The sequence below is a fragment of the Chiloscyllium punctatum genome, chromosome 11 (genome assembly GCF_047496795.1).
Source record: "Chiloscyllium punctatum isolate Juve2018m chromosome 11, sChiPun1.3, whole genome shotgun sequence".
Classification (NCBI taxonomy): Eukaryota; Metazoa; Chordata; class Chondrichthyes; order Orectolobiformes; family Hemiscylliidae; genus Chiloscyllium; species Chiloscyllium punctatum.
Genome location: NC_092749.1, coordinates 5,884,197 through 6,028,375, shown reverse-complemented (window position 1 = coordinate 6,028,375; position 144,179 = coordinate 5,884,197). Strand labels below are relative to the sequence as shown.

Below are 144,179 nucleotides of genomic sequence, written 5' to 3'. Positions count from 1 at the left end.
CCATACCCCTACATCTACCCCTTACCTAACACTACGGGCAATTTAGCATGGCCAATTCACCTGACCTGCACATCTTTGGACTGTGGGAGGAAACCGGAGCACCCGGAGGAAACCCACACAGACACGTGGAGAACGTACAAACTCCACACAGTCAGTCGCCTGAGGCAGGAATTGAACCCGGGTCTCTGGCGCTGTGAGGCAGCAGTGCTAACCACTGTGCCAGGAGAAAACAGTTTCTCTCTATTGGGCTGACCTATGCACTGGAACTCCTCGACATATTCTTGTAAACGTTGAGAGATGAGGGTGAGAGATGAGACTGACTCCAAGCTGCCCCAGGGGCAAATAGTCAAGGGGAGGTCCCACTGAATGGTTCCTGTTGCCCAGTCACACAGCTCACACAGATTGGAGCTCTGACAGTTTTACACCGCGATTGAGAAGATACCTCAACCTGTAGGACAGTCACCAGGATTTCTATGTGTGATTGCTGCACCCACAGAGGGTGCAAATGTTTGATGCTTATGTTGATGAGTGTGTTAATGATATCTTAAAGGTGCATTCCTACACAGTGACACACAGCTTGAATGATGCCCTTCCACCACATGGAGATCAAAGACTGCTCTCTGCTGCTTTAACACGCGAGAGGCTAGATCAGTCACGATCTCTGGGCGAGCTGACCAAGGCCCTCGAGTCCTTCAAAAAGAATAAAACTCCCAGAAGCGACGGCTTACCGGTCGAGCTCTATTCCACTCTGTGGGAGTTGATTGGCCAGGACCTGCTGGAGGTGTATGTCAGTATGCTTCGGGCAAGTACCATGAGTGAATCCATGAGGAAAGGCATCATCACCCTCATTTACAAGTGGAAGGGGGAGAGGGAGGATATCAGAAATTGGCGACCAATCTCACTATTAAATGCGGATGACAAAATCTTGACAAAGGTCATCGCCACCCGGGTCAGGTTTGCTCTGGGGTCGGTGATTCATCCTGACCAAACCTGTGCAGGAAGATTGCTGAGAGTCTCGCACTTCTCAGGGATACAATCGCCTACGTGTAGGACAGGGGGCTGGACACCTGCCTCATCAGCCTGGACCAGGAGAAAACCTTTGACAGGATATCACACAGGTATATGAGAGATGTTCTCTCCAAAATGGGCTGTGGGAAGGGAATCTGCAATTGGATCAAACTGCTCTACACCAACATTGTCAGTGCAGTCTCCATCAATGGGTGGGAATCAGATAGCTTCCCAGTCAGATCCGAAGTCAGACAGGGCTGCCCTCTCTCTCCTGCCTTGTTTGTGTGCTGCATAGAACCATTTGCTGAGTCCATCAGGAAGGATGCGAGCCTGAGAGGGGTGACTATTCCTGGCAGCGGGGCCTGCAGGTTAAGTCCTCCCTGTATATGGATGACAATGCTGTTTTCTGCTCAGATCCGCTGTCCATGCACAGAATCATGTGCATCTGTGACCAGTTCGAACAGGCCTCGGGGGCCAAGGACAACTGAGGCAAGAGCGAGGCCATGCTCTTCGGGAACTGGGCTGACCAATCCTGATCCCCTTCACTGTCAGGACCAACCACCTGAAGGTGCTGGGTATTTGGTTCGGGGGGGCTGGGGCATGCGCCGGTTCTTGGGAGGAGTGTATCAAGAAAGTGAGGCAGAAACTGGGCAAATGGAAGCTACGGTCGCTCTCCATCACGGGAAAAAACCTGGTCATCAGGTGTGAGGCACTGTCATTGCTATTATACGTGGCACAGGTCTGGCCTATTCCCAGAACCTGTGCCGCTGCAGTCACTCGGGCCATCTTCCATTTTGTATGGAGATCAAAGATGGCCACGGTCTGAAGTGACTCGATGGACAAAGCTCTGGGCAACGGTGGAAAAACACACCAAATGCCACCCTCACCCTGATAGCCACCTTTGTGTGTGGCTGCATCAAGCTGTGTGTGGATCCCTGGTACACAAACACCAAGTGTCACTACATACTGAGGTTCTACCTGTCCCCGGTGTTGCACAGGATGGGCCTGGCCTCGTTGCTGTGGAACGCTCCAAGTAGTTGGACCATTCTGTATCACCTGTCCTTCGTGGAGAAGTTTATGAAGAAAAACACCTTTGACTACAAGTCCATCAGGAAGTGGTCAGCATGTAGTGTCCTTGAGACCCTTCGGGAAAAGGAGAGGGTGGATCCCATCCAGCGGTTCCCTGAACAGACTGTCAAAGCCATTTGGCAGAATGCCTCATCGCCAGAACTTTCCAACAAGCACCAAGACATGGCTTGGCTGGTGGTGAGAATGGCTCTGTGAGATCCTTCCTGCACACCTGGACTCTGCTGCGGCTGTGGAGGGGACAAGACTGTCACACACCTCCTTCTGGATTTTGCCTACACAAAGGAAGTTTGGAGATGAATGCAGTGCTGTTTGTTGAGGTTCATTCCGAGAGCTCCATGACGCAGGACTCTGTGCTCTACGGTCTGTTCCTTGGGACACACACCGAGACGAACATCAACTGTGCCTGGAGGATCATCAACTCGGTCAAAGATGCTCTTTGGTCTGTCCGAAACCTGATGATCTTCCAGCTGAAGGAGCTGACCCCGAATGAGTGTTGTGGACTGGCACATTCCAAGGTCCAGGACTACGTGTTGAGGGACGCGCTGAAGCTTGGGGCAGCGGCTGCCAAGGCGTGGTGGGGAAAGACCACCGTGTAACATCTGCCTGCCAAAGAACAGAGGGCCCACGCAGTAAGTGGGATCCACTGACGCCTCAGCTGAACATATGGATAGTAAATGTACAGACCTGTATATACAAATGATAAACTCTGATCTCTGTATGCAAAGAAATGGAATGTTTACGTATGTATGGCACCGAGGAGAAAGTGAGGACTGCAGATGCTGGAGATCAGAGCTGAAAATGTGTTGCTGGAAAAGCGCAGCAGGTCAGGCAGCATCCAAGGAGCAGGAGAATCGACATTTCGGGCATGAGCCCTTCTTCAGGAGTGAGTATGTATGGCACCACCAATTGTACAGATCATCAAAATATTTTATGAATAAAGTATATTTTTGAAATAAAAAAAAATTGCTGTTCATTTCAGTGAGACTTTCCCACACTTTTCCTCATTGATACAGAATGTAACAGATCCACAAGCTTCTCCTGAGCCTTTGTTTGTGTTCCAGCAACATACCTTTAAGGTCGCTGTAAACAGACTAATCCACTGGCTGTAGCATCTATCAGAAAACAGAGAAATATTACAAACTGGGACCTAGTAACAGATGCACAATGTAAAGGTGTTCGGAATTTTTTTCATATTTTAAATTCTCACCGAGTACACAGCATTGGAACCTTCTGTAAAATCTCCTGTGTTCTGGAATGAAATGTAAAGTAGTGTTTAACACATTGTTACTGTTGGTTCCTGAGTTCCCTGGGATGATACACCATCTTTAGTTGTTTCTTCAGTCAGCTACACACCGTACTTAAACCAGGAACAGCAATAAAGTCAGAGCCAAGCAGATTTATAAAGCATGTGCAGAGAAACTGAAAGTGAAGGATTTTCCCCAAATTGATAATAATGTGACCCAACCACAAGGACAATGGTGGAAGGAATCATACAGCTATAAAAATAAAGTTCAGGGATGTGCATCAAATCTCAATCAGCTGAGGGGGTGAGGAATTGTCTCAGAGCAGGTTTCATGCTCCCAGCCACAGGCTCAAACCGTGAAGGTATAAGGTCACCTTTCATGAGCTGAGGATGTGAAAGATTAGATCGGAAAGGTGTACACAGTGCCCACTGTGGCCCTTGGCTTATGGAGTCCTGGATATCCATTCCCAGCCATCTATGTGGATAAAAGGAATGATGTGGAGGGGCAGAGGTGAAATGGAAGTTTCCATTGCTCCCTGTTCCTCCCAGAGGGGGCGCCATTCCTCGGAAATGAGAGTGTCCTCAAATAACACTTGCCCCTTCACCAAAGACGCAGTGGTCAGCCATGAATCACTAAATAGTAGAGCAGGTTTGAGGGGCTGAATGGCCTTCTCCTGTTCCTGTTCCTTCTGTTCTTCATAAACCCTTCATCCTGTTCTCTTGCCGGTGTAGGCTATTTTCTAAACAGGGGAAGTATTTAAAAATTTGAAGCAGAAAGGAATTCGGGAGTCCGAGTTCAGGATTCCCTTAAGGTGACAATGCAGGTTCAGTTGGTGGTTAGGAAGGCAAATGCAATGTTAGTATTGATTTCAAGAGGCCTGGAACAGAACAGCAGATAGAGGTGTAATGCTGAGTCTGTATGAGGCACTGGTCAGACTGCTTTTGGAATATCCTGAATAGTTTTGGGCTTCATATCGAAGAACTGAGCTGGTATTGGATGGTGTATGGAAGAGGTTTACCAGAATGATCTCAGGGATGAAGGGCGTGTCACCTTTGGAGCAGATGAGTACTCTGGGTCTGTACTCGATGGAGTTTAGAAGGATGAGGGGGAATCTGATTGAAACTTACAGAATGCAGAGAGGCCTGGATAGAGGGGACATGAAGAAGATGTTTTCCCTAATGGAGGTGCTCAGACCCAAGGACATAACCTTAGGGTAAAGGGGCAACCCTTTAGATTTCTAAAGGAATTTCTTCATCCAGAGGGTGGTGAATCTGTGGAACTCATTGCCAGAGAGGATTGTGAAGGCCACGCCACCAAGTGTGTTTAAGATTGATTGTATTTTAAGAGAGATAATCTAATAGAGACACCAAAGAGAGATAGATAGGTTCTTGCTTACTGAGGGATTCAAGGGTTACAGGGAGAAGACAGGAGAATGGGATTGAGAAGTATCTCAGCTCTGATTGAATGGTGGAGCAGACTGGATGAGTCAAATGGCCTAATTCTACTCCTATATCTTCTGGTCTTACGGTCACTCTAAAATTTGGAAATGGTCTGTGTCATACCTCCCACTCTAACACTGAAATCCAACGCTCAGTGACAAAAGGCTCAAACACACGGTCAGACAAGTCCCATCAGATCGAGCCTTCCCATGACAGAATCCAACATCCTCAAAAACCACCTGAACTCACCTGCAGTGCTCTCACATTTCCATAATCTGCAGTTGTGTCCAGATCATCAGCTGCTCCGGATTGTGCTGTGAAAGCAATGATCAAACACCCTGCCATCAGTTCCAGTCATTTTCCCCACATTGATCTGCAGCCAAGAAACTCTCCAATCCCGGCTTGCTGAATATTTTATTCTGGTCTTTCCTGTTCTAATTGGGCAGAGGGGGCAGAGTGGTAATATTACTGTTGTACAGGAATCCAGAGCCCTGGGAGTTGGTTTCAGATTTAGGTCCATCTTTAGATCTGATTTCGATATGCCTTTGTTAACTTATGGCCTGGTCAATGTTCAGATGGCTTCCTTTCCATCAGAAACCATAAGATCATAAGAGACCATAAGACATAGGAGGAGAAATTAGGCCTTTCAGCCGATCGAATCTGCTCCACCATTCAATCATGGCTGATCAGTTTTTTAACTCCATTTTCTCGCTTTCTCTCCCTAACCTTTGATCTCCTTGGCAGTCAAGAATGTTATGTCTCTGTTTTAAATATACTCAATGGCCTGACCTCCACAGCCTTCTGTGGCAATGAATTCCACAGATTCCCCACTCTCTGGTTAAAGAGGCTTCTCCTTATCTCTGTTCTAAAGGGTCTTCCTTTTACTTGAAGGCTGTGCCCTCAGGTCCTTATCTCTCCTGCCAATGGAAACATCTTCCTAACATCCACTCTGTCCAGGCCATTCAGTATTCAAACACTGGGAGGTTTCTGTAAAATTCACTATATCATTCAGCTGGGAGTTAGGACATTTCTCTCTGGCAGAGGATACTCCCTGAAGTTTGGTGGCCCTCAGGTTAAATCTTCACCAGTCGTTTCTCTCTCTCTAAGAAGAGAGCAGCCCCTATGGTCTGGTAAGACTATGGTGACATGATGACAGCTTCTCCATTCTCCAGAATCTAGAACCCAGCTGCTAATGTCAACATTACTGTATTATCTCTAACACTAGTTTATTACTGGAGGTTGGTTAGCTCAGGTGGCAGGATGGCTAGTTTCTGAGGTTACCTTCATGGCAGGATGGCTGGTGAGGTTACCTTCATGGTAACCTCACCAGCAGCTGAGGTTACCATGAAGGACTCTCCTTCTCAACCTGTCCCCTTGTCTGAGGTGTGCTGACCCTCCCAGTCATCTCTCTTTAATGGGAGAACAGCCCAATGGGATTATGGTGACTTTAACTGTATCTCATAACTCTAATGGTTTTCAAATCCAGCCAAAGCACCTGGTCAAAATTCAGTTCAACATATTGTTAAACAAGTTCTGGAATGAAATCCTAGTCTCAGTGACAGTGACCATGACACAGTCTTCAATTGCTGTAAACACCCATCTGGTTCACAATGCCCTCACTGCAATCCTTAACTGGTCTATATGTGACTCTAGACCAATAGCAATGTGAAAGGCTCTTAACAGCTCTCTGGGGGAACATTAAGTATTGGTTATGAATGAGTCAAACAGAACCATCTACAATAATCAAGAAAAAGTGAATGATTGACTCACACGTAGTGGACTGCTTTTTTCTCAGACATGTGTATCCAATCAATAAAATCACTTCTGTATTTCCAAACAGAGCTCCCAGAATGAACCAAACAAGTTTTGTCTTCCAAAGTTGGTTGATTTCTGTGAAAGGAAATGACATGTTTAAGCTGTCAGAAATGGTGAGTGATTGTGTGATCACTCTTTCCACACACATGCACAAGACAGCACCATTTATACTTCCCTGCAGAAGGCCTGTGATGGTTTTGTACCTCCACTTTCAGAGAACCATGCACTGGGGAAGGGAGCTCAAACTCAAGCCCCGTGATTCCCAGAGTTCTGAGCAGCCAGGTTCTGGCCCCCATTAGAATCACAAACATCGCTTGCTTTATGACATGCTGACATGATGATCATTCTCTGCCCGCTGCTTCAGGCAGTATTTCACGTGTTGCAGTAATGTTTATTAAAACTGCAAACACCTTCTCAACAGTTTCTTTGGTTTAAAGAAGTACCTTCTCCAAGTTTTGGTCTCAAGTCTGCAAAATATAAATGTTTTTTACATATCTGCACTCTTAGGAGAGATGAAGCACCATTTCAAAAGAAGCATATGATCTCAAGGACGTACTGTTAGAACAGGCAATCTTCTCTGATACACTGAACAGTTATCAAGCTCCACACTCAGTTCCATGAGGAAACATAGAGTCATTGAGTCTTACAGCATGGAGACAGGCCCTTTGGCCTAAAATATCCATCCATGCTAACCCCATTTCCTTGCACTAGGCCCATATACTTTGAAACTTGTCCTATGCATGTATTTGTCCAAATACCTTTGAAATGATGTTAATATACCTGCCTTAACCAATCCCATTGGCAGCCCATTCTAAATGCATACCAGCCTCTGTGTAAAAAAAAATGCCCTTCAGGTTCCCATTTATTCTTGCCCCTCTTACCTTAAACTGATGCCCTCTAGTCCTTGATTCTCCAACCCTGGGAAAAAAAGACTAAGTGCATTAACTCTATCCATGCCTCTCATCAACTAATACACTCCTGTAATATCCTCCTCCCCCCTCATTTTCCTCCACTCTGAAGGAAAAAGTCCTCGCTTGTCCAACCTCTCCCTCTAACTCAGATCCTTGAGTCCTGGCAACATCCTTGTAAATTTGTTTTGCACTCTTTCTAGTTTAATAACATCCTTCCTAAGGCACAGTGACCTAAACTGAACAAAATATATCAAGTTCAGCCAAACTAACACCCTGCACAATTGCAACATAACTTCCCAACTTCTTTATTCACTGCCCTAACTGATGAAGGCCAGTGTGCCAACAGCTTTCTTCACTGCCTGTCTACCAGTGACTCCACTTTCAGAGAACCATGCACCTGAACTCCAAGGTCCCTCTGTTCTATTAAACTCCTTAAGGCCCTATCATTTACCATGAAACTCCTCCTTTGATTTGACTTTCCAAAATGCAAGACAGCACACTTACCTATATTAAACTGCATCTGCCATTTCTCAGTCCACTTCCCCAGCTGATCAAGGTCCTGCTGCAATTTCTGATAGGGATATGGGCCAAATGCAAGCAAATGGGAATAGGCATGGGCCAGTTAGACCAAAGAGTCTGTTCCATGTTGTACACCTCTGTGACTCTAAAATGAAGATGAAGAACAAAATGTTCCCTGGTATTGATCAAAGAGAGTCACAACAGATTCTGAACCATCAATTTATAAAAGAAATCAAGGTATTCTTTACAGCAAGAAATGGATAGACATTAGACAACACTGATCAATAACATATAGTTGAGCAAGCCAAGTTATGGAAAGGTACCCCAAACAGAAACAGCATTTGACCAGGAGTGGAATATGTGTTGATTTGAAATGAAAGAATGGTTGTGCCAAAGTCACTGTAAAGGGAAGTCCTACTGGAGACACGGAAGAGAAGCACAGAGCAAGATCAAGGTATCAGTCTGGAGATTGGGCATTTTGAAAGAAAAAGAGGGTTACATTTCATCATGACAAGCATCTGCTGTTCAGAGCCAAGAGGCAACAGAGTCAAGGATTTCATCAGGATATCCAGAAAAAAGGACATCAATGATTCCATTTGATGTTAGATGACAGATGTACAAGTCGTTCTGCTGTAACCTGTGTTTTGTTAATGTAAATTCACTATAATACGATTGATGAATTGGGGACATCGTATCTATAGTGCGAACTTTTAAAGTGTGTATTGGTTATAACACGATTCCGGCCTCATTAGTTTAAATGGCGCTGCTCTTATGTGTTTTTCTAACAACATGAGAACGGAACTCCCACGTTATAACAGAACTGACTGTATTTAGTCCTGGTTGAGTCTGAGGTTGCAGCATTATAAAATCCCAGTTAAAATGATGATATAATTTCCCTGGAGCTGATTTTGAGTTTCATTGAAACAGCATTTGAGATCGAGATGAGAGTGGGAGTGAGAATTAAAATGAGAGTGAGTGGAAGCACAGCACTGATGGAGGATATGAGCCTCCACAGCAACAGGCTACTGGGCACCTGTTTGGCCCTCTGCATCATCTCCCATGCCTTGCTGACACTCAATGCTGACACGAGCAATGTGCTTTATGACCAGAACGTTCCAGTCAACAAGCCCACCCCCGGTTTCCTGTCCTCACAAACTTCTCTCCCCCTCCCTGACACATCTGCTGACTGATGAAAACCCATAAGGTTGATGAATTGATCTGTGCTACCTTTCCTTACCGGACTCCACAATGCTGTGCCTGGTGTTCCCTCTCCATCAGAGTGCTCCATACGGAGCAACATTCCCGAGCAAGGTCCACCAACAAGACGCCCTTCAAGAGATGGAGACAGTAGGATATCACTGATACATTCTCCCCTTGTGTTAAAAGCCATCTGTCAAATGGCTGCCTTGGAGCTCCCACACTGAGAGAGGGCCTTGCTGAATAGGATGAGAACCAGTCAGAGTCCCTGAAGCAGCTAGCTCCCTGCTTCAGGGGGCTTCAATCCAAAGCCCTCTGTCACACACGGGTGGAGAAACGCAGACTACCCTGCACCTTCCCGAGGAGTGTCCCCTCGACAGAAAAATGGACTCATCACAACCGCCCCAAGCAAATCAGGAGGGGATCACTCCCAATACTGACAAAGAAAGATTAACAATTGCTGATTTCATTTGTTGTAAACACTATAAAGCTGGAGTAAAAAAGGTTATTTTTCAGACTTTTTCAAAACATCTTGAAACAATAACAACTATCAAAAAAGGTGTCGTGAAATGATCCCCAATCCCAGCCTGTCCATCACCCACACAATCAGAGATCAGTTCGTATCATAGAAACAGGATGTACTTGTTACAGTCAGCTGGGTTCCATTCCCACTGATATCTCCCCGTACCTTACAATAATAGACCCCAGTGTCATTGGGCTGCACATTAGTGATGGTCAGAATGAAGCTGTTATTGGAGGGGTCTCTGGAAGACTGGAACCGCTCAGTAAATCCTGAGCTCTGTCATTTGATATTCCTCGTGTCATGTGTTAATACCCACTCCGTGTTTTTCCCTGGTTGTTCCCGGTGCCAGTGAACATCGGTGCGTGTCACTGCAATGTTCATCACGATGCACTGTAACCGGGCAGTGTGACCCTCGGTGACATGTTCCAGGATTGGAGACTGGAGAAGGACTGGGACAATTACAGCTTTAAGAGAAAAAATGTGAGTAATTTAAAACTAATCTAAAGCTTATTAAATATCTAAAATATTTAATGAAAAACATATCAGCTCATGTTATCTTGGGTGAATTCTCAACCTATTATCAAGCAGCCTTACCTGAAAAACTCAAGGATTACTTTAATTCAAGGGTCTGTCCCTGTTGCTCGGAAAGGAGGGTGGGAGAGAAGCAGGGCAATTGTCATTGGGGACTCCATAGTTTGGGGGACAGATAGCAGATTCTGTGGAACATGAGAGACACAGGATTATTGCGCTGCCTCCCAGGTGCCAGGTTTTGTGATGTCTCGGATCATATGTTTGGGATCTTTGAGGGGGTGTGGGAGCAGCTCCAAGTTGTGGTCCACATAGGCACCAACCACATATGTAGGAAAAGGGATGGTGATTTAAGGCTGAAATTCAGGGAGCTCGGGTGGAAGCTTAGTGCCAGAACAAACAGAATTGTTATCTCTGGTTTGTTACCACGCCACATGCTAGTGAGGCAAGGAATACAGAGAGAGAGAAGTTGAACACATGTCTACAGGGATTGTGCAAGAAGGAGGGTTTCAGGTATCTAGATAATTGAGGCTTATTCTGGGGTAGTTAGGACCTCTATAAACAAGATGGTCTACACCTGAACCAGAGGGGTACCAATGTCCTGGGGGCCGGGGGGGGGGGGGGGGGGGGTGGAATTTGCTAATGCTCTTTGAAAGGGTTTAAACTAATTCAGCAGGGGGGTGGGAACCTAAATTGTAGTTCCAGTGTCCAGCAGGTTGAGAATAGTGAGGTCTGAAATAAGGTTTCAAGGTCACAAGAATTCACCGGCAGTCAGGAAGGTGGTTTGAAGTGTGTCTACTTCAACACCAGGAGCATCTGGAAGAAGGTGGGTGAACCTGCAGCATGGGTTAGTACCTGGGACTTTGATGTTGTGGCCATTTTGGATACGTGGATAGAGCAGAGGGAGGAATGGTTGTTGCATGTTCTGGGATTTCAATGTTTCAGAAAGATGGTAAAAGTGGGAGAAGTGTGGCATTGTTAGTCAAGGACAGAACTACGTTTGCAGAAAAGGCGTTTGAGAACTCATCTACTGAGGTAGTATGGGCTGCGGTTAGAAACGGGAAAGGAGAGGTCACTCTGTTGGGAATTTTTTTATAGGCCTTGGAATGGTTCCAGAGATGTAGAGGAAAGGATAGCAAAGATGATTCAGGAGCGACAGTAACAGGGTAGTTGTTATGGGGGTTTTAACTTTCCAAATTTTGACTGGAAATACTATCATTTGAATACTTTAGATGGGTCAGTTTTTGTCCAATATGTGCAGGAGGGTTTCCTGACACAGTATGTAGACAGTCCAGCAAAGGGCGAGGCCACATTAGATTTGGTACTGGGTAATGAACCCAGATTAGATGTGGAGGTAGAAGGGTGCTTTGGTGAAAGCGTCCACAATTTGGTTACGTTTACATTAGTGATGCAAAAGGATAGTCATATAATGCAGGGCAAGAGGTATAGCTGGGGGAAAGGTAATGATGATGCGATTAGGCAAGATTTAGGATGCATAGGATGGGAAAGGAAGCTGCAGGGGATGGGCACAATTGAAATGTGGAGCTTGTTCAAGGAACAGCTACTGCATGAGTGATGGGGCTGTGGTTTACTAAAGAAGGTAAATCTCTTGTCAAGAGAAAGAAGAAGGCTTATGTTAGGATGACTCTGTTAGGGACTCTGTTAGGGACTTGAGAGTTACAAGTTAGCCAGGAAAGACCTAAAGAGAGTGCGAAGAAGAGCCAGGAGAGGACATCAGAAATTTTTGGCAGATAGGATCAAGGAAAACCCTAAAGCTTTGTACAGGTATATTTCAAGAATAAAAGAATGACGAGAGTAAGATTAGGGCCAATCAAGGATAGTAGTGGTAAGTTGCGTGTGGAGTCTGAGGAGATGGGGAAGCGTTAAATGAAATTTTTTTGTTGGTATTCACACTGGAAAAAGACAATGTCAAGAAGAATACTGAGATACAGGCTACTAGACTGATGGGATTGAGGTTCATAAGGATGAGGTGTTAGCAATTCTGGAAAGTGTGAAAGTAGCTGAATCCCCTGAATTGGATGTGAATTAACTGAGGATTCTTTGCGAAGCCAGGGAGGAGATTGCGGACCCTTTGACATTGATCTTTATGTCATCACTGTCTATGGGAATAGTGCCAGAAGACTGGAGGAGAGCAAATGTTGTCCACTCATTCAAGAAGGGGAAGAGAGACAACCCTGGTATATATAGACCAGTGAGCCTTATTTCTGTTGTGGGTAAAGTGTTGGAAAAGGTTATAAGAGATGGGATTTATAATCACCTAGAAAGGAATAAGTTGATTAGGGATAGTCAACATTGGTTTGTGAAGGTTAGGTTGTGCCTCACAAACCTTATTGAGTTCTTTGAGAAGGTGAATATCAGGATGAACATTTCCCATTAATACCACCTCTGTCTTCTTTCAGCTAGCCAATTTCTGATCCAAACCGTTAAATCATCCTCAATCCCATGCCTCCGTATTTTGTGTAATAGCCTACACTGGAACATAGGAAGTTGTATGGTGACCATATGGAGGTTTACAAAGTCTTGTAAGACATGGATAAGGTGAATAGTGAATGTCTTTTTCAAAGGATGTGTGAGTTGAAAACAAAGGAGCATATTTTTAAGATGAGAGGAGAAAGATTAAAAAGCAACCCAGATGGCAAATTTTTCACACAGAAGGTGGTTTGTACAAGGAATGAACTGCTGGAAGAAATGGTAGGTGCAGGTAGAGATACAATATTTAAAAAAACATTTGGATAGATACATGAATAAGAAAGGTTTAAAGGGACATGGACCAAATGCTGGCAAGAGAAATTTGTTTAGTTTGGGAAACTTGGTCGGCATGGACGAGTTGGATTGAAAGATCTGTTTCCATGCTGTATGAGCCCATGACTATATGGTCATCCCATTACATCAATTCACATCCAGTGAAAGTATCCCTCTAAGACAAGTCTTTAGGTTTAATTTAACTGCTGCTGTTCATTTAATTTAGGTTTAATTTAACTCTCTGTCACTGCCTGACTGACTGGCAGGAGCCAGGGGAATGGTCTGTGATCCAGGGCAGTGAACTGACTGTGCTGCTTCTGCTGTGGTCAGGGTTTGGGAGGGAATGGGCTGAGGAACCGGGGGAGGTGCCAAGAGCCTGTGGAGGGGATTGAGAGTCCGGGACTGGGTCTGTTACAAAGTTTATAAAATGTACATTTAAACAAGGTGCTTTCATGGTGAAAATCACTGGCAATCAAATCAATATTGTATTAGAGAATACTTACTGGTCACATTTAGCTGGGTCCCTTTCCCAAAGACTTTCCCCCAAATCTGATAGATGTAGGTATTGGTGTCTCTGAGCTGCAGCTCTCTGATGGTCAGAATGAAGCTGTTACTGGTCACATTTCTGGAAAGTTAAAACTGCTCAGAGAATCCTTTCGATCGGGAAACACTGTCGCCTGTGAAGTGTGTCAATAAGACCGGCCCGCCTCGGGAATGGTGCCAGTGTACAGTGTATATGTCCACGGTGAAATCGACATTGCTGCTTCGCAAATCACAGTGAAAGGTCACTGTCCCACCCTCGGGCACTGTCACTGCTTCAGGGGATTGGATAAGAACTGGCCATGTATCTTGATCTGTGAAATTACAGAGATCAGAACAGATGAGAAACCTCAAAAGTAAGCACTTGGAAACAAAGCCATGACAAAATCTCCTGGATTTTATCAGTCGTTGTGGATTCTCATTAATTAGAAACAGATTCTTTTAGACCATTCCTGATCTTTAGTCTTTCACTTTGCCTTGTACTAACCAACAGTTTCAGAGAGTATTTTGTGCTCAAGGCTGTGGAGTGGGACTCAGACAATAAGACCATGAAATAGAGGAAAATCGATGTTTTGGGCAAAAGCCCTTCACTAGGGCTTCATCATTCCCGATGAAGGTTTTTTGCCCGAAACGTCGATTTTCCTGCTCCTTGGATGCTGCCTGACCTGTTGGTCTTTTCCAGCACCACTCTAATCTTGACTCTGATCTCCAGCATCTGCTGTCCTCACTTTCGCCCATAAAATAGAGGTGCAGAATAAGGCCATTCGGTCCACTGAGACTGCTCTGCTATTCGATCATTGTTGATATGCTTCTCAATCTCATTCTTCTGCTTTCTCCCTTTAATCCTTGATCCCCTCACCCATTAAGAATCTGTCTACCTTTACCACAGGGGTGTTACATTCGTGAATTTCCAATCCCCTGCAACCCTCCCTGATTTCTGTGATTTTTGAATGATCGCCACCAGTGCCTCAACATTGTCCTCAACTATTTCTTTGTGAAAAATTAGAATATTAAATACATAATCTAATTCCTGAGTAACTATTCAGCAGACCACACTCTTACCTCACACACCCCAGATCCCTGACAACTCGCAGCACAGAACCTGAAACCTGACCCCCTTGGATCCTAGCCCATTTCCCCTGCTCTTCCCCAAACCATTTCCCCCATTCCCTGTATCAGTTCTCTTTTCCCCAACTCTACATCTGAATCCTCTTCCCACGGGACCCACTACCATCTGTCACCCTAGCCCTGACCCAGTTATACATTACTCAATAGACAATAGACAATAGGTGCAGGAGTAGGCCATTCTGCCCTTCAAGCCTGCACCACCATTCAATATGGCTGATCATCCTTAATCAGTATCCTGTTCCTGCCTTATCTCCATAACCCTTGATTCCACTATCCTTGAGAGCTCTATCCAACTCTTCCTTAAATGAATCCAGAGACTGGGCCTCCACTGCCCTCTGGGGCAGAGCATTCCACACAGCCACCACTCTCTGGGTGAAGACGTTTCTCCTCATCTCTGTCCTAAATGGTCTACCCCATACTCACCTGGCCCCTTATGGTCATGGCAGCCGAACACATTTCCAATTAGTAACCTAATAAGATGGCACCCTTCTTATCTGGCACTCTCCCCACCTGGCATCCTACTTACCTTTACCTATCTGACTCCTTGCCCTCCCAGCAGTGAACCCTCACACTGACCTGATGTACTTACCTTTTGACAGCAGTTGCTAAAGCGGCTACATGTGATTCTTAACATTTCACTGAAGTTCACTCCCTCCCTATCACTCAATCTCTGTCACATCCTCCTTCTCTGTCACTCCCTCCCTGTCACTCCCGTTCTATCACTCGCTCACTCTCTATCACTCCCTCACTGTCACTCCCTCTCTGTCACTCACTCCCTCTGTCACTCGCTCCTTCCTCGTCACTCCCTCTTTGTCACTCACTCTATCACTCGCTCCCTCTCTGTCACTCCCTCCCTGTCACTCCCTGACTGACTGGCAGGAGCCAGGGGAATGGTCTGTGATCCAGGGCAGTGAGCTGACTGTGCTGCTTCTGCTGAGGACAGGGTTTAGGAGGGAATGGGCTGAGAACCCGTGGGCAAGGGGCCAAGAGGTTGTGGCAGGGTTTTAGAGTCCGGGGCTGGGTTTGTTATAAAGTTTATAAAATGTTCTTTTAAACAGGATGCTTCCATGGTGAAATCACTGGGAATCAAATCAATATTGTATTAGAGAATACTTACTGGTCACATTCCGCCGGGTCCCTTTCCCAAATACTGTCCCCCAAATCTGACAGATGTAGGTATTGGTGTCTCTGAGCTGCAGCTCTCTGATGGTCAGAATGAAGCTGTTACTGGACACATTTCTGGAAAGCTGAAACCGCTCAGAGAATTCTCTCGATCGGGAAATATCGCCGTTTGGATAATGTGCCAACATGATTGGCCCGTCTCGGGAATGGTGCCAGTGTACAGTGTATATGTCCACAGTGTCATTGACATTACTGCTCCACAAATCACAGTAAAATGTCACTGTCCCACCCTCGGGCACTGTTACTGCTACAGGGGATTGGATAAGAACTGGCCATGTATCCTGACCTGTGAATAGAAAATAACTGAGATCAGATCAGATGAGAAACCTCAAAAATAATCTTCTGGAAACAATGCCATGATAACAATTGTTCTGGATTCCAGTCACTAATTAGAAACAAAATTATTTTCGACAACTCATGAACTTTACCCTTTCACGAGACATTGTACTAACCGACAGCTTCAGAGAGTATTTTGTGCTCAAGTCTGTGGAGTGGGACTCACACAATAAGACCATGAAAAAAAAGGGCAGAGTAAGGCCAGTTGGTCCATTGAGTCTGCTCTGCCATTCCATCATTGCTGATATGTTTCTCAATCCCATTCTCATGCTTTCTCCCTATAATTCTTGATCCCCTTACTCATTAAGAAACTGTCTTTATCACAGGGGTGTTACATTAGTGATTTTCTAGTCCTCTGGGATCGTCCCTGGCTCCTGTGATTCCTGAATGATCCCCATTAATGCCTCTTCATTCTCCTCAGCTATCTCTTTCAGAACCCTGAGGTATAATCCATCTGGTGCAGGTAATTTATCCACTTTCAGACCTTTCCACTTCCCCAGCACCTTCTCCTTAATGATGAAACTCACCCCTCCGCCCTGATTCTGTTGAAGCTCTGGTGCGCTGCTGGTGTCTTTCATTGATACAAGCTGTCTAGTCAATTCCTCTGCCATTTCTTCGTCTCCCTTTATTACATCCCCAGCCTCATGGTGCATGACCATCCTTGCCCCTCTCTTTCCTTTTAGATATCTAAAACAAAATTCTTCTTATATAATTCAGGGGCTTATTATTGATTTATTACTGAGGGACATTTAGAGAAGCACATGAATATACAAGGAATGGAGGGCAGACAGAAGGGATTAGTTTAATTTGGCATCATGTTAGGTGCAGCATGATGGGCTGAAGGACCCATTGTTGTACTGTACAGTTCTATGTTCTATGTACTAGCTAGCTTACTCTCATATTTCGTCCTCCTTCCCCATATTGCTTTTATGATTAACATCAGCTGTTTTATACAGGCTTCTCACTAATTGTTAACCCCATTTTAAGTTTGCTTTTATGATGTCGCTGACTTCCTCCCCTTAGTATGTTTCTTCTTCCTTTGGATGAATGTATGCTGTGCCTCCAAAACTAACCTCAAACTCTTGTTGTTGTTCCAGCATTTTCCCGATGGGCTTTCTTTCCAATCAACTCCGGCCAGCTCCTCCTTCATGTCTTTGTTGTTACCTTTACTCAGCTGACTCAATCATCTCCCTCTCAAGCTGCCATGTGAATTTGATCATATCATGGTCACTGGTTCCTTGGGGGTTCCTTGATCTTAGGCTCCTGAATCAAGTCTGCCTCATTGCACTTGGACTGCGTCATCTGAGAGACATACGGTCGAGGACTTGAGGGCTGCAACACTTAGGAGGGGTCAGAGAGAGGTGTGGGTTAGTGAATGGTTCCTGTTGGTGGATGGGTCAAACCTCCAAACCAAGAGCTGGGTGAGTCAGCCAGGAGCAGTGCAGCTCCCTCTAGCCCTAAGGCCCAGCCAGCTTCAGCTGCTTCATCAATGACTTTCACTCTGGAGAAGTCCGACTGGCAAGGAAGGAGTGGGGAAGGCAAACAGCAACAGAGTCCTCCTGCTGACTAAATTAGGTGAATGTAGCCTGGTGATAACATGTGCCTTACTTTGTCAAAGAGACAAATACGAGACTTCATGGCAAACAGCCTGCTCCAGGCACTAGCATCTGCTTGTGCACATTATCCAACTGGTGAGGGGATGCTGGCATCACCCATCCCAGGACACATGCTGATGAATGTTAGATGACACATCTCCGAACCCAGTCTACCATCTCCATCGGCCTGGCCTGAAACTGGCAGCAGCAACAAAAACACCCCCAGAGTAAATACAGAGACACTGCCCAAGGAAATACAGGAATGTTATTGCTGTAACTAGAGAAGATATTTCTGAAGAATCATCCACTGAAAGTAAATGGGTTGAAATTAGAAATATAAAAGGGACAATGACCTTGATAGGATTGGACTTTAGGCCCCCCTGTCATCAGAGGAAAATTGAGGAAGAAATGTGTGGAGAGATCTCAGAGACATGTAAGAATAATTAGGTTGAAGTAATGGGTGATTTTAATTTTCCACAAATTGCCTGGGCCTAGCAGAGCATTAAAGATTTGGATGGTGAAGAATTTTGGTAATGTGCTCATGAAAATTTTCTTTACCAATATATAAATATTCCAACTAGATATGGAGCATTACTTGACCTTCTCTTGGGTAATAAGACAGGGCAAAGACTGAAGTGATAGTAAAGGAACACTTTGGGTTGAGTGATCATAAATCTATCAGTTTAAAATAACTATGGAAAAGGATAAACCTTTTCACAAAATTTAAAGATTTTAATTTGACAAAGGCAAATTTTAATGGTATGAGACAAGAAATTTCAAAAATTGATTGGAGTAGACTGTTTGTAAGGAAAGGGATGTCAGATAAGTGGGAGGCTTTCAAAAGTGTGATTTCAAGAATTCAGAGTCATTATGTTCCCGTTTGAGTGAAAGACCAAGGCTAATAGGATTAGGGAACAGTGGATGAATAAAAATCTTGAGACTGTAGTAAACAAAAAAGAAGAATTGTACATTAGATAAAGACCACTGAATTCAAATGAATCTCTTGGTCAGTGCATTGAGCATAGGAGTTGGGAGGTCATGTGGCAGCGAGACAGGACATTCATTAGGCCACATTTGGAATATTGCATTCAGTTCTGGTCTTCCTTCTACAGGAAAGATGTTAAACGTGGAAGTGTTCAGAAAAGATTTACTAGGATGTTGCCTGGGTCGGAGGGTTTGAGCAAGAGGGAGAGGCTGAATAGGCTGGGGCTATTTTCCCTAGAATGTTGGAGGCTAAGGGGTGACGTTATAGAGGTTTATAAAATCATGAGGGGCATGTATAGGGTAAATAGACACGGTCTTTTTCTACAGCAGGGGAATCCACAACTAGAGGGCATAGGTTTAAGTTGAGAGGGGAAAGAGTTAAAAGGGGCCTTTTAGTTAGGGCTAAAAGTTAGGGTGACATGGTGCCTCTGTAGTTAGCACAGCTGCCTCTTAGAGCCAGGGACCTGGGTTCGATTCCAGCCTCGGGTGAATGTCTGTGTGGAATTTGCACATTCTCACTGTGTCTGTGTGGGTTTCCTCCAGATGCTCTGGTTTCCTCCCACAATCCAAAATTGTGCAGATTAGGTGAACTAGTCATACTAAATTGCCATAGTGTTCAGGGATATGTGGGCTATGTGCATTAGTCAGGGGTAAATGTAGGGGAATGCGTCTGGGTGGGTTACTCTTTGAAGGGTTGGGTAAGCGCCTGTTTCCACACTGTAGGGATTCTAATTCTGACCTAATTCTGATCAGTGTGGGCCAAAGGGCCTGGTGCTGTGCTGTAGGACTCTATAGTTCACATTACAGAAGACAAAGTGGTGGAAGTCTTAGAAAATATGAAGGGGGATAAATCACCAGGACCTGATCCAGTGTATGCCAGGACATTGTGGGAAGTTAGGGAGGAAATTGTCAGATCCCTTGCATTTATATTTGTATCATCTATAACTATGGATGAAGAGCCAGATGACTGGAGAATAGCTAATAGCATTAGCTATTGTTTAAGAAGGAATGTAAGGAGAAACTGGGAATTATAGACCTGTGAGTCTGACTCCATTGGTAGGTAAGTTGCTGGAAATGATTCCGAAAGGTAGGATTTATGTGCATTTGGAGAGGTAAGGAATGACTAGGATAGTCAGCATGGTTTTGTGCGAGGGAAATCAAGTCTCACAAACCTGATTCAGTTTTTTGAAGAAGTAACCAAGAATATTGATGTGGCCAGAGTGGAAGGCATTGTCAAGATTCTTCATGGTAGACTAACAGACTAAAGTTAGATCACATGGGATTCAGGGTGAGCTTGCCAATTAAATACAAAATTGGCTTAACAACAGGAGACAAAGAGTGGTGGTAGTGGGTTGTTTTTGAATTGGATGCCTGTGACAACTGATGATCCACAGGTACCAGTGCTGGGCCCTCTTTAAATAAATGGTTAGTACGGCATGGTCAGTAAGTTTGCAAATGGCACCAAAATCGATGAGAAAGGTTATCTGTGATTGCAAAGAGATCTTGCTAATTTGGGTCAAAGGGCTGACCAGTGGCAGATTGAGTTTAATTTGGATAAATGCAGGGTACAGCATTTTGGTAAAACAAACAAGGTCAGGACTTATAGAATCAAAACTAGAGCCTTCAGTAGTGCTTTGGAACAGAGATAACACATAATTCTTCAAAGTTTGCATCACATATAGACAGGATGATTAAGAAGGCATTGAGAACACTTGCCTTCGTTGCTCATATTTTTGAGTATGGAATTAGGACACGGGACATCATGTTGATGTTATACGGGTTGTTGGTGAGACCCCTTGTGATATGCTATGTGCAGTTATGGTCACCCTGTTATAAGGAGGATATTGTTAAACTGGAGAGGGTTCAAAAAGATTTTCCAGGATGTTGCCAGGAATGGAGGGTTTGAATTATATGGAGAGGCTGAATAGGTTGGTACTTTTCTTAATGAAGTTTAGGAGGTTGAGATTTACCTTATTGAGATTTACAAAACCATGAGGAGTATAGATAAGGGGAATGGCAGGTGTCTTTTCCCTTGGAGCAGAGGATATCAACACCAAAGGGCATATTTTTAAGGTGAGAGAAGAAAGATTAAAAAAAACACGTGAGGGCAACTGTTTTGTACAGAGAGTGTTCCGTAATGAATTTCCAGAGGAAGTTGTGAATGTGGGTCCAATTATAACATTTAAAAGACATTTGGGCAAACATATGAATAATCAATGTTTTGAGGGATATGGGCAAAGTTCAGGCAGGTGAGTTAAGTTTATTTGGGATTCTGGTCGGCATGGACGAGTTGGACTGAAGGGTCTGTTTCCATGTTGTTTGACTCCATCAGTGCCACTGGAAATACAGATCCACTGCCAAAGGAAACGCAAGCACCATGTCAGAGGGAAGACGGAAATGCTCCCAGAGGAAATACAGGACTGATGGACTTGACGACTTTGTGAAGGAAGACCTAATCAGTCAATGTCGCACAGTCAATGTGGTGATGGTGAATGAACAGGGACCACAGAATATCCACACTAACTGGTCTACCCCTAAATCCATCAGAAACAGCTTCTGAGCAGAGACCTGGTGGACTGTCCAGCAAGAATTATCAAGACTAGTTTGAGGAGAATGACCAGGAGTTCATGGGCAGCAAGATCACAAATTCAGTCATTCCTCAACTGGGACACCACCAACACTGAAAGGAAAGAAAGCAGCTCCACAGACATAAGAACCTCAGAAATAGGAACAGGAGGAGGCCATTCAGCCCCTCAAGGTTGTCCCATTGTTCAACAAGATCAGGGTTGGTCTACTCCAGGCCTCAATTCCTCACTCATACCAACGCGTCAATTCTTCAATTCCTCGATATTTCAAAAATCTTCCTCTGTCTTCTTTAAATCCTTTCATTGAACTATCTGCCACAACTTTTGGGTTAGAAATTCCAGACATTCTGGGAGAAGAAATTGCTTTCTATCTCAGTTTTAAATGAGTGACCCTTATTCTGAAACTGTGTCCCCATGTTCAAGATTCCTGTAGTGGGAATATCTTCCCAGTATCCATCCTGGCAAACTCCCTCATGTCTCAATAGGATCAGACTGCATTCTTCTATACACTCATGAAGAAAGCCCTGACCTGTGCAGCCATGAATGATTAGTCACCCCCTTCATCCCAGGAACGAGTCAAGTGAATCTCTTTGAACAGCCTCCCGCGTCAGTCCATCCTTTGTAACATACAAGGGCCAACACTGTGCACAGTACTCCAGGTGCAGCCCCAGCAACACCCTGTGCAGTTGTAGCAAGTTTTCCCTGTTTTTAAACTCCAGCCCCTGCTAGCTATAAAGCTCAAAATTCCACTTGTCTTCTTAATTACGAACTGCGCCTGCTTGTTACCATTTTGTGTTTCAAGTTAAAAACATACAGATCCTTCTGTGCTGAAAAACTGTTTCGAGTCTCTCTCTATTTATCTAATACTTTGTCAAATTTTCACCCACTTACTCACCTTATTGATATCCCCTTGCATATTCCTTATGTGCTCATTACAGCATGAGTGGGTGGCACGGTGGCACAGTGGTTAGCACTGCTGCCTCACAGCATCAGAGACCCGGGTTCAATTCCCGCCTCAGGTGACTGACTGTGTGGAGTTTGCACGTTCTCCCCGTGTCTGCGTGGGTTTCCTCCGGGTGCTCCGGTTTCCTCCCACAGTCCAAAGATGTGCAGGTCAGGTGAATTGGCCATGCTAAATTGCCCGTAGTGTTAGGTAAGGGGTAGATGTAGGGGTATGGGTGGGTTGCGCTTCGGCGGGGCGGTGTGGACTTGTTGGGCCGAAGGGCCTGTTTCCACACTGTAAGTAATCTAATCTAATCTAATCTCTCTTATCTATTGAAATATCACCAGGAAATCTGGATATGTTGCACTCTGCTCCCCCCTCTAATTCATGAATGTATATAGAGTCAGAGAGATATACAGCACAGAAACATATCCTTCAGACCAATGTGAACGTGCCAACCAGATATCCTAAATAAATCTCGTCCCATTTGTCAGCATTTGTCCCATATCACTCTAAAGCCTTCCTATTCATATACCCATCCAGATGGTTTTTTAAATGTTGTAATTGTACCAGCCTCCATCTGTGGCAGCTCACTCTGTACACACATCAACCTCTGCATAAAAAAAAGTTGCCCCTTAGGTGACTTTTAAATCTTTCCCCTCCCACCCTAAACCTTTGGACTCCCCCATCTCGGAGAAAAGATCTTGGCTATTTACTCTATCCATCATTTTATAATTCGGAGATGCCGGTGTTGGACTGGGGTGTACAAAGTTAAAAATCACACAACACCAGGTTATAGTCCAATTAAACCTGTTGGACCATAACCTGGTGTTGTGTGATTTTTAACCATAATTTTATAAACCTCTATAAGGTCACCCCTCAATGTCTGATGCTGCAGGGAAAATAACCCCAGACTATTCAGCCTGTCCCTATACCCCAAGCCCTCCAATCCTGGCAACATCCTTGTAAATCTTTTCTAACATTTTCACATTTCACAAGATCCTTCCAAAACAGGGAGACCAGAATTACACATGGTATTTCAATAGTGGCCTAACCAATGTCCTGTACAGCTGCAACATGACCTCCCAACACCAATGCTCAATGCACTGACCAATAAAGGAAAGCATACCAAATGCCTTTTTCACTATCCTATCTACCTGTGATTCCATTTTCAAGGAGCTATGAACCTGCACTCCAAGGTCTCTTTGTTCAGCAATCTGCCCCAGGACCTTGCTATTAAGTGTATAAGTCCTGCCCTGATTTGCCTTTCCAAAATGTAGCCCCTCATAATTAATCAAAATTAAACTCCATCTAACACTCTTCAGCCCATCAGCCCATCTGAACAAAACCCTGTTGTACTCCAAGGTAATCTTCTTCGCTGTCCACTACACCTCCAATTTTGGTGCCATCTGCAAGCTTACTAACCATATCTCCAATGTTCACACCCAAATCATTTGTATAAATGATGAAAAACAGTGGGCCCAGCACTGATCCATGTGGTCAAAAACCTCCAGCCTAAAAAGCAACCCCCCACCACCACCCTCTGCCTTTGAACCACTTCGGCATCCAAATGGCTAGTTCTCACTGTATTCCATGAGATCTAAACTTGCTAAGCAGTCTACCGTGAGGAACCTTGTCGAACACCAAGATGGTAAAGAATTGAGGCTTTGGGACTAATCCCTATGGCACTCCACTAACTGCACCATTCCAACCTCAAAATAACCCATTCATCCCAACTCTCTGTCTGTGTTTTCACTAATCCCCCAATCCACACTGATAGATTTACCCCAATACTATGAGCTCCTATCCTGTGCAATAACCTTTGTGTAGCACATTACCTCCTGCCTTATGGAAATCCAAATACTCTGTATCTATCAGTTCCTCCTTATTAACTCTGTAGAGAGTTACCGTTGTGGTAAGCAGGTAAGTGCTGTTTGTTTGTTTGTTTCTTTAGATCCAGTTTTCTTTTTAAAGTTTACCTTTCAGAGGGATGGCAGCGAAGGCAGTGCAATGTTCCTGTTGCAACATGTATGAGGTGAGGGAAGCCATTAGCGTCCCTCCTGATTACACTTGCAAGAAGTGCACCCATCTCCAGCTCCTCCAAGACCGTGTTAGGGAACTGGAGCTGGAGTTGGATGAACTACGGATCATTCGGGAGGCAGAGGGGGTCATAGATCAGAGCTTTAGGGAAGTAGTTACTCCAAAAGTTATAGACAGATGGGTGACAGTGAGGGGGAGTGGGAGGAAGCAGCCAGTGCAGGGTCCCCCTGCAGTCGTTCCCCTCAATAACAAGTATACCGTTTTGGATACTTGTGGGGGGAACGACTTACGAGGGGTAAGCAACAAGGTTCAGGCCTCTGGCACGGAGCCTGTCCCCATTGCTCAGAAGGGAAGGACGGAGAAAGGTAGAGCGATAGTTATTGGGGACTCAATAGTGAGGGGCACAGATAGGTGGTTTTGTGGGGGCGACAGAGACTCACAATTGGTATGTTGCCTCCCAGGTGCAAGGGTACGTGATGTCTCTGATCGTGTTTCCCTTAAGGGGGAGGGGGAGCAGCCCCAGGTCATGGTCCACGTTGGCACCAACGACATAGGTAGGAAGAGGAGTAAGGATGTTAGGCAGGCTTTCAGGGAGCTAGGTTGGAAGCTCAGAGCTAGAACGAACAGAGTTGTTGTCTCTGGTCTGTTACCCGTGCCACGTGATAAAGAGTCGAGGAATAGGGAGAGAGAACAGTTAAATGCGTGGCTACAGGGATGGTGCAGGAGGGAGGGATTCTGGTTTCTGGACAACTGGGGTTCTTTCTGGGGAAGGTGGGACCTCTATAAACAGGATGGTCTCCACCTGAACCTGAGGGAACCAGCATCCTTGGGGGGAGGTTTGCTAGTGCGCTTTGGGAGGGTTTAAACTAACTCTGCAGGGGCATGGGAACCTGGAGTGTAGCTTTAGGGTACAGGACCTTGAGTGGAGGGAGGTTAGGAACATGGCATCGATCTTGAAGGAGGGTGCCGGTAAACAGGAAGGTGGCTTGAAGTGTGTATACTTCAATGCCAGAAGTATAAGAAATAAGGTAGGTGAACTTGCAGCGTGGGTTGGTACCTGGGATTTCGATGTTGTGGCCATTACAGAGACGTGGGTAGAACAGGGACAGGAATGGCTATTGCAGGTTCCAGGGTTTAAATGTTTTAGTAGGGTCAGAGGTGGGGGTAAAAGAGGGGGAGGTGTGGCCTTGCTTGTCAAGGATAGTATTACAGTGGTGGAAAGGACGATGGAGGAAGACTTGCCATCTGAGGTAGTTTGGGCTGAGGTTAGAAATAGGAAAGGTGAGGTCACCCTGTTAGGAGTTTTCTACAGGCCTCCTAATAGTCTGAGAGACGTAGAGGAAAGTATTGCAAGGATGATTCAGGAGAAGAGTGAAAGTAGTAGGGTGGTTGTTATGGGGGACTTTAACTTCCCAGATATTGACTGGGAAAGCTATAGCTCGAGTTCGTTAGATGGGTCGGTGTTTGTCCAATGTGTGCAGGAGGGTTTCCTGACACAATATGTAGACAGGCCAACAAGAGGTGAGGCCATACTGGATTTGGTTCTAGGTAATGAACCAGGCCAGGTGTTAGACTTGGAGGTAGGTGAGCACTTCAGGGGCAGTGACCACAACTCGGTGACTTTTACTCTAGTGATGGAGAGGGATAAGTATGCACTGCAGGGCAGGAGTTATAGCTGGGGGCAGGGAAATTATGATGCGGTGAGGCATGACTTAGGATGTGTGGATTGGAAAAATAGGCTTCAAGGGAAGGACACAAATGATATGTGGGGCTTGTTCAAGGAGCAGCTATTGGGTGTCCTTGATAAGTATGTACCAGTCAGGCAGGGAGGAAAGGATCTTGTGAGGAAGCCGTGGTTTAATAAGGAATTGGAATCCCTTGTGAAAGGGAAGAGGGCGGCCTATGTAAAGATGAGGCATGAAGGTTCAGTTGGGGCGATTGAGAGTTATAAGGTAGCCAGGAAGGATCTAAAGAGAGAGCTAAGAGCAGCGAGAAGGGGACATGAAAAGTCCTTGGTTGGTAGGATTAGGGAAAACCCAAAGGCTTTCTATAGGTATGTCAGAAATAAAAGGATGACTAGGGTAGGTATCGGTCCAGTCAAGGATAGTAGTGGGAAGTTGTGTGTGGAGGCGGAGGAGATTGGAGAGACACTAAATCAATACTTTTCGTCAGTATTCACTCAGGAACAGGACACTGTTGCTGATGTGAATATTGAGTCACAAGTGATTAGAATGGATGGCTATGAGGTATGTAGGGAAGAGGTCCGGGGAATACTGGAAAGGGTGAAAATAGATAAGTCCCCTGGGCCTGATGGCATTTATCCTACGATCCTCTGGGAAGCTAGGGAGGAGATAGCGGAGCCATTGGCCTTGATTTTTATGTCGTTGTTGTCTATAGGAATAGTGCCAGAAGATTGGAGGATAGCGATTGTGGTCCCTTGTTCAAGAAGGGGAGCAGGGACTGCCCTAGTGACTATAGGCCAGTGAGTCTCACTTCTGTTGTGGGCAAAGTCTTAGAGAGAATTGTAAGGGATAAGATTTATGAACATCTGGATAGGAATAATGTGATCAAGGATAGTCAGCATGGTGTTGTGAAGGGCAGGTCGTGCCTCACAAACCTTATTGAGTTCTTCGAGAAGGTGACCAAGGAAGTGGACGAGGGTAAAGCAGTAGATGAGGTGTATATGGATTTTAGTAAGGCGTTCGATAAGGTACCCCATGGTAGGCTACTGCAAAAATTACGGAGGTATGGCATTGAGGGTGCATTAGAGGTTTGGATTAGGAATTGGCTGGCTGGAAGGAGACAGAGGGTAGTAGTTGATGGTAAAGGTTCATCTTGGAGTGCAGTTACTAGTGGTGTTACACAAGGATCTGTTTTGGGACCATTGCTGTTTGTCATTTTTATAAATGACCTGGAGGAGGGGCTTGATGGCTGGGTGAGCAAGTTTGCGGATGATACGAAAGTCGGTGGAGTGGTGGACAGCGAAGAAAGATGTGGCAGGTTACAGCGGGATATAGATAAGTTGCAGAGCTGGGCAGAAAGGTGGCAAATGGAGTTCAATGTAGCTAAGTGTGAAGTCATTCACTTTGGTAGGAGTAATAAGAAGATGGATTACTGGGCTAATGGTAGGCTACTTGGTAGTGTCGATGAGCAGAGGGATCTTGGTGTCCATATACACAGATCTCTGAAAGTTGCCACCCAGGTAAATAGTGCTGTGAAGAAGGCATATGGCGTACTGGGCTTTATTGGTAGAGGAATTGAGTTCCGGAGTCCTGAGGTCATGTTGCAGTTGTATAAGACTCTGGTGCGGCCTTATCTGGAGTATTGTGTACAGTTCTGGTCGCCATACTATAGGAAGGATGTGGAGGCACTGGAACAGGTGCAGAGGAGGTTTACCAGGATGTTGCCTGGCATGGTAGGAAGATCGTATGAGGAAAGGCTGAGGCACTTGGAGCTGTTCTCATTGGAGAAAAGAAGGTTTAGGGGAGATTTGATAGAGGTGTACAAAATGATTAGGGGTTTAGATAGGGTTGACAGTGAGAACCTTTTTCCGGGTATGGAGTCAGCTGTTACTAGGGGACACAGCTTTAAATTAAGGGGAGATTGGTATAGGACAGATGTTAGGGGTAGATTTTTTACTCAGCGGGTTGTGAGTTCATGTAATGCCCTGCCAGTATCAGTGGTGGACTCTCCCTCTTTATGGTCATTCAAGCGGGCATTGGATAAGCATATGGCGGTTATTGGGCTAGTGTAGGTTAGGTAGGCTTCGGTCGGCGCAACATTGAGGGCCAAAGGGCCTGTACTGCGCTGTATTTTTCTATGTTCTATGTTCTATGCATAGAATGTACAACAGACACCCTAATTCCTTTGAAAATATTATAATCAATGTGTCCTGCAAATCTGTTCATATTTAATGTTGACAAGGAACCAGGATGGTTTGAGGATATTTTGAAGGTTGAGAGTGTAGGTGACAATCACAGTCCTCCCTCGGCATGGGCATGTGACAAAGGCTGGATAATTGCAGCCTTGTTTGAGAAAGATTATAATGATAAGCCCAACATTAACCTAAGTGGTGAGATAATATTCCATAGAATAAATAATGGAAAAATGTAGATTGATTTGGAAGCTCAGCATGGATTTCTGAAAGGGAAGTGATGTCTCACTAGATTGCTGGAGTTTTGCAAAGAGGTAGGAGAAATGCTCAGTGAAGCTAATGCTGCTAATGTGGTGCTCAAGGATTTCCAGAAGACAGCAGATACAGGGCCACACAATAGACTTGTGAGGATTGTTATTGGTAAATATGAAAGGGACAGTCACAGTGTGGATACAAAACTGGCTGAGTGATAGAAACAGAGATTAATAGTCTCAGGATATTTTTTGGGCTGGGTGAGGTTCACAATAGAGTTCCCCAGGAGTTGTTACTGGGATTTTTTCTTTTCTGGTCTGTATTAATGATGTGGATTTTGGTGTGTAAGTCACAGTTACAAAGTTTGCAGATGACACAGAACTTGGAAGAGTCGTTAACTGTGAGAAAGACAGTGTAATGCTCCAATAGGACATTGACAAGTTGATGGAATGGGCAGGCAGGTGGCAGACTGGTTCAATGCAGACAGTGTAAGATGTAAAGTCGGAAGGACATTCAAAGGCAATCTAAAATAGGGGGTACAATTCTAAAGGGGGTGCAGGAGCAGGGGACCAGGGTACATATGTGCACAGACCATTGGCAAGGCAGGTGGAATGGGCAGTTTATAAAGCAGGCAGTGTCCTGAGCTTTATTAATAGGGACAGAGTGTAGAAGAGCAGGGAGGTGTTGTGCAACTTGTACAAGAAATTTGGTCATGCTCAGTTGAAGTATTGTGTACTATTGTGGGCACCACACTATAGGAAGGATGAGACTGCAGTGTTGATGTGATTTATGAAAATGGTTTGAGGGATGAGGCACTTCAGCGATGAGGGCAGATTGCACGTGTTGGGGCTATTCTCTCTGGAGAGAAGATGGTTGAGAGGAAATCGGATAGAGATTTGCAAAATTATGAGCAGGCTGGACAGAGTAGATAGGGAGAAGATGTTTCTGCCTGTAAAAGGAACAAGAATGAGATGGGCATAGATATAAACTGATCTACGAAAGAAGAAAATGGTCAGCAGAGATACAGAGAAAACAGAGGAGATTGGCACAAGGTAATGATGATCGTTTGAAGAGCTGGTACACACACAAGGGGCAGGATGGCCTCCTTCTTTGCAGTAACAATTCTCTGATTCTGCTCTTTCCCCATGAGCCTACACTCGTTCCCATCCCCATACCATCCTGGCCCTGATCCACATAGCTCCCTCCACCCCATTGTCCAAGCTCCTGTTTCTGGAACAGTGAGTCCCCACCCTCTGAATTCCTACCACAGTCCTGAAATTCAATGCACCCACATCTCACTCCTTCCGATCCCAGATATCCACTATTCAGTGCCTCTGTCTAACCTCATAACCCCACAGTGGAACGTTCAGATTCACCCTTGAGGCCTTTCCCCTCTCCCATCACACTAGCTTGGAAATTCTCACACCTCTCCCACCTCCTGTATGTGATCTATTTGGATTTCTACAAAGGTCTTTGATAAGGTGTCGCAGAGGAGGCTGTGAAATAAAGGAAGATCCCATGATGTTAAAGTCAATTTCCTGTCATGGAGAGAGTTTGGCTGACTGGCAGAATGCAGCGAATAATGGGAAAAGAATCTTTTTCAGTATGGCAGCTGGTGACTAGTGGAGTTTCACAAAGGTCAGTGTTGGGATCATAACTATTCATATTATACATTAATAATCTGGACACAAGAACTGAGAGCATTGTTACTAAGTTTGCAGATGACACAAAGATTGGGACAGGTAATATTGAGGAAGTGGGAAGGCTACAGGAGGGCTTGGACAGGCCAGGAGAGTTGGCAAAGAAGTAGCAGAAGGAATACAGCGTTGGAAAGTGTAAGGCTATGCACTTTGGTATGAAGAATAGAGACAACGACTATTTCCTAAATGTGGGACAGCCTCAAAAATCTCAGGACCTCATTCAGAATTATCTTAAGGTTAACATACAGTCATAGAGTCATAGAGACGTACAGCATGGAAACACACCCTTTGGTCAAACCCATCCATGCCGACCAGATATCCCAATCCAATCGAGTCCCACCTGCCAGCACCCGGCCCATATCCCTCTAAACCCTTCCTATTTATATACCCAATTAAATGCCTCTTAAATGTTGCAATTGTGCCATGCAGGGTCAATTATTGGTTAGAAAGGCAAACATAATGTTGCCAATCATTTCAAGAGGGCTGGAAAACAAGATGAGAGATAGACTGCATTTGAAATATTGTGAGCAGATTTGGACCCCATATTTAAGGAAAGATCTGCTGCCATTAGATGGGGTCCAGAGGAGCTAAATAAGAATTATCCCAGGCTTGTTAAATAAGGATCGATTGCGGACTGAGTCTGGATGTAATGTAGTTTAGAAAGAAGAGAGGGGATTTGACTGAAACTTGCAGAATACTGAGAGACCTGGACAGAGTGAACCTGAAGATGTTTCCACAAGTAGGAGAGATGAGGACCCAAGCACACAGCCTCAGGGTGGAGCAATGATCCTTTAGAATTGAGATGAAGAATTTCTTCAGCCAGTAGCTGGTTGATCAATGGAACTCATTGTTACAGAGGGCTGTGGAGACCAAGTTATTAAGTGTATTTAAAGTTGATATCAGTAGGTTCTTTATTAATGAGGGGATCAAGGGTTATCGGGAGAAGGCAGGAGAATGGGGTTTAGAAACATATCAGCCATGATCAAATGGTGGAGGAAACTCAATGGGCTGAATAGTCTAATTCTGTCCCTGGGTTATGGTCTTATTGGGACCACCATATGCTAGACACAATTATTCTCCTTCCTTTCGGACTGGGCACTCTCCTTTACAGACTCTGTCAGGCTACCTGTCTGCTTTCTGCTTGCTTGGACATCACTATCCCATCTCAACCAGTCCCTGTGTGAGCAAAAAGTATAAAGTCATGGCTGCTCTCTGCAATCTATCAGGAACACACCCTTGCCTGTTACATGTTGGTAGCATTCAGCCAGGTATCTTAAATTAGACTTTGTACAATCACAGCCGACTTCTTTGTAAAGGGGAACTTAATTTGAGCTTCCTGAAACTTAGTATTGAGAAATTCATCCTGCCGTTAAATTTCAGAGAACTTAATTCCATTATCGTCCCTCTATCTGGAAGTTGATTTTCATTTGGTGAAGTCCTCCCTCCCACCTTCTTCCCAGTCCTAAGAATATCACAAGGTTCTATCCTCTACCTTACAGCAGAGTATAACTCAGGAGGATAACAACAGAGAAACAGCACATACAACAGGGAAACTTAAAACTGCATTCTCCTTCCACTGGGTTATGAGCAACACATTGGTAACTAATGATACCAGTGTGAATCTACAGTGGCTTATCCCCTTCTCCTGTCAGCGACTGGTATCACAGGACATCACTTCTACACAAGGCATTCTCGTCGGTAATGCCTCAAAGTCACTCTTCCTCTCGCAAGACCCACTGCCAGTCTTTATGAACAATTCGAGGGATAGTGCGCTATCCTCTCTCTGAAGAACATGGAACATAAGTCAGCAATTCAGCCCCTCTAGCCTGCTCTGCCAGTGAACATGAACATGGCTGATCTCATCTTGACCTCAACTCCACTTTACTGCCCACTCCATATAGGCCTTTGAAATGTTTCAAATTAAAAATCTGTTTCTTCCTTAAATTTATGCAATGTCCCAATATTCACCACTCGCTGGTTAGTGAATTCCACAGATTCATGGCCCTATGAGAGAAGCAATTCCTCATTTCTGTTTCCAATCTGCTAATCTTTAGCCTTAAACTGTGGCCTCTCATTCTAAATGGTGTCCACATTGTGTCTGTGTGTGCTCAGGAATTGCCCACAGCACTCCAATGTCCAGAATATCGTTTACTTTGATCCCAAGATAAGATTGCCTGACAATCCACAATCAGGTATCACCATTTCTTCATTCAGCTTCCTGAAGCAACAAACATGTTGCATTGTAATATTACAGAACACAGCAAACGAGCATCATTTGAGAGGAAAGGAAGAAAGATGCTGGAAATTTGAAATACAAGTTTCAGAGAATCTCAGCAGGTTTGGCTCAGTATTTGCAGATAATGAAAAGAGTTGATATTTTGAATTCAGTGTGGTGAAAAATCAGATTGGACTCAAAATGTTAGCTTGTGTTTCCTCAGGTATTGCCAGGCATGCTGAGTTTCTCCAGCAATTTCTGTTTTGTTCGAAACTGAAATGAAGCCTGAATTTTGTGCTTGTTCACACTTGTTTATATTTCAGTCTCCACCAGATCGATCCAGCAGTCAAAGTGGGATCTGGGAATTCAATGATGTTGGCCAGTGACCAGGGATTGTGGCGTAGCTATCCTGGATTCCCATCCATCCAGAAACTCACAGTAAACTCATTGGATCATGATCCTGGCTGGAAGATGTCAGGTTTCTCAGGCAGTAATGGTCAGAATAATTCATGTTTGTGATGTTTTGGTTTGTTGACTCAGAGTCTCGGGCAAGGTCACACTGACTGGGTAAACATCCGAGTACTGTCTCGATAGCCTCCACCACAACAAAATAAAATTTCTCTTGGACGATTGACAATTCCCCAGAATGAGTCACTGTTCCTACCAATTCCCCAAAGGTTTTACCCCCCCACTGTCTAAGTGAAAGTAGGAGGCACTCAAAAGTATCACAGAGTCACATCGCATATTGAGGAGTCTATTTGATGGACTAATACTGAAGGTTCATTCACTTTGCTACAAGTTGGGGTTCTTTAAAGGTGCAGTGTTTCAGTCAGAAACTTTGTGCAGACTTAGCATGGGATTTTTAAATGACAGCTGCTGAAGTCCAGGAGTGGGAAAACTGGAAAGTGTCATTCAGTGTCACATCTGACACACTGTTCCCGTTGCACTGTGCGAAAGCCCAATTTCAGCTCTTAGTAGGAAATCCTGAACTACGAAATACTGACTCAAACACCAGCTCACCATCAGAAAATCAAACTCAGAAATAGACGTCTATGGAAACAAAGTCAAATCCAAGCATTTACTTATCCAGTGCAACAGAGAGGATCAGAGATAAGATGGAGAAATTCAGGAAAAACATTTCAAATAAATGTATTTTTTCAATTGCTATCCTTTCTCAGGCTGTTTTGTAATATTGGTGTGTCAGGATCTCAGTACCATGGAACTTCAAGGTTTTTACTAAAGGTACATCATAGAAAGAGGAAGGAGAAAGTGGGCTGACCAGCAATGAAAAGATTTGTTTGAAATATACTGACACATTGCAGATAAACATTGAGGCATCACCAAGCCCCTGTTTACTTACACATGCAAAGTACATGACACTGACCCAGCTAGCTCAGAGCCAGCTCCTAGAGTGAGCAGAATCCCTGACACTCCCGTTACTGTCTGTCAGCCAGGGCTTCCTGATTGGGACAAGTTAACAGCCACAGCTGTTGTGAAGTTGTAGATGTGTACTGTAAGATTAAGGGAGCTGAAACTTCTGGCTGGCATAGAATGTGCTGAAAAATTCAAAACTGTAACTTCTGGTTGTGAAACAAATAGCTGCGTTGCCATGGTACACAACAAATTCAAATCTGACGGATCAGTTTAAATTATTCCCCAGATGCCAAAATCCAATCGAATTTGAATTTTACTGTTATGGATGACATTAAACCAATGAGCCGGTCCGATGTTTTGAGGTATATAAATTGGGGGTTTTGAACAGCTGTGGAGAACAACAAAGAGCAGCTAAGCACCAATGATTGCCAGCAGAATAGCTCTCTGAAAGGTACCTGTCCAAAAGAAATTTGTGCAGCGGAAGACTGAATAAAAGATAACCCAGGAAAGTCTACAGAGGAAAATCTGCAAAGGAGAACCGACACAGCTGGCTGGTTTTGAAATGTGATTTTTCTCTTTTGGAAATATTAATCGGGATTTTTATCGGAGCAGTATTGTAGAGTGGGAGATAAAACTAGGTTTAAGAGGAAGTGAGTTGTAAACAGTTGTTGTTTAATGTTCTCTTTTGGATGCAAAAAATAAAATTGTTAAGCTTTTTTAAAGTAGTGATATTTGGGACAATTCTTTCTAACTCATACTTTAAGAGATAACAAGGAGAGGTGAGCTTTTCTGTGGGTCTTCAAAGAAGTGTTTACTCTGTGTTGTAACACAATCAGGAAACTCATATCCTATGAGGTCCACCTGGCTGATCTCATTCCAATCTTTACATCCCTGTCCCTCCAAGTCCTGGGATGTAGGTGCTTTCTCGTTCCTGTAGCATTTTCACACCAGGGGTCTGGTTCCTCTCTCTCTCTCTGCCTCAGACAGTGGTGGTGTGTACTGGACCACAGCCCACTGCTTGCGTTCGCAACATCTCAGCCGAAACTCATCTTCTTCAGGTGGTAACAACGTTGAGGCTGTGATGTCTGCCCCATCCACTCACCGTCAGAAATTTCTTTGACGTGAGGTGCAGAGTGAAAAGCCACTGGTTCCGACAGCAGTACCAGATCTTCTGAGAGGCTGGGTATGTTTTGCTGCTACCCTGTTTGTGAGGTTGCAGCTTTCATGTGGTCCACGTGCTTGTTCAAGACTGCCTCACTTATCCGGACTTTGTATGTCATGGCTTCTGACCTCGTGTTAACCTGGTGGCTTACCCATGCAGGGCCACTTCTGTGGTTTCAGCACCAAATGTTGTCCCCTGAAGTAAAGTGTCTCTCTCACTTGAAGGAATCTAGTGTCCAGTATTGATGCTCCTAATGCAGTGTCTCCTTCCTTCTCAGGAGTCTTCTCCCCACTGGAAACTCTGCTGGAGCTGTCCCTATAGTTATGTGAGCATTGGTCCAATACTCCAACAGGAACTGGGACAGTTTGGTATTGAGTGAAGTTGTAAGCTGTTTCTTTGAGGCTGCCTTCAATGTTTTGGCTGCTCTCTCCGCCAGACCATTGGATGATGGATGGTATGGAACTGTCCTTGTATGCCAAATGCCATGAGGAAATACTCAAATTCCCTATTGTGAAATGATGGCCCATTGTCTGTATTCTACAAGAAACTGGCAACTTTTCAATTGTTGTTCCCGTTTTGACAAATGAACTCTGTGCACATCCAATCACTCTGAATGGGCATTCACAATGACTCAAAACACAGAGCCTGTGAAAGGACTGGCACAGTCAACGTGTAACCGTGTTCAGGGTTTACCCAGCCAGTCCCATGAATGTGAGAGAGCTGCTGGCAGTACGTTTTGTCCTTATTAGCATTTTGGACACTGTCTTATCAACATGGATATGTTGGTATCCAATTCTGGCCACGAGATGTAACGTCTTGCCAACATCTTCATTTCCAAAATCCTTAGACCCAGTATCTGACAATGACTTTTGCTTGGGATAATCACTGTCGCTCCCCAGGTATCTTCAAGTATTTGGTGTCACTGGGTCCAGAAAGGTTTCAATTCTGGTTGTGATGGCCCCTCTGCTTCCCCAGATGTTTTACTTTGGTCAGGACAGGATCCAATCATGCTCAGAGTCTGATATTGTCAGGGGTGATAAGATTCATGTCCAGTAAATTTAAAACTAGAATGGAGTCTTGTAGTGCTTGCATCACTGCCAGTGGGAGGTGATTCAAGGCAGCCGCATTTGCTACATGGCCTCCTTGATGGTGTTACAACTTGTAATTGTATGGGCAGAGAATAAGGGCCTACCCCTGAATTCGACCTGAAGTTATGGGCTGCACGGCCAATAGGTCACTTTGGCTGTCTGGAACACTCATTTTTCACGGTTTTTGAGAAATGTTTAAGCATTATCTCCAAGTTCTCCAACTGCTCTTTACTGGTCTTGCCTATTTTTGGCATGCCATCCAGAAAAATGGCATTCTGGGGTAGACCTTGTGGAATGTTCTCCATCAGTCGCTGTGATATGACACAAGCTGATGATACCCCAGAAAGCAGTCTTGTTTGTTGGTACAAACCCTTATGGGTGTTAATTGTAGCATATCTCTGGGAATCCTCATCTCATTGCAATTGCATGTACACATAGCTCATGTGTAGCTTTGTGAAGGACAGCTTTCCCATCAGGTTTGTGTATAAGTCCTCTGAGCAAGGAATCAGTTATTTATCCAGCTGTGAAAACAGTTCACTGTTTGGCTGAAATCCTCACAAAGGTGAACTCACTCTCAGGCATCACGATCAATACGACTGATGCCATCCATTCCACAAACTGGACTGGTTTGATGATTCCTTCATTTTCCAGCCTCCTGGTTTCTGCCTCCACTTCTGCACATTCAGCAAATGACATTGGGTGGGCCTTGTAGGATCATGGAACATGTGAGGTGACATTAGCTTCTTTGAGAGTCCCTAAACCTCCCTGAGAAACGTATGACTTCCCTCAGGCTGCCATTTTCTAATAAAAAAATTGAGCCAATCTGGTTGAATCTTTCTCAAGTAATTTCACTCCATCAAGCTTGGGCCGGAGCCTTTCAGTATAATGTGAGAACTGAACAAGCTGTTTCTCATAAGAGACCGGAACCAAAGTTGTAGCCTTAATCTGTAATGGTCGCCCAGGATAGTTTCTCAGCCTGGCTGAGGTTTTATTGTAAACTTTAGTGTTGGAGTGAATTTTGGTACTGGGTGACCATTTAATGAGATCTTTATTTTGATTGGTTCTAATTTGAACGTTGCTAAACAATACAACTGTTCCAAACAGATGTGGATGGACTTTCCAGAATGTGCACTCTCCCAGATACTGGCCGATGTGTTCTCTTACTCAATTTGCTGGGTCATGTTTGCTGCCTCGAGTCTGCATACCAACAGCAACTACAATGGATTGCCAGCCAGATCACTGAGAAAATTTTAACCATTTCACTGAGACTTGGCTTTGATTTGGGGTTTTGCTGTGGCTGACCTAGAATCGTTTTGTTCAGGATATCTTCTGAGTAAGGCTGCGCAATTACCCTCACTGAGTTGATGTTCTCCAATTTCAGTCGGACTGGCAAAGGTGTCAACTTCCACTGGCAACTCATACTCCACTTGCTGCATTTTCTAATCATGAAGACTGTTGTTGTGCCCGTTCAAAATCCAGTTGGGATTCAGCTCATTGGTGCTTTTGCATGGTTACATCATTAATCCCAGATACCAAAAAGTCTCTCAGTGTCTCACTTCGGGTTGAACTAAAGTCGCATGCCTCTCCCATTCATCTTAACCTTGACAAAAATCCCCGTACGGATTTCCCTGGTTTTCGAATTGTTGGGTAAAGCTGATAGCATCTCAGAATGAGAGGAGGCTTCAGGTCATAATATTTCTTAGCTACACCCATAACCTCTTGGAAAACTTTTGTTTCTGGTGCCTCAGGGAAAGCTATGCTCCTAATAACTGAAAAAGCTGTAGGTCCACACACTATCAGGAGAATTACTTATTGCTTTTCATCTGCCCAAATATCATTTGCCCGGAAAATATTCTTTCGACATGCTGGGCTCAGTCTTTGACAGCAGGATTGAGTCATGCTTCCCAAATAGTTGGATGATACAAGAAATGCATACCCCAACTCAAAAACAATTGTTGTGAGTGAATTTCTTCAGGAGTATGCTTTTCTCTCACTGCCACTGAAATAATTCCATGAAGGCTGGTATCCTTCACCAAGTCACTCTTTGCTTACACATGTATAATACATGAGACAGACACTGTTAGCTCAGAGCCAGCTCCCCTCGAGTGGCCAGAACACCTAACACTCCTTTTGTATCTGTCAGACAGGACTCCCTGATTGTCCCAGGTTAACAGCCCCAATCAGGGAATTCAGATTTGATGAAATTCACCTGGCCAACCTCATTCCAATCACAAACACCGTGTTTCCTGTTTCTCTCCATCTCTCTGGAAGGGACTGAGTTGCTGAGGGGTGAGGTTCAGCTCCACGGTAAGTAGTTTCGACATTACAGGCACAGTACTAGCAGCAAGATGGTCTCCACACTCTGCCCATTCATATACCCCACAATAGCTTTATCTACTATAAGAACTATTTCTTCCACATTGACCCTATTTCTTTAGGAACTATATCCCCCACATTAACCTTATTCCTATAGGAACCATAACACCCACATTAACCCTATTCCGATAAGAACATATCTCGCACATTAATCCTATTCCTTAAGGAGTCACATCCCCCACATGAACCCTATCTTGTATAGAAACCATATTCCTCACATCAACCCTGTCTTGTGTCGGAACCATATTCTCACATTAATCCTATTTCGATAGGAACAATATCCCCCAGGTTAATCCTATTCCTGTAGAAACCATAATACCCACATTAACCCTTTTCTACAGGAACCATATCACTCACATTAACCCTATCGTGTACAGGAACCACATTCCCCACATTAACCCTATCTCATATAGGAACCATGTCCCCCAGATTAAGCCTATCTGCTAAAGAAACCATATTGTCCACATTAACCCTATTTCTACAGGAACAATGTCCCCCAATTTAATCCTTTCTCATATAGGAAATAACCACCCATCACAAACATTGTCCCTAATTCCTGCAGGGACCATATCCTCTACATCAACTATACCACCATAAGACTCTAGAAATAGGAGTAGGCCACTCAGCCTCTCAAACCTGTTCCAACATCCAATAGAATCACGACTGATCCAACATTCTAAAGTCCACTTTTTCTACTCTTTCCTCCTTACCCTTGATTTCCCCGACTGATCAAGTCCCTCTGTCTATCTCAGCTTTAAAGACACACATACACTCTGTCTCCACTCTGTGATAAGGAGTTTCAGAGACTCACAATCCTCTGAGAGAAGAAATTCCTGCTCGTTTCACTTTCAAATTAGTGTCCCTTTTTACTGAAACTATGCCTCTGCTCCTAGACTCTCCCATGAGGGGTAACATCCTCTCAATGTTTATCCTGTGAAGCCCCTTAAGCCCCTCTGTATGTTTGAGATCACCTCCCATTCTTCTAAACCCCAGTGAGTAGAGTTCCAATCTGTTTAGCCTTTGCTCATAAGACAATCATTCCATACCCGGGTTGACCCTAGGATCTGAATTGCCTCCAATGAAATGATACTGTTTCTTAAATGAGGGGACCCAAAATGCTTCCAGTACACCAGATATGGTCTCCCAGCACCTTGCACAGTTGCAGTAAGACTTCCCTCCTGCTCCAACCCCCTTGAAACAAGGGTCAGCATTCCATTCACCTTCCTGTCCCTGTGTGCTAGCTTTCTGTGTTTTGTGTATAAATTCCCTTCTGTAGGAAACATATCAAGACAGTGGAGGCAGCATTCAGGCTCTGAGACTTTAAGCTCCCGCTCACCTGGTGGCTGCCATTTTCACTTTTTTTTTGTTTCTTTGTTTCTTCGTTTTTCTGTTATATCAGAATTCATCTTTTCTTCGTTTCTGTGGCTGTGGTGGAGGAAGGTGGTTGCAAGGTGCTGCTGCAGCAGTGTGGTGGATCCAGTTGCCCGTTCCCCATTGCTATATGGCCGTGGCTTTATCGAAGACTCCATTGTCGGACTGGGTCTGGTCCATTCCTCCTTCTGGTGGTGCAGAAGTCTCAGCGGTGGCAGCATGATGCTTCTGTTTGGTTCCTCACGGCTGTTGTGACTCTGGGTGGGAAGCAAAATGGTACAGTTTGAGTAATGGCTTCAGCATCAGTGTCTGGTTGGGACCAGTTTGTTCCTTCTGGCTATGACAGTGATGCAGTGGCTTTCGTTTGGTTTCAGCGTGGCAGTGTGGAGGGTCTGGTCCAGAAATCGTTGCTTTGGCAGCATCAGGAGCCACTCCATCATCCCAGGAGGGAACAAAAGATGAAATGTGTCCTAACTTTGTCTCAATTATTTCTTTTTATAATTTCTATAATTAAAATGGTACTCCTACAAATCTCACTGTATTTTCATTAATATAAGTGACAATAGATTGCTATTCTATTCTATCCCACATGATCTGCATCTCCTCTAGGAACCATATTCCCCACATTAACCATATTACTTCTGGGAGCTATAACCCCACATCTGCAAAGGAAAATCCATCTTTATTGTTTGACTGAAACCTTAAGAAGGAGAGATTTCAGATCATTAAAGGAACTCAGTTACTGCTACTATAATAAAAGAACCATACTTGTAGTTTTCAAAGTAACAATATTATCTCAGGATAGATTAAAGGCAAAATACCGCAGATGCCAGAAATCTGAAACAAATGCAGAGAGCCGAGGCCATTTGCAGGGATGTTGCCAGGCTGGAGGGTTTGAGTTGTGGGGAAGGGCTGCAAAGCTTAGGAACTGAGGAGCAACCTTTTGCTGCAGCGGGTGCTGCGTATACGCATTGAGAGCCAGAGGAAGTAGTAGAGGCTAGTACGCTTACTTTGAACAGGCATTTGGATAGGCATCTGCATGGGTTTCCTCTGGGTGCTTTTGTTTCCTCCTACAGTCCAAAAAGGTGCAGGTTAGGTGAATTGGCCATGCTAAAATTGCCCCTGGTGTTAGGTGAAGGGGTGAATGTAGGGGAATGGGTCTGAGTGGTTTGCTCTTTGGAGGGTCGGTGTGGACTTGTTGGGCCGAAGGGCCTGTTTCCACACTGTAAGTAATCTAATCTAATCTAATCTAATGCTAAAGAAGCTCAGCAGATCTGGCAGCATCTGTGGAGAGAGAAACAGATGTGAAATGACTTCCATCATTTTAGAATATTAGATTATGAGTTATGTTGCAAAAGATAAAATTTATCACAGATATCTATCTTTCTCTTTCAGGACACTTCACAAGAATACCAATCCATGGGGAAACCAACATTAAGGCTGGACGAAAGGACACTGCTGATTGGGTATCAAATGGACTCTGGTAGAAATCTTACCTTACTCATTTTGATTTGATTGTTGGGTCTTTGAGGAACTAAATATGAGACTACAACTTTCTAATAATTGCTTTAAAATTTTTATTCTAAGATTAAATCCGTATTAAACTCATTTAGTGATTACGATATGTCGAGAATTGGGTAATGAAACTTAGCCAATTCCTTTTTATAATAACAAATCAATATTGAAGTAAATAATTAGTAAAACCTCCACTTAATAAAGAATGTTGTCTATAGATGCACCTGAAAATAGTCGTAACATGATAATTTGACATTAAACTTAACATATTTTTCAAATCCAACAACAAATGAAAGAGATATTTAAATTAATATCATGAAATCCTTTCTTTTAAGAGGAAGTCCTGAAGTTCCTCAATCTACATGCCGTCAGGGAGGGGCATTTCAAGGTGAAAGGCAGGAGGTTTAGAGGGGATGTGAGGGAGTATTTTGCTCCCAGAAGCTTTTTTTTGGAAGGGGGGAGTTGTTTCTGGAATATTCTGCCTGGGAGTGTAGTTGAGGTGGGAATCCTCACAACCTTTAAAAGTAACTTGGATGAGCACTTGAAATGTCATAACATTTGAAGCTATGAGCCTAGTACAGGAAAGTGGGACTAGTGGAGATATAGTCTTTGGTGATACAGATTTGATAGGTTGAAGGGCCCTTCCAGTACTATATGATTCTATGAATGGCTGTAATCTGTGTCTATCCCATTCTCATTTCATTTTAACTTTCAGAAATATGTCTTTATTTTTGTAACAAAGCCAAACAAGCTGTTCTTTTTATTCAGTAAAGATCCTTGTCAAGTTACAAAACCAGGATAAGGTCCTTGTGAAGCTTTCCTCTTATTCCAGTAGCTCTGAGTGTTGAATTGATGAAGCTTACCTGTTTATAAGCATCTGTAATTAACTCAAGTAGTTGGCTCTCACCCAGTAGGCACACTGTTCTGGTTCCTCTTGTATCTATTCTACAGTGAGTGACTCATTTCTTGGCAATTATTCAAATACTGAAGACTGGCTTTTACCCATTTTATCTCAATGAGAATGTCATTTTAAATCAATGATCACATTAATTGCATCATAAAATGTAGCTTTGTACAGTGCTATGAATCCAATTCATATTATCATATAATCTCTACAGCGTGGAAGCATGCCATTTGGCTCATCAAGTCCACACCAATCCTTCAAAGAGTATCCCACCCAGACCAACGCCCCTATCCCTGTAACCCTTCATTTCCCATGGCTAATCTACCTAGTCTGCACATCCCTGAATACTATGGGCAATTTAGCTTGGCCAATCCACCTATCCTGCACATCTTTGGACTGTAGGAGGAAACCACAACACCTGGAGGAAAACCACGCAGACATGAGAAGAATGTGCAAGTACCACACAGACAGCCCCTGAGGCTGGAATTAAGCCTGAGTTCCTTGCACTGTGCTGCCCATGTGAAGAAGTGAAAATAAATAATATTCAAATATGTATAAATCACAGACGCAAAGCCCACCTCCCAAAGAACAATGAAAGAGGTTAGTTGCATTATCCCATCTACACTAATGTAGACCTGATTTCACATTAACAGTAGTAACATATTGAATTTAAGGCAAAGTTGCTAGAACCCTTCTGTTTCATTAGAGAGGGTTAATTGGTTGTATTTCTGTTTGAGGGTTCCCCATGAGCAAAGACAGGGCCTCCCTGGTGACCTCAAGCAACTCAGGAATTGAATCCACACTGTTGGCATCACTCGACATTGCAAACCAGCCATCCAAGTGACCAAATCCCCAGCATGTTGCCCTTAAACAAACAATGAGTTACACAATAACCACATTCGACACAAACCCATGGGGAACACAGCACTCACTGTCCTTCAAATGTACTGTCAATAAAGATTACTTTCTTTGCCAGTTATATGAACATCTTTAAATTATACAGCTGAAAACTTCACCTCTACCGAAATAATTGTAAATTAAATTATTGCTCCATAGGAACAGGAGTAGGCCATTCAGCCCATTGAGCATGTCTCACCATGTAATTCAATCATGGCTGATCAAGCACTTCAATGTTTTTTACATGCATTGTCTCCATAAACCCTTATGTTTTTTATTCAATGGTTGGACATGGACGTAACTGGCTGGGCCAGCATTTATTTTGCCCAGCCCTAGCTGACCATTGAGAAGGTGGGCTGCCTTCTTAAGCCATTGTAGTCCATGTGGTGTGGGTTGATCCACAATGCCCTTAGGGAGGGAATTCCAGGATTTTGAGTCAGCAACATTGAAGGGACTGTGATAATATTCCATGTCAGGATGGTGAATGACTTGGAGGGGAAAGTGCAGGGGGTGGTTTCACATGTATCTGCTGCCCTTACCTTTCGAGACGGAGGTGGTCGTGAATTTGGAAGGCACTATCTGAGGAACTTTGTTGAATTTTTGCAACAGTTCAGTGTGAAGTGTTGCATTTGGAAAGTCACAGAGATGTGCAGCACAGAAACAGACCCTTCAGTCCAATTTGTCTGTGCCGACCAGATATCCTAACATAATCTAGTCCCATTTGCCAGCATTTAGCCATATCCCTCTAAACCCTCCCTATTCATATATCCATCCAGATGCCTTTTAAATGCTGTAATTGTACCAGCCTCCACTACTGGCAACTCATTCCATAAATGTACCACCGTCTGCGTGATAAAGTGGCCTCTTAGGTCCCTTTTATATCTCTCCACTCTCACCCTAAATCTATGCCTTCTAGTTCTGGACTCCCTCCACCCCAGGAAAAAGACCTTGTCCATTTACCTTATCTATGCCCCTTATAATTTTATAAACCTCTATAAGGTCACCCCTCAGCCTCCAATACTCCAGGTAAAACACCCCCAGACTACACTGCCTCTCCCAGTAGCTGAAATCCTCCAAACCTGGCAACATCCTTATAAATCTTTTCTGAGCCCTTTCAAATTTCACAACATCCTCCTGATAGGAAGGAGAACAGAACTGCATGCAATATGCCAAACGTGACCTCACCTATAGCCTGTACAGCCGCAACATGACCTCCCAACTTCTATACTCAATGCACTGACCAATAAAAGGAAGCATACCAAACGCCTTCTTCACGATCCTATCTACCTGCAACTCTACTTTCAAGGAACTATGAACCTGCACTCCAAAGTCTCTTTGTTTAGCAATACTCCCCAGGAAATTATCATTAAGTGCATAAGTCCTGCTCTGATTTGCATCTTATCTAGATTCCATTATACTCTGAGGTAACCTTCTTCGCTGTCCACTACACCTCCAATTTTAGTGTCATCCGCAAACGTATTAACTATACCTCTTATGTTCACACCCAAATCATTTATATAAATGACCAATAGTAGTGGACCCAGCACCAATCCTAGTGGCTCCCCACTGGTCACAGGCCTCCAGTCTGAAAAGCAACCCTCCACCACCACCCTCTGTCTTCTACTATCGAGCCAGTTCTGTGTCCAAATGGCTAATTCTCCTGTATTCTGTAAAATCTAACCTTGCTAAACAGTCGCCCATGGAAAACCTTGTCAAACGTCTTACAGAAGTCCACATAGATTACATCCATCGCTCTGCCCCCATCAATCCTCTTTGTTACTTCTTCAAAAAACTGATCAAGTCTGTGAGGCATGATTTCCCATGCAAAAGTCATGCTGACTATCTGTAATCAGTCCTTGCCTTTTCAAATACATGAACACCCTCTCCCTCAGGATTCTTTCCAACACCTTGCCCACCACTGAGATCAGGTTCACCAGTCTATAGTTCCCTGGCTTGTCCTTAACACCTTTCTTAAATAGTGGCACCACGTTAGCCACCCTCCAGTCTTCCGGCATCTCACCTGTGACTATTGAGGATCCAAATATCTCAACAAGGTTCCTAGCAATCACTTCCCTAGCTTCCCAGAGTTCTGGGGTACAGCTGATCAGGTCCTGAGGATTTATCCACTTTTATGTGTTTCAAGTCATCCAGCATCTGCTCCTCTGTAATATGGACATTTTTCAAGATGTCACCATTTATTTCCACACATTCTATATCTTCCATGTCCTTCTCCACAGTAAACACTGATGCAAAGTGTTCGTTTAGTATCTCTTCCATTTCCTGCAGCTCTACACATAGGCTGCCTTGCTAAAAGTAGGAATTTCATAGAACATTAAACAGTACAGCACAGTACAGGCCCTTCAGCCCTTGATGTTGTGCATGGTGAATGGTAGGGGCTTAAGGAGTATAGTGGAACAGAGTGACCTTGGAGTTCAGGTGCACTGTACTCTGAAAGTGTGGTCAGGCAGACAAAATAGTGAAGGAAGGCTTCATCAGTCAGGGTATTGAGTATAGAAGGTGGAAACTTATATTGCAGTTGTACAGTTGATGAGGCCACACTTGGAGTATTATGTTCGGTTTAATCATCTTGCTCCAGGAAGGTTGTTATTAAACTGGAAAGAGTGCAGAAGACACTCTGCACTGTAGGACTTCCTGACTCTCTGATTCTAGCTTGTAGACACGACTGCTACTGAGTGTTGGTGATGGAAGGAGCAGATGCTTGTGGGTGTGATGCCATTCAAGCAGGCTGCCTTGTCCTAGATGATAGAACATAGAACATAGAACAGTACAGGCCCTTCGGCCCTTGATGTTGTGCCAACCTTTATCTTACTCTATGACCAAACTTACCTATACACCCTTCATTGTGCTATCTTCCATGTGTCTAGCCAAGAATCTCTTAAATGTCCGTCATGTTTCTGACTCTATTACCACCGCTGGCAGTACATTTCACACACGCACCACTTTCTGCAGAAATAACCTACTTCTGACATCTCTCCTAAACCTTCCTCCAGTCACCTTAAAATTATGCCCCCTTGTGATAGCCATTTTTACTAATCCACCCTTCCACTTTCTCATCCAAGTCATTTATAAAAATCACAATGAGCTGAGGTCCCATTGCAGATCCCTGCAGAACACCACTGGTTACTGAGTTCCAGACTGAATACTTTCCATCTATTACTATGCTCTGTCTTCTGTGAACTTACCAGTTCTGTATCCACACAGTCAAATGTCCATGTATCCCATGCCTCCTTACTTTCTGAATGAGCCTACAATTGGGAAGCTTATCAAATGCCTTGCTGAAATCCATGTACACCACATCCACTGCTCTACCTTCATCAATGTGTTTTGTCACATCCTCAAAGAATTCAATAAGGTTTGTGAGGCATGACTTGCACGTGACAAAGCCATGCAGACTATCTCTCATCAAATTATGCTTTTCCAAATAATCATAAATCCTGTCTCTCAGAGTCCGCTCCAATATTTGCTTATCACTGATGTAAGACTGACTGGTCTGTAAGCCCCAAGGTTATCCCTATTCCCTTTCTTGAACAAGGGAATAACATTTTCCGCCCTCCAATCTTCTGGTACTACCTCAGTGGATAGTGAGGATGCAAAGGTCATCACCCAAAGGTGCAGCAATGTCTTCCCTTAATTCCTGTAGCAACCTTGGGGTTCTCCAGTCTCAGCCAGGAGACTCCTCCATCCTTATGTCTTTTAAAATTTCCAGCGCATCCTCCTTCTTGACATCAACCTGTTCAAGCATATCAGTTTATTTCACGCTGTCCTCACAAACGACAAGGTCCCTCTCACTAGTGAATACTGAAGAAAAGTATTCATTAAGGACCTCTCCTACCTCCTCCAACTCCAGACACAAGGTCCTTCCACTAACCCTGTTCGGCCCTACCTTCACTCTGGCCATCCTCTTGCTCCTCACATAAGTATAGAATGCCTAGGGGTTTTTTCTTAATTCTATCCACTAAAGCTTCTTTGTATCCCGTTCTAGCTCTCCTAAGTCCATTCTTCAGTTCCTTCCTTGTAATCCTTTAAACCCTTGACAGCCCTGGCTGATCCTTGCTTCCTCAACTATAATTAATCTTCCTACTTCCTCTTCACTAGATATTCCACATCTCTCGTCATTCAAGGTTCCTTCATCCTACCATCCTTTCCTTGCCTCAGTGGGACAAACCTATCCAACACTTGCAGCAAATGCTCCCTAAACAGTCTCCACATTTCTGTTTTGTGCATTTCCCTAAGAATATCTGTTCCCAGTTTATGCAACACAGTTCCTGCCTAATAGCATTGCAATTCCTCCTCCCGCAATTAAATTATTTCCCATAATTCAACTCCTATTCCACTCCATGAGTATAGTAAAGATCAGGGGGTTGTGATCACTATCACTAAAATACTCTCCCACCGAGATCTGACACCTGACCAGGTTTGTTACCAAGCACCAAATCCAATGTGGCCACCCCTCTAGTCAACCTATCTACATATTTTTCTGCATTAAGCAGAAGACACAGTCAGACATGACTCAAGAACAGATACACCTCATTACCCTCCCCACCTCTATAAAATCCCAGCAATATTTAATTGGATCAGAATCAGCTTTTTCAAGTTTTGCTAATTGTTTGCTGCTGGCTCTGAGTTTGTGGAAGTGCTGTGTGGTTTCACAAGCCTGACACCGTTATAAAGGAAGGGGAACATGTGTTGGTTTTGAGAGCAGGCCGTCTGTACTGACTTACCACTTCCTCACTGACAGTGGGTATTCTCCTCCCTCAGAAGAGGGAAAGGGGGAGGGAGGAAGAAGAGAGGCTGCTCAGAACTTAGTGAGAAAGAGAGAGAGAGAGGGAGAGAGAGAGAAACGAAGGGAGGGATGGGAGAGATGGGACCCAGTAGGAGCCTCTACATCCACCCAGGCCATTCAGGAAGCACATTTCCTTTTCCACTATAACCATGGCTGGTACAGCCATTGAATCATAGAATCTCTACAGTGTGGAAGCAGGCCATTCAGCCCATCAAGTCCACACTGACCCTCTGAAGAGCAACCTACCCAGACCCAACCCCCTAACCTATCCTGAAATCCCACATTTCCCATGGCTAATCCACCTAGTCTGCATATTCCTGGCCACTATGAACAATTTAGCATGGCTAATCAACATAATTCGCACACCTTTGGACTATGGGAGGAAACCAAACCAGCTGGAGGAAACCCGTGCAGACACAGGGAGAATGTGCAAACTCCACCAGGGCTGTCACCCAAGGCTGGAATCGAACCTGGGTCCCTGATGCTGTGAGGCTGCAGTGCTAACCACTGAGTCACAGTGTCATTCCATGATTGCTGTGGGAAGCTCTCAATCTCAGGGCAGGGCAAGATGGTCGTGACAGTGTCTGAGAAAGTGACAAAGACCCTGAGTTCCTAGAAACTGGAATGTACACCCGGTCTCACAGCCCCCAGTTCACCACCCACAGCCGCATCAATGAGGTGACACATCCCATATCCCCAGAGAACGGGTTCCCCTGTATTCTCTGTAAGCACAACCAACATGTACATTGAGCTTTGCCAGAACCACCCGCCTCTGCCATGAAAGACTGCACACGCCCGATTGGCCTCATGCCAGATCAACTGTATTCCCCATCGCAAAGCTCACAGGTGCTTGAAGGGGGAGTGAGTGAGCCATCACCTCCAGTCTGTTGGGTGCCCAATGCCCTGGCAGCAGTCACAATCCTTCCATTCTGAACAAGTCCTCTGTACTACCCCGAGAATCATTGACACAGTGGCTGAGGTGTTGAAGCACAGGGCACTGCTGCTGCTGAAGGAGGAGCACTAGGCAAACCAGGACAGGGCTTCCTGAAATGTGATGGGTCCCTCCATACTGGTCCCAGTAATGGAGCTATATCCTTGGCATCAGGGATCCCACAAACACCTCAGGAGGAAGGGAATGGAGGGGGGTGGGTGCAAAATAGCAGCCACTTCTTTATTCCTGGCAATCTGTCCACCAGCACCTGATCCAACTCTGTTTCCTGAATTCCAACAACTCCATACATTATCCTCCCTCAGTTACTGACAATCACAATATCATCTCAACTGTATTCTGAACATAAAAGACAATGTAAACCAATGATTCCATAACAACCCTATATAGATAAACAGTCCACATTTCTTACACAACACAACTGTTCACTCCTGTGCATTCCCTTAGTAGAAAGTGAGGATTGCAGATGTTGGAGACCAGAGTTGAAAAGTGTGGTGCTGGAAAAGCGCAGCAGGCCAGGCAGCATAAGCCCTTCCTGAAGAATTCCCTTAGTGCCTACCCTTTGTCAGATCCAGTGCTGGCACACAGTGCCATTTCAGGGAGTGTAGTGTAACTGGTGGGTTACAGCTGGATCAGGAATCCCTTCTGGAGTACAGGCTGCAAGGCCTAGTATTGGACTGCACCCTCTCTACGTTGGCTGGTGGTCATCTGTGCTGTTAGGCACAGCTTCATGGATCGCAGAACCACTGCTTGGAAATATATAATTGTTCCTTCATTGGAACAGTCAAAACTCTGGAACTCCCTCACTAATAGCATTGTGGGTCTATGCAGCACATGGACTTCAGCAGTTCAAAGGGCAGCTCACCCCCACCTTCTCAAGGGGAGCTAGGGACAGGCCATAAATACCGGCTCAACCAGTAACACACACATCCCATGAAAGAGTAACATTTGTAACAAGAGTTTATCCTCCATGTGAACTGTAAGCTTCACTTCCATCTGGGCTGATCTACTTGCTTACTTAGGGGGTCTCATTTTACGCTGATAATGAGACATGGTTTATTATCTTGAATGGTTTATTGTCATCGAAACACAAGATGGATAGATATACAAATTTACAAAACCAGTCTTTCTCTCTAGTACCCTGAGTGACCTTACAGATCTTAAATGTCTATGCCCACACACAGATTTAAAATTTGCTTTGGGAGGGCAAGATGTTAGAAAGTGTGTACGACCCTGATGACAGCAGTTTGAACTGGAGTTCCTGCTGGCAAGTTTCCTGCTTCTTGGTCCTGAAATTTTCTGGAGTGTGCGTTAGACCCTTTTATTTTTGCTTCTTTTAAGGAGTTTTCTGGCTTAGCAAAAGTTTAATGCAACAATATATTTATCATAATTTAAATTGAGTTCTACCTCAGAAAGGATGTTACAAAAGATAGTTTTGGATGTTGTAAATCTCCCTATTGATTGAGCCAACCCTCGGAGCTGAGCTGTCTCAAAAACAGTTTGACTGAAATTTGGATCTATTGTTCCACCCAAAACCTTTCAGCATAGCTGTCTGGCTCCATTCAGTTTGACAGTGAATACTAGAAGGTTGCCAAATAAACACAGAAAGAACTGCGGATGCTGTAAATCAGAAACAAAAACAGGAGTTGCTGGAAAAGCGCAGCAGGTCTGGCAGCATCCGTGAAGAGAAATCAAACTTAACCTTTTGACTTTACACTACCCCTCCCGTCCATTGCCGGTGACCTGGCAGGAGAAGAATACAAAATCCTGTTCTGTGGTGCTGAGCCCACTACCTACCTTCCATGTTTGGACCCCTCGCGATTTTACCAGTTGTAGGAGGTGTTGGGAGGATAAAATGGCCATTGGAGAGTTTAAATGCTAATGATCTAGCTCCTACTGAGATTTAATTCATATCTGGAGAGGCCGACTTCAAATAGCCAGTGAGCAGTTTCCATTGCATGGACTTCCTGAATGGGTCCTCTGGGTTTATTTAACCTCACCAGCATCTCCACCCGGTCACCATTCCTGGTACCTCCACCCTGATCCTGTCTTAACCAAACCCACATCCCTCCATTGCCACAGCCTTTTGCCTTGGTCTCGCAAAGCCCCCTGCCCTTCGCCATTACACAATTACCTCTGAATCTGACTCCATGGCACCTTGTCATTGGGAACCAGATGATATTTCAGCAGAGACCACCATTTTCTGATGGTGTTGTCGAACCAGAGAGCCTTTAGACCATGTGACAAGTTAGACAGGCAGCATCAGGAGGTGGAGAAGTTGACGTTTTGGGTGTAACCCTTCTTCAGGATTGCTGTGTTCTTCCAGCCTCCGGCCTGTCTATTTTGGATTCCAACATCCACAGTCTTTTTGTCTCTAAACATGTGACCAGTTGGCACTTCTTAGAGGCAACACTTCCTCCCCACATGGGGGTCAAGCTCTGACCTAAAGCCAATTACTGGTCAAACATTCATTAAACAGCTGTGTATGGGGAACGGGTGATGCAGGCCCACCTTGAAACTTTCTCCAGGGTATGGTTGGGTGTGGTCCAATATTAAATCTATCCCGGTTTCACCCAGTCCAGTCTGTCCAGACCCCTCCCGATTTAAACACCAAGACCAAAACTACTCCCTCGAAATTCTCTTCTGTAAGGGCAACAGTGCCGGTTTTCCCGATCGAGTCCTCTCACCTTTGGAATCATTTCCCGTGAATCTTTTCTGCGTCTTCGACAAAAACATCCTCACGTCCTTCTGATAGGGCAATGCTTAGAAGCAGACGCAATCTGTGCCAGTGTCATGAACAATAGCCAGAACTCCTTGCCTTTTGACTCTTTCTGCCTGAATATAAAACCAGCAATGCCATTTGCCTTGTCAGTGACTCTCTCTACCTGTCCAGCCACTGCTCCCCTTTAAAACTGTGTCCATTGTGCTGTCTCTTCCTGCTCTTCCTGTCAAATGGAATCATTTCTTATTTCACTGCACAGGATATAATCTGCCCTCTTCTGCCCACTACTCTCGGCCTGCCTCTCTCCTTCTTGAAGTTTATCAGTACCTTCCTCACAGTTCACAAGAATTCCAGGTTTAGTGTCATTTGCAAACTGTGCCCTGTGCACCTGAGTCTATATCTTTAAATTTGATGAAGGAAGACAGTGGAATACCTAGGGAGATTGTACTGCAGCTGTATAGGGTGCTGGTCAGGACACACCCGGAGTACTGTGTACAGTTTTGGTCTGCTGACTTGAGAAAGGATGTACTGGCACCGGAGGCAGTGCAGAGGAGGTTCAGCAAGTTGATTGCACAGTTGAGAGTGTTGGGTTATGATGAGAGATTGAATAAATTGAGACTATGCTCATTGGAATTTAGAAGAATGAAGGGGCAGCTTATAAAAAGATATGAAATTACAAAGAGAATAGATAAGGTAGCTTCAAAGAAAGGGCAGCAGATTTAGGACTGAGTTGAGGAGAAACTTCTTCACGCAAAGGGTTATGAATATGGGGAATTCCCTGCCCAGTGAAACAGTTGAGGCTTACTTGCTGAATGCTTTTAAGGCAAAGATAGATAGATTTTTGAACAGTACGGAATTAAGGATTATGGTGAGTGAGTGGGTAAGTGGAGCTGAGTCCATAAAATGTTCAGCCATGATCTTATTGAATGGAGGAGCAGGCCCAATGGACCAGATGGCCTACTCCTGCTCCTGGTTCTTATGTTCTTCTGTTCCTTAAAGTTGATCCCTGGGGAATACCATTATAAACCCTCCTACAGACTAATAAATATCTGTCCACCAGCACTTTCGGTTTCCTGTCACTTAGTCAAATTAAGGAAATAGTCATACAGTCATGCAGCAGAGAAGAAGTTGTTTGGCCCATCGAGTCTGTGATAGTGAAAGAAACAGGATAGGAGCAAACCATTCAGCCCATTGAGCTACATTCACATTGATCACAGCTGATCTTGGATCTCAAATCCCTTGATTTCCTAAGAGGTCAAAAATCTGTCCATTCCAAACTTAAAATGTTCAAATACTTCACCTCAAGGGTAAAGGATTGCAAAGCATCACAACATTCGGCAAGGTTCCGCATTGTAGACTGATTAGCAAGAGTAGATCACATGGAATCCAGCGTGAGCCAGCCATTTGGATATAAAATTGGCTTGAAGGTAGGAGACAGAGGGTGGTGGCGGAAGATTGTTTATCAGAGCAAAAGCTTGTGACCAGGGGTGTTCTGCAAGGATTGGTGCTGGGTCCACTGCCTTTCATAATTTATATAATTGACTTAGATGTGAATATAGGAGATATGGTTAGTAAGCTTGCAGATGATATCAAAATTGGTGGTGCAGTGGACAGCGAAGCAAGTTATCTCACAGTACAATGGGACCTCGTGCTAAAGAGTTTAATTTAGATAAATGTGAGGTGTTGCATTTTGGTAAGGCAAATCAGGTCAGGACTTACACATTTAATGGGGGTGTTGCCAAACAAGGAGGCTTTGGGGTGAAAGGTCATAATTCTTTGAAAGTGCAGTGACACGTTGATAGGATAGTGAAGCAATACACTTCACTTTATTGGTCAGTACCTTGGGTATAGGAGTTGGGATGTTATTTTTGGTCTGTACAGGACATTGGTTAGGCCACGCTTGGATCACTGCATGCAATTCTGGTCTCCCTGCTATAGGAAAAAAAGCATTCAGAAAAGACTTACAAGGATGTTGCCAGGGTTGGAGGGTTTGAGCTGCAAGGAGAGGCTGAACAGGCTATAGCTATTTTCACTGGAGCGTCGGAAGCTGAGGGGGTGACCTTATAGAGGTTTATAAAATCTTGAGAGGCATGGATAGGACGAATAGTCAAGATCTTTTCCCCAGAGAACAGGAGTCCAAAACTAGCAGGCACAGGCTTAAGGTGAGAAAGGAAAGATTTAAAAGTGATCAAAAGGGCAACATTTTCATGCAGAGAATGGTGTGTGTATGGAATGAGCTGCCAGAGGAAATGGTGGATGGGTAAATGAATCGGAAAGGTTTAGAGGGATATGAGCTAAATGCTGGTCAATGGGACTGGATTAATTTAGGATATCTGGTCAGCATCAACGAGTTGGTTCGAAAAGTCTGTTTCTGTGCTGTGAAACTCTCTGAGTCTATAACCCTTTGAGTGAAGGCACTTTGCTCCATTATAGTCCAGAATGATTGGCCCCTAAACTTGAGAGCGTGCCTCCATGTTTTAGATTCTGTGACAAGCAGAAACTATCAATCTTTACCGTATCAGATGCCTTCAGAATCCCATATGTTTCAAAACACTGTCTGTTGTAATTCTAAACTCCAAAATATCCATTCAATTTTCTCAGCTGCATATCCTCATTCCCTCAGCAAGGGAACTTTCACTGAACCCTTCACTGTTCTGGCTTCAATCCAAGGATATCCTGGAGTGGACATGTATGCATAGAACCGCAGGAGATGGTCAAGGTTCTCAATGAATATATCTCCTCTGTACTTATGGTGGAGAAAGACATGAAGACTTGGGAACTTGGGGAAGCCAGTGGCAATATCTTGGGGATAGTCCATATCAAAGTAGAAGAGGTATTGGATGTAGTAGAATGTATGAAGGTGGATAAATCTCCTGGTCCTGACCAGATATATCCAAGAACACTTCAAGAAGCTAGAGAAGAATTGTGGGTCCCAGGCTGATATTTTTGCAACATCGTTAGCCAAGGCGAGGTTTTGGAAGACTAGAGGGTTATGAATGTTGTGCCATTACTCACAAAGGGCTACAGAGAAAAGCCTGGGAACTATACACCAGTAAGCCTAACATCTGTGGTGGGTAAGTTACTTGAGAAGATTCTGAGAGAAAAGATATACATGCATTTAGAGAGACAAGATTTGGTTAGGAGTAGTCAGCGTGGCTTTGTGAGTGGGAGATCATACCTCACAAATTTGTTAGAGTTCTTTGATGAAGTGATTAGGAAGGTTGATGAGGACAGGATGGTAGACATAGTCTATGTAAGTAAGTCCTTTGATAAAGTTCCACATGACAGGCTGCTCTGGAAGGTTAGATTGCATGGAATCCAGGGTGCGCTGGCAAATTGGATACAAAATTGGCTTGAGGGTAGGAACGAGAGGGAAATAATGGAAGGATGCTTGTCAGACTGGAGGCCTGTGACTAGTGGAGTGCCTCAGGCATCGGTGCTAGGCTCGTTATTATTTGTTATCTGTATCAATGATCTGGATGAGAATGTAGGAGGCATTATTAGTAAGTTTGCTGATGACACAAATAGGCAGTATCATGGATAGTGAGGAAGGTTATCAGAAATTGCAGCAAAACCTTGATCAGTTGGGGAAGTGGGCTGAGAAATGGCAAATAGGGTTTAATATAGATAAGTGTGAGGTCTTGCATTTTGGATAGTCAAATCAAGGTTGGAGATTCATACTGAATGGTAGGGCCTTAAGGAGTTTAGTGGAACACAGGGACCTTGGAGTTCAGGTGCATGGCTCTCTGAAAATGGAGTCACAGGTAGACAGGGCAGTGAAGAAGGCTTTTGACACACTGACCTTCATCAGTCAGGGCATTGAGAATAGAAGTTGGAAAGTCCTGTTGCAGTTATATAGAACATTGGTGAGGCCGCACTTGGAGTGTTGTTTTTTAGATTAGATTAGATTACTTACAGTGTGGAAACAGGCCCTTCGGCCCAACAAGTCCACACCGCCCCGCCGAAGCGTAACCCACCCATACCCCTACATCTACATCTACATCTACCCCTTACCTAACACTATGGGCAATTTAGCATGGCCAATTCACCTGACCTGCACATCTTTGTGACTGTGGGAGGAAACCGGAGCACCCGGAGGAAACCCACGCAGACACGGGGAGAACGTGCAAACTCCACACAGTCAGTCGCCTGAGGCAGGAATTGAACCCAGGTCTCAGGCGCTGTGAGGCAGCAGTGCTAACCACTGTGCCACCGTGCCGCCCAATGTTGTGTTCAGGTTTAGTCACCTTGTTATAGGAAGGATGTTACTAAACTAGAAAGAGTGCAGAAGAAATTTATAAGAATGTTGCCAGGGCTCAATGATCTGAGTCATAGGAAGAGTGTGGACAAGCTGGGACATTTTCTTTCGAGCATTGGAGACTGAGGGAGGACCCTATAGAAGTGTATCAGATCATGAGAGGCATGGATAGAGTGAATGCACTCAGTCTTTTTCCCAGGGTTGGGGGATTGAGGTCTGGAGGGCGTCAGTTTATGTTAGAGGGAAGAGAATAAAAGGGAACCTGAATGGCAACCATTTTACACAGAGGGTGGTACACATATGGAATGAGCTGCCAGCAGAAGTGATTGAGGTGGGTACGTTAACAACATTTAAAAGGTATTTGGACAAATACCTGGATAGGAAATGTTTAGAAGGATATGGGCCAAGTGCAGGAAAATGAGATTACAGTGGACAGACATTCTGGTCGGCATGGACCAGTTTGGACCAAAGGGCCTGTCTCCGTGCTGTAGGATTTCTGACTCTACGACTTGATAATAGGGAGACTAAAACTCTGCATAGCACTCTGAAAGCATGCTCGCCATATCGCTGTACAACTGGAGGTTGAGTTCCGTTCACTTGTACTCTATACCACGTACAGTAAAAGCCAACATGCCATTTCCTTTCCTTATTGTTTGCTGTAGCTATAATGTTAATATTCCTCCTGCTTTTTCAGGAAGTGGCCAGGGGAGCATCGGACATCGTTGAAGAAATATTTTTCTTTTAACCAGAGAGTGGTGTGGGGTCTAGAATGCACTGTCTGGGAGGGTGGTTGAAGGGCAAAACCTGTCAATGTTTAAAAAGTATTCGGATGAGCATTTGAAGTATCATAACACTGAGGGTCTCGTGCTGGGAAATGGGACTAGAGTAGAGTTAGCTGAGTTTTGACAGTGCAGACCTGGTTGGCTGAAGGGCCTCACCTGTACTGTATGATTCTATAGTTGTATCAGAAAGTAACAAAAGTTCTGATGAAGGTTTCAGCTGCACAGGGATTGCGGTAGAGACTGGCGTTGTCAGGAGTCAGGGAGAAGGCAGCCATTGTGTGTTCACTTCACAACATCACATTTTTCTTTTGCAACTGAATTCAGTAAATAAATATGTGAAAGGAGGAACTTGACAAAAACTCATTGTTCTTGTACTTCTCTTTCCTTTGCCTATCTGGAACTAGATTGATCTCAATGGTGGTTTTTTAAAATGTCTTCCTTAATTATTCTCCTGAAATCACAAAATGCGAGCAGGTTTGGTGGGTAACAGGGAAGGCAAATGGAATGCTAAGTTGGCCTTTTTTTCAAAAGGAATGGAGCATGAAGAGGGGGAGGTGCTGCTAAAACTGTACAAGGCACTGATCAGATCACTGCTGGAATACTGTGACCAATTTCGACCCTTAACTAAGGAATGATATATTGGAATTGGAGGCAGTGCAGTGAGAACATGCACCAGGCTGATGTTAGCTATGAAGGGATTGACTGATGAGGAGAGGTTGAACAGATTGGGCTTGTACTTGTTGGAGTTTAGAAGAATGAGAGGTGACCTTATTAGAACATATAAGTCTTTAGGGACTTGACAGGGTCAATGCAGTGAGGTTGGTTCCCCCTGTGGGAGATTCTAGGACCAAAGGATATTACTTCAGCCTTGTAGGGACAGATATTTAAGATAGCGATGAAGAGAAATTTCTTCTCTCAGAAAGGAGTTGAGTCTGTGGAATTCTTTACCACAGAGGGCTGTCAATGGTGGGTCATTCAGTATACTCAAGGCTGAGACAGACAGATTTTTAATCAATAAAGGAATCAAGGATTATGGGGAAAAGGCAGGAAAGTGGAGCTGAGGAATATCAGATCAGCCATGATCTCAGTGAATGGTGGAGCAGACTTGGTGGGTTATATGGCCGACCACTGTTTCTATGTGTGATGGTCCTTACATTTCCAATGCACAGCCCGACTGAGAACAGACAACCAGCAGCATTCTGCACCACAGACAACACTGTGATTGGAAAGTTAAAAGTATGTATGTCAATTAACTCAAAAAAAAAATTCTATCAAAAATATTCAAACTAAAAATAAACTATCATAGTTTTATTTAAAACTGATTTCCTCTTTTTCAGCTTCCTAAAAACATTTCCAACAGGAACAGAAATATATTCTATGTGATATGTAAAGCTGGCCAATTATTTCTTCCACAAACTCTCCTCTTTCACTTAAACATTTCCTGTCTTGACCGTGACTATCACTAGAATAACATAAGACAACCGCAATTTGTCCCTCAATTCTCCTCTGCAATTCAATAGGATCATGGCTGATCTGACATTCCTAATATCCAATTCCCTGCCCTTTCCCATCATCCTTGATTTGCCTAATGATCTACCATTGTTCTATCTCAGCTTTAAATATGCACAAAGACTCTGCCCCTACAGCTCTCTGCGGTAAGGAGTTCCAAAGACTCACCATCCTCTGAGAGAAGATATTCCTCCTCATCGCAGTCTTAAATTGGTACGTCTTTATTCTGAGATGATACTGTCTGGTACTAGACTATCCCCTGAGGTGAAACATCCTCACAGTATTTACCCGGTCAACCCTTTAAGAACCCCATATGTTTCAATGAGATAATCTCTCATCCTTCTCAGTCCCCATGAATAGAATCCCACCTTTTTAGCCTTTGCTCATAAGACAGTCCCTCTAAACCAGGGACCATCCTAGTGAACTTTCCCTGAACTGTATTAATTTTGTTGATGGCGAGAGCCCAACGTGCTGACCTCGAGAGGTCTTGAACCAGGCCCAGCGTGTGGACTTTGGACAGGTCAAGGGGTAGATCATGGGCAAGCCAGGATGTGGGCACTGGGGAGGCTCAGCATGGACGTCGGAGAGGCTCATGGTGTGGACTTTGGGCAGACAAAACACGGACATCGGGCAGGCCCAGGATGTGAGCCTCGGGCAGGCCTAGGGTGTGGATCTCAGGCAGGCTCAGGCTGTGGACCTCAGGCAGGCCCAGGGTGTGAGCCTCGGGCAGGCCTAGGGTGTGGATCTCGGGCAGGCCCAGTGTGTGTCCCTCAGGCAGGCAAAACACGGACCTCAGGCAAGCCCAGAGTGTGAACCTCAGGCAGGCCTCGGCAGTGGACCTCGGGCAGGCCCAGTGTGTGGACCTTGGGCAGGCACAGGGTGTGGATCGTGGGCAGGCCTAGGGTGTGGACCTTGGGCAGGCACAGGGTGTGGACCTCGGGCAGGCCCAGGGTGTGTGGACCTCAGGCTGGTCTAAGGTGTGGATCTTTGCCAGGCCCAGGGTGAGTCCCTCAAGCAGGCAAAACACGGACCTTGGGCAGGCTCAGGGTGTGGACCTCTGGCAGGCCCAGGGTGTGGACCTCGGGTAGGCCCAGGGTGTGGACCTCGGGTAGGCCCAGGGTGTGGACCTCAGGCAGGCTCAGGGTGTGAACCTCAGGCAGGCCCAGGGTGTGTCCCTCAGGCAGGCAAATACAGACCTTGGGCAGGCCCAGGGTGTGGAACTCAGGCAGGTTCAGGGTGTGGACCTCGGGCAGGCCCAGGGTGTGGACCTCGGGTAGGCCCAGGGTGTGGACCTCAGGCAGGCTCAGGGTGTGAACCTCAGGCAGGCCCAGGGTGTGTCCCTTAGGCAGGCAAATATAGACCTCGGGCAGGCCCAGGGTGTGGATCTCAGGCAGGCCCAGGGTGTGATTCTCAGGCAGGCTCAGGGTGTGGACCTCGGGCAGGTCCAGGGTGTGGATCTCAGGCAGGCTCAGGCTGTAGACCTCAGGCAGGCCCAGGGTGTGGATCACCGGCAGGCCCAGGGTGTGATTCTCAGGCAGGCTCAGGGTGTGGACCTCGGGCAGGCCCAGGGTGTGATTCTCAGGCAGGCTCAGGCTGTAGACCTCAGGCAGGCCCAGGGTGTGGATCACCGGCAGGCTCAGGCTGTGAACCTCGGGCAGGCCCAGGGTGTGAACCTCGGGCAGGCCCAGGGCGTGGATCTCAGGCAGGCTCAGGCAGTGAACCTCAGGCTGTGGACCTCGGGCAGGCCCAGGGCGTGGATCTCGGGCAGACTTACCACAAACCTTGAGCTGGCTCAGCACAGATCTCGATTCGGGCCTAGTGCGGGGAGAGTTAGCTGTTTTTGTTTTTCTGGGACTTGGAATCAATGGCTGCTACATCATCAGAAGTGATTTCGGCAAGGTATGCCCAACGGTAAAAGATGGCGCTTGAGGATCGGCGACTTTGTTGCTTGTTGAGTCCTGGATAGTTGGCACTGAAGTGGTGGTGGAGGGGTGACAGTGCAGAGCTCATTGAGAGTGATGATCTGGCTCAGGGGGTTTGATGGACTCTCTTCCAGCTTGATCTTTGTTTTTCCATATTCTTAAATTATTCAAGCGGTGCCACATTGTGGTAGCAAATGGAACCTTTTCACTGTATTTTTATTTTTACTGTAAAATATAAGTGACAATAAAATCAAAATCAAAGATCAAAATCAAGAAGGGCAGCAGGGATAGGACAGGTAATTATAAATCGGTCAGTCTGGTGTCATCGGTAGGGAAATTATCAGAAAAAGTTCTGAAGGACAGGATTAATTAATATTTGGAGATGCCGGTGTCGGACTGGGGTGTACAAAGTTAAAAATGACACAACACCAGGTTATAGTCCAACAGGTTTAAATGGAAGCACACTAGCTTTCGGAGCGTCGCTCCTGCATCAGGTGGTAGGTGGACTATTACCTGAATGGGCTCCACTCTAACAACACTGAAAAAGCTTGACATGATGCAGAACAAAGCAGCCGCTTGATTAATACTGTACTGACAAGCATCCACTCCCTCCACCGCCAGTGCTCAGTAGCAGTAGTATGTACTATTTACAAGATGCACTGCAGAAATTAACCAACAATCCTCAGACAGCACCTTCCAAGCCCACGACCACTGCTATCCTGAAGGACAAAGAGCAACAGATACATGGGAACACCACTCGCTGCAAGTTCCCCTCCAAGCCACTCACCATCCTGACTTGGAAATATATCACGGTTCCTTCACTATCGCTGGGTCCAAATCCTGGAATTTCCCCAGGAATGGCATTGCAGGTGAACCCAGAACAAGTGGACTGCAGCAGTTCAAGAAGGCAGCTCACCACCATCTTCTCAAGGGCAACTAGGGTTGGGCTGTCAATGTTGGTCCAGCCAGCAACACCCACATCCCACAGATGAATAAAAAAAAATGATGTGGTTTACATGGACTTCAGCAAGGCCTGTGTCAAGGTCCCACATGGAAGTCTGGCCCAAAATGTAAGAGTCAATGAAATACAAGGCAAGTTGGCAAACTGGATCCAAAACTGGTGTGCATATAAGAGGCAATGGGGATGGTGGAGATTGTTTTTGTGATTGGAAGCCTGTGACCAGTGGTATACCTGAGGGGTTAGTATTGGATCATTGCTGTTTGCTCTGTACATTAATGACTTGAATGTGAATGGAGGAGGTATAATTCATTATTTTGCAGATGAGATGAAAATTGGTGGAGCTGTTGAAAGTGAGGATGGTTTCAGTCTACAGTCTGATATTTAGCTGGTAAATTGGGCAGAGCAATGACAGAAGAAATTTCATCCTGATAAGTGTGATGTGATGCACTTTGGAAGGTATAAGGGAGGTATATGCACAAGGAATGGTTGGTCCCTAGGGAGCACTGAGGGACAAGTCCATACATCCCTGAAGGTGTCAGCACAGGTAGACAGGAAGGGGAAGAAGGCATATGGGATGTTTACCTTCATTAGCCAGGGTGTAGAATATAGGAACAGGGAATACTTATGGAACTTTATAAAACATTGGTTCACCCACAGATAGAACATTGTGCACAGTTCTGGTCACCATGCTATCAGAAGGTTATGATTGCACTGAAGAGGGTGCTGAGGAGATTCACCAGGACGATGCCTTGGATGCAAAGTCTCAGTTATGAGGAGACACGAGATAGACTGGGTTTACTTTCCCTGGAACAGAGGGGGTGAGGGGGATCTGATTGAGGTCTACAGTATTATGAGATGTATAGACTGAGTGGATTGTGAAAGTCTTTTCTCCATGGCAGATGTGTTTAAGACCACAGGGTTTGAGGTGAGGAGTAAGTGGTTTAGAGGGAAACCTTTCTCCCTCAGAGGGTAGTAGAAATATGGAAGTTGCTGCCTGAGATGAGATGGAGGAAGGTACTCTCATCACATTGAAGAAGCTGCTTGATGGGGCTTTAAATGCCAGGGCACAGTTGGCGATGGACCAGTTGAAGGTAAATGGGATTTGTGTAGTTTGTTGGTCAGCATAGACATGATGGGCTGAAGGGCCTGTTTCTATGCTCTATGACTTAGTGACTTAGTGACTCATAGTTCTTCATCCAATTTTTGTATCTGCTGGGAGCTTGGAAGAGTGCGGGGTGAGTTAATTGAAGCATGACAATCCTGAGGGGAGTTTATCGGGTGGATGTAGGAAGGATGTTTCCTCTTGTTGTAGGAGAATCTAGAACGAGGGGACAGAATTTAAAAATAAGGGAGTGCATGTTTATGACAGAGGTGAGGAAAAAAAAACAGTCTCACAGAGAGTCAAACATTTTTAGAACTCTTTCTGCAAAAGGTGATGGAAGCAAAGTTCTTGGATATTTTTAAAACAGAGATGAATTAATGTTTCTTAAACAAGTGCTTAAACAGTTATCACGGATGGGTGGGACTGTGGAGAATCCATGATCTGTGTGGTATGACAGAACAGGCTCAAGGGGCTGAATGGCCTACTCCTGATCTTAATCCGTACTGTCCTTTGGATATTTGTACATTAGCAGGTGCTTAGGGATTGGAGGGCTGAATCCTTGTCAGACATCTTTCCAAAAACAGTCGTTGGAAGATGGAGGATTGGGTTAGGGGAGAAGGCTTTGTAACATTCACTGTGAGAGAGCAGACTGCTGCACTGGCAGGGATCTACAGACTTTTTGTTGATTCATTCATGGGATGAGGACATCACTGGCAAGGCCAGTATTTATTGTCCATCCCTAAGAGTTAACCACATTATTGTGGGTCTGGAGTCACATATAGACCAAAACAGGTAAGGATGGTAGTTTCCTCCCCTGAAGGACATTAGTGAACTGGATGGGTTTTTCCCCAACAATTGACAATTCATCATCATTATTAGACTCTTAATTCCAGATTTTTGTTGAATTCAAATTCAAACACTTGCCAAAGTAGGATTCGAACCTGGGTCCCCAGAACATGACCTGGCTATCTGGATTAACAGTCCAGCGATAATACCATGAGGCCATCACCACCCCTGCCCATACAGGAGTGTGTTCTGCCCACCCAGTTAACCCATACTCACCTGACCCAGGTGGAACAACCTCTCCTTCTCATTTACCTTTGATATATGTTTGAGCTGTTACTTTCTCACAGACTAATAAACAACTTTCTAATCATTTATAACCTGGATCCCTCTTTGTGTAATCTGTCAGAGCCCAGACTAAAGCTAACACAGAGCCTACGGATTTTGACAATAGCGTGGGTCCCTGAATTCAAATGAAAGGCATTTGGGTATGATCAGTACAAATTCATTTCATTGCTTTGACACTGATTGGTGACTTGTTTTCTGAGGACAGTCCCAATTACTCATGCGTTCCTCTTTTCGCGGTTTGTGTTCAAGCTGTGACAACTGAGTAGGGAAGTAGAGTCAAATTCAGCCACCTCTGCAATATCTGCAGTGTCACAGCATTCTGCTTGTGAAACAGTTAGACTTTAGAATTTGAAACATAGCTTCGCTTGAAATGTTTGGCTGGACGTTCTCAACCCTGACTCTGATCCTTTGTATCGTAGGGGGTAAGTAAATGTCCAGGACGGGTTTTTTGTTTTTATTATGTTTTGGAGATTGATTCACGGGTCAGACAGAAGTGTATGAGTTGGGCATTTTGTCATCACTTTTCTTTTGTTCTCGAACTGAAATTTCAGTTTCTATGATTCAATGGGTAAGTACAGTGTGAGATTTGACACTGAGCAACACAGGTCAGTCATTAGCATGTGGGAGAATATCTCTGAGGTCAAGATAATATTAATACAGTAGAACAAAGAAAGAACGAAGAACATTACAACACAGGAACAGGCCCTTCAGCCCTTCAAGCCTGGGAAAAGGCTTCTTGCTATCCATGCTGTCTATACCTCTCATGATTTTGTAGACCTCAATCAAGTCCCCTTTCAACCTCTGTCTTTCTAATGAAAGTGATCCTAATTTACTCAACTAGCGCACTCCATACCAGGCAACATCCTAGTTAAACTGCTCTGTACCTTCTCAAAGCATCCACATCCTTTTGTAATGTGGCAACCAAAACTGTACATAGTATTCCAAATGTGGCTGAACCAAAGTCTTATACAACTGTATCTCTTGTACTCAATACCGTGTCCAATGAAAGAAAGCATGCCATATGTCTTCTTGACAACTCTACTGACCTGCGTTGCCACCTTCAGGGAACAATGGACCTGAACACCCAGATCTCACTGTACATCAATTTTCCCCAGGGCATTTTCAATTTACCATGTAGTTCGCTCTTGAACTGAATCTTCCAAAATGCATTACCTCGTATTTGCCCAGATTTCACAAGAAACAGAGACAGTGTAAAGAAAAGATAAAAAAGCAAGAAAGAGATGAGACGGTGCCAGATGATGGTGAATCTCATTGCTATCGAGGGGAAAATAGGGTTAAAAGACAGATCAGCCATGATCAAATGGCAGATAAAACTTGATGGGCCAAAGGAATGAATTCTGCTTCTGTATCTTTGGCTCTTATGGATTCACAGTAAGTATGAAGATGAATGCCAAATAAAAGGCTTGTGTACAATATAAAAACTTTCTTTTAATTATGTTAAGAGAAAATAAGTTACTTAGTTGGATGAATGGACCCAAGAAGGACAGATTTAGGCGATGGTGAATAAAGAGGAAATACCTTACAGGCCATTCAAGACAAAAAAATTGGACTTATTAAATTTTAAGAAATGAAGTAAGCTTTGGGATTGGAGATAAATAAATCTGCAGGGATTTCTGGTGATTTCTATGTCAGGATATTAATAAGACAGAAGAAGAAATTATGATGATGGTCACATCATATTTGAAAGTTTGTAGAACAGGGGATTATGTTATTGAAATCAAAAGCCACATATGTCACTTTATGTTTGAAGAAAGGAATGAGGTAGTCAACATGTATTTACGTGTGTATGTGTGTGTGTGTGTGTGTGGGTGGGTGTGTGGGTGTGTGTGAGTGTGTGTGTGAGTGTGTGTGGGTGTGTGTGTGTCTGTGTGTGTGGGTGTGGGTGTGAGTGTGAGTGTGTGTCTGTGTGTATATGTGTCTGTGTGAGTGTGTGTGTGAGTGTGTGTGGGTGTGTGTGTGTCTGTGTGTGTGTGTGGGTGTGGGTGTGAGTGTGAGTGTGTGTCTGTGTGTATATGTGTCTGTGTGTGTGTGAGTGTGTGAGTGTGTGTGGGTATGTGGGTGTGTGTATGTCTGTGTGTGTGGGTGTGGGTGTGAGTGTGGGTGTGTATGTGTGTGAGTGTGTGTGTGTGTGTGTGTGTGGGTTTGAGTGTGTGTGAGTGCATGAGAGTGTGAGGGTGTGTGAGTGTGTGTCTGTGTGTGTGTGTGAGTGTGAGTGTGCATGTGTGTGTGTCTGGGTTTGAGTGTGTATGTGAGTGTGTGAGAGTGTGAGAGTGTGAGTGTGTGTGTGTGTGGTGGTGTGTGTGTGTGTTTGTGTGTGTGTGTGTGCCTGGTGTTGTTTTGAGGCAATGTACCAGAATATAGGATGATAGCTAATAGAAGCAGGAGGAGGAAGACATTCAGCCTATCAAGTCTCTCTACCTTTCAATGAGATCTTAATTGATGAATTATGAATTGGATGTGAATATAAGAGGTATTGTTTGTAAATTAATCGCAGAGACGTTTCCCTCCATGGCTCCCTCGTTAGGTCCACATATTCCACCAATGCACCCTCCCCTCCTAGCACCTTCCCTTGCCACCACAAGAGGTGTAAAACCTGTGCACACACTCCCCCCTCACCTCCGCCCAAGGGCCCACAACATCTTTTCACATCCAGCAGAGATTCTCCTGCACATCCACTCACATCATCTACTGTGCTCGTTGCTCTCAAAGTGGTCTCCTCTACATTGAGGAGACAGAACGCCAACTTGTGGAACTGTTTGGGAACATCTCTGGTACAGATGCACCCAACAACCCCACTGCCCTGTGGCCAACTGCTTCAACTCCCCCTCCCACTCCACCGAGGACATGCAAGTCCTGGGCTTTCTCCATTGCCAAATTCAAGCCGCCTGACACCTGAAGGAAGAACACCTCATTTTCTGCCTTGGGACCCTTCAACATTGACTTTATTAGTTTCCATTTTCGGGAGCAGCGAGGCGAGGGAGAGAGAGAGTACCAGGAGTTGCTGGGAAGGTAAATTTCCCACTTCAAAGGGACTTACCCCGAGGGACAGGCCTCCATTTGCGGCAGTGAGGAGCTGAATAGGAGCGGTCGAATTGTGCACTGGGAAGCTGAGTAAACTGATATATTTGGGCAGTGGCTAAACCTGAGATACTCTAGGTGTAGTGTCTCCTACCTGACCTCCTCCTCTTACCAAAAAGATGACTCTGTGGTGAGTTGATAAGGGAAGGATTCTGCATTTCATTTTTAAAATTTTATTGTGTGGTTTCTAAAAATGTTTTTTTTCTTTTTTGTTTATCTAAATTAAGATTAAGTTAGGTTTAAGATTAAAAATAGCAGGAAATCTCAGACCGGTATTATGCTCCTCTTGCTCAATGTGGGAGCTCAGGGATGCAGCCGATGTCCCTGGCTCCTTCATGTGCAGGAAGTGTGTCCAGCTGCAGCTCTTGTTAGACCATATTATGGCTCTGGAGCTGTAGATGAACTCACTCTGGAGCATACGTGATACTGAGTGGGTCATGGATAGCATGTTTAGCAAATTGGTCACACCACAGATTAGGATTGCAAAGGGGGAAAGGGAATGGGTGACCAAAAAGCAGAGAAAGAGCAGGAAGGCAGTACAGGTGTCCCTGTGGTCATCCTCTTCCAAAACAGGTACACTGTTTTGGATACTGGTGGGGGAGATGGCTCACCAGGGGAAGGCAGCAGTAGCCAGGTTCATGGCATTGTGGCTGGCTCTGCTGCAGAGACAGGCAGAAAAAGAATGGAAGGGCAATTGTCACAGGGGATTCACTTGTCAGAGTAGATAGGGGGGTTCTATGGTCAAAAACAAGACTCCTGCATGGCATATTGCCTCCCAGGTACACGGGTCAGGGATGTGTTGGATCGGCTGCAGAAAATTCTCAAGGAGAAGGGTGAACAGCCAGTTGTCATGGTGCATATAGGCACAAACGATATAGGCAGAAAACAGGATGAGGTCCGACAAGCAGAATTTAGGGAGTTAGGAGTCAAGTTAAAACATAGGACCTCAGATGTAGTAATCTCAAAATTGCTACTAGTGCCATGCACTAGTCAGAGTAGGAACGATAGAATGGAGGCTGAATGCATGGCTTGAGAAGTGGTGCAGGAGGGAGGGGTTCAGATTTTTCGGACATTGGGACCAGTTCTGGGAGAGTGGGACTATTACAAATTGGACAGTCTACGCCTGGGCCAGACTGGACCCAATGTCCTAGGATGTGCTTTTGCTCATGCTGTTGGGGAGGGTTTAAACTAATGTGGCAAGGAGGTGGGATCCAAATGAGGAGGTTAGTGGGCAGTAAAGGGGTAGTAACTAAAACTTGTAAGGAACTAGATAATCAAGTCAGTGTGACTAAGGGAAAGAGGTGGCAGGGAGCAGATAATGAACTCAGAGGGACTTGTGGTCTGAGGTGCATTTGTTTTAATGTAAGAAGTGTAGTGAGTAAGGCAGATGATTGGAATTAGATTTTTTTTGAATTAGAATACTTACAGTATGGAAAAGGCCCTTCGGCCCAACAAGTCCACACCGACCCCCAACCCACTATCCCTTCACCTAACACTACAGGCAATTTAGCATGGCCAATTCACCTGACCTGTGGGAGGAAATCCATGCAGACACAGGGAGAATGTGCAGACTCCACACAGTCAGTCGCCTGAGGCAGGAATTGAACCCAGGTCTCTAGCGCTGTGAGGCAGCAGTACTAACCACTGTGCCACCTTGCCACCCATTTAGGGCTTGGATTAGTACCTGGGAATATGATGTTATTCTTATTACCGAGACTTGGCTGATGGAAGGGCATTATTGGGAACAAAATATCCCAGGATGTCGATGCTTCAGGTGGGACGGAGAGGGAGATAAAGGGGATGGAAGAGTTGCATTACAGGTCAAAGAAAATATCAAAGCTGTGCTGAAGGAGGGCACTATGGAAGATGCGAGCAGTGAGGTGTTATGGGTAGAGCTCAGAAATAGGAAGGGTGCAGTAACAATGTTGGGGCTGTACTGCAGAGCTCCCTCCAGCGAGCGTGAGCTATAGGTCCAAATATGTAATCAGATCATGCAAAGATATAGGAGCAACAGGGTGGTGGTGATAGGAGATTTTAATTTTCCCAACATTGTCTGGGATTCACTTAGTATTAGAGATCTATATGGAACAGAAGTTGTAAGGAGCATCCAGGAGGGTTTTCTGGAGCAGTGTGTAAATAGTCCAATTCGAGAAGGGGCTATCCTGGACCTGGTGTTGGGAAATGAGCCTGGCCAGGTAGTTGAAGTTTCAGTAGGAGATTGCTTTGGGAATAGTGATCACAATTCCGTAAATTTTAGAATACTCATGGACAAAGACGAGAGCGGTCCGAAAGAAAGAATGCTAAACTGAGTGAAGGTCAACTAGAGCAAAATTCAGCAGGAGCTGGGGAATGTGAATTGGGAACAGCTGTTTGAAGGTAAATCCATGTTCAATATGTGGGAGGCTTTGAAAGAGAGTTTGATTAGAGTTCAGGAGAGGTCTGTTCCTGTGGAAATGAGGGAGAAAATGACAAGGTTAGGGAACCATGGATGACAGGTGAAATTGTGAGACTAGCCAAGAGGAAAAAGGAAGTGTACTTAAGGTCGAGCCGACTGAAGACAGACAAAGCTTTGGAAGAATATCAGGAAGAAAAGACCAATCTGAAATGAGGACTTAAGAAGGTTAAAAGGGGCCAAGAGATGTCTTTAGCAAACAGGTTTAAGGAAAATCTCAAAGCCTTTTATTTATATGTAAGGAATCAGAGGATAACTAGGGAAAGGGTTGGCCCACTCAAGGACAAAGGAGGGAAGTTATGCTTGGAGTCAGAGAAAATAGGTGAGGGTCTTAATGAGTACTTTGCATCGATATTCACCAAGGAGAGGGACATGACGGATGTTGAAGTTAGGGATAGATCTTTGAGTACTCTAGGTCAAATTAGCATAAGGAGGGCAGAAGTGTTGGGTATTCTAAAAGACATTAACGTGGACAAGTCCACAGATCTGGATGGGATCTATCCCAGGTTTCTGAGGGAAGTGAGAGAGGAAATAGCTGGGGCTTTAACAGATATCTTTGCAGCATCTTTGAACATGTGTGAGGTCCCAGAGGACTGGGGAATTGTTAATCTTGCCCTCTTGTTTAAAAATGGTAGCAAGGATAATCCATTTAATGATAGACTGGTGAGCTTGCTGTCAGTGATAGGAAAGTTGCTGGAGAAGAAACTGAGGGATAGGATCTATTCCCATTTGGAAGAAAATGGGCTTATCAGTGATAGGCAGCATGGTTTTGTGCAGGAAAAGTCATGTCTTACAAACCAAATAGAATTATTTGAGGAAGTGACAAAGTTGATTGATTGGGAAAGGGCTGTAGATGTCATATACATGGACTTTAGTAAGGCGTTTGATTCGGTTCCCCACGGTAGGCTGATGGAGAAGGTAAAGTCTCATGGGGTCCAGGGTATACTAGCGAAGTGGATAGAGAACAGGTTGGACAACAGAAACAGAAGGAAATAGTGGAAGTGAGTTTCAAAAAATGGAGATCTGTGACCAGTGTTGTTCCAGAGAGATCCATGCTCAGACCACTGTTGTTTGTGATGTACATTAATGAATTTGAAGGTAGGTATAGGTGTCCTGATTAGCACGTTTGCAGATGACACAAGGATTGGTAGAGTAGCAGATAGTGAAAGGGACTGTCAAAGAATACAGCAGAATATAGATAGATTGGAGAGTTGGGCAGAGAAATGGCAGGTGGTGTTCAATCTGGGCAAATGCAGAGGTGATGCATTTTGGAAGATCCAGATCAAGAGCGAACTATATCGTAAATTGAAATGTCCTGCGGAAAGTTGATGTACAAAGAGATCTGGGTGTTCAGGTCTGAAGGTGACAACGCAAGTCAATAGAGTGGTCAAGAAGGCATATGGCATGCTTTCCTTCATCGGACGGAATATTGCATACAAGAGCTGGCAGGTCATGTTACAGTTTGCCACATTTGGAATACTGTGTACAGTTCTGGTCACCACATTACCAAAAGGAAGTGGATGCTTTGGAAAGGATGCAGAGGAGGTTCACCAGGATGTTGCCTTGTATTGAGGGTGCTAGCTGTGAAGAGAGGTTGAGTAGATTAGGATCATTTTTATTAGAAAGACAGAGGTTGAGTGGGGACCTGATTGAGGTCTAAAAATCATGAGAGGTATAGACAGGATGGATAGTAAGAAGCTTTTTCCCAGAGTGGGGGACTCAATAACTAGGGGTCACGAGGTCAAAGTGAGTGGGAAATGTTTAGGGGAGATACACTTGGAAAGTTATTTAAGCAGAGGGTGGTGGGGGCCTGTAACGTGTTACCAACGGACGTGGCCAAGGCGGGCACAATAGTATCATTTAAGATATATCTTGACAGATACATGAATAGGCAGGGAGCAAAGGGATACAGATCCTTAGAAAATAGGCATTAAGTTTTGATAGAGAATCTGGATCAGTCCAGGCTTGTAAGATCGAAAGGCCTCTTCTTGTGCTGTAATTTTCTATGTTTTTTTTGTTTCTTTTTCCAAATCTCTCCTCCCCCAACTGATCCCAGATCCGACCCTTCAACTCGTCACACCTCTCTTGATCTGTCCTACCTGTCCATTTTCCTTCCCACCCATCTGCTCCACCCTTTCCAATGATCTCTCACAATCACACCCTCACCTTCATCTACCTATCACCTTCCCAACTGCCTCTAATATGGTAGCTCAGTGGTTAGCACTGCTGCCTCACAGCACGAGGGACCTCAGTTCAATTCCAACCTTGGCTCACTGTCTGTGTGGAGCTTGCACATTCTCTCCTTGTCTGCGTGGGTTTCCTCTGGGTGCTCCCACAGTCCAAAGATGTGCGGGTCAGGTGAATTGGCCATGCTAAATTGCCCATTGTGTTAGGTACCTTAGTCAAAGGGAAATGGGTCTGGGTGGGTTACTCTTTGGAGGGTCTGTGTGGACTTGTTGGGCCGAAGGACCTGTTTCCACACTGTAGGGAATCGAATCTACCCCAGCCCTACCCCCACCCTCCTATTTATCTCTCCGCACCCCCCTTCCAGCTCCACATTTCTGATAATGTGTTTATGCCCAATACATCATCTCTCCTGCTCCTCGGATGCTGCCGGACCTGCTGCGCTTTTCCAGCACCTCATCTTTTGACTCTGACTCTTCAGCATCTGTGGTCCAAACTTCCTCTCAATCTCAAGTGTGTATCGAAATGATGAGGGCTTCTGACTCTCCCAACCTTACAGACAGTGAGATCTGGATTGAAACAACACTTAGATATTCACTTGTATTGTCAGTGGGCCAAAAGCTGGAAAATGGGATTATTTTCATCAAATATTTGTTGTGTGGATATGACACAAAGAACTCAGTGGCCTCTTTCCATAGGGGTGAGTGTCTGTGATAAGTTGACCACTGGTAACAAGGATGCAGGGAGGTATAATGGAAAACTAGAGATTATGGATCAACATGATGGCGATTAAAGTAGTTCTGTGTATGGATCCCTGTCCTCTGACACTGTTTCACCCAAAGGATGAACAATGTGCATATGGTATTCATGCCTGAGCCTGACATAAATCACTCCGGTGCAGTGGGAGTGTGCCTACCTCTGAACCAGGAGATCTCAGTTTAAATCCCACCTGCTCCAGAAGTTTGTCATAAAATCTCTGAATAGATGGATTAGGGAAATGTCAACAAATAGAATCCTTATGGGCAGCATGGTGGCCCAATGGTTAGCACTGCAGCCTCACAGCACCAGCTTTGATTCCAACCTTGGGTGACTGCTTGTGTGGAGTTTGCCCATCTCCCCGTGTTTGCAAGTGTTTCCTTTGGGTGCTCCAGTTTCCTTTTATAGTCCAAAGGTGCGCAGGTTAAGTTGTTTGGCCATGCTATATTTCCCATGGCGTCCAGGGATGTGCACACTAGATGGATTAGTCATGGCAAACGCAGGGGTTACAAGGATGGCATAGGGGCTGGCTACTTTTCATAGAGTTGGTGCAGATGCAATGGGATGAATGGTGTTTTTCAGCATAGGGATTCTATGACTACAATGCAGAAAGAGACTATTCAGCCCATTGAATTTACACCGATTCTGTGAAGAGCATCACACCCAATCCCTTTATGGGGTTTTTAACATGGCTAACTCACCTAACCTGCACACCAATAGACTCTGTGGGCAATTTTTAACATGGCCAGTTCACCTAACAGAGCTGAAAATGTGTTGCTGGAAAAACGCAGCCGGTCAGGCAGCATCCAAGGAACAGGAGAATCGACGTTTCGGGCATAAGCCCTTCTTCAGGAATGAGGAAAGTGTGTCCAGCAGGCTAAGATAAAAGGTAGGGAGGACGGACTTGGGGGAGGGGCGTTGGAAATGCGATAGGTGGAAGGAGGTCAAGGTGGGAGTGATAGGCCGGAGTGGGGTGGGGGCGGAGAGGTCAGGAAGAAGATTGCAGGTTCGGAAGGCGGTGCTGAGTTCGGGGGATTTGACTGAGACAAGGTGGGGGGAGGGGAAATGAGGACACTGGAGAAATCTGAGTTCATCCCTTGTGGTTGGAGGGTTCCTAGGTGGAAGATGAGGCGCTCTTCCTTCAACTGTCGTGTTGCTATGGTCTGACGATGGAGGAGTCCAAAGACCTGCATGTCCTTGGTGCAGTGGAAGGGGGAGTTGAAGTGTTGAGCTACGGGGTGGTTGGGTTGGTTGGTCCAGGTGTCCCAGAGGTGTTCTCTGAAACGTTCTGCAAGTAGGCGGCCTGTCTCCCCAATATAGAGGAGGCCACATCGGGTGCAGCGGATGCAATAGATGATGTGTGTGGAGGTGCAGGTGAATTTGTGGCGGATATGGAAGTATCCCTTGGGGCTTTGGAGGGAAGTAAGGGGGGAGGTGTGGGCGCAAGTTTTGCATTTCTTGCGGTTGCAGGGGAAGGTGCCGGGAGTGGAGGTTGGGTTGGTGGGGGGGTGTGGACCTGACGAGGGAGTCACGGAGGGAGTGGTCTTTTCGGAACGCTGATAGGGGAGGGAAGGGAAATACATCCCTGGTGGTGGGGTCCGTTTGGAGGTGGCGGAAATGACGGCTGATGATACGCTGTACATGGAGGTTGGTGGGGTGATAGGTGAGGACCAGTGGGGTTCTGTCCTGGTGGTGATTGGAGGGACGGGGCTCAAGGGCGGAGGAGCGGGAAGTGGAAGGGATGCAGTGGAGGGCATTGTCGACCATGTCTGGGAGGAAATTGCGGTCCTTGAAGAAGGAGGCCATCTGGGTTGTACGGTTTTGGAACTGGTCCTCCTGGGAGCAGATGCGGCGGAGATGAAGGAATTGGGAATATGGGATGGTGTTTTTACAGGGGGCAGGGTGGGAGGAGGTGTAGTCTAGGTAGCTGTGGGAGTCGGTCGGTTTATAGTAAATGTCGGTGTTGATTTGGTCGCTCGAGATAGAAATGGAAAGGTCTAGGAAGGGGAGGGAGGAGTCTGAGACAGTCCAGGTGAATTTGAGGTCGGGGTGGAAGGTGTTGGTAAAGTGGATGAACTGTTCAACCTCCTCGTGGGAGCACGAGGCAGCGCCGATACAGTCATCGATGTAGCGGAGGAAAAGGTGGAGGGTGGTGCCAGTGTAGCTGCGGAAGATGGACTGTTCCACATATCCTACGAAGAGGCAGGCATAGCTGGGGCCCATGCGGGTGCCCATGGCTACTCCTTTGGTTTGGAGGAAGTGGGAGGATTGGAAAGAGAAGTTGTTCAGGGTGAGGACATGTTCAGTCAGTTGAAGGAGGGTGTCAGTGGAAGGGTACTGGTTGGTTCGGTGGGAAAGGAAGAAGCGAAGGGTTTTGAGTCCTTTGTGATGGGGGATGGAGGTGTACAGGGACTGGATGTCCATGGTGAGGATAAGGCGTTAGGGACCAGGGAAGCGAAAATCATGGAGGAGGTGGAAGGCGTGGGTGATCTCCAGCATCTGCAGTCCTCACTTACTCCCCAGTTCACCTAACACACAATCTTTGGACTGTTCTGTGTTCTGTTGAAAACAACTTCAACCTGTTCAAACATCTCCTCTTCGCATTTGCTGTTGGAGTTTGGAAATTTACTTTTCACAAACTCTATTTCCCATAACTCTTTTGAAATAATCGGTAATTAACAGCGAAATGGGAGACTTTGGCAAGAGGATATTGTGAAACAGAAGCAAATCTCCTGACTATTGCAATAATAAACCACTTTATATAAATGTTTTGGGAAACAAAACCCGCTTTATTTTTTGTAACTCAATTGGTCAGCAGTTATATCTGAGAGGATTTGGGTATGGGAGTGCAACACAGGAGATTCTCTACTGAACTCCCACTCTGGGGGGAATCAAGAGGAGGTTGATACCCTGAGGATATTTCCTCTTGCCTGGGAGACAGAAACATGTGACCACAGTTTCACAAGAACAATTCATCCTTTTAAGGCAAATGTGTGAAGAGATTATTTTTCTTGGGTGGTGGTGGTGGGGGAGGTGTGGGTTGGAGTCTGGCATTCTCTTCTCCAGAGCGAGCAAGAGGAGGCTGTGTGGTTGAGATTATTGAAGATTGCATTCAGTAGAATTTTGGTATTCAAGGGACTGCAGGGTTAGCAACATAGAAACTATGAAATGAGGAGCAGGAATGGGCCATTCAGCCTTTTGAGCATTCTCCAGATGATCATCCAATTCAATAGCCTGTTCCTGCTTTCTCCACATATCCTTTGATCCCTTTAGCCCAAGTGCTATATCCAGCTCCTTCCTGAAATCATGCAATGGTTTGGCCTTGACCACTTCTGTGATAGTGAAAGGCTCACCACTCTCTGGGTTAAAAAAAATTCCGCCTCATCTCAATCGTAAGTGGTTTGCCCAAATCCTTAGTCAATGACCTCTCATTCTGGACTCTCCCACCAACAGGAACAACCTTCCTGCATCTACCTCCTCCCAGCCTGTTAGAATTTTATAGGTGTCCATTAGATCATCCCTCATTTATCTGGACAAATGTGATGCTAATTGATTCAACTTACCCTCATCCATCTGTCCTACCATCCCAGTAATCAGACTGGTAAACCATTGCTGCACTCCCTCTGCAGCAAGAACATCCTTCCTCAGATTAGGGAGCGAAACTGCTCACAGTATCGCAGGTGTGGTCTCACCAAGGCTCTGTACAATTGCAGCCACACATCCCTGCTCCTGTATGGAGATGAAGGCCAATGTACAACAATAACCATTTGCCTTCTTTATCACCTGCTGCACCTTCATGCTTACCGTCTAATGTATGAGCGCACCCAGGTCTTGTTGCACATTCTCCTCTTTCATTTCATGGTTGTTCAGGTCATCATCTGCCTTCCCACATTTATCCACATTATACTGCATCTGACATGTTTTTGCCTGTTGACTGAGTTTGTCCAATTCACACTGAAGCATCTCGATGATCTTCTCCCAGCTCACCTTCCCACCCATCTTTGTGTCATCTACAAACTTACAGATATTCCATCTACATCCCTCATGTAAACTATCTAGAGACTATCAGGGACAGGCAGGAATGTGCAACAACCCGATCAGCCATGATCTAATTGAAAGATGGAATCATAATCATGGAGCATGAAAACAAACTCCTTGGTCCAACCAGTCAATGCCGACCATGTTCCATAACTAAGCTAGTCCCACCTGCCTGTGTTTGACCCATACCCCTCCAAACCTTCCCTATTCACAAACTTATCCAAATGTCTTTAAACGTTGTAACTGTATGTGCATCCATGACTTCTTCTGGCAGTTCATTCCACACACAAATCACTCTCTGTAAAAGCAGTTGCCCGTCATGTCCTTTCTGAAACTTTCTCCTCTCATCTCCAAAGTAGTTTTGAACTCAATCACCCTGGGGAAAAGACCCTTGCTATTCACCTTATCTGTGACACTCATAGTTTTATAAACCTCGAAAAGGTGAAAAGAGTTCCAGCCTATTTAGCCTGTTTTATAAGTCAAACTCTCCATTGCCAGCAACATCCTGGTCAATATTTCCTGAACCCTCGTCCATTTAATAATATCCTTCCCGTAACCAGATGACCAGAACTGGTCACAGTACTTGAGAAGAGGCCTCACCAATGTCTTGTACAAACTCAACATGATGTCCCAACTCCCATACTCAGTGGTCTGAGCAATGAAGGCAAGCATGCTAAAAAGCATCTTACACAACCTTTTGATACAACCTTTAAAGAATTACAAACCTGAACCCTAGATCCTTCTGTTCTCCAACACTGCCCTGTAAAACCTCACATTTATCCAAGAGCGGATATAAAGGGTGAAATGACCCAATACTGCTTCAAAGTGCTTAGTCCTACCTCCCTAACTCTGACAGGAGTTAACAGCCAGTGAATGCACACGTTTGGAACAATCTGAGACTCATTACCGGCAAAGCCAGTCGAGGGTGAGCCTCTCCCCCTATTTAAAAATCAGGAACAAGCACACCTGAGTACTTGGAATTAACCAAAAGTGTTTTTGGGCCAAGAACTGAGAAGTCAGATTAGGCAGTTAGTTTGGTTAGTGCAGAGATAATGGTCAGGCAGGCTCTTTTCAAGCTGTGCTCTGGGTAATAACTTTTAATTTTTTCCAAGACTTGGACATGCCTGGCTGGGCCAGCCTTTATTGCCCGTCCCTAGATGTCCCTTGAGAAGGTGGGGGTGAGCTGCCTTCTTGAACCGCTGCAGTCCATGTGCTGTAGACAGATCCACAACTCTTAGGGAGAGAATGCCAGGATTTTGACCAATTGACACTGAAGGAACAGCAACTCCTGTGACTACATATGACTTTCAAAACTGCTGTAAACATCATAGGATTGACTATTTTAGGCCCTTTAGTTTATTTCTCTCATTCCTTCTCTCTTAATATTCCCCTTGACCCTTCGCTCTTCTTTTCTGATGGATTAAACATTGATAAATCTCACATTCCTGTTGGCTTTCACCCAAATGACAGACATGAGACCCTCGATGAAGAGTCTGGATGAATTAAGAGTCTTTTCACTTTGAAGTCACAGCACGACAGAGAATGGGGTGACACTGGGAAGACATTTAGCGAGCTCTTTGATTGAAACACTGCAGGGAATTAATGCTGGTCTTTCTGATAAGTTTTTACCTGGTCCAGATAAGGAGTTTGGAGTCTTGCTCTCCTAACTCTGAATGCTGAGGACAGCTACAGACCTGCATCAGACCTGACCAGGATGAGGCACTTCAGTACCTACCCTCCCTCATTCAAAGCCATGATTGAAGACTTCCTTTTCCCCCTTTTGCATGAACCAACTGCTCATTGTTTTATGTTGAAACCACAAGTCTGCTATGTTCTACCCACTTCTTCTTTTTTCAGTTTTTTATTCAATGTCTTCAGTTGAGGATTTCTCAACATATGTAAAATTCAGAAAGTTTTGCTTTCTTATCAAAGTTCCTTTTTTGCTCCTATTTCAGTGTTGCTGGTCTTTTGAAGTTCTTTCTTCCACTTCAAACTTCCATCTACTTGATAAAATATGTTCCCTGTGTTCTCACCAACTGACAGTTTGTGAGTCACTCCAAAAGCTTGTAATTTCAAATAAACCTGTTGGACTATAAGTCGTGTGACTTCTGACAATAGGACAATGGCTGATCAGATTTCTTTTGATCTTCACTCATGGGAGGTGGGTGTCTCTGGGTCTGCTATAGGTCTGGTGTCACATTTGGCCAAACCAGGTAAGGATGGCAGATTTCCTTCCCTAAAGGACATTAATGAACCAGATAGGTTTTTCCAACAATAGTTTCATGGCTATCGTGGCTATTTTTTTAGGGTCAAGAAGAAGTCTGTGGGTGAAGCTTCTTATCATGTGTTAGATCATGTGTTAGTCAATCGGCCAAATTTAAATTGTGAAAGCCATCATGAGTCAGAGAGGTTGTCGCTAATCTAGGACTGTTTTTTTAAATTCATGTAGTGGATCTAGGTGTCACTGGCTAGGCCATTTCCCATCCATAATTGCCCACAGGGCAGTTGAAAATCAACCAAATTGTTGTGGGTGTAGGGCAGGCTAGGCTAAGTAAGAATGGCAGATTTCCTTCCTTAAAGGACATTCGTGAACCACATGGATATTTCCAACAATCAGCAACAGCTTCATTTTACAACAACAGAGGGAGAGGACCAGGGAGCTGCCAGGAATATATTTGGGCAGTGGCTGTACCCAAGACACTACACGTGTAGTGTCTCCCACCCATCCTCCTCCTCTAACCAAAAGAAAGAACTCTGGTGTGCTGATAAGGTCAGGCTTTTCTATTTCCATTTCTTTTGTATTGAGTAATTGGTTACAAATATACATTCTTTTTTATTTATCTATTATCTGCAATTGAAAAATTCAGAGAAGTACTAGAAATTATTTAACTCATACATTTATAAAAAGCAATACAGAAATTAACTTAGTGGAGACGTCTGGGTCGGTGATGTGCTGTAGGTGCATGATGTGGGAGTTGGCTGATCCCATTATGAATGGCAGTGACTATCTGCAACAAGTGTTGGAGGAAGTCCAGCTCAGAGCTGATGATCTGGAATCTGAGCTTCAAGTACTGCGGCACATCCAAGAGGGGAGAGTTACCTGGACACTTTGTTTCAGGAGGCAGTCACACCTGGTAGATTAAGTAATTCAAATTCAGTTAGTGATCAGGGACAACAGGGAGTAATTGCAAGCGAGGCAGGTAGGGGGATCCTGAGTTCAGGAATAGAGGAGCCTCGGCTTTAGACCTTATCCATCAGATATGAGATACTTGCTTCCTGTGGGGATGAGGAATAGGGCTGCGGGGAGGATGAGCTAGCTGACTGCGGCACCATGGTACAAAAGACCATTCAAGAGTGGGAAGCAAAAAGACGAGTGGTAGTTATAGGGGATTTTATAATTAGGGGGACAGATAGTATTCTTTGCGAGCCGGATCGGGAGTCCCACATGGTGTGTTGCCTGCCCGGTGCCAGGGTGCAGGACATATCCAACTGGTATGAAAGGATACTGGAGCAGGAGGGGGAGGATCCTGTTATTGCACATTGGGACAAACAGCATCGGCAAGGCTAGGATGGAGGACCTGTTTGGCAATTATCAAGCACTAGGAATGAAATTAAGAAACAGGTCCTCGAGGGTCATAATCTCTGGATTACTGCCTGAGCCATTGCAAATTGGCTTAGGGATAAGAAAATTAAGGCAGTAAACATGTGGCTAAGGGACTGGTGTGGGAAAGAGGGGTTCCATTTCATGGGGCATTGAATCAGTTTTGGAACCGGGGATGTGAGGGGGTGGATCTGTAACATTGGGATGGTCTCCACCTGAACTGATCTGGAACTGGTGTTCTAGCGAAAAGGATAAATAGGATGGTCAGTAGGACTTTAAACTAGTGAGCTGGGAGAAGGAAGAGGGAAAGACGACAGGAGGTATGATGGTAAATAAAAAGGTAAGCAGCAGGTTAGCATGTGTGCAGGAGGATTAAAGTCCAAGGCAGACTATGAAAGAAGTAAAAAGGAAGGATAACTCAGGAAATATTATATGAGATGTTGCAAATTGTGAGGGTAAGCAAGCTAGCATAAAAGGCACTTTACCTGAATGCTCATAGCATTTAAAACAAGGTCGATGACTTAATGACACAAATCATCGCGAATGAGTGTGATTTGGTAACTATTATGGAAAATGGTTACAGATGGTCACAACTAGGAATTAAATATTCAGGGGTACCAGAGTATTCGGAAGGACAGACATCAGGACGATATCAGGTCATTGCTGAGCGATGATATAGGTTCTATGGAGAATGAGTTTGAATCCGTTTGGGTGGAAATTAGAAGTTCTAAGAAGAACGAGTCACTGATAGGTGTAATCTATAGGCCACAATATAATAACATCACATTGGGGTGGGCAATAAACAAAGAGTAGCTAATGCCTGTAAAAATGGTACCACTACCAGCATGGGGGATTTTAATCTGCATGCAGTTTGGCCAAACCAGCAGGGCCAGTGTAGCCTTGAGGAGAGCATCCGTGATAGTTTTCTTGAACAGTAGGTAATGGAACTGACGAGGGAGCAAGATGTCCGAGATCGGGTCCTGTGTAATGAGACAGGAATAATTAATGACCTCATAGTTAGGGATCCTCTTGGAACAGCAATCACAATATGGTTGAGTTTCAAATACACATGGAGAGTTCGAAGATAAAGTCCAATACAAGGATCCTGTGCTTAACCAAAGGAAACTACAGTAGAATGAGGGAGGACTTGGCTAAAGTTGACTTGAAACAAAGATTTTATGGTAGGACAGTTGACGAGCAGTGGAGGACTTGCAAAGCAGTTTTTCAAAGTGCTCAGCAAAAGTATATTCCAGTGAAAAGGAAGGATTGTAAAAAAAGGGGCAATCTGCCCTGGGTGTCTAAGGAAACAAGAGATGGTATCAAATTTAAAGAGAAGGTATACAAAATGATCAGGGGGGAATGAGAAGATTGTTAAAGATTTAAAGGTCAACAGTAAGCCACAAAAACAGCTGTAAAGAAAAGTGAGATAGATTATGAGAATAAACTAGCTCAGAATATAAAGACAGTTGGTGAAAGTTTATATAAATATGTAAAATGAAAAAGACTGGCTAAAGTAAATGTTGGCCCTTTAAAGGATGAGAAGGGGAATTTAGTTATGGGATATGATGAAATGGCCGAGGTATTTTGTATCGGTCTTCATAGTGAAGAACACTAACAACGTCAGTAATTGACAAAGAGATTAAGGTAAAAGTGAGGACTGCAGATGCTGGAAATCAGAGTCTAGATTAGAGTGGTACTGGAAAAGCACAGCCGGTCAGGCAGCATCCGAGGAGCAGGAATATCACCCAGGTCCCTCTGCATTGTATGACCTGAGATATCACTTTTATACCTTCATCAGGGCTCCTGATGAAGGGCTTTTGCCCAAAACATCAATTTTCCTGCTCCTCGGAGGCTGCCTGACCGGTTGTGATTTTCCAACACCACTCTAATCTAGAAAGAGATGATGGCAGATGAGGACCTGGAAACAATCATTATTACTGTTATGACACAGTGTAAACCATCCTGCTTAATTTAAAACCAGCAACACAGTAAAAAGTTTCATCCCGAGCAGTAATCTGTAGTAATTTGAGTGGCCAAGAACTACTTAAAGTAAAAATTAGCAACTTTATTTCTTGAAGTATAACAGAGAATAATTAACTAATGACTATTTATGATTCCTTCAGCTAACCTATCCTTGCCATTCCCTTCTATGATAGTAGTTCGATAAAACTCCCAATTAAGTTTTACAGAAAAATTCAAATTTCAAAACCAGCCAGCAGCGGAATCTTCTCTTTGTCTTCGTCGATAGATTGGCTCGCCAGGTCAGTGTTAAGGTTTTTCTCTGTGCAAACTCCTTCTCGAGACAGGTGCCTCTCAGAGAGTTCACATTAGCAGTCTACATCTGTTGGTCTGGTGGCAGTTCTTCTCCCAACTGTTCAATTTTCTCCGGTCTTATACCCCAAAGCATTGGATTGTGCCATTGGCTTTTAAGATTGTCAATATACTCAATTCAAACTTGATTGGAATTCGGTATTTTTCAGGGTATAATTTAAACTGATTGGCCTAATTTGAATCTGCTTTTGTTGTTTCCAGGCAACCAGCTACCCCAATAGCTGGAGTACATGTTACATTGTTTCTTATTGAGAACCACTAGGTGCTGTCACTGCTAGCTTTTACTCTCTTAAAAGTATAGTACGCCCACGTGTTCATAACATTATGGAAGAGGTAGTGTTCAGCAAGTTAATGAGCTAAGCATTGATAAGTCTCCTGGCCCTGATGGAATGCATCCCAGGGTAGTGGGCGGCACGGTGGTTAGCACTGCTGGCTCACGGCGCTAAAGACCCGGGTTCAATTCCCGACTCAGGCGACTGACTGTGTGGAGTTTGCACATTCTCCCCATGTCTGCGTGGGTTTCCTCCGGGTGCTCCGGTTTCCTCCCACAGTCCAAAGATGTGCAGGTCAGGTGAATTGGCCATGCTAAATTGCCTGTAGTGTTAGGTAAAAGGGGTAAATGTAAGGGAATGGGTGGGTTGCGCTTCGGTGGGTTGGTGTGAACTTGTTGGGCTGAAGGGCCTGTTTCCACACTGTAAGTAATCTAATCTAAAAGAGATGGCGGGGGAAATAGCAAGTGCACTGACAGTAATTTTCCAAAATTCGCTGGACTCTTGGGCAGTCCCAGGGATTGAAACAGCAAATGTGATGCCACTGTCTGAAAAGGGATGTCAATAAAAGATAAGGAATTATAGAGTGGTTAACTTAATCTCTGTGGTGGGGAAGATGCTTGAGTCTGTTATCAAGAAAGAAATAGCGAGGCATTGTTCTATTGGGCAAATGCAGCATGGATTCATGAAGGGCAGGTCATGCTTGACTAACCTTCTGAAATCCTATGAAGACTTTGCAAACACGGTGGACAATGGGGACACAGTTGTTGTGGTGTACCTAGATTTCCAAAAAGCCTTCAAAAAGGTGCCACATAAGAGGTTGCTGCATAAGATAAGGATGCATGACGTTCGGGGTAGAGTATCAGCATGGATAGAGGATTAGTTGACTAACAGGAAGCAAAGAGTGGGGATAATTGAGTGCTCTTCAGGCTAGCAATCAGTGAATAGTGGTGTGCCTCAGGGATCGGCGTTGGGAAGACAATTATTTACAATTTATATAAATGGTTTGGAGTTGGGGACCACATGTAGGGTGTCAAAGTTTGCACATGATACTAAGATGAGTGGCAGAGCAAAGTGTGCAGGGGACTGTGAAACTTTGCAGAGGAACGTAGATACATTGAATGAGTGGGCAAAGGTCTGGCAGATGGCCTACAATGTTAATAAATGTGAAGTCATCCATTTTGGTAGGAGGAACAGTAAAAAAGATTATTACTTGAATGGTTAAAAGTTGCAACACACTGCTGTGCAGAGGGACCTGGGTGTCCTTGTGCATGAATCACAGAAGGTTGGTCTGCAGGTACAACAAGTGATTCGGAAGGCAAATGGAATTTTGCCCTTCATCGTTAAAGGGATTGAGTTTAGAACATAGAACATAGAATGTTACAGTGCAGTACAGGCCCTTCGACCCCCAATGTTGCGCCGACCTGTGAAAATCATCTGATGCCCTTCTAACCTACACCGTTCCATTATTATCCATATGTAAGACCAATTAGGTAAAAACAATGACTGCAGATGCTGGAAACCAGATTCTGGATTCGTGGTGCTGGAACAGCACAGCAGTTCAGGCAGCATCTGAGGAGCAGTCATGCTGCCTGAACTGCTGTGCTCTTCCAGCACCACGAATCCAGAATATGTATGACCGATGCCCATTTAAATTACCTTAACATCGGCAAGTCTACTACTGTCGCAGGCAGGCTGTTCCATGCCCCTACTACTCTCTGAATAAAGAAACTACCCCGATATCTGTCCTAAATCTATCACTCCTCAATGTAAAGCTACATCCCCTTGTGTTAGCCTTCACTATCCGAGGTAAAAGGCTCTCACTGTCCACTCAATCTAACCTTCTGATTATCTTATATGTCTTGATTAAGTAATGTCTCAACTTCCTTCTTTTCAACGAAACAGCCTCAGTTCCCTCAGCCTTTCCTCGTAAGACCTTCCTTCCATACCAGGCAACATCCTCGTAAATCTCCTCTGAACCCTTTCCAAAGCTTCCACATCCTTCCTATAGTGCCATGATCAGAACTGCAAACAATAGTCCAGTTTCAGCCTTACCAGTGTCTCGGCCAGCTGAAGCATGACCTTGTGGCTCAGAAATTCAATCCCCCTACCAATAAACACCAACACACCATATGCCTTCTTAACAACCCTATCAACTTGGGTGGCAACTTACAGGGATTTATGCACCTGGACACCGAGATCTCTCTGTTCATCTGCACTGCCAAGAATTTTACCATTAGCCCAAAACTTTGCATTCCTGTTACTTATTCCAAAGTGAAATACCTCACATTTTCTGCATTAAACTTCTTGCCACTTCTTAGACCAGCTCTACATTTTATCTATGTCTCTCTCTATAACCCACAACATCCTTCGGCACTATCCACAACTCTGCCTACTTTAGTGTCATCTGCAAATTTACTAACCCATCCTTCTATGCCATCCTCCAGATCATTTATAAAAATGACAAACAGCAGTGGCCCCAAGACAAATCCTTATGGCACACCACTGGTAACTGAGCTCCAGGATGAATATTTCCCATCAACCACCACCCTCTGTCTTCTTTCAGCTAGCCAATTTCTGATCCAAACCACTTAGTCACCTTCAATCCTGAAACTCTGTAATTTGTGCAATAACCTACCATTGGAAACTTATCAAAAACCTTACTGAAGTCCATATACACCACATCAACAGCCTTAAAAAGCAGGGTTTCAAAGCAGAGAAGTAGTGTTGTTGCTGTACAAGGTACTGGTGAGACCATGCCCGGAGTACTGTGTGCAGATTTGGTCTCCTTACTTGAGAAAGGATGTACTCGCACTGGAGGTGGTGCAGAGGAGGTTCACTGGGTTGATTCTGAAGTTGAGGGGGTTGGCTTTTGGGGAGAGACTGAGAAGACTGGGATTATATTCATTGGAAGTTAGAAGAGTTAGGGGAGGGAGTCTTATAGAAACATATAACATTATGAAGGGAATTGATAAGATAGAAGTAGAGAGGATGTTTCCACTGGGCGGGTGAAACTAGGACAAGAGGGCATAGCCTCAAAATTAGGAAGAGCAGATTTAGGACTAAATTATGAGATGCATAGACAGTAGGAATCATTTTCCCAGAGTTGAAATGTCTTAAATTAGTAACATGCATTTAAGGTGAGAGGGGAAAGTCCTGAGAAGATGTGAGGGGCAGGTTTTGTGCATAGAGAATGGTAGGAGTTTGGAATGCGCTGCCAGGGGTTGGTGGTGGAGGCTGATGCAATAGGGGTGTTTAAGAGACTTTTGGACAAACACATGAGTATGTAAGGAATGAAGGGATATGGACAAGAAGGCATTAGTTTCATTTGGTATAATGTTCAGCACAACATTATGGACTGAAGGGCCCGTTCCTATGCTGTACAGTTCTACGTTTTATGTTCTAAGATATAATTAATTAATAATCTTATAGAGCAAGCATTCTTACGTAGCAGTGGACACATTCTGATTAAATTTACATTTAGTTCGAGAGAGAGGAGTGGGTCCAAGATGCATATTTTAAACTTAAATAAGGGTATTATGAGGACATATTATGTAGGTCAATAGGCTACCAAAAACAGCAAAGATTAGCTCAGTTATTAAGGAGAAATGGAGTATGAGGGAAAGTTAGCTAGAATTATAAATCAGTAAGAGTTTCTATAGTGAAGAAAGAAAAGTGTTAATAACCTAACTATTGGAGCTGTAGGAAGTGAATGTGGGGAATCTGTCAAGGAAAATATGATTTGGACAGGTATCTTGCATCGGTCTTCACCCCAGTTAACATACATGATGTTGAAAAAAAAGCTGTAAACGTGGAAGTGGAAGGAAGGGAGGAAATCAAGAATATTATATTTACTGGGCAAGTGGCACTGAGTAAATCATTGGAGCTGTAAGCTGTCAAGTCTCAGGTCTTGATGGACTTCATTGTAGGATCCTACAGAAGTAGCTGGTGACATAGTTGACACTTTGTTTTTGAATTTCCAAAATACCCTGGATTCAAGGAAATTCCTGTCAGATGGTGAAAGTACTGGTGAAAACAAATACTTTTGACATTCTTTAAATTATCTTTTGAGGGGTGTGGGTGTTACTGGCCAGGCTAGCACTTTTTACCATTCCTTAATTGTCCTTGCTCTGAGAGGCATTTCTGAGAGCAGTTCAGGGTCAGGCTCATTGCTTTGGGTCTGGAGTGTAGGCCAGACTAGGTAAGGTTGGCAGATTTCTGTCCCTAAAGGGACATTAGTGAATCAGATAGATTTTTACAACAATCAAGAATGGTTATATGAGCACCATTATGCCAGCTTTTAATTTGATATTTTTATTGAATACAAATTCAATCAGCTACCATGTGGGAATTCGGACCCATACCCCTGGAACATTTACCCGAGGTTCATAGTATTCCAGTGACACAGTGACATTTTCACTAGGTCACCACCTCTCCTATATCCATTACAACAATTTAAAAGAAACACGTTGGGAAGAATTACATGTATTGTAAGCCAAGAAAGTATTGATAGCTTGGTAATTAGACAGTGGATGGATAGATTTGATTGGCCAGTCTTTTGGATATTTGGCCTCCATGTGTGTCAGAACACTGGCACTGAAACTCATATACCACATTGTTCATTTGTGTGGTAGACAGAGGCCTTTCTGCCTCAATGTCAATGTCCTGTTATTTTTGAACACCACTTGTGTTGCTCCTGTATAGCAGCAGTGAGAAACAGCTAGCTTCACCTGTCACTTCAGCTGTTTGCAACAAAGTAAAGAGCCTGTCCCTTCCCAACCAGCCTCTGCTTGAAAAACACACATCAAACACTTGATGTAATCAACCATTGAACAGCATTTGTTTAATAAACATGAGTGTACCAGGGCTTACTCTGCCAATCAATCTAGAATTGTCAGTCAGCCTTGTTATGAAAACTACCTACATCAGTATGCCGTGCCCTTTACTTCACATGCAGAAAGAATAGGAACATATATTATGCCCTTTGCAACTTGAAAAAAAATTGACATTCAGTTTCTGGTTAATTACTCAGGCTGTTGCAGTTACCAAACAGAATCACCCTGCCTGATTTAAATTGAAACAAAGTTTGGTGATTAATTGTCAATCATCATCCAACTGGTACATTATTGATGGCAACATGTAAATCAGAGTCCAATTAACAACCAGTCAGTATTCTCCTTTCACACGGAATGAAAAAAAAATTCCCCTTTATTTTGGTAATTCTTGTGAATTGTCCTGGTGAGCTCAACACAAAAAGTTTCACCAGAATGCATCTTATTTCAGCAATTCTCAAGCTACTGAAGAGCTGTGAAGATATAAGATATGCTATGGAGAAAGGGAACCAGTGGAGGTACTGTACTGTAAGCACTTGGTCAGGTACAACTTGAGGTTATTGTGGAAAATAGAAAGCTCCTGAGAAAGGAGGTGACGTGATTAGTTTAGTTTTCAGATATAGCAAGTAATTAGGCAGGCTAATAGAATGTTATCATTTATCCTGAGAGGAGTTGAATACTAATGTAGTGAGGTGATGCTTCAGTTATATAGGGAACTGATGCAGTAATATCTAGAGTACTGTGGTATTTCCTTATTTAAGGAAATGTATTGGAAGTAATTCAAAGAGTTTTACTAGACTAACACCTGGAAAAGACAGATTGACTTATGAAGAATAGTTAGACTTCAGGAAACTGGATTTTGAAAGAGTAACAAGTGACTTAATTGAAAAGTAAGATCCTGAGGAGAAAAACGGTAAAAACAATGACTGCAGATGCTGGAAAGCAGATTCTGGATAAAAGGTGCTGGAAGAGCACAGCAGGTCAGGCAGCATCCAAGGAGCAGCGAAATTGACGTTTCGGGCAAAAGCCCTTCATCAGGAATAAAGGCAGAGAGCCTGAAGCGTGAAGAGATAAGCTAGAAGAGGGTGGGGGTGGGGAGAGAGTAGCATAGAGTACAATGGGTGAGTGGGGGAGGGGATGAAGGTGATAGGTCAGGGAGGAGAAGGTGGAAAAGGAGATAGGCAGGTAGAACAAGTCCGGACAAGTCATGGGGACGGTGCTGAGCTGGAGGTTCGGAACTAGGGTGAGGTGTGGGAAGGGGAAATGAGGAAACTGTTGAAGTCCACATTGATGCCCTGGGATTGAAGTGTTCCGAGGCAGAAGAGGCGTTCTTCCTCCAGGCGTCTGGTGGTGAGGGAGCGGCGGTGAAGGAGGCCCAGGACCTCCATGTCCTCGGCAGAGTGGGAGGGGGAGTTGAAATGTTGGGCCACGGGGCGGTGTGGTTGATTGGTGCGGGTATTCCGGAGATGTTCCCTAAAGCGCTCTGCTAGGAGGCGCCCAGTCTCCCCAATGTAGAGGAGACCGCATCGGGAGCAACGGATACAATAAATGATATTAGTGGATGTGCAGGTAAAACTTTGATGGATGTGGAAGGCTCCTTTAGGGCCTTGGATAGAGGTGAGGGAGGAGGTGTGGGTGCAGGGGAAGGTGCCAGGATGGGAGTTTGGGTTGTGGGGGGTGTAGACCTGACCAGGTAGTCACGGAGGGAACGGTCTTTGCAGAAAGCAGAAAGGGGTGGGGAGGGAAATATTTCCCTGGTGGTGGGATCTGTTTGGAGGTGGCGGAAATGTCGGCGTATGGTTTGGTTTATGCGAAGGTTGGTAGGGTGGAAGGTGAGCACCAGGGGCGTTCTGTCCTTGTTACGGTTGGAGAGGTGGGGTCTGAGGGCAGAGGTGCGGGATGTGGACGAGATGCGTTGGAGGGCACCTTTAACCACGTGGGAAGGGAAATTGCGGTCTCTAAAGAAGGAGGCCATCTGGTGTGTTCAATGGTGGAAATGGTCCTCCTGGGAGCAGATACGGCGGAGGCGGAGGAATTGGGAATATGGGATGGCATTTTTGCAAGAGATAGGGTGGGAAGAGGTGTAATCCAGGTAGCTGTGAGAGTCGGTGGGTTTGTAAAAAATGTCAGTGTCAAGTCGGTCGTCATTAATGGAGATGGAGAGGTCCAGGTAGGGGAGGGAGGTGTCAGAAATGGTCCAGATAAATTTAAGGGTGGAATGTGTTGGTGAAGTTGATGAATTGCTCAACCACCTCGTGGGAGCACGAGGTGGTGCCAATGCAGTCATCAACATAGGGGAGGAAGAGGTGGGGAGTGGTGCCAGTGTAATTACGGAAGGTCGACTGTTCTATGTAGCCAACAAAGAGACAGGCATAGCTGGGGCCCATACGTGTGCCCATGGCTACCCCTTTGGTCTGGAGGAAGTGGGAGTATTCGAAGGAAAATTGTTAAGGGTGAGGACCAGTTCGGCCAAACGAATGAGAGTGTGAGTGGAAGGGTACTGTTGGGGACGTCTGGAGAGGAAAAAACGGAGGGCTTGGAGGCCCTGGACATGGCGGATGGAGGTGTAGAGGGATTGGATATCCATGGTGAAGATGAGGCATTGGGGGCCGGGGAAACGGAAGTCTTGGAGGAGGTGGAGGGCGTGGGTGGTGTCTCGAACGTATGTGGGGAGTTCCTGGACTAGGAGGGATAGGACAGTGTCGAGGTAGGTAGAGATGAGTTCAGTGGGGCAGGAGCATGCTGAGACAATGGGTCGGCCAGGGTGGTCAGGCTTGTGGATCTTGGGAAGGAGGTAGAACCGGGCAGTGCGAGGTTGGAAGCTGTGGGTGGGAGATCTCCTGAGGTGATGAGGTTCTGTATGGTCTGGGAGATGATGGTTTGGTGATGGGGGGGTGGGGTCATGGTCGAGGGGGCAGTAGGAAGAGGTGTCCTCGAGTTGGCGTTTAGCTTCAGCGGTGTAGAGGTCAGTGCGCCAGACTACCACTGCGCCCCCTTTATCCGCTGGCTTAATTGTGAGGTTGGGATTAGAGCAGAGGGATTGGAGGGCTGTGCGTTATGAGGGTGAGAGGTTGGAGTGGGGGAGGGGGTAGAGAGCTTGAGGCGGTTAATGTCCCGGCAGCAGTTGGAAATGAAGAGGTCAAGGGCAGGTAATAGGCCAGCGCGGGGTGTCCAGATGGATGCAGTGTGTTGGAGGTGGGCGAAGGGCTCTTCAGAAGGTGGGCGGGAATCCTGATTGTGCAAGTCTCCTGAGGACACTTGACCGGGAGACGTAGAGAGGATGGTTCCTCTTATAAAAGATTCCTGAATGAGAGGTCAATGTTTAAATATCAGGGTTTGCTGATTTACAACAAGAGTGAGGTAGGTTTAGCCAGTGCATTCCAGCATGGTGTGCAGGGTTGAGGAGCTGAGTGGCCTATTCCTGCTCCTAATGAGGTTGTTTGTAAATTTATGTGTAGTTTCACCAGATTCCATTTTCAAACTGTGATTAAAGTGTCTCAGATCTCACCATCTACAAACAACTGTAGCTTAATAAGCCATGAAATGAAAGGACTGATTGCTCAGTACTAACAGGTTTATTTGGAAGCACTAGCTTTCTGAGCACTGCTCCTTCATCAGGTAGCTGTGGACCAGGATCATCGGACACTGAATTTATTGCAAAAGATTACAGTGTCATGCAATTGAAATAATATATTGAACAAACCTAGATTGCTGTTAAGTCTTTCATCTTTTAGAATGGGTTGCAGGTTTTGGTTCATTAGTATGTAAATCCCAGAACTTTTTTGAAGTCACATTCTCAAGATAACTTAAGGTTTATAAATAAAGGTTACATTTCAGCTCAGACAATGCATCAAACCTTATGTTAGCTCCTTATGATCCTGTTCCACTAGCTACCTGATGAAAAAGCAGTGCTTCAAAAGCTAGTACTTCCTGATAAACCTGTTGCACTGCAACCTGGTGTTGTCCGATTTTTAACTTTGTGCACCCAGTTTAACACTGGCACCTCCACATCACATTCAGGTCTGGGCAATGGGGTTTGCTTTTATGAGTGTATCAATGTGTGTGAGAGAGAGAGTGTGAATGTGTGCCTCTATGTATGTGTCTGGGTGCATCAAAGAAAGAGAGAGAATGTTTGAGGGAGAATGTGTGTGTGTGTGTGGGGGGGGGGGGGGGGGTGGGGGGTAGGTTTGCTCGCTGAGCTGTAGGTTTGATATCCAGACGTTTCATTACCTGGCTAGGCAACATCATCAGTGGCGACCTCCAAGTGAAGCGAAGCTGTAGTCTCCTGCTTTCTGTTTATATGTTTGTCCTGGATGGGGTTCCTGGGGTTTGTGGTGATGTCATTTCCTGTTCGTTTTCTGAGGGGTTGATAGATGGTATCTAGAGCTCCCCTAAACCTCAACCTGAGTGAGTTTGTGTGTTTGTGTCTCTTTGCATTTGTGTATGTGTGTGTATGTCCATGTTTGTGTGTGACAGTGTGTGCATGTGTGAGACTTTGTGTGTGTGTGCGAGTGAAGGTGAGAGAGACAGTGTATGTGAATGTGTACAGATTTGGTGGAGCTGAACAAGACCAGCATCCAGTCAGATTAACGTGGCATTAAATTTAGCATGCAGACTGAAAAGTGCTGAAAGGTTTGGTTGTGAAAATACAGCAAATCCACTCCATTGGTTAGGACAGAATATGCTCTGGAAAAAATTAAAAAAATTGCAGAACAATTTTTCAGGCATACCTGAGATTAAAGAGCATAGTGTTCATCTGTTCAACTGTCCTGTAATTGATTTTGAGTCTGATTATTACTGGTGTTTACTGTGCTTGAAGCCTGAGTGTAGATTTAGAGAAAATTACTACATGTTTTAGAGGTTGCTGGAGAATGGAGCTGTAAACATGAAGGAGACATTTTAAAGCACAGTTGCACACACAGAACCTAGTGTCATTTCTGCATAGTCCTGAAGCAGCTACAATCAACAACAGGCAGGGTCAGCATCGTAAAAGCTAACTCCAGAACACATTCCTTTTCAGATGAATAATGGACCCCTGGATTTCGGGATATGATAACCTTGTCATTCTGCAAGGATGGGATTAAATAGATGAGATTAAGAAGCCTCCTGTCTCGGAACATGCACCAGTCATTTGAGCTGGAAGCTGTGAAATGTCATCAAAACTGGCAAAAAATTCCCTTGTTTTTCTGCTCATCGTAATGGTATTTGCTGTAACTAACAGCACTGAAGTATATATGTGGAGCAGGAATGAGCTTCAGCCACAGTTTCTCTGCTTTTGGGTGGACCTCAACCAGTGGAATTACTGGTCAGTGCAGGGCAATGTGAAAAACCTGGCATGGTCTGGTAAGAGGTCACTGACTTGCAATATTCCCTTTCCTTTTTTCTCTACGCATCCTAACAGACCTGCCGAGTATCTCCAGCATTTTCTGTTTTTTTTACATATTTCACATTTCTAGAATCCTCAGTATTTTGCTCATGGTAGTTCTGAAGGAGGATCACTTGACTAGAAACATTCACTCTTCTCTCTCCACATTCTTCCAGACCTGTTTGCTTTAGATTAGATTAGATTAGATTACTTACAGTGTGGAAACAGGCCCTTCGGCCCAACAAGTCCACACCGCCCCGCCGAAGCGCAACCCACCCATACCCCTACATCTACCCCTTACCTAACACTAGGGGCAATTTAGTATGGCCAATTCACCTGACCTGCACATCTTTGGACTGTGGGAGGAAACCGGAGCACCCGGAGGAAATCCACGCAGACACGGGGAGAATGTGCAAACTCCACACAGTCAGTCGCCTGAGGCGAGATCTCCAGCAGCTGCAATACTTTGTTTTAATTTTATGTTAAAATAGGTCGCCGACAAGACTCGTGATAACAATGCAGAATCGATATCTGTAAATGTACAGATGTTTCGATAACCGCTTTGATTTGGCGTTTTACTTTTATGTTCTGATCTCGATCAATGTCTATTCGCAGGTCAGGATACATGGACAGTTCTTATCCAATCCCCTAAAACAGTGACAGTGCCCGAGGGTGGGACAGTGACATTTCGCTGTGATTTGCGGAGCAGTAATGTCGATTACACTGTGGACATATACACTGTACACTGGCACCATTCCCGACACGGACGGGTCATACTGAGTCATTATAACTACGGCGGTGTTTACCGATCGGATCGGCGGTACTCTGAGCGATTTCAACTTTCCAGAAATGTGTCCAGTAACAGCTTCATTCTGACCATCAGAGAGCTGCAGCTCAGAGACACCAATACCTACATCTGTGAGATTTGGGGGACAGTATTTGGGAAAGGGACCCGGCTGAATGTGACCAGTAAGTATTTTCTGATATTATATTGATATTGTTTCAGATATTATCATCAAATTACCATCTCACCTTGAAATAAATGTGGCTACGTCGTCACTTATGCAGTAATAACAGAGTGGAAATTATCGCCTTGAAACGGAGTAAAATATGGCCATACATATTGAACTGAACAAATGAGTGTGTGAACATGATCCAACAACATAGAACATAGTACAGTACAGAACAGTACAGGCCCTTTGGCCCACAGTGTTGTGCTGAGCATTTATCTCAATCTCAGCTCAACCTAACCTACACACCCCTCGATTTACTGCCATCCATGTGCTTGTCCAGCAGTCGCTTAAATGTCCCTAATGTCGCTAACTCTACTACCATTGCTGGCAGTGCATTCCACACACCCACCACTCTTTGCATAAATAACCTACCTCTGACATCTTCCCTATACCTTCCTCCAATCACCTTAAAATTATGACCCCTCGTGACAGCCATTTCTGCCCTGGGGAAAAGTCTCAGGCTATCTCCTCTATCCATGCTTCTTGTACACCTCTACCTTGTACACCTCTATCAAGTCACCTCTCCAGTGTAAAAAGCCCTAGCTCACTCAATCTCTCTTCATAAGACAAGCCCTCCAACCCAGGCAGCATCCTGGTAGATCTCCTCTGCACCCTCTCTAAAGTATCTACATCCTTCCTACAATGAGGTGATCAGAATGGACACAATACTCCAAATGTTGTCTAACCAGGGCTCTATAAAGCTACAGCAAAACCTTGCAGCTCTTAAACTCAATTCCCCGTTAATGAAAGCCAAAACATCATGTGCCTTCTTAACAACCCGATAAACCTGAGTGGCAACTTTGAGGGATAAGACCATAAGACCATAAGACATAGGAGTGGAAGTAAGGCCATTCGGCCCATCGAGTCCACTCCGCCATTCGATCATGGCTGCTGGGCACTTCAACTCCGTTTACCCGCATTCTCCCCGTAGCCCTTAATTCCCCGAGACAACAAGAATCTATCAATCTCTGCCTTGAAGACATTTAGCGTCCCGGCCTCCACTGCACTCTGCGGCAATGAATTCCACAGACCCACCACTCTCTGGCTGAAGAAATGTCTCCGCATTTCTGTTCTGAATTTACCCCCACTAATTCTAAGGCTGTGTCCACGGGTCCTAGTCTCCTCACCTAACGGAAACAATTTCCTAGCATCCACCCTTTCCAAGCCATGTATTATCTTGTACGTCTCTATTAAGTCTCCCCTTAATCTTCTAAACTCCAATGAATACAATCCCAAGATCCTCAGCCATTCCTCATATGTTAGGCCTACCATTCCAGGGATCATCCGTGTGAATCTCCGCTGGACACATTCCAGTGCCAGTATGTCCTTCCTGAGGTGTGGGGACCAAAACTGGACACAGTACTCCAAATGGATCTATAGACATAGACCCCAACATCCCATTGTTTGTCCATGCAGCCAAGAATCCTATCTTTAACCCTGTATTCAGCATTCAAATTCAACCTTCCAAAATGAATCACTTTGAATTTATCCAGGTTGAACTCCATCTGCCACCTTTTAGCCCAGCTTGGTATCCTGTCAATGCCTTGTTGTAGCCTGCAACAGCCCTCAACACTACTTACAATGCCTTTGTGTCATCAGCAAACTTACTAACTAATCTTTCCACTTCTTCATCCAAGTTGTTTAGAAAAAAACTACAAAGAGCAGAGGCCCAAGAACAGATCGCTGTGGGACACCAGTGGTCACCGATCTCCAGTCGGAATACTTTCCATCTACTATCACTCACTGTATTCTTTTGGCCAGATTCTGGATTAGTGGTGCTGGAAGAGCACAGCACTTCAGGCAGCATCCAAGTAGCTTCGAAATCGACGTTTTGGGCAAAAGCCCTTCACCAGGAATAAAGGCAGTGAGCCTGAAGCGTGGAGAGATAAGCTAGAGGAGGGTGGGGGTGGGGAGAAAGTAGCAGAGAGTAAAATGGGTGAGTGGGGGAGGGGAAGAAGGTGATAAGTCAGGGAGGAGAGGGTGGAGTGGAAAGGTGGAAAAGGAGATAGGCAGATAGGACAAGTCCGGACAAGTCATGGGGACAGTTACTGAGCTGGAAGTTGAGAACTAGGGTGAGGTGGGGGAAGGGGAAATGAGGAAACTGTTGAAGTCCACATTGATGCCCTGGGGTTGAAGTGTTCCGAGGCGGACGATGAGGCGTTCTTCCACCAGGCGTCTGGTGGTGAGAGAGCGGCGGTGAAGGAGGCCCAGGACCTCCATGTCCTCGGCAGAGTGGGAGAGGGAGTTGAAATGTTGGGCCACGGGGCGGTGTGGTTGATTGGTGCGGGTGTCCCGGAGATGTTCCCTAAAGCGGTCTGCTAGGAGGCGCCCAGTCTCCCCAATGTAGAGGAGACCGCATCGGGAGCAACGGTTACAATAAATGATATTAGTGGATGTGCAGGTAAAACTTTGATGGATGTGGAAGGCTCCTTTAGGGCCTTGGATAGAGGTGAGGGAGGAGATGTGGGCGCAGGTTTTACAGTTCCTGCGGTGGCAGGGGAAAGTGCCAGGATTGGAGGGTGGGTTGTTTGGGGGCGTGGACCTGACCAGGTAGTCGCGGAGGGAACGGTCTTTGCGGAAGGCGGAAAGGGGTGGGGAGGGAAATATATCCCTGGTGGTGGGATCTGTTTGGAGGTGGCAGAAATGTCGGCGTATGATTTGGTTAATGCGAAGGTTGGTAGGGTGGAAGGTGAGCACCAGGGGTGTTCTGTCCTTGTTATGGTTGGAGGGGTGGGGTCTGAGGGCGGAGGTGCGGGATGTAGACGAGATGCGTTGGAGGGCATTTTTAACCATGTGGGAAGGGAAATTGCGGTCTCTAAAGAAGGAGGCCATCTGGAGTGTTCTGTGGTGGAACTGGTCCTCCTGGGAGCAGATCCAGCGGAGGCGGAGGAATTGGGAATACAGGATGGCATTTTTGCAAGAGGTAGGGTGGGAAGAGGTGTAATCCAGGTAGCTGTGGGAGTCGGTGAGTTTGTAAAAAATGTCAGTGTCAAGTCGGTCGTCATTAATGGCGATGGAGAGGTCCAGGAAGGGGAGGGAGGTGTCAGAGATGGTCCAGGTAAATTTAAGGTCAGGGTGGAATGTGTTGGTGAAGTTGATGAATTGCTCAACCTCCTCGCGGGAGCATGAGGTAGCGCCAATGCAGTCATCAATGTAGCGGAGGAAGAGGTGTGGAGTGGTGCTGGTATAATTACGGAAGATCAACTGTTCTACATAGCCAACAAAGAGACAGGCATAGCTGGGGCCCATACGTGTGCCCATGGCCAACCCTTTGGTTTGGAGGAAGTGGGAGGATTCAAAGGAGAAATTGTTAAGGGTGAGGACCAGTTCAGCCAAACGAATGAGAGTGTCGGTGGAAGGGTACTGTTGGGGATATCTGGAGAGGAAAAAATGGAGGGCTTGGAGGCCCTGGTCATGGCAGATGGAGGTGTAGAGGGATTGGATATCCATGGTAAAGATGAGGCGTTGGGGGCCGGGGTAACGGAAGTCTTGGAGTAGGTGGAGGGCGTGGGTGGTGTCTCGAATGTATGTGGGGAGTTTCTGGACTAGGGGGGATAGGACAGTGTCGAGGTAGGTAGAGATGAGTTCAGTGGGCAGGAGCATGCTGAGACAATGGGTCGGCCAGGGTGGTCAGGCTTGTGGATCTTGGGAAGGAGGTAGAACTGGGCAGTGCGGGGTTCCCAGACTGTGAGGTTGGAAGCTGTGGGTGGGAGATCTCCTGAGGTGATGAGGTTCTGTATGGTCTGGGAGATGATGGTTTGGTGATGGGGGGGTGTGGTCATGGTCGAGGGAGCAGTAGGAAGAGGTGTCCTCGAGTTGACGTTTGGCTTCAGCGGTGTAGAGGTCAGTGCGCCAGACTACCACTGCGCCCCCTTTATCCGCTGGCTTGATGGTGAGGTTGGGATTGGAGCAGAGGGATTGGAGGGCTGCGTGTTGTGAGGGTGAGAGGTTGGAGTGGGGGAGGGGGGACGACAGGTTGAGGCGGTTAATGTCCCGGCGGCAGTTGGAAATGAAGAGGTCGAGGGCAGGTAATAGGCCAGCACGGGGTGTCCAGTGGATGCAGTGTGTTGGAGGTGGGCGAAGGGGTCCTCGGAAGGTGGGCGGGACTCCTGATTGTGAAAGTAAGCTCGGAGGCGGAGGCGACGGAAGAATTGTTTGACGTCACGGCGTGTATTAACTTCATTGATGCGTGGACGGAGGGGGATGAAGGTGAGTCCTTTGCTGAGGACTCAGTGAGGGGGAGGTCTGGGGGGATGGTGAAAACTCGGCAGGGCTGGGTGCTGGGATCTGGTGTGGGTGTAGAGCTGGGAGTGGGGGCGGAACCTGTCACTGGAGTGGGTGTGATGGTGGGGAGAATGGGAGTGAAGTCATGAGCAGGGATAATGTTCCCCTTGGGGTTCTGGGGTTTGGGAATAGTGACAGTGGGGTCTGTGGGGGGGGGGGGGGGGGGGGGCATGTCAGCAGAATGCAGGTGAGTGGTGCTGGTGGGGGCGGAAGTGGTGGTGACCACGGCAGTAGGGGTGGCGGAAGTCACTGAGCGTGTGGCATCAGCGATGATGTGAGGGCAGAAGTGATGTCAGGTGTGATGCATGAGGAATTGTGAGGGGTGGAAGTGGTTGTGGGAGTGGCCATGATGGGGGCGGAAGTGACATCATCAATCAGCGTGGGGGTGGTCGCTGCATCAGCTGCATGGCTAACGGTGGAATTGGTTCCCAGGCCAGGGGAATCTTCTGGAATGTTTGAGGAGCGCTGGTTATGGAGATGGGTGGATAAAAGTTTGTTGTACTGACAGTTTTTGATGTTTGAGATGGAATTGAAATACTGTTTGTTGAGAGTATGAATTCTCCTGAGAATGTAGTACAGAGTGGGCCCTTTGCAATTCTGAGAGAGTGTGGCCCTCAGCTGAGGCAGGGCTGACTGTAGAGAGGTTAGGTGCCAGCGCATTGCTGCAAGCGTGGAGCGGAGGATCTTGAAGGAGAACGGTTGCTGGTGTTTTTAAATCTGTAGTCTGTACTGTTTGTCCTGTTCGGGTCCGAACTCTGCTGGTTTAAAGGTGGTCCAAAGTCCGTGTGGGATGAGTTGATTATGGAGGCAGGCACTGAGGAAGCAAATGTGGCTGTGGTAGCGAGTTTGTTTCACGACATGGTTGAAGAGCTTCAGGGCAGAGGAAATGACCTGGGAGTTGCAGTGGGAGAGGGACTCCCTGAGATTCTTGTAGAGAGAGGAGGAAAACTTCTTCAAGGCAGGCATCCTTGCAAGAGGATTCACAGTAGGGTTAAAATCAACAAGGTAAAAACAATGACTGCAGTCATTGTTTTTACCTCGTATTCTTTTGGCCAGTCAATTCTGTATCCAGACAATCAAATTTCCCTGTATGTCATACCTTCTAACTTTCTGAATGAGCCTACCATGGGGAAACCTGATCAAATGCCTAACTGAAATCCATATGTATCACATCAACTGCTTGACCCTCATCAACTTGTCTCGTCACATCCTCAAATAACTCAATATGGCTTGTGAGGCATGACCTGCCCCCACAAAGTCATACAGACTATCTTTAATCAAACTATTTTTAAAAAAATAGTCATAAATCCTAACTCTCAGAATCTTTTCTAGGACCTTGCTTACCACAGATGTAAGACTGACTGGCCTGTAATTCCCAGGGATTTCCCTATTGCCTTTCTTGAACAGAGGAACAACATTCACCTCCCTCCAAGTATCTGGTACTACTCCCGTGGAGGGTGAGGATGCAAAGATCATTGCCAGAGGCGCAGCAAACTCATTCGTTATTTCCCATAGTAACCTTGGATGTACCTGGTCTGACCCTGGATGTGAATGTATCTTGATGCTTTCCAAAATGTCCAGCACATCCACTTCCTTAATATCAATCTGTTCAAGCCTATGAACCTGGTCCACGGTGTTCTCACTATCAACAAGGTCCCACGCTATAGTGAATATTGAAACAAAAAACTCTCTTAGGGCATCCCCTACCTCTTCAGACTCCAGGCACAAGTTCCCTCCACTATCCCTGATGGGCCCTAGCCTCTCTCTGACCATTGTCATATTCCTCATGTAAGTGTAGATTGCCTTTGGGTTTTCCCTAAACATTCCCACCAATGTTTTCTCGTGCCCCTCCCGGTTCTCCTCTGTCCGTTTTTGAGTTCTTTCCTAGCTACCCTGTAATCCTCTAAAGCTGTACTATATCCTTGATTCCCAAAGCTTAAATAAGCTTCCTTCTTCCTCTTGATGAGAAACTCCTCTCCTCTTGTCATCCAAGGCTCCTTCACCTTACCATCCCTTGCCTGTCTCAGTGGGACAAAGTTATCCAACACTCGCAGCAAGTGCTCCTTAATCAGCCTCCACATTTCTGTTGTGCATTTCCTGTAGAACAGTTGTTCCCAATTTATACTCCTCAGCTCCTGTTTGATAGCAGAATAATTTCCCCTTCCCCAATTATGTGTGTTCCTGGACTGTCTGTTCCTATCCCTCTCCATGGCGATGGTAAAGGTGAGGCAGTTGTGGTCACTGTCACCAAGTTGTGTTGAAGAAAAGGAATCATGATCCTCAGAATAAGCCTGATTACGTGGGGACTTTGACTGGGATGTATATATGAAAACAAATGCTTATTCCCAAATCTGCTCCCCTTGATGACACTAAATGCCTCTTGCGACATTAATTTACAATGGATGATCTTGTCATCTGTAATTTGGGAATGTGGAATCATATTTCACAGTCATTGCACTGGTGGAAGACAGGACTCCCAGGAAACTCCTTGCTAATGGGATGTCTCTCTGTGGTGGGGGCATTTGAATGGAGTGTTCACAGGACATCGCCCTCCCAGCGAGGCTGAGACCCAGAGGGGGATCAAGGCTGAACCGCAAGGAGCCTGGAATATGGGAAATGAAAATGAACAATTTAAACACCAAAATACAGTATCAAATTGGCTCTGTGGGCTGTAATCTTAAAGTTTCACCCATTGGGAGAGTTTACTGAACATTCCCGTTGTTATATGTGATTTTCCAGTCGAGATTCCCTGTAGAAATTAGTTTTTGTAACATTAACTCCAAACAAAGAGAGCAGCTAAATCCCAGAGAAATAAAAAAAAATTGTTTTTGAGACTTCATGGTGCGGTGTGGGGCAGGAGGGGTTAAAGTCTTAAAAATCCGATTCCCTCCTAAATAAACTTCATACCAACCCCGTTGCAGCTTGGTCTGGGGTCAGAAGGTAAGTGGATGACCAATGCAGTCCCAGAAGGCAGGCTGTCCCTTTAAATGATACAGTGAGGTTGGGATCCTCAGTGTAGTTGAGATCTACACCTCTAACTCTAGTCAGCAGCTTTCCCCAGCCTCAGGAAAACTGGCAGCTGGGGACTAATCTGGGGCTCAGCCGATCTATAATGACAGGATCTTTCCTTCTCCCTCCCAGGAATGGTATGGCTGTCTCATGAGAGGGAACCCCCTGAACATACCCGCTGGGTCTCAAAGAGATCTCCACCTCTCCATAACCTTCTTCCACAGCCCCAGCCCCCCAAGACCATCAGCCCCAGCTCAGGCATGTGAGACTGGGAGTTAGCCATTCTGCCACCTGCACCTGAAGTTGCCCACCTTTCTAGTGCCCAACGTGCCCCTCATCCTCATCCACACTGACATTCCCACACTGGGATTGAGGAAATATCATCTTACCCTCTCTCCCAGCATCCTTTCAGGAGCAGTCCATGCCTCAGATCCCATCATTTCACACACTTATCCCTCCAAATTGACCAGAAACTAACCCCAGTGAAACCACTTGGAGTTTTCTTTGTATTTCCCATAATTGTTGCACACCTCTCACTCACTACAAGACCCACCCGATATGCCGAGGGACCACATAGATTCAAGTCGAATCTAGGCAAAAGCTGAAGGGGTAGCAATGTTAAACAAGGGTAACACCAAAACATTGAATGTTTTCAAGAACGCGAAAAATAAAGTTCTTCAGGCTAAAATCTATGAGGAGAAAGTGAGGACTGCAGATGCTGGAGATCAGAGCTGAAAATGTGTTGCTGGAAAAGCGCAGCAGGTCAGGCAGCATCCAAGGAGCAGGAGAATCGACGTTTCGGGCATGATTCCTGAAGAAGGGCTTATGCCCGAAACGTCAATTCTCCTGTTCCTTGGATGCTGCCTGACCTGCTGCGCTTTTCCAGCAACACATTTCCAGTTCTTCAGGCTAAAGGCATCAAAGGATATGGAGAAAAAAACAGGAACAGGGGACTGAGCCATGAATGTTGGAATAAGTTCAAATTGCCTATCCCTGCTGCTAGTTTCTGTGTCTCTATGACAATGGTACAACAGCTGGAGATGCCCTTGGTCCAGGAGATCATGATGTAGAATTGGTTTGGGTGGCGATGAGAAAAAAATAAAGGAATGAAATCACTCATGGGAGGTCACAGCAGGAACTACAGTGTGGAAGACCGTAGAGAAGAAGAAACATTGTGTACATGTGATACAGGAATAATTATGAGTAATTTAAATCTACATACAAACTGGACAAATCAGATTGACATTTGGTCACCTGGATGAAGAATTCAGAGAATACTTTGGACAGTGATTCCACAACATGCTGCTGTAAGAAAGTATCAGATAGTCATTTAGACTTGGCGTTGTGGAATATGACAAGATTAATGACTTCCTCCAAGGGGAGTCATGACCACAATATGATTGACTTTTACATTCAGTTTGAAAGAGAGAAGACTGGGCCTAAGACAATTATTTTAAACGTAGATGCGATTATGCAGGAACGATTAGCTGCACTGAACAGGCAGGCAAAGTGAGGCGGGAAGCTCAATGGAGACACAGTGACAGATATTTAAGGGGGATTTCAGAATGCTCTGATTTGGTATATTGCTACGAGAAGGAAAATCTCTGAAAGGATGACCCACCATCCTTGGTTCATGAAAGAAGTTCGGAGCAAGTGTCAAACTTGAGTAAAAAGCACATAAAGATGAGCAGCAGGTCAGAAGATTTGTCAGAGTATAAAAAAGTGACAGAGAAGGGCTAAAAATTAATTAACGAGGAAGAAATTAGAATACAACCGAAAGATAGCTGGTAATGTAAAATCTTGTAGCATGTAAAGTGGCCCTCTGGAAAGAGAATGGGCAGTTGTTAGATAATAAGGAAATTCCTTCACCACAGAGGATATGAAAACCATTTCAACAACAGCTGCAAACAAGGAGGTGGATGGAAGAGAGGAACATTGTGAAATTACAATCACAGTACTGAATAAACTGGTGGAACTGTGGGTTGAGAAATTTCTAGCTCCGGATATACTTCAGCCTTGGGCATTAAAATAGGTGGCTCTGGTCATCATGGATCGGTTTGCTGTTAATTTTCTAAAGTTCCCTAGATTCAGGAAAAGTAAAACTAGACTTTAGTAAATACATTGCTTCTATAATGCTGCCTTGGGTTAAGGGGTAAGGTAGGATGGAATTCGTTAAGTGCACTCAGAAAAGTTTCCTCAAGCAGTATATAGAGGGCCCTACTCAGGAAGGGGCAAAACTCAATCTACTCTTGGGAAATAGGGCAGGACAGGTGATCGAGGTGACACTGGGGAGCACTTTGGGACCAGTGACCATAGTTCTATTAATTTTAAAATAGTTATGGAGGGTGACAAAACTGGTGCACATGTTTACATTCTAAATTGGGGCAAGGCAAATTTTGATGGAATTAGACAGGAACTTGCAGGGGTTGATTTGAGTAGTTTATTTGCAGGTAAAGCGACCTCCAGCAAATAGGAGGCCTTTAAAAGTGAGATAGCTAGAGTCTATATGTTCCTGTGAAGGTGAAAGGCAAGATTGGCAGGAATAGGGAACTCTGGATGACAAGAGGTTATGACTAGAGAAAAAGGAGGAGGCATGGCTCAGGAGCAGCCTGCTGTGATCAATGGAATCCATGGAGGTATATCAGGAAGACAGGAGTTTACTGAAGAAGGAAATCAGGAAGTGGCATGAGATACCCTTGGCAGAGAAGATTAGGGTGAATTCAAATAGGTTCTTTCAGTATATTAAAGGAGAAAGAATTACTAGAGAGAGAAGAGGACCCCTCAAGGACCAATGTGGAATGTATGTGTAGAACTGCAGGAGATGGACAAGATCCTCAATGAATATTTCTCCTCTGTGTTTACTGTGGAGAAAGACCTGAAGACTTGGAAACTTGAGGAAGTTAGTGGTATTATCTTGGGGACAGTCCATATCACAGTAGAGGAAGTTTTGGCTGTATTAGAATTTATGAAGGTGGGTACATCCCCTGGTCCTGACCAGATATATCCAAAAACACTTCAAGAGGCTAGAGAAGAGATTACGGGGACCTGGCTGATATTTTTGCATCATCATTTGTCATGGATGAGACCCCAGAAGACTGGAAAGTATTCAAGAAGGGTTACCAAGAAAAACCTGGCAAATATAGACCAGTCATCCTAACATCTGCCATAGGTAAGTTACTTGAGAAGATTCTGAGGGATAAGATATACATGCATCTAGAAAGACAGGGTTTGATTTGAAGTAGTTGGCATGGCTTTGTGAGTAGGAGATCATGCCTCACAAATTTGTTAGAATTCTTTGATGAAGTGACCAGGAAGATTGATGAGGGCAGGACGGTAGATGTAATCTGTATGGATTTCAGTAAGGCCTTTGATAAGGTTTCAATGGTAGGCTGCTCTGGCAGGTTAGATCACATGGAATCCAGGGTGAACTGGCAAACTGGATACAAAATTGGCTTGATGGTAGGAAGCAGAGGGGATTAGTGGAAGAGTGCTTTTTGGACTGGAGGCCTGTGACTAGTGCCTCAGGCATCAGTGCTGGGCCCTTTGCTGATCACTATCTATATCAATGATTTGGATGAGAATGTAAAAGGCATGATTAGTAAGTTTGCTGATGATGCAAAAATAGGCAGTATCATGGACAATGAGGAAGGTTATCAGAAATTACAGCAAGACCTTGATCAGCTGAGGAAGTGGGCTGAGAAATGGCAAATGGAGTTTAATATAAATAAGTGTAAGGTCTTGCACTTTGGAAAGTCAAATCAAGATAGGAGTTTCATGGTGAATAGTCAGGCCTTAAGGAGTGTCGTGGAACAGAGGGACCTTGGCGTACAGGTGCATGGTTTTCTGAAATTGGAGTCATAGGTAGACAAAGTAATGAAGAAGGCTTTTAGCACACTGGCCTTCATCAGTCAGGGCATTGAGTATAGAAGTTGGGAAGTTCTGTTGCAGTTATGCAGGACATTGGTGAGGCCAAATTGGAACATTGTGTTCAAGTTTGGTCATCTTGCAAGAGGAAGGATGTTATTTAACTGGAAAGTGTGCAGAAGAAATTTACAAGGATGATGCCGGGACTTAGTGGTCTCAGTTATGGGGAGAAGTTGGACAAGCTAGGACATTTCTCTTTAGAGCAAATGAGTCTGAGGGGGCAATCTTACAAAAGTGTACAAGATCATGAGAGGCATGGAGAGGGTAAAGGCACTCAGTCTGTTTTCCAGGGTAGGGGAGTAGAGGACTAGAGGGCATCAGTTTAAGATTATAGGGGAAGGAGTAAAAGGGAAGCTGAAGGGCAACCTTTTTACACAGAGAGTCTTATGCATGTGGATTGAACTACCAGTGGAAGTGCTTGAGGCAGGTATATGAACAGTATTTAAAAGACATTTTTACAAATACATGGATAGGAAAGGATTAGAAGGATGTGGGCCAAGTGCAGGGAAATGGGCTTAGTGTAGATTGACATTTTGGTCAGGCCAAAAGTCTCTGTGCTGTTGGACTCTAAGATTCTATGACTATGAGTCAAGGGATGCAGACAAAATGAACCTATGGCTGGCTAGCTTGGTGTCTGTCATGGAATCAGAGCTGGAATCAATCATTAGATGTTTTTGCTACATACTTGGGAAAATTCAGAATAATTGGGAAGAGTCAACAAGGTTTTGTGATAGGGAAATCATGTTAAACTCATTTATTAGACTTCTTTGAAGGAATAACTTGTACTGTGGATAAAGGGGAGCCAACGGGTATGCTGCACTTGGATTTCCAGAAAACATTTTACTAAGTATTGCATCAAAGGTTACTGCAGCAGATGAAAGCTCATTGTGTCAGGGGTATTGTATCAGCTTGGATCGAAGATTGGCTGGCTGACAGTAAACAGAGTGAATGCAGAAATGAGTTTCTTTCTGATTTACAGGAGGTGATGAGTGGGAATCTCACAGCAGTCTAGGACCTTAACGTTTTACAATTTACAACAATGACTTGGTATGAGGACCGAGGGCATGTCAGCTAAATTCGCAGCCAATTCAAGTTAGATTGGCAAGTATGTTGCAAAGATATCATAAGGAAGTTGAAAATGTATAGGGATGGAGTCTTGTCCATTCATTCAAGCCGCTAGATGGGGTATACTGCAGACAAATGTGAAGTTGCTCTTTTTACTGGAAGAATAAAGAGGCAGAGCATTAATTTAAAAAAAAACTGCAGAATTCCAAGGTACAGAGAGATCTAGATTTTCAAATGTGAGTCACAAAATGGTTGGATGCAGGTGTAGCATGTATACATGAATCTAGTGGTGTGCTAACCTTTATTATTGAGAGGAATTGAATAAAAACGTAAAGGTATTGTGCTGCAGTTATTCAGGGTATTGGTGAGACCACAGCTCAGATACTGTACAGTTTTGATTTTGTTTTTGAAGTAAGGATGGAAATGTACTGGAGATGGTTCAGAGGAGGTTTATTGGAATAACATCTGGGGAGTGAGTGGGTTCTTTGATGAAGAAAGGATGGACAGACTGAGCTTGTTTCCCCTGGAGTTTAGAAAAGTGCAGGTTGACTTAATCGAAGTTTATTAGACCCTTTATGGTCTTGACAAAGTGGATGTGAAAAGGGTGCTTTTTCTTGTGAGCGAGCCCAGAGCCAGGGGGCACTGTTTAAATTTAGTGATTGACCTCTTAGGATGTAGTTGAGGGGATTGGTTCATTTTCTGTCAGTGGGTTGTGCAAATTCTGAACACAATGCAACAGAACGTAGTAGAGATGGGATAGTTTTAAGGCAGAGGTAGATCTAATGCTATTGGGGTAGATGGAATGCTCAACAAAGAGATCAGCCATGATCATCTTGAATGGCAGAGCAGGCTAGATGGGCTGAATGGTCTATTTATGCTCTTACTTTGCATTTCATAGTTCCCTGTGTCAACACCATTACCGCCCCACCCCCACCCTCTCAACTGTACCCCCTCGTAGCCCTCTGGCCCCATCACTCTGATTCCTCCACTGCACCAAGCCCTGCCTCATACCCCTTTCATTCCCTCCCCACATTCCTGCCCCTGCCCATGCCCAGAGAGCCTGATAAGGAAAACTCCATCCCTCATCCCCAAGTGCTGAACATGATTCTTATAAAGTTCACATGGGAACAGGATTGAGTAGATCCAGGGCTTTGGCGAGGTTCCGCATGGTAGACTAATTAGTGAAGTTAGATCACATGGGATTCAGTGTGAGCTTGCCAATCGGATAGAAAATGCAAATGGTGGCATGGTGGCTCAGTGGTTAGCACTGCTGCCTCACAGCACCAGGGTCCCACGTTCAATTCCAGCTTGGGCGACTGTGTGGAGTTTGCACATTTCCCCCATGTCTGCGTGGGTTTTTTCTGGGTGCTCCTCCCACAGTCCAAGGTTGTGCAGGTCAGATGAATTGGCCATGCTAAATTGCCCATAGTGTTAAGTGCATTAGTCAGAGGGGAATGCGTCTGGGTGCGTTACTCTTCGGAGGCTCGGTGTGGACTTGTTGGGCCGAAGGGCCTGTTTCTACACTGAATCTAATCTAATCAAAATTGGCTTGACAGTGAGTGATAGTGGAGGGTTGCTCTTCATATTGGAGGCCTGTGACCAGTGGTGTTTCTCAGGGATCAGTGCTGGGTCCACTTTTATTTGTCATTTGTGTAAATGATATAGATGAGACTATAGAAAGCTTGTTAGTAAGTTTGCAGATGACACCCAAGATTGGTGGAGCATCCATCAGTGAAGAATGTTATCTATGATTATAAACAGATTTTGATCAACTGTGTCAATGGGCTGAAGTTTGAAGTTGAATAGGCAAATGGAGTTTAATTTGGGTAAATGCAAGGCATTGTATTTTGGTAAAACACACAACGGCAAGATTTATACAATTAAACACAGGGCTTTGGGCAGTGTTGTAGAACAGAGAGACCTAGGGGTTCAGGTCCATAATTCTTTGAAATTTGCATCGCATATGGCTAAGGTGATCATAAAGGAGTTTTGTGTGCTTGCCTTCATTGAACAGACCTTTGAGTATAGAAGTTGGGATATCACGTTGAGGTTTTCTGGTCTCCCTGTTATAGAAAGGATATTATTAAGCTGGTGAAGGTTCAGAAGTAATTTAATAGGATGTTGCTGGATTGGAGGGTTCAGTTATAAGGAGAGGCTGAAGAGCAATCCACCCAGACCCATTCCCTACATTTACCCCTTCACCTAACACTGCAGGCAATTTAGCATAGCCAATTCACCTAACCTGCACATTTTTGGATTGTGGGAGGAAACCGGAGCAAACCCACACAGACACTGAGAGAATGTGCAAACTCCACACAGACAGTTGCCTAAGGCAGGAATCGAACCCAGGTCTCTAGTACTATGAGGTAGTAGTGCTAACCACTGTGCCACCGTGCCGGATAGGCTAGGGCTTTTTTCCCTCAAGAATAGGGGCTTGACAGGTCACTTAATAGAGGCTTACAAAATCTTGAGGGATATAGGTAAGGGGAATGACATGTGTCTTTTGCCTAGATTGGGGGATTTCAAGGCTAGGGGGCATATTTTTAAGGTGAGACGAAAAAGATTTTAAAAGGACATGGAGGGGGGCAATATTTTTACACAGAGATTAGTTTGTGTGTGGAATGAACCTCCAGAGGAAGTGGTGGATATGGATACAGTCACAATATTTAAAAGTCATTTAGGTAAGTACATCAATAGGAAAGATTTGGAGAGATATGGGTCAGGAGCAGGCAGGTGGGACTAGTTTAGTTTGGGAAGATGGTCAGCATGGAGTGGTTGGACCGAAAGGCCTATTTCTGTGCTGTATGACTGTATGACACTGTGATTGTGGAGGCTCTCTTTGGGCAGGCAGCATCAATTGTATCAACACCAAGTCCTGAAGCAGAAAGCTCTTGGCCTGAGCCTGTGGTGGCTGACAACTGCACTTTTATAGCAACAAGTGACAGTAGCAACATGTTAACAAAGTATCTCACAGGAGTGTTTACTGACCAGCATTTGACACTGAATCACTGAAGCAGATTTCAGGACCAGTGACATGCATAGTAACTTTTTTGGCGGGGGGGGGAAGCAGTGGTGGGGGTGAGGGTTTGTGTGCGAATTGTTGAAGCTGACTTTGGGTTGGGAGGATTTGCTAGTGAAGCTGAAACAATAGACAATAGACAATAGACAATAGATGCAGGAGTAGGCCATTCTGCCCTTCGAGCCTGCACCGCCATTCAATATGATCATGGCTGATCATTCCTAATCAGTATCCTGTTCCAGCCTTATCTCCATACCCCTTGACTCCACTATCTTTAAGAGCTCTATCCAATTCTTTCTTAAAAGAATCCAGAGACTGGGCCTCCACTGCCCTCTGGGGCAGAGCATTCCACACAGCCACCACTCTCTGGGTGAAGTAGTTTCTCCTCATCTCTGTCCTAAATGGTCTACCCCGTATTTTTAAGTTGTGTCCTCTGGTTCGGCACTCCCCCATCAACGGAAATATGTTCCCTCCTGCCAGAGTGTCCAGTCCTTTCATAAGCCTATACGTTTCAATCAGATCCCCTCTCAGTCTTCTAAACTCGAGGGTATACAAGCCCAGTCGCTTCAGTCTTTCCGTGTAAGGCAATCCTGCCATTCCAGGAATTGACCTCGTGAACCTACGCTGCACTCTCTCAATAGCCAGAATGTCTTTCCTCAAATTTGGAGACCAGAACTGTACACAGTACTCCAGGTGTGGTCTCACCAGGGCCCTGTACAGCTGCAGAAGCACCTCTTTGCTTCTATACTCAATCCCTCTTGTTATGAAGGCCAGCATGCTATTAGCCTTCTTCACGACCTGCTGTACCTGCATGCTTGCCTTCATTGACTGGTGGACAAGAACACCCAGATCTCTCTGAACAGCCCCTTTCCCTAATTTGATACCATTGAGGTCGTAATCTGCCTTCCTGTTCTTGCCACCAAAGTGGATAACCAGATATTTATCCACATTAAACTGCATCTGCCATGCATCTGCCCACTCACCTAACTTGTCCAGGTCACCCTGTAATCCCCTAACATCCTCATCACATTTCACCCTACCACCTAGCTTTGTGTCATCAGCAAATTTGCTAATGTTATTGCTGATACCATCTTCTATATCATTTACATATATTGTAAAAAGCTGCGGTCCCAGCACGGATCCCTGCGAAACATTTGGAAGCTGACTGATCGAGGAAGAAACATGAAGAATTCTCGGGAGACTGACCGTAGGCTCTCTGTCCTCCAGCACTGAGTCCCCACTGAGAGGGGAAACCAGACATTCCAGCACCAGTTGCAGGGAGCTGCCAATCAGCTGAGCCATAGAGGACCTTAGGGCACAGGAACAGGCCAATCGGCCCCTCAGACTGCTGCACCATCTGATAAGTTCATCGCTGCTCTGGTGGTGGCCTTGATTCTACTTTCATATCTGCCACCCCCATTCCCCATCTCTTATCTCCCCGTCTGTCAGTTTTATCCCACATTTTGTCCCCTCCTAACCTTCCCTTCCTCATGTTTAACTATCGGAGTCAGTGGTAAGGTCCAGGTAGAGGGAAGCTCCAAGCTGGCCACAGAGGTTAGAGACAGAGCTCCCCAACTTGCCAGCTTCCACAGAGCAGTTAGAGCTCCGTGCCAAACAAAGACATCACGAACAAGCTATCAGGCAGACAGTGACCCAGAGAGAACAATAACAACAACAATAACAATAATAACACGGATTACTCTCAAGTACTCCTTCAGTCCCAACTTTAAGCAGCTTTCCCCAGTGAGCAGTTTGGAAGTTGCAAGAGCCCATTTGAAACAGGCAGCTGAGTGACGGGGGGGAGAGACTCCCCCCCTGGTTTAGCTCACATTTTCATATTTCTCAGGGGTGGAATGAAATCACTACAGACTCTCCACAAACCCTGATGACACTTCATGAAATCTTTTCCCACAGAATTTCAGCCAGTGAGAGTCTGATTTCAGCAATAGATGAGCAGGATCCAATTTCAATGCTGTGAACTGAGAGCTGGACTGGATGGATTTGAACAGATTGTTTTGAGAGCTTTGGGAATGGAGATTGACATCAGTGGCAGGGAGTCCAAAGGATACGGGTGGCTTAGAGTCATAGAATCATACAGTACAGAACCAGATTCTTTGGTCCAATTCATTGCACCGACAAGACATCTCAAACTGATTTAGTTCCATTTGTCAGTGTTTGGCCCGTATCATTCTAAACCCTTCCTTTTCATATACAGATCTAGATGCCTTTTAAATGTTGTAATTGTAACAGCCTCTATCCGTTCCTCTGGCATCTATACACGCACCAAACCCTGCATGAAAAGTTGCCCTTGAGGTCCCTTTTAAATCTTTCCCCTCTTACCCTCTAGTTTTGGACTCCTCTATCCTGAGAAAAAAGACCTTGTTCACTCACCCTATCCATGGCCCTCTGGATTTTATAAACCTTTATGAGGTCACCCTTCAGCTTTAACTGCTCTAGGGAGAAAAGCAGAACCTATTCATCATCAAACTTATAGCTCAAACACTCCAATCCCAACAACATCCTTGTAAATCTTTTCTGAACCCTCTTAAGTTTAACACTACCCTTCCTATTACAAGGAGACCATAATTAAACACAGTATTCTAAAAGTGATCTCATTAATATCTTGTACAAACGCAACGTGACCTCTCAACTTCTATATTCAATGCACTGACTAGTGGAGGCAAGCATACCAAGTACCTTCTTCACCAACCTATCTACCTGTAACTCCACTTTCAAGGAACTGTATCCCTGTACCCCTAGCTGTCTTCATTTGGCAACATTCCCTGGGCCCTGCCATTAAGTATATAGATCCTGTCCTGATCTGCCTTACCAAAATGCAACACCTCATATTTATCAAAGTTAAACTCCATCTGCCACTCCTCAGCCCCTTTGTCCATCTGATTAAGATCCTGTTGGAATCTGAGATAACCATCTTCACTGCCCACTACACCACCAATTCTGGTGTCATCTGCAAACTTACAAACCATCTCTCCCAATTCAACTTTAAATCATTTATATAAATGACTAAAAGCAGTGGACTCAGCACTTGTTACTTCATGTTACAGGCCTTCAGCCCTAAAAGCAACCCTCCCTCACCACCCTCTGTCTCCACCTTCAAGTCAATTTTGTATCCAGTTGGCTCCCCTGGAACCCATGTGATGTAACCTTACTAATCAGTCTATCATGCAGGACCTTGTCAAATACCTTGCTGTCAAAGTTGGCCTTATTCCAATTTAGAACTTTTAACTATTATGTCAGGTCTATCCTTTTCCATAACTCATTTCAAACTAATAGAATTATGATCACTTGCCCCAAAGTGCTCCTCCACTGACACCTCAGTCACTTGATTGACTTGTTTGAGGAAGGTCTTGATGACAGTGAGTTTCAAGAAACCTCTAGCTGTGTGAGCTGTATTGTAAAGGATGAAGGAAACACAGGGAAAGTGTGGAGAAGAAATAAATAGGCACTAAGTCATTAGGAAATAGGAAGGCAGCATGGGGGGAGACTGGGAGGATTCTGCAGTAATCAAGGAGGGAGAAGCAACAAGTTTGTGACTGAGGAGGAAGTGGCAGAGGCAGCTGATCATTGCAACCTAATCTTCAAATTAAAGTCATCCTTGAGTCTTCCAGATTAAGCTGCTTGATAATAGGTTGAGAAATTACCCAAAGTAACATGAACTGATATGTTTTTATGAAATGTTTGAGATATTTAACAGGCTTCAGACTAATTTTAATTTATTCACATGTTTTGTCTTAAAGGTGCAAATGTCCCAGTCCTTCTCCAGTCTCCGAGCCTGGAACGTGTCACCGAGCGTCACACTGCTCGGTTACAGTGCACCATGAAGAACGCTGCAGTGACACACACCGATGTTCATTGGTATTGGGAGCAACCAGGGAAGACCATGCAGTGGGGTTTAACACATGACACGAGAAACATCACACGACGGAGCATAGGATTCCCTGAGCGATTCCAATCTTCCAGAGACTCCTCCAATGAAACCTTCATTCTGACCATCACAAACGCGCAGCCCAATGACACTGGAGTCTATTACTGTAAAGTCTGGGGAGATATCAGTGGGAATGGATCCCAGCTGACTGTAACAGGTAAGTATATGAAAATTTGTTTTATAAAAAATAGCATCAAAACAGTGAACTCAGTAACAGTACTCCCAGTAGAGAGGAGACAGGACTGGAGACTTGGGGTTGTGATATTGTCAGCATATCTCTGTCCTATATTCCATGGAGCTGTGACTCCTCCCTGGGAACACATCATTGCAGAATTAATCTTCTCTAATACTGAGAAACCTCGATTATGTGAATATCAATTATCCGAATTTTGGATTATCCGAACGCGTTCTCGAGATCCCATAAAAACATTAAGTCAAAGAGGTAAGTGCACTCTGATTGCCTGTACTGAAGAACATGTGAAAACACTGGCAAAAACAAAGAAACACAAGCACCTCAAGCACCAACGTAAGGATTAGTTACACAGCCCTTTGCCAAAGTAAGTGCTTTATTCCCGTCACTTTACTGGGTCGTTCATGAAAAAAATGGCAGAAAACGTAAAAACCTGCATGAAGCAGTGCTTCTGTATTTCTATCATAACACTGAGTTCAGCAGAAACGGACAAGTGCTCTTGTGATTGTAGAAGCTGCTCAGGGCCTTGTTTACTGCTGTGATTTCATATATTTATGTGATGGTAAGGGTTTAGTCCTTCTCAGTTTCACCTGCAATTTGCACAATGCAAAGGTTAGTTTGTTTAAATAGCAGACTCATCAAATTTATGGATTTAAACAAACTCTCCAGCAGAGCACAGCGTTTGATCAGTATGGCTTCCCTTGTTTAAAGTCAAATTAATTATCGAATAATCAATTGTCCGAATTAAATACCTCCCGCTTGGATAATCGAGTTTCCTCTGTAATTTCACCTTTGAACAGAATCAACCATCTTCTCAAACTCAATAGAAATACATGTAAAAAAAAATTACTTCTGGGAGTGATCACGTTTTGCCTGTCCCTAGTTGCCCCTTGAGAAGGTGGGGGTGAGCTGTCTTCTTGAACCGCTGCAGTCCCTGTGCTGTGGGTGGACCCATAATGCACTTAGGGAGGGAATTCCAGGATTTTGACCCAGTGACAGTGAAGGAATGGCAATATATTTCCAAGTCAGGATGGTGAGTGGCTTGCAGAAGAACTTTCAGGGGGTGCTGTTCGCATGTATCTGTTGCCCTAGTCTTTCTAGATGGAAGTGGTTGTGGGTTTGGGAAGTGCTGACTGAGGATCTTTGGTGAATATCTGCAGTGCATCTTGTAGATAGTACACACTGCTGCTACTGAGCATTGGTGGTGGAAAGTCCCTGGTGAAGGGCTAATACCCAAAACATTGATTCTCCTGCTCCTCGGATGCTGGATGACCTGCTGTGCTTTTCTAGCACCACACTCTCGACTCTGAGCTCCAGCATCTGCAATCCTCACTTTCTCCTGGTGGAAGGACTGGATGTTTGTGGATGTGGTGCCAATCACACCAAAGGATCCTGAGCTTCCTGGTCCATATCTGCAATCGGGAGGGCAAGAAGTGAAGATAGATAACTGCACCTCCTCCACGATAATTCACAACATTGGAACCCTGCAAAGTGTATTCCTAGTCCCCTACTGTACTGTCTGTTCACCCATGACTGTGTTGCCAAATTCCAAATAAATGCCATCTACAAGTTTGTGATGACACCACTGTGGTAGGACAGGTTTCAAACAACAATGAGTCAGAATACAGAAAGGCGATAAAAGGTTTGGTGTCATGGTACAATAATAACAATCTCTCTCAATATCAGCAAAATAAAAGAACTGATCATTGACTTCAGGAAGAAAGGAGGAGAACATGCCCCTATTTACATCAGTGGAGGTGAGGTGAAGAGGGCCGACAGCTTCAAGTTCCTGGGGAATGATGATAACTGATCATTTGTCCTGGACCTCGCATGTAGATGTGATATCAAGAAGGCACAATGCCTCTTCTTCTGCAAGCAGTTTAGGAAATTCGGCATGTCCATAAGGACCCTCGCCAACGTTTGCAGGTGCACCGTAGAAAGCATTCTGCCTGTGTGCATCACGGCCTAGTACGGCAACTGCTTTGCTGAAGATCGTAAGAAACTACAGAAGGTTGTGTGCATAGCCCAGACCATCACGGAAGCTAACCTGCCATCCGTGGACTCCATTTCCACTTCTCGTTGCCACGGAAAGGCTGCCAACGTCATCAAAGATCCCTCCCACCCTAGTACTGCTCTGTTCCAACCTCTTCCATCAGGCAGGACATACAGAAGCTTGAACACGTGCACCAAAAGGTTCAAGAACAGCTTCTTCCCTGCTGTTATTCGATGGTTGAATGAGCCTCTCTAATTTCAAACAATGTTGATGTTGCTTTGTGCAGCTGCTGTGCAATTGTAACCGTGTATGCTTTGCTCTGTCCAAACATCCTGTGGATGTATATGTCCTTGTTTGCTATGATCTGCCTGCACTGCTTGCAAAACAAAACATATACTGTATTTGGGTACATGTGAGTACAATAAAACAAATCAAATCAAATTAAATCAAATCAGTCAAGCAGACTGCTTTGTCCAGGATAGTCTGTCACTAGTCTATCTTTTATGACATCTATAAACTTAAAAATTGTACCTACGACACCCAAGGCAATGATAAATATTTATAATAAAAATTAAAATTGCTGAAGAAACTCAGCAGGTCTGACACCATCTGTAGAGAGAGAAGCAAAGTTAATGTTTGAAGTCCAAGGTGCCTTCTTCAGAACCCAGAACCTTAACTCTGTTTATCTTTCTCCACACATGCTGCCAGATGTACTGGGTTTTCATCATCACTTTCTGTTTTTATCTCAGTTTTTCAGCATCAACAGCAATTTTCTTTTATACATCTTTACAAACCTGGTCCATGACCCCTCTCACTGAGTTAACAGAACTGTGAAACATCAAACTGAGTCTCCTCCTATATTGGACTATCCCTGAGGCTGGGACACCCACACAGCCACAGCTCTTCACACACATGCCTTGCATCGCGACACTGAGACTCGGTGGGAGGGCTGCAAGTTCATCTCAAATTTGGAGATGCCTTATCCCAGTCTTACAATGGCATTTTGAATTGACAGCATGAAACATTAAAATAATAAACATCTATTTTTTTCAGTACCACCTTTCACAACCTCAGAGGGTCCCAACATAATCTACAGCAAATTAGGTACTTTGTAGTCATGAGTGGGGAAAACATACAGAAAGATCCAACAAACAGCATTGAAGTGAATAGCCCCATCTTCTGCTTCAGAAATACATATTTCCTGAAGACTGGGTGAACTCCTGTGTTGACACTTGAATGATACCCTGGGATATTTCACATCCTCCTGTAAGGACAGACTTGGTTTAACACCTCAGGTCAGTGCTGCCTGTTCCAAGCACACTGCCTTAGTTCTGCTCTGGATGGTCCCAATGTCTGCTCAAACCTCTGGAGGGGGAAGCAATCCCATCACCTTCTGCCTCAGAGACAGAGAGCTCCCAATAAACCACAGCTGACAGACTGCACCCTGTTGAGTTGCACTGTTTCCAGCCCCGTGCTTTAGAAAGTAGTGCATTAACATCAAGTGATTGTCAAACTTTTTTTGCTGTATTACTGAGATTTGAAAGATGGAGTATTTTTTCTCTCTGTGTTGATTTATATCTGTTTCACACAAACAGATCCATTGGCTGATCCAGTCCTCATTCAGGATCCAGTGGTCAGCAAGGTACCAGAGGGTGATACTGTCGAGTTTCAGTGTGCCATGCACAATGCCAGTGTGATTGACACTGATGTCCACTGGCACTACCAGCGACCTGGCAGCAACAGGGGGTGGATGATAAGCCACTTTGCGAATGGCACCCTCACCAAGGCCCAGGGTTTCCACGATCGTGTTCAGCTTTCCAGGAATATCCGCAGGAACAGTTACATTCTGAGCCTTGTGAATGTGACTCTCAATGATACTGCTGTGTACAGCTGCAGTGTGTGGGGCTACATCTATGGAGCAGGGAGCCAGCTCAATGTAACTGGTAAGTCAATGGGAGGGAACACAGGCAGCCGCACAGAACCAACTGGGAACTGTTTTACCTTCATACTGTAGAGCAGACAAGTGGAATCGTATTATTTCATGTAGGGGCACGGAATGCGCAGTGGGAAGGTTAGTTTCAGAGGCAGAATGGAAAAGTTGAATTGTGGAAATATGAGAATGGATTGATACTTTTTCTATCATGCCATTGATATGGGTGTGACTGGGTTGGGCCAGCATTTACTGCTCCTCACTCATTGCTCTTCAGAACATAGCAGTGAGCTGCCTCTCGATCCTGTTGAGAGTGTTGCTCAGCTATTTCAGAGGGCAGGTTGGAGCTGGCCACATTTCTGGATTTAGATACAGGCCAAACTAAAGATTCCAGATTGCTGCCCCTCAAGGATGCCAGTGAACCGGTTGGCTGTATTTATTGACTCTTATGGTGTGGTTGTGATTCAATGGGCCTTTATTGCCCATCACTTGTTGCCTCTTGAGAAAGTGGGGGTGAGCTGCCTTCTTGAACCACTGCAGTCCTCATGCTGTAGGGAGGGAATTCCATGATTTTGACCCAGTGACAGTGAAAGATGTATCTCCAAGTCAGAATATTGAGTGGCTCAGAGGGGAGCTTGCAGGGGGTAGTGTTCCCATGTATCTGCTGCCCATGTCCTGCTAGATGGAAATGGTTGTGGGTTTGAAAGGTGCTGTCTGAGGATCTTAGATTAGATTGCTTACAGTGTGGAAACAGGCCCTTCGGCCCAACAAGTCCACACCGCCCCGCCGAAGCGCAACCCTCCCATACTCCTACATTTACCCCTTACCTAACACTACGGGCAATTTAGTATGGCCAATTCACCTGACCTGCACATCTTTGGACTGTGGGAGGAAACCGGAGCACCCAGAGGAAACCCACGCAGACACGGGGAGAATGTGCAAACTCTACACAGACAGGGTCGCCTGTGGCGGGAATTGAACCCAGGTCTCTGGCGCTGTGAGGCAGCAGTGCTAACTACTGTGCCACCGTGCCACCCAATCTATTCTGAATTTCTGCACTGCATCTTGTGGAGAGTACACACTGTTGCTACTGAGTGTTGGTGGTGGAGGGAATGAACATTTAAGGCGATCTTACCATTAACCCAGTACTCTGTATTCCTGTTACTCCTTCCAAAGTGAATCACCTCACACTTTTCCGCACTGAATCACTTTTCTGGTTCACTGATATCCTTGAGGGGCAGCAATCTGTAATCTACGCCCTCATCCAGGTCATTTATAAAAATGACAAACAACAGTGGCCCCAGAACAGGTACCACTTGCTGTACCCCACTAGTACCCCACTAGTAACTGAACTCCAGGATGAACATTTCCTATCAATCATTACTCTCTGTCTTCTTTCAGCTCGCCAATTTCTGATCCAAACCACTAAATCACCTACAATCCCATGCCTCTGTATTTTGTGCAATAGCCTACCATGGGGGAAACTTATCAAATGCCTGACTGAAATCCATATACACCACATCAACTGCTTTACCCTCAACCACCTGTTTGGTCACCTTCTCAAAGAATTCAATAAGGTTTGTAAGGCACTACCTACCCTTTGCAAAACCATGTTGACTATCCCTGATCAATTTATTCCTTTCTAGATGTTTATAATTCCTATCTCTTGCAATCTTTTTCAACATTTTGTGGATGAGCAGAGAGATCTTGGTGAACATGTGCATAGATCCCTGAATGTTGCCATCCAGGTAGATAGGGTTCAGAAGGTGCACGGTGTGTTAGCTTTTATTGGTTGAGGGATTGAGTTTCGAGCCATGAGGTCATGTTGCACCTGTACAGAACTCTGGTGTGGCCACACTTGGAGTATTGTATACAGTTTTGGTCACTGCATTACAGGAAGGATGTGGAAACATTGGAAAGGGTGTAGAGGAGATTTATCAGGATGTTGCCTGGTCTGGCGGGAAGGTCTTATGAGGAAAGGCTGAGGGGCTTCTGGCTGTTTTGTTAGAGAGAATAAGGTTAAGTGGTGACTTAATAGAGATATACAAGATGATTAGAGGATTAGTTCGGGTAGAAATGAAATTCTTCAGAATGGTGCTGAACAAGGATCATTAAAAAAATCAAACAGTGGCTACAAGAGCAGTTGAGAGGCTGGGAATCTTGCAGGCAATAACTCTCTTCTAGACTTCCTTGGATGGCGATGGCTTGCACGAGGGAACACAGCTTTAAATTGAGAGGTGATATATGTAGGACAGATGTCAGAGGTTCCTTCTTTACTCAGAGAGTACTAATGGCGTGGAATGCCCTGCCTGCAACAGTTGCAGATTCACCAACTTGAAAGGCATTTAAATGGTAATTGGATAAATAGGTGGATGATCATGGAATAGCGTAAGTTAGATGGGCTTCAGATTGATTTCACAGGTCGGTGCAACACCGAGGGTCGAAGGGCCTGTACTGAACTGTAATGTTCTATAAGATGATGGACAGGATTATGAAGAAGCCAGCTGCTTTGACCTGAAAGCTGTTCAACTTCTTAAGTGATATTAAAGCCCTACTCAGCTAAGTAAATGGTGCATTTTCCATCACACTGCTAACTTGTTCCTTTGTAGATATTGGACAGGATTTGACAAGTCTGAAAGGGAGTTATTCCCTGCAAGATTCCCAGCCTTTTAACTGCTCTTGTAGCCACTGTTTGAATTTTTAAAAATGATCCTTCTGCAGCACCGTTATGAAGAAAATTTCAGTCTCGAAACATAAACTGTGATTCTCTGCACAGAAGCTACTGGATCTGCTGAGTTTCTCCAGAACTTCCTGTCTTACTTCAGATTTCCAGCATCCACACTGTTTTGCTTTTAGTCATATGATAACCTAACCTAAATGCCTATAGGAGGCCCATTGGTTAGCACTGGTGCCTCACTGCGCCCGGGATCTGGGTTCGATTCCAGCTTCAGGCGACTGTTCGTATGGAGTTTGCACATTCTCCCTGTGTCTGCGTGGGTTTCCTCCAGTTGCTCCGGTTTTCCCCCACAGTCCAAAGATGTGCAGGTTCTGTGAATTGGCTATGGGAAATGCAGGGTTACAATGATGGGCTAGGGGGCTGGGACTGTGTGCTCTTCAGAGGGTCAGTGTGGACCTGATAGGCAGAATGGCCTGCTTTCACATTGTAAGGCTGTGACATTTAAAAAGTTCATTTCCTCAGCTCCAGGACAATGTACAATCAGTGCTCAAGATGAGAGCTACCACAATACCTGACATGGTTTGGGTGCAGGTTTTTTTTTGAAGTGTGGCATCTATCAACATCTGGCTGGGAGCAGCCATGTTGGATGGACAGCCCAGAAGGCAGCTGTGAGGGCAGCACCAGGCTTTGAGCTGAGTGGCAGTGAACACAAACTCTGATTTCCCTCTCCTCATATACTGTCAGACCTGCTGGGTTTCCTGTTTATATCTCTCATTCTTTTAGGTTTTTGTTGACGCAGGAGAAGTCACACAGTGACCCCAGAACAGATCCTTGCAGTACATGACTAGTAACTGAACTCCAGGATGAACATTTCCTATCAGCCATTACTCTCTGTCTTCTTTCAGCTCGCCAATTTCTGATCCAAACCACTAAATCACCTACAATCCCATGCCTCTGTATTTTGTGCAATAGCCTACCATGGGGGAAACTTATCAAATGCCTGACTGAAATCCATATACACCACATCAACTGCTTTATCCTCAAACACCTGTTTGGTCACCTTTTTGCTGACACAGGAGAAGTTTCAAAAAGATGCTGCCAATGAGTTTCTCTTTACCCTGTGGAATGTTCAGTCTTTCTTGTGGCTCTCCCTCAGATAAATAGAGGCTAAGCAAGTTTTGGGAAGATTTGTAGCTCAGGTTGAGGTTCTGGGTATAGGTTTGCTCGCTGAGCTGGAAAGTTCATTTCCAGACGTTTTGTCACCATACTAGGTAACATCTTCAATGGGTCTCAGGCAAAGCACTGTTGATGATTCCTGCTTTCTATTTATATGACTGGGTTTATTTGGGTTGATGATGTCATTTCCTGTGGTAATGTCATTTCCTGTTCTTTTTCTCAGGGGTTGGTAGATGGGGTCTAATTTGATGTGTCTATTGATAGAGTTCCGGTTGGGATGCCATGCTTCTTGCAATTCTTGTGTGTGTTTCTATTTGGCTTGTCCTAGGATGGATGTGTTGTCCTAGTCGAAGGGGTGTCCTTCCTTATCTCTATGTAAGGACACCACTTCAACTGGGAGAATACAACCCAAAAAAAACCCAAAGGGTGACTAAATGTCTGGAAATGAATCTTCCAGCTCAGTGAGCAAAGCTACACCCAGATACAGGCTGAATCCAATTGCAGGTTAATCTACAAAGGAGTACAAGTGACTTATGGGAGCCATTTTGTAAGATTTTAAATGTTCGTTTGAAAGTTTCGGAGCCATATATTTGTGCATTTGTGACGAGATAATGCGTACTTCCCTGACATTTCAACTGAAATATTGAAGACAGTTTACAGATTGCAGTCTAGTTTGTACATTGTTTATATTCTTCCCTTAAAGTTGCAACTCCCCCAGTCCTTCTCCAGTCTCTGAGCCTAGAACGTGTCACCGAGGGTCACACTGCCCAGTTACAATGCACCATGAGGAACGCCGCAGTGACACATACCGATGTTCACTGGCACCGGAAACAACCAGGGAATAACACGGAGTGGGTTTTAACACATGACGTGAGAAACATCACACAATGGAGCCCAGGATTCACTCAGCGATTCCAGTCTTCTAGAGACCTCTCCAAGAACAGCTTCATTCTGACCATCACAAATGTGCAGCCCAATGACACTGGGGTCTATTATTGTAAAGTGTGGGGAGACATCAGTGGGAATGGAACACAGCTGACTGTAACAGGTAAGTCCTGTTTACATGATACTAACTGACCTTTGATTGTGTGGGTGATGGACAGGTTGGGACTGGGGATCATTTCATAATATTATTTTTAAACTTTTAGTTCATGGCTTAAAATGTCTTTAAGAATCTCAAAAGAACCTTTTTACTTGAATGTTACAGTGTTTATAATAGATCAAATCAGCAACTGTCAATCTCTCCTCTTCTTTGGTGGGATATTTATGATTGGATGATTGTCAGCTGAACATCCCAATGTATTATTCACCAAATTAAAATCTCCAGAACCTGGTGAGCCCCTTCTCATTTGCTGGGGGTGGTTGTGATGATGAGTCTGTTTGTCCAGGGGACACTCCTTGGCAAGGTGCAGTGTAGACTGTTTCTCTTCACATGTGTGTGACAGAGGGCTTTGGACTGAAGCCCCGAGGGAGGGAGCTAGCTGCTTCAGGACTCTGGCTGGTTCTCATCCAGTTCAGCAAGGCCCGCTCTCAGTGTGGGAACTCCAAGGCAACCATTTGACAGATGGCCTTTGACACAAGGAAAGAATGTGTCAGCGATATTTCACAGTCTCCATCTCCTTAATCTGAAGGACATCTTGTTGGTGGACCTTGCTCAGGAATGTTGCTCTGTACGGAGCACCCTGATGGAGAGGGAACACCAAGTGGATCATTGTGGAGTCTGGAAAGGAGAGGGAGCACAGATCACTTCATCCAGCTTGTGGGTTTTCATCAGTCACCAGATGTGTGGGGGAGGGGAGAGATGTTTGTGAGGACAGGAAACTGGGAGCGGGCTTGTTGACTGGAAGGTTCCAGTAGTGAAGCACATTATTCGTGCCAGCATTGAGTATCAACAAGATGTGGGAGATGGTGCAGAGGGTCAAACAGGTGCCCAGTAGCCTGTTGTGTGGAGGCTCATATCCTCAATCAGTGCTGTGCTTCCACTCACTCTCACTTTAATTCTCACTCCCACTCTGACCTCGACCTCAAACACTGTTCCATTGAAATTCAACATGAGCTGAAGGAAAACTATGTTTGACCTGGGATTTTATAATGCTGCAAACATAATTCTAACTTCATCAAATTCAGATTGTCGTCATTTCTGTTGTTTTCTCCCATAGTGTGTGTCCAGGTTTGCCGTGATTTCCTCTGTCTTCCACCCCTTGTGTTCTCTCTCTATTCTGCGCAGATGTTCCCTCTTTCATCAACTGCTTCAAAGTGGTTACAACTTTCAGAGTGCACTCTCACCTCCCTCCAGTCAGACCCAGCCACTTCCCTGTGTCACTGTCTCCTCCTGGAAGAGAGCTGATGGGGAATCTGATAAGCTTCAGATCTGAGGGCTCACTGTGGAATTAACAGGAGCTCTTCTGGTGAATAAGCAGTCACAAATCCTAGTAGCTGATGAGCTGAGAGAAGAGAGAGAGAGAGAGGTGATTTCAGAGGAAGGCTCACTGTTCAATCTGTCCAACCACAACAGAATTCTTCGATGGAGTACTAGCCCGCTAGCTGTGAAGGATGGTGAAAGGATGCAGCAATGTTTTGGCTGAATGGCAGCATGTGATCAGTAGACTCTCATAGGATGCTGTACTTTTCCAAAATATGTCAGTGACTCAGGTGAGGGGAGTGAAGACATGTTGACTAAATTCACTGATGTGCTTGATCAGGAAGTATGTTGTGAAGAAGATATCGTGCAGTTGCAGGTGAATGTGGATAAGTTGAGACATTGGGTATTAATCTGGCAGAAAGAGGATAATGTGAGAAAATGTGAAATTTCTCACTTTGATACAAAGATATTGCATGCAGAGAGACTGCCAGGATCCAGACAAATCTCTGTGTTCTTATGCAGGAGTCAGAGAAAGTTAGCTTCCAGGTACAGTACGTAATCGAGAGGCTAATGGAATGTTGTCTTATGACAAGAGGAATTGAAACTAAGAACTCAGAGAAGGAGTATGCCATTCAGCCCTTCAATCCTGCATTTAAATTAGATTAGATTACTTCCAGTCAGGAAACATGCCATTTGACCCAACAAGTTCACACCAACCCTCCGAAGAGTAACTCACCCAGACCTATTTCCCTCTGAATAATGCACCTAACACTATGGACATGGCCAATCCACCTGACCTACACATCTTTGAATTGTGGGAGAAAACTGGAGGACTCAAAAGAAACTCCTGCAGAACAGGGAGAATGTGCAAGCACCACACTGACAGTCACCCCAGACTGGGATCGAATTTGGGTCCCTGGTACTGTGAAGCTGTAGTGCTAACCACTGAGCCACTAGGAATGACTAATCTCACCTCAGTCTCAACTACACTTTCCTGCCTGCTCTCCATAAACATTTGATTCATTCCTAATTTACTCAAAGTCCCAGCATCCACCACACTCTGGGAGAGTGAATTCCATGAAGCTTTGAGCGAAGTAATTTCTCCTCATCTCTGTGTTAAATCTGCTGTCCCTTACCCTAAACCTATTCTAAATTTCCCCACAAGGAGAAACATCCTGTCTATATCTACTTTGTCAATCCCCTTTAGCATCTTGCATACCTCAACCAGATCTCCCCGCATTCTTCAAAACTCTTCTTATCACACTGACCTGCTCAATCTTTCTTCATAAGATAATGCTTTCATCTCTGGGATCAATCTAATGAACCTACTTGGAACTGCCTCCAATGCAGTACATCCCTCCATAATTCAATGGACTAAACTGAACAGTACTCCAAATAGGTCTCACTGATGCCTTATACAATTGCAGCAACACTTCCCTTCTTTTATGCTCTATTTCTTTTGCAGTAATTGCAAAGATTCCATTTGCCTACCTTATTACCCATTGTACCTGCATACACGTTTTCTGTGATTCATGCATGAGAACACCCAGATCCCCCTGCACAGTAGCATTCTGAGGTTTCTCTCCATTTCTACCTCTTCCAAAATGGATAACCATTCTATAAAAGCAAGGAAGTTATGCTGCAGTCATGCAAGCATTGATGGGATCATAGAGCTATAGAGTCATACAGCACAGAAACAGATTCTTCGGTCCAACCAGGCCACTCCGACCAAGTTCCAAGATTAACTAGTCCCACCTGCCAGCATTTGGCTCAGATCCCTTTAAATGTTTCTTATTCTTGGTGAATGTCTACCTTCCCCTGGCCAGGCCGAGGCAAGCGAGCTTCTTTGGCAAAGTGTTCGCTCACCTCGCCTCCATTGACGAGAGCCAGTACATCGTCCTCGGGGGAGATTTTAACTGCGTCTTCAAGGACAAGGACCACGGCGGTGCCCGCACCGGTTGGCCGTCGGGGAGGAGGTTGGAGGACTTGGTCAAGTCCTTCGACCTGGCGGACGTCTGGCGGAATTTCCATCCCGACTCCATCGCCTTCACCTTCGTGAGGCCTGGGGTCGGAGCGTCAAAAATCGACCGCCTGTACGTTTCACGGGCGTACGCCTCCTGTTTTCCGAAGGCCTCCACGCGGCAGGTGTCATGCACGGACCATCACCTGGTGTGGGCGGAACTCCTTCCGTTCGGCGCCAGGCTCGGCTTCGCGTACTGGCACTTTAACAACCTGCTGCTGGAGGACGAGCGGTTCCAGGACTCGTTTCGTCGTTTCTGGGCCGGCTGGAGAAGGAAGCAGGGAAGCTTCCCCTCCCTGAGGCTATGATGGGACGTGGGCAAGGCTCACGTCCGCGTCTTCTGTCAGGAGTACGTGAGGGGGTCGACAAAGAGGCGGAAATCCAGGATCGAGGAGTTGGAGAGGGAGATGCTCGACCTGGAGTCACGCCTCGGTCAGCCCGACGCGGACCCGGCCCTGCGCGGGGTGTACGAAGAGAAGAAGGCCGCGCTCCGGGACCTGCAGCTCGTCGGGGCTCGGGGCGCGTACGTGGGGTCGCGGATCCAGCTCCTGCAGGACCTGGACCGCGGCTCCCCCTTCTTCTACTCACTGGAAAAAAGGCGTGGCACCCGTCAGCAGCTCCTTGTGCTGCTGGCCGACGACAGGTCCCTCGTCTCGGATCCGGAGGGCATCAGGGCCCACGTTCGAAACTATTACACGGCTCTGTTCTCTCCGGATCCGTCCAGCGGGGATGCTCGCAGAGTTCTGTGGGAGGACCTGCCGCAGCTCAGCCCGGAGGACGCCGGAAGGCTCGATGCTCCTGTCACCTTAGAGGGGCTGACCGGCGCCCTTGGCCGGCTCTCGAGGGGCAAGTCCCCGGGGCTGGACGGGCTGACTGTGGAGTTCTTCAGGGTGTTCTGGGACGTCCTGGGGAGCAACTACGCACAGGTCCTGGGGGAGTGTCTAAATGCCAGAGAGCTGCCCCTTTCTTGGCGCAGGGCGGTCATCGTCCTGCTGCCAAAGAAGGGGGACCTTCGTTCTTTGAAGAACTGGCGTCCGATCTCCCTCCTCAGCACAGACTACAAAATCTTCGCCAGGATGTTGTCTTCTCGCCTGGCTTCCGTGCTGGCCCACTTGATTCACCCGGACCAGTCCTACACGGTCCCAGGCCGGAGGATACACGACAACGTCCACCTGGTCCGGGACCTGATCCATTTCTGTCGACGGGCTGGTCTGCCAAGCGCCTTCCTGTCTCTCAACCAGGTGAAGGCTTTCGACAGGGACGATCACGAGTACCTGCTCGGGACTCTGCGGGCTTTTGGGTTCGGGACGCAGTTCGTCGCCAGATCCGACTTTTGTACGCCGCCGCAGAGTGTCCGGTTAAAGTTAACGGGTCCCTGACGGCGCCCCTTCGCTTTGGGAGAGGAGTACGTCAAGGCTGCCTCCTGTCTAGCCAGCTGTATTCCCTGTGCGTGGAGCCTTTCCTGTGCCTCTTGTGAAGGAGGTTGTTGGGGCTGGTTCTGCGCGGTGCGGGCACAGGGGTGGTCCTCTTGGCCTACACCGATGATGTGCTCCTCACTTTCACCGACCCGGCTGTCCTGGGGAGGATGCGCGAGTGCCAGGCCATGTACTCGGCGGCGTCTTCCGCCAGGATCAACTGGGCCAAGTGTTCCGGACTACTGGTCAGTCCGTGGCGGGTGGACTCTCTGCTGGACGAGTTATGGGGGTTCAGCTGGAGTACCACCCATCTCCTCCACCTGGGGGTCTACCTCAGCCCCAATGAGGAATCCTGGCCGGCCAACTGGCAGGAGCTGGAGGCCAAAGTCTCGGCTCGCCTAGGCCGCTGGACAGGACTGCTCCAAGTGCTATCTTACAGGAGTCGAGTGCTGCTCATAAACCAGCTGGTGCCTGCCATGCTGTGGTACCGGCTGGTCACTTTGGTCCCTCCTCCTGGTTTAGTCGCTGACATCCTGAGAATGTTGGTCGACTTCTTCTGGGACAAAAAGATGCACTGGGTCGCTGCGCAGGTTCTGAGTCTCCCTATTGAGGAGGGCGGTCAGTTGCTGGTGTGCGTCCGCACCCAGGTCGCGACGTTCCGCCTTCAGACCTTGCAGCGATACCTTTACGTCGAGCCTCCTCCTCGGTGGTGCGCCCTGGCAACGTATTTTTTCCGCCAGGTGCGTAACCTCAATTATGACATGCAGCTCCTGTTTGTCAACCATGACGGTTTGGAGATCGCCCTCAAGACGCTGCTTGTCTTTTACCAGGACCTGATCACTGTCTGGAACATGGTCGAATCGCGTCGCGCCTACCCTCCGGCTGGAGTAGCGGCTGTCGTCAGGGAGCCGTTGCGCAGGAATCCGCACCTCCGCACTCGCGGGTTCGAGTGGCTGTCGGAGGAGAGGGTCGTGGTGGCAAGGGTGACCAGGGTCGGGGATGTGCTGGGTGCCGGGGGCCTGGGCTGGACGCTGCCGCAGGACATAGCGAGCAGGGCAGCGGTAGACGTCCGGTACGTGGCCACCGCCATCCGACGCCTTAAAACGGCGGTGCTCGGACCCGACGTAGTGCACCAGTTGGAGGACGCTCAGGTGTGCGGTGGGATCCCGTCCGCGCTCACCCCAGCCCAGATGGAATTTCACATTGGCCCCAGGGTCGCGTACTTCCCACGGGAGCCTGTGCCCCACAACCTGAGCCGCCTCCGGAATTTTAACTTTGTCCCTTTTAAGGATGTAAAATGGAGGGCCCTGTATAGACTGCTGCTGCACACCGTCCACCTCTTCTCCCTCATCCACCGTCCGGACACGCCTTGGCGTGCCCATTTGCCACCGGGCGGTGGGGATCCTCAGTGTAGGGCTCTCTACACGGGAGTCCTCCCCCTTTCTCTCGGGGATCTGGGGTGGAGGGTGCTGCACGCAGCGGTACCTTGCAACCGCAGATTGCGGTGGTTCACGGACTCCCAGCCCAACTGCTTGTTCTGTGGCGCTGTGGAGTCCGTGGACCATGTGTATATTGGGTGTGGGCGTTTGCACTCCCTTTTTGATTTTCTTAAAAACTTCCTCCTCTGCTTTTGGTTGCACTTCAGTCCCACGCTCCTGATCTTCGGGCACCCGGTACGGAGGAGGGAGGGCAGGTCTGAAGACCTCCTCGTGGGTCTGCTCCTGGGCCTGGCCAAACTGGCCATCAACAGGTCCAGGCAGTGGACCATGGAGGGGGTCGTTAGGGCCGACTGCCTGCCCCTCTTCCGGGGTTACGTTAGAGCCCGGGTGTCCTTGGAGAAGGAGCACGCGGTGTCCACCAACACCCTGGAGTTGTTCAGGGAGAGGTGGGCATCGTAAGGAATTGAGTGCATTATTTCCCCCAACTCTATTTTGATTTAACCCGTGCCCTCCCCTTCACTGTTTGATCACACAGCATTGCCCTTTGATGTGAGGGGCACTGCTTGTCACTGGCCACTCGGGTGTTTCCTTTCTTCCTGGTGGTGGAAACAGAATAAAGATAAAAAAAACCAAATGTTTCTTATTCATGTACTAATACGAATATCTTTGAAACGTTGCAATTGTATCCGTAGTCATCACTTCCTCTGGAAGTTCATTCCACACACTCACCCTTTTCTGTGTAAAGAGTTTGCTTCTCATATCTGATTTGAATCTTTCTCCTTTCACCTTAACAATGTGCTGCCTGGTCTTGAAATCCCCCACCTTAGGGAAAAGACACCTGTCATTCACCTTATCCTTGCCCTCACGATTTTATAAATCTCTATAAGGTCACCCCTCAACCTCCTAGGCTCCAGTGAAAAAAGGTCTCAGCCTATCTGGTCTCTCTTTATAAATCAAATCTGCCATTCCCAGCAACACCCTCGTAAATCTTTTCTGAATCCTCCCGAGCTTGATAATATCCTTCCTATAACAGGGTGACCAGAACATCTTGAATACTGTGTGCGCTCTAGTCTCCTCATATAAGAAAATAAATGTATTGGAGGTAGTTAAGAGGTGGCTTACTCGACTGACCTCAAGAATAAATTGGCTATTTTATGACAAAGGACTAAAAAAAGTGGATTTTTTTTCCACTTGAAATCCTGGAGAAACTCAGCAGGTCTGGCAGCGTCGGTGGAGGGAAAAACAGAGTCAATGTTTTGAGTCCAACATGACTCTTTCTTCATTCTACAGAAGGGTTCCTGGAGCATAATATTAACTCTGTTTCTCTGTTCAACGATGCTGCCAGACCTGCTGAGTTTCTCCAGCATACTCTGTTATTTGTCAGATATCCAGTGTATGTAAAATTTTTGCTTTTGTTTCCACAGAGTTTAGAAGAGTGAGGGGGATTTAATTAAAGTGCATAAGGTTCTGAATGATCTTGACAAGGTGGATGTGGAAAGGATGTTTCCTTTTGTGGCTGAGTCAAGATCTAGGAGACATTGAAGTAAAATTAACTATTGCCCTCTTAGGGCAGAGATTGGGGGTGGGGCACAGTTCCCTCCGACCATTGTGTGACTTTGGAACTCTTTGCCTGGAATGCAGTGGATGTGGGGGGTCACTGAAATTTCTTTCAGGCAGAGGAGGATCGATTCTTATGAGGCAGGGAATTTTATGTTATCAGGAATAAATAGAAATGTGGAATTTGAATCACAAACAGATCAGCTGTTGTATTAGTGAATGGCCTGTCCTGTTCCTATTTTGTGCATTGGCATTCCTGTATTATTCCACAAAACAGTACTATACTCGTGTCGATTCAGCTTTTAATAATCAGACTCAGACAGCTGCTTTTCATCGATAACATTCCAAAGATTGTGATAGCACAAGTTCAATCTGGGCGCAGGACCTTTCAGAGACAGCAGACATGGTCAATGAGCTTCCCATTGGTTGACCTGCCTCCTGCCACCAATGTCACACCAATCCGTCTTGCTGTTTCAGTGCAAAAGAGAGAAATAGCAAAATTAAGAATCTTGATTTTCTGCTCCAGATTACAACTGCACTGTATGATGCAGCCTAGTGGATAAATATTAGGTTTAGGGAAATTAACAGGAATTAAAATGTATGATAATGCTGCTCCTTTAACAAGGTTATGTTGTCTTTGGGTTTTTTTCAGAGGGGTCATTAAGACAGATAGGTCTGGGTTTAGCTACTTGAAGGAGCTTTTAAGTGTTTTTTTAAAAACACATGGACAATGAAAGGGGAGTGGCCCGTTCTCTCAGTTCAGGGTTTGGTTTGGGCTCAGCAGTCTGGCTATTTTATTTGCAGCTACTGGTCAGGTTTTAGCTGGGAACCCAGAGAGGCTGCTGGACCAAAAGAAACAGTTCCACGTTGATCCCCTCTCTCTTACATCTCTCCTGTAAGAACCTGAATATTGTGCTCAGTAGATTTAGATTAGATTAGATTACAGTGTGGAAATAGGCCCTTCGGCCCAACAAGTCCACACCGACCTGCCGAAGCGCAACCCACCCATACCCCTACCCCCTACCCCCTACCCACTACCCCTACCCCTTACCCACTACCCCTTACCCACTACCCCTACCCCTTACCTAACACTATGGGAAATTTAGCATGGCCAATTCACCTGACCTGCACATCTTTGGACTGTGGGAGGAAACCGGAGCACCCAGAGGAAACCCACGCAGACACGGGGAAAACGTACAAACTCCACACAGTCAGTCGCCTGAGGTGGGAATTGAACTTGGGTCTCTGGCGCTGTGAGGCAGCAGTGCTAACCACTGTGCCACTGTGCCCCCATGCCCCCTACATAATTAGATTCCCTATAGTGTGGAAACAGGCCCTTCGGCCTAACCAGTCCACACTGACCCTCCGCAGAGTAACCCAACCAGATCCACTTCCCTCTGACTAACGCACCTAACACTATGGGCAATTTAGCATGGCCAATTCACCTAACCTGCAAATCTTTGGACCGGAGCAAACCCATGCAGAATGTGAAAATTCCACACAAACAGTTGCTCAAGACTGGAATTGAACCTGGGACCCTGGTGCTGTGAGGCAGTAGTGGTAAGTGCTGAGCCACTGTGCCGCCCTATTACTGGTCAGCTCCGTATAGAAAAGATGTGGAAGCTTTAGAGAGGGTGCAGAGGAGATTTACCAGGATGCTGCCTGGACTAGAGGGCTTGTCTTATGAAGAGAGGTTGAGGAAGCTGGGGCTTTTCTCATTGGAGTGAAGAAGGATGAGAGATGACTTGACAGAGGCGTACAAGATGTTGGGAGGCATAGATAGAGTGGATAGCCAGATACTATTTCCCATGGCAGAAATGTTTATCATGAAGGGGCATAATTTCAAGATAATTGGGAAAAGGTTTAGGGCAGATATCAGAGGTAGGTTCTTTACAAAGAGCATGGCAGGTACGTGGAAAGCACTGCCAGCAGTGGTAGTAGAGTCAGTGACATTAGGGATATTTAAGCGACTCTTGGATAGGCACATGTAAGGTAGTACATGGAATTAAGTGTATGTGAGTTAGTCTGACCTTAAATAGATAAAAGGCCAACACAGTGTCGAGGGCTGAAGGGCCTGTACTATGCTGAACTGTTCTATGTTCTATGAAATTACCTTTCTGCCAAGGAGTATTTATGGGAATGTTGCTGGTATTCAGAACAGCATCATTCTGTTGCGATAGAGTCAATTTGGGTTTCAAATAGTTATATTATTCTAAATTCTGTTTTCTTGTGTTTGTGTATGAATAAATGCTGTTTTGTTTAAAACTGAATGATTGGGCAGCTGCATCACTCCTGGTATGTCCACTTTCCACCTGTTTGAAAAAACGAGAAAAGTTAGGGTCTAGGCTACTTTCTTGAAATATTTTGAGGAGGCCTGGCCTGGTCCATAACAAATGTAACAGTTCCTTTGAAAGGCAGTGGTCACCAACAGCAGTTTTTTTGTCCTGTCTGTTTCTTAGTGTTGTCCTCCTTCTGTACACGCCCCACATGTGGTACATCCCTCAGGGCAGTCCTATCCACATGAGAGAGAGCTCTGCTTTTCCATCACTCCTGTATGAAGCTGGCTGTTCCAAAGGACAGATATCCATTGGCTAACTTGATTTGTGTTGCTGATGTTACATTAAACCTTGATTTTGGTATTTTACAGAACAACCTGGAAATTGGTTATTAATGATCATCATTGGTGCCACCCTGGCATTTGTTCTCTTACTCTGCATCTTTCTCATCGTACTTCTTTACATGAAGAAATGGGCCTGTTTTCAATCCCTATCAAAACCAGAAGGGTAAATACAATCGCATTCCCTATCTCACCGGATTATAATCTTGAATTAAATATTGATGGGTACATGGATGACATCAGCACTTTGGCAACGGTGTCAAAGACATTTTCCCACTTACAGGAGCCTAATGAATGTAAACTTACCCAGACCTATGATGCGCTGCAATTTTTCAGATGGCTATTAGCGTTTTGAATTTCAAAACATGTGTCTATGATTTCTGGAGTTCACCATCAACTTCTCTATCAGTTTTTTCCCCTCTTTCCCGGCCCTCTCTATCCATCTTTAGAACCATCTCTTCTGCATTATTTTTATTCACTCACAGGATGTGGGTCTCACAGGCTGGTCCAGCATTTATTGCTCCGTCTCTAGTTGCCTTGAGAAGGTGGTGATGAGCTGCCTTCTTGAGCCACTGCAGACCACGTGCTGTACATAGACCCACAATGCCCTAAGGGAGGGAATTCCAGAATTTTGACCCAGCGACACTGAAGGAGCAGTGATATATTTTCAAGTCAGGATGGGGAGTGGCTTGGAGGGGAACTTGCAGGTGTTCCCATATATTAGCTGCCCTAGTTCTTCTACAATCTGCAAGGTGCTTTTTAAGATCACTGTAACTTTTTTGTGCAGACAATGTACAAGAAGGAATTTTACACATTTGTAATCCATGGGAATAAACAATAAGCATGATAACAAGTGTCCAAGTAACAAACTGTTATTCTCAGCTCAGTCACGGAGGTGAGCTGTGATTTCAGTTGGAGCCACTCTTGAGGAGGTGTTGTTAATTCCTGATGTTTGGTTTTTGGGAGTTGTGACTGGTGATTGTTTTGTTTGAACATAAATTCTGATTTATAATTTTTGATAGACTGCACCAAACTATTTCTCTATCATGAGTTTGCCAAAGTTGCTGATAGCATTAATGGACGCTAGACATTGTACACTGGTTGATCAGGAGCTCCTGTTCTGATCAACATTCAGAACAGTGCCCAGCAATTCGCTGCTGTTTCCGAAGTTTTAATTCAGCCCATTGTGCTGATGCTATCTGAAAGTGAAGGCAGTCTGGGAAGATGACTCCTTCGGCACAAATGGTGCTTTCTAGGAGCTCCTTCATGACATTATCACAACAACCAGGAGAAAGGTCACAGCAGAATGAAGCAGTCCATCTATATTCCTGACCACATCCACAAGGCAACCTTGAACAACACTGATCCCGGCATTGACTCAACTTTCAGAAATTCTTGGGCTGTTAGAACATAGAACATGGAACAGTATAGCGCAATATAGTCCCTTCAGCTCTTGCTGTGCCAATCTCTGAAATCAATCTGAAGCCCATGTATCCTGCACTATTCTATTTTCATCCATATGTTTATCCAATGACCATTTAAATGCTCCTAAAGTTGGCCAGTCTTCTACTGTTGCAGGCAGTGCGTTCCATGCCCGGACTACTCTCTGAGTAAAGAAACTACCTTTGACATAGAACATAGAATGCAGTACAAGTCCTTTGGCCCTCAATGTTGCACCGTCCTGTGAAATTAATCTGATACCCATCTAACCTACACAGTTCCATCTGTTCTATATCTATCACCCCTCAATTTATAGCTATGTCCCCTCACGCTAGCCATCACCATCTGAGGAAAAAGGCTCTTACTGTCCACCCCATCCACCCTCTGATTATCTGATCTGTCTCTATTAAGTCACATCTCAACCTTCTTCCCTCTAATGAACACAGCCTCAATCCCTCAGCCTTTCCTCATAATTTCATCCCTCCATATCAGGCAACACCTAAGTAAATCTCCTCTGAACTCTTTCCAAAGCTTCCACATCCTTCCTATAAAGTGGGGACCAGAACTGTATGAAATATTCCAAATGCGGCCACACCACAGTTCTGTACACTTGCAGCATGACCTCATGACTCTGAAACTCGTGACTAATAATAAGAACTAACACACCGTAGGCCTTCTTAACAACCTTATCAACCCTAGCAACTTTCAGGGATCTTTGTACATGAACACTGAGATCTCTCTGCTCATCTACACTACCAAGAATCTTACCATTAGCCTAGTACTTTGTATTCCTGTTGCTACTTCCAAAGTAAATCACTTCACACTTTTCCACACTAAACTCCATTTGTGACCTCTCAGCCCAGCTCTGCAGCTTATCTATGTCCCTCTGTAACTGACAACATCCTTCGGCACTATTCACAACTCCTCTGACCTTAGTGTCATCCACAAATTTACTAACCCATCCTTCTCCACCCTCATCCAGGTCATTTATAAAAATGACAAACAGCAGTGGCCCCAAACCAGATCCTTGCGGTACCCCACTAGTAACTGAACTCCAGGATGAATATTTCCCATCAACCACCACCCACTGTCTTCTTTCAGCTAGCTAATTTCTGATCCAAATCGCTAAATCACCCTGAATCCCATGCCTCCATATTTTCTGCAATAGCCTACCATGTGGAACCTTATCAAACACTTTACTGAAATCTATGTACACCACATCAATCGCTTTACCTTCATCCATATATTAGGTCACTTTCTCAAGGACCTCAATAAGGTTTGTGAGGCACAACCTACCCTTCACAAAACTGTGTTGACTATCCCTAATCAATTTATTCCTTTCTAGATGATTATAAATCCTAGCTTTTCCAATTCTTTCCAACACTTTACCCACAACTAAAGTAAGGTCCACTGGTCTATAATTACCAGAGTTGTCTCTACTCCCCTTCTTGAGCAAGGAGATATTTGCTATCCTCCAGTCTTCTGGCACTATTTCTGTCGACAATGATGACACAAAGATCAAAGCAAAACATTCTGCAATCTCCTCCTTAGCTTCCCAGAGAATCCTAGGATATATCCTAACTGGCGCAGGGGACTTATCTATTTTCATACTCTCCAGAACTGCTAACACCTCTTCTTTACAAACCTCAATCCTCTCTAGCTTAGTCTCTCAGCTGCTAACATTAAGTTTTGGTGTATCTGAAGAAATTTGTTGGTCACACTCAAATACATCCTTTCATGTCTCAAGTCATTTACAGAAAAGAAGTAGGCTATTCTTCCCATCACATCCATACTAGCTCAATGTGGCTCAATCTCATCAATGTAACTCCCTGCTCTGTCCTATAACTGTGCAAGATCATTTCCCTCAAGTGCCCTTCTAATCTCTTTTTGAAATCATTCATTCTCTCCCCTTCCACTCTCCTCACAGGCACCCGTGTTCTGGTCATTCCCACCCCTGGTTACAGAGATCTTCCTCAGATCCACTCTGCTTTTCTCATCCAAATCCTTCAATATGCACCTGCCAGTCCTTGTTCCATCAGCCAATGGGAACAGCTTTGATTTGTTAAACCTAAAGCTATCATGATGGGAGAAGTAGGCACCAGTCGGCACCTTCCAACATGTGCAAGGTTTATTTGACAGAATAACGGGCTTTCTCCATCACTTTGACATTCTTTTCTCCTTCTGCAGTCCTGATATTAAATCATTGACTTTATATTTCTGCACCATATCAAACAGGACCTCTGAAGAAGAGCTTAATACAGTCTATGCAACAGTCAGTGGTAAGAAAACAAATTCAAATCCACAGTAATGATCATTCCAGGTGATATCGATTGCTTAATATTAATTATGAAATATCAGTAAAATGGTTTTTCTGCCCAATGTTATTTTCAAGCACTCATCTTGAAGACATCAGACAGACAGTCGTAGAGGTATGCTCCCTCTATCAGGCCACAGGAATATGCCTAACCCTGAGATTGGGATGGAAGTCATCAGTGAAACAAGTCTGCTTCAGCACCTGTAGCCAATCATTTGTTAGGATCAAGGATGAGGGACCGAGCAAAACTGGAGCACAGAAGGAAGGGGAAGACCATTCCTTTTCAAGTGGCTCTCCCAACAGTGCAGCAGTCCCTTAGTACTGACCCTCTGACAGTGCAGCAGTCCCTCAGCACTGACCCTCTGACAGTGCAGCAGTCCCTCAGCACTGACCCTCTGACAGTGCAGCACTCCCTTAGCACTGACCATTCGACAGAGCAATGCTTCCTCAGTACCGACCCTCTGACAGTGCAGCACTCCCTCAATACTGACCTTTCGACAGAGCAATGCCTCCTCAGTACTGACCCTCTGTCAGTGCGGCACTCCCTCACTACTGGCCCTCCAACAGTGCGGCCTCCCCCTCCCCAATACTGACCCTCTGTCTGTGCGGCACTTCCTCAGTACTAACCCTCTGACAGTGCAGCACTCACTCAGTGTTGATCCTCCGACAGTGCAGCACTCCCTCAGTGCTGACATTCTGACAGTGCAGCACTGCCTCAGTACTGACCCTCTGATAGTGCAGCAGTCCCTCAGCACTGACCCTCTGACAGTGCAACACTCCCTCATTACTGATCTTCTGACAGTACGGTAGTCCCTCAGCACTGTCCCTCTGACAGTGCTGTAGTCCCTTAGTATGGACCATCGAATGTATAGCTAGTCATCAGACATTCAGTATAACTCAATATTTTTGTCAACGATCCTGTTTTCCTGTTATTATCAGCCAGAAATGACAGTGAAAATAAACTTGGAAATTCTTATTTTCTTTCAGAAAAAGTGCAGAAAAACGAACAGGCCCCTACTCCAGTAAGTATTGAACATAAACAGTTATCATCCTGTTACCATCCATTACAGTTCTCTCTCTGTAACCCTGTTTGGTTTGCCTTCATTCTTTTCAATGTTAGCTGTGATGTTGTGAAGGAACCACTTTTACAGGGAAACAGTGTGTGCAGGTATTCCAGTAATGGCGCTGAGTTACTATTTAACCTCCGACAGCTTGGATCGAAGCACACATCACAGGATTACAGAATTGTTACGGTGCAGAAAGGGGGCATTTGGCCCATTGAGCTTGCTCCAACTCTTCAAACATGCGTCATTACCAAGTGCTGATCAGCTTTCTAACCATACCCTTTCACATTATCTCAAATAACCATCCAGTGCCTCTCTAAGTGCCTCAATTGAACCTGCTTCCATTACATTTCTAGGCAGTGCATTCAACACTCTGGTCACGCATTATGTGAAAAAGTTTTTTTCTCTTTCAATCTATGCCCTCCCATTCGTGATTCTTTTATGAGCAGAAACAGCTTCTCCTTATCTGCTCTGTCCAACCTGTTCATGATTTTGAAATCCTCTATCAGATTTCCGAATTGTCTCAACTTCTTCAAACTGTCCTGATTGCTGAAGTTTCTCATCCCTGAAACTGTTCTTGTAAATCAGGAATGCTCTCTCTCTCCATTGCATTCACATCTTTCCTTTAATGTGACACCCACAACTGTATGCAATATTCCAACTGAGGTTTAACAAGTATCTTGTGCATTAATTATTCGGAATGGGGTAACATACGAAAATGAAAAGTGGTTAAGGTCACAACATTGAATATTATCCAGAAGGAGATAGATCTCATTCTTCAGGCTGAAGTGATCAAAGGCTATGGGGAGGAAGCAGGAACAGGGGACGGAGCTGGATGATCAGCCATGATCATGTCGAATTCAAGCCTTTGGACTGTTGGTCCATTCAAAGAGATCATGGCTGACCTGTATGAGAATTGTATTTAGCTGCCTTGATCTTGTCTAACACAAAACGAAGATCAGTGTCCATTTTCAAATGTGCCATGGACTTCCTGCTTTACTTTTTGTAGATGAAGAATTCCAGATTCCCATTCTACTAACCTCTATGGAATTGTTTGCTGACATTATCCCTGAGCAACCTCTAACTCCAGTTGTAATCTCATGGCTCCTGATTCTGGATAAACCTTGAGAGAGGGAGAACAAGTTGCTAAGGTGTATTGTGACTAGCTGTATTCTCTGGTCATGTGACCTTTCTAGTGTCAGGTGCGACCCCTTCCTTGATTGTGACCCACCAGTTCCATTTAAACCTGAGCCTCCTCCCCACTCCTGTGGAGCTGGTTGGAGTACCCCAGACCCTACCAGCCAGACCCTGTAAGTATTACTCAGTGATCTGCTGAGCCACAAAAACCTCGCTGGAAAGATCATCGCTTCAAATCATCAGGAAGCCATTCTGAATGGAATGATAAAATGCTCCAGTCCTGATCAAGGACCTGTAATATTTTGAATTTCGATGGTTGAGCTAGATCACTGTCTTCAATCGTAGACGCATAGAAAGTCGGAGCCATAGTAGGCCATTCAGCCCTTTGAGCCTGCTGTGCCATTCAAGATTATCATGACTGAACATCCAACTCAATCGCCTGTTCTCTCGTTTTACCATTTGATCCCTTTAGACCTATGTTTAGCTCCTTCAAAATATGTAATGTTTGGCTTCAACCACTTTCTGTGTTAGAGAACTCCACAGGCTCCCAACTCTGTGGGTGAAGACATTTCTCCTCACCTCAGTTCTGAATGGTTTACCCTTTGACTGTGATTCCTGACTGTGATTCTTGATTTGGACTCCCAGGTTATTGGGAACATCCTTCCTGCATCTTATCCAATCAAACTATTAAATGTTTCTATGACAAACCTCTCATTCTATGAAACTCCAGCAATATTGTCCTAATCAATCCAACCTCTCTTCATAATCTTGTTTGCTATGCTGTGTTCAAAGGCTTGTCTAATCATAAGTGCTACGGGTTCTAAACTTGAAGAGGGCCTTGCCTTAAACAAGGAAAGATAGTTTATAACATGATAACAATTGGTACAAGTTACACTGACCATCTTCAAGTAGTCTGGAACTAAGTGTGGCCCAACTGGGATCTCATTCAAGACTAATATTTTCTATCCAAGAATGTGTGACAAATGAGATTGGGTGGAGCTTAGTGCGATTGCAACATTAACTCTTTCAGAATCATTCCCTTATATTGCAGAGCAAGGCCTCTGAATTCTCCCTTAACTCTGAGGTAACTCTGTCTAAGGTTTGTCAAAGTTGCTTCCTCCTCCATCCCTGCTCTCTTCTTCTGTTGTTTGGTCCCACCTTATTGGTCACCCTGTTGGGAGGGGTTTGAAATGTTCCCTTTATCAATGTTTTTTCTTTATTCCTTCACATGAATGGAGATTCATGGGTTAGCTCAGCATTTATTACCCAATGCCAACACTGCGCACGGGAAAGTGGTGGAGAGCTGTGTGCGGAGCAAACTAGCACTGGGTGCCGAACCAAACATGCTCGGTTTTGGTGGAAAAGGTTTTGTTTATGTGAAATAGTTTATAATCAGTCTGCAGGTACAGACAGCCTCAGCCACAGATTGCAGCCAATGTCTTGCAACTAGAGTGTGTTTTCTCATGCCTTATGAGGTCAGGCTCTCGGATTTGATTTGTGTTGTCTATGGTTTGGAAAACCGAAGTTTAAACTATACAAGTGACTTTTATGAAGGAAGGGAATCAAGGATTATGAGGGAAAAGGCAGGAAAGTGGAACTGAGAATTATTAAATCAGCCATGATCTCATTGAATGGCAGAACAGACTTGATGGGCAGAATGGTCTACTTTTGCCCCCATCTCATGTGATCTGAAAATGGGAAAAACTTTGACCAGTGTGATGGAAAATTCTGAAATCCTTCGCCTCTTCTTCTTCATGCAGTGATTGCCTCTCTATACTATGCTGACTCCTTTCTTGCTCGAGCTCCCTGAATGGAAGCTCCTGCACAGTCCCCCTCATCTTCAGTTTACCCTCACCCTCAGTTTACCCTCCAGCTAGTGTCTTTTATCAGTATTTGGGCAAGCCACCTACAATGCACCTGTGGAGGACAGCTGAGAGCTCTCCTGAGCCTCCCCATTGCAGAATCTTGTCTGATGGTAGATGTTAATGTTCATGTTGGACACTATTTGCTGGATAATCCAGAATATGTGAGGAATTTCACTGACAGCCCAGTTCACCGGGCCTGTAGTGTGCTGTACTTGCCTTTACAGGAAGCTATGCGTATCGATACACAGGACCAATGTTCTTTGAAGCCAAAAGGATGCCCTTACTCTTTTATTTGATTCAAATTAGCAAGAAATGTGACATTCATGCTGGTTCATTGACCAGTCAGCTTCAACCTGATTGGTTTTAAATTTAACAAAGCCTGGCAGTTAACTGTCAATCAGTACCATTGGATATACTCTCCCTGACAACCCTTCTAACAATCAGAGTTCAGCACGCTCCTCTCCTGTAGTTTTAATATTGGATGGCATTATTTGTATTCTTGTGGAATGTCCTTATGAGTGCATTTGAACAGGAAACTTTGTTAAAATGATCTTTAATTAGCAATACGCAGGTTCCTTTACTGGCAAAATGATTATTTGAACTGCCCTTCCTCCATTTCAGTACCCCAGCTGGCACTGTTTCTGCTAGGAGGAAGGGCTGTAGGTTCATCAAAGAGAAGCTTCTGGAGCTGTTCAAAGGGCCTGTACCTTTAGCTGAAAGCCTGATGGGACCTTCACACCCAACGATCGGATCCAGACTTTGTCCCTGACGAGCGGTTGAAGAGTTTGTTCTCTGGTGCAGTATGTGCGGAGAGTGGGTGCAGAAGGGGCTTGATACTAGCTGTAGTAAAAATTCTGTATCTTCCATTGTGTTTCAGTTGGAGGAAGGGGAGCTGTATTACGCTGATATCCAGTTCTTCCGAAAGAAAACCGCAGGACAAGTTATGGTGATGACTGAGGAGTCAACTGAGTACGCTACCATTAAATATGCATAGAGAAGAGAAATCAATTCTTCTGCATGTGATGAGGAGCAGTGTTTGCTACCATTAACTCCAAAATCAGCAGCACCAGGGATAATGGGTCATCACAATCGCTTATTGATATTTCTGCTTGATAACTATTCCTGAATTTCCAGGGTGCAGCTTCCTGACAGATTGAAGTCTCTGGGCAGAGTCCATAAGGTGACCAGATTTTTAAGTGAGAAACCAAGATGAGTTTAACAGGCATGGGAAAGAGGGGCATCGCTGAAGATTAACACATTGGGTGACCAGTGGGAGGAGTCTCAAGGTTGGACATTGAAATGTGGGTGGGTGGGGAATGGGGGTGGCGGGGGTAATAGTCACATGATAACACTTTCCGGACTATCTCCAGCTGGAGTTGGTGACCTTCTACACTTTGTTTCTAAAAGGTCATCCACAAAGGGGCCTTTCGGTGCTAAAGACAGCTCCTTTGGTGTCCAGAACGAGGGCTCACAGTCCAAGGATATGGAGTAGGCAATTTAGGACTGAGATAACAATAAATGTCTTCACCCAGCGATTGGGAAGCCTGTGGAACTCTCTGCCACAGGAAGTGGTTGTAACTAAAACATTAACTATTTTCAAGAAGGAGTTAGACATATTTCTTAGGGCTAAAGAGATCAAAAAGCTTGGGGGAAGAGAAAGCAAAAACAGGATAGTGAGTTAGATAATTAATTAGCCATCTTCATATTGAATGGCAGAGTAGGCTCGAAGGGCTGAATGGCCTCCTCCTGCTCCTACTTTCTCTGGCAGGGGTGAGGTGAAGGCTGAGGAGAGAGGCTGAGTATTGGCAGGGGTGATACAGGATGCTGACCTTGAAAACGTTCTACCTTACTGTGAAGTCTCTTCCAGGATATAGGATTCACTGTGTACAGTGCTAGGTGAAGTAATGGGGGCTTCCAGGGAAAAAAAACCAATTATGTCAGACTGACTCTCTCCTAAGACCCAGATTACATTCTCAGCTAGGGAAGAGATGAGAACTGAGCTATTTGTACTATTTTCGGGAAATTATCAGGAACTCAGCAGAGTTTGAGAAACTGGGACAGTCCCTTTGAAAGCCTAGGAATCTGGTCACCCCATGAGCCCACTCGCCAGCAGCATTGTCTCTCAGGATGTGAGCTGAGCAGAAGTCAGAGAGACCTCCCCATTTCATTTAACTTAGATTCCTCCCCAAACTTAGCAGGAGGTTCTCCCTTGTTAAACTCAACAAAATTAAACTGTCCTGGTGACCAAGAACACCCGAATTCTGAACTCCCGAACCTCGTTCTCATACTTTCCCGCTGAAGGTTCATATGGACTCGTCTTCGTCATTTGAGACCCTTGCCTGCCTTGGATTTTGTCATTAGCAGGGAATCAATGAGCTGATTTGAGAAGACTGACTTCAGTGTCTCATGTAACTGCGTCGAACAAAACAAACATACTTTGGACCAGGGGTTGAACCAATTGGAGATTTATTTAAGGCATTTTAGAATGGCAGGGATTTTATTTTTATTCAAATGTTTAAAGCAGGACAGATAACTAAATAATTGTGTAAAATCAAAGTAAAAATACTGAAGATGATTTTAGTGAAGAGTGAAATGGAATGAATGCTCAGATAGAGCAGGAATCATTCTTTTCATGTGTTTGTGAGGTGCTTTTAACCTTTTGAGGTGTGTTGAAGAATGAGCTCAATGGAGGGAGTGAGTGGTCACGATCTGCAATCTTTACCCGCTCACCTCTCTCAATACTGAACACGAAACTCACACCTTTTATTCTGAAATTGTAAAATAGTATATTTTAGGAATCCATAATGCAAGCATTTACACATCTCCTGCAATTATTAAACAGCTTCATTATTTTAGTTTCATTTCTTGTAATTTTAATGCTCTCAACAAACTGAAGTATATGACTAGATTAGATACCCAAAGGAGGACTACATAGTTTGCCCTCATATCCAAGCTTACCCGAGAGAGGGTGAAATAAGGGCTGGGGTGAGGGGTGGGGGTGTTGGGTCGGGTGGGGGTGGAGTAGGGATTAGTGAGGAGAGTTGGCCTTTGACATAAGATTGAGTAGAACGTGTCTGTAATGTTGGGAGTGTGGAAGAATGCTGTTCCATCACATAATAGACACTGACAGGCTGCTTTCCCTCCTGGCTGCAGGGTGGGATGAAGTCAGGGGCACATATTCTCTGAATAAGGGGTTGATTATTTTGAATAGAGATGTGGAGACACTTCCTGACCAATAGCAAATCTTTCAAATTCTGGACCCCAGAGATCTGTAAGTGCTCACATCTTGAGCATATTCTAGATACAGATTTTTAGTCTCTCAGGAAGTTAAGGTTTCTAAAATTGTTATATTTTCATGCGATGTGGACATCCCTGGCAAGATCAGCATTTGTTGCTCATCCCTAACTCTTCTTGAAATGAGTAACATGCTATGTCATGATGGAGGAGAAAGTGAGGATTGCAGAATCTGGAGATCAGAGTCAAAACATGTGATGCTGGAAATGCACAACTGGTCAGGCAGCATCTGAGGAGCAGAAGGTTCGATGTTTTGAGCATAAGCTCTTCATCAGGAATGAGGGGGTGACCCAAGGATGCTGAGAGATAAATGGAAGTGGGGGTGGGGGTGGGGCTGGGGGAAGATAGCTGGGAATACAATAGCTGGATGGAGGTGGTGATAGTTTGGAAAGGAGGATGGAACAGATAGATGGGAAGGAAAATGGGCAGCTAGGACAGGTCAAGAGGACGGTGCCAAGTTGGAAGGCTGGAACTAGGGTGAGGTGGGGAGAGGAGAAATGAAGAAACTGGTGAAATTGACATTGATCCCATGTGGTTAGAGGGTTCCAAGGCAGAAGATGTGGCGTTCTTCCTCCAGGCGTCAGCTGGCTAGAGTTTGGCAGTGGAGGATGCCCAGGACCTGCATGTCCTTGTTGGAGTGGGAGGGAGAGTTAAAGTGTTCAGCCATAGGCTAGTGGGGTTTTTTAGTACATGTGTCCCAGAGATGTTCTCTAAAGCATTCCACAATTGACTCAGTGTTCTTGTTTTGGAGACAAAGTGTACAGTCATGGCAGCGCAGGCGGTGGAATGTTCCTCCTGCAGGATGTTTGAGGTAGGGGTGACCACCGATACTCCTGCCGACTTCGTCTGCAGGAAATGCAGTCAGATCCTGCTCCTCACCGAACGAGTTAGGGAACTGGAACTGGAGTTGGATGAACTGAGGATTATTCGAGAGGCTGAGAGGGTGATTGATAGAAGCTACAGGGACATAGTTACGCCAGAGAACAGAGGTAGCTGGGTAACAGTTAGAGGTGGGAAGGGGAAGAAACAGGCAGTGCAGGGTTCCCCTGTGGTCGTTCCCCTAAAAAATAAGTATGCAGCTTTGGAAACTGTTGGGGGGGACAGCCTTGCAGGTGTAAGCTGCAGTGAAGGTGTCTGTGGCGTGAGGTCTGGCTCTGAGACTCAGAAGGGAAAGGGGAAGAGGAGGAGAGCGCTAGTTATAGGAGACTCTATAGTTAGAGGGACGGACAGGCGGTTCTGTAGACATGGGCGAGACTCTCGGATGG

At 45.2% G+C, this 144,179-nt stretch overlaps 1 protein-coding gene across 1 annotated transcript; it reads left to right on the top strand.

Annotated features, from left to right (window-relative positions):
* The first annotated feature begins 63,540 nt into the window (after positions 1-63,540).
* LOC140482695 (immunoglobulin superfamily member 2-like) lies at positions 63,541-140,907 on the top strand. Its single transcript, XM_072580218.1, has 9 exons — positions 63,541-63,659; positions 92,780-93,133; positions 112,237-112,581; positions 116,203-116,550; positions 121,094-121,438; positions 131,831-131,966; positions 135,476-135,519; positions 136,542-136,576; positions 140,498-140,907. The coding sequence occupies exons 1-9, from the start codon at positions 63,608-63,610 to the stop codon at positions 140,612-140,614; spliced, it is 1,776 nt and encodes a 591-aa protein (XP_072436319.1). The 5' UTR covers positions 63,541-63,607; the 3' UTR covers positions 140,615-140,907.
* The last annotated feature ends 3,272 nt before the right edge of the window (positions 140,908-144,179 follow it).

Bases quoted from the DNA above. Each gene is read 5' to 3' on its own strand.
- LOC140482695 (XM_072580218.1), top strand. From the start codon at position 63,608: ATGTTTGGCTGGACGTTCTCAACCCTGACTCTGATCCTTTGTATCGTA. The intron at 112,582-116,202 runs GTAAGTATATGA...TCACACAAACAG, and splicing joins ATCCCAGCTGACTGTAACAG to ATCCATTGGCTGATCCAGTC. The intron at 121,439-131,830 runs GTAAGTCCTGTT...GGTATTTTACAG, and splicing joins AACACAGCTGACTGTAACAG to AACAACCTGGAAATTGGTTA.